Raw genomic sequence first — 124,274 nt, forward strand, 5'->3', positions numbered from 1 at the left:
AACATGAAGCAATTTTCTCTCTTGTTGTTACCCATGAGAAACCAAAAGGCTCACCAGAGGAGGTCTCATTTACTGTGTGCCCACTGACGCCACTCCTATTTCTTGCCTCGCAGCCAGTTTTGACACCTGGAAAGGCACCGCTCCACGATGGCAGCGGTGCGGGTGTTCAGGCGGAAAGGTGCTCGCGGGGACTGGCGGGCGCCGGCACCCTTGGCTGTGCCCTTGGTAGAGCTGGTGTCTGCGGGTCCTGCGGTGCCCTGGGGCGTGCAGAGCTCCATGGTGCTCTGGGGTGTGCATGTCCCCGTGGGTTCTGCGGCACTCTGGGACACACACGGCTCCGTACAAATGACACTTTGGGATGTGCAGGGATCCACGCAAGTAACTGAGCACTGATCGGGGCAGGGATCGCCAACGATCGCACCCTGAGCACAGCAGGGCTCCACCGTGCAGGTTTCAAGCACCTCAAGGGTGCAGGGCTCCACAGCTGAGGTTGGGTGCTGCAAGGGGATGTTTTCCATGCAGGTCCCAACTATCTCAGGAATGCAAGGCTCCACCGGCAAGACTGCTTGCTGGAGGGGGAAGGTCTCCACACAAGTCCCAGCTGTGTCAGCGGGGCAGAGCTCCACCGTCGGGATTACGTGCTGGAGGGGAAAGGTCTTCACACAGGTCCCAACTGTCTCGAGGGTGCAGGCATCCGTTGCTGAGGTTGGGAGCTGCACGGGAAAGGTTTCCACGCAGGCCCCAGCTGTCTCAGGGATGCAGGGATCCACTGGAGAGATTGCATGCTGGAGGGGGAAGGTTTCCGCACACGTCCCAACGGTCTCAGGGGTGCAGGGCTCCACTGGTGAGGCTGTGGGCTGGAACGGGAAGCTGGTCCCTCCCTTGCTTTGAGGGGGGTCACAGGGGATCACTGCTGGGCACACGCAGGCACCCACATGTGGAGGTGCGCAGGAGTCCCAGGCAGCTGTGTGCTCAGGGCAGCAGGCGTTCCTGGGCGTGGGGACAGCAGGAGGCGGGCAGGTGGGCCCAACCTGAGGGCAAGCATCCAGGCAGGTGGCTGCACCCTGACATGGGCAGGGGTCCACCTGGAAAGTCTGCTCAGGACAGGGGTGCATGTCCTGCACAGGGCAGGCATCCAGGTCCACCACAGCACAATGCGATGGGCAAGTGTGGGTGTGCGCAGCCTTTCCCGCGCAGGCAGAAGGGGGAAGGCAGGGCAGCTTGCACTGAGAAGACATCTTTCTGCACTGCAGGCAAGCCTGAAAGAAAAAGAGCAATTTGGTGTCTACCAACCCAAAGCATCAGACATTTCGTTTTCTTGGCTGGTGAATTCTTCAGCAAGATGGTTGCTGTTTGTGCCACAACTTGGCCATGAAATAAGGAATAGTGAGAAAATTTGCTGGTGTTTTATTCAAATTCTGCAACCACTCCTTATGAAAAGAAGTTTGGTTATTCTGTTTTTCTGTATAAACTTCCAAACTCAGCTTTTCTTATTAAAATCTGTTTTCAGCCAAACAATTTCACCCTAACAGCATTTTTTTGTGCAGATAGCAGTGGATTTGATTAACGTTTTCAGCAGGTTTATAAACTTTGAGTTAATCCCCTCTCTTTTCCAGACGTTTTCTCCTTGTCCTGAAACTCCCTTGCAGGAGAATACCCATCTCGCAGCAGCTGCAAGAGGTGCAGCTATCACTGCCCTATCTTTACCATGGCTAAAAGCAGCAACAGGCTAGACAGGTAAAAGACAGACATAGTTGTTCAGGTTTACCGCGAGGCTAGGCACTCTTACCTGGGACCTTGGCCACTGCCGTACGCGATGCTGCAGTCACTTCACCGCTTAGACGATAACTAAATGCACGGCAGTTTCGGCTCCTGCCTGCCGTGTAGGCGCTCAGTGAGCAAGAATGTGTTTTATCCCTCTAAATCCAGTGCTGAGACAACAAGGAAGCATTTTGTAGAGCACCCATGGGAATTACAGCAAAGTAAGTGCGAAGGAAGATTATTACTCTTTCAAACCCTTATCACCAAGGAGGTGTGAGAGCCAATAAAAAATTTCCCTTATGCAGCTGGTAGCAGTAATCTATTTCAGCACATAGTAGAAAATTAACCCCAGCAATAGGCTTAGACCTGTACAATCCCAAAGATACTTACCCAGCTCGGTATCAGCAAATAAAGACGGCAAGCAGACACGGCAACTTTAACCTGGGATCTGCCTTGTATATTCAAGAGCCTGGCCTCCGGGGATGGGGTGCCCCAGGCACACAGGCAAGCTATCCTTTGCTAACCTGGACCTGCTCCACCTCTGCCCTGTGATGGATTATTTGAGTAATTATTTTTAATAGAAACCGGCTATTTCCGTGGCTGTAGCATAACCTCAAGGGAGCAAAGATGGCTTGCGAATTCACGTGTCCTTTTGGCGGGACTGACGTCAGAGAAGAATTTGGGAAATGAATGGACTCTCGGCTTGCTCTCAAATAGTCAGCCAGTCATGGGTCAGTTTTTCTGTGACGGTAAAACATCCTCCAGCCCAACTCATCATGCGGGCCATTAGAGACAGGATGGGATGTGGGATCTGGGGGATTCTTTTATTTTTAGCCACATCTGACTTCTTTCTGTCACTGCCACTGTCCTGCTCAGATGTGGTGCTGCTGGTGGTAGTGTCCTGACGTGCTTCTGGAAACTTATATCATCACTAGTCTCGTGATGTTTTGCATATTCTCCTAAAGCTATGACTCAAATAGCATAACACTACTCCATTGCCATGATGTTGCCCTTATCTTCATGCAGGTACCCCCCTGAAGAGCAGACGGGTGATTGGAGGAGTGACCACCACCCTTTTCCCTTCAGCCCACTGGTTTACCGAAGTCAGCTGAATTAGACTAAGAGTTAATGCAAATCACTGCGGTCAGCAGCGAACTGGCAACCCAAGTGGTCACGCATCCCAGATTTATTTATTTCAACTTAAATAACCAAAAGCTACTATATTGGACACCACTGTGCTCAGCAGCATGGACACGCACATTTAAAGGGAGAATAGTGTGCAGACACAAGAACACACCTTCGCCTCTGGATGATATATGCCCTTGTCTCTGCATGCAAGTAATATTGTTCGATGCTTGTGTCACCAAGTGACTTAAGGCTAGTTTGGAGTGAACAGAGAAGGAAGTTTCAGAGTCTTTGATCTCTCACAGGCAATGCACTTGTTGGCTCTCCCTTCTCTCTTATAACGAGGGATTTTCAGACAAGAACATCTTTACTCGACTGCAATTGTGGCAGGCAGAAAGCGGCGACTCCGTGCTGCAGCAGTCATGCAGAGTTCGCTAGCTTTCGTGAACGGTGTATCTCAGTCTCGGTTTAGCCTGCTATATGATAGAAATGTGCACAGCAAACCAAAAAGGGCCATTACCACGCTCACTGCGGTCAGAGCACCAAACATAAATGGTTCATCACCCTGGAGCATCACTGCATAGAGATGGGCCGCCGCAGGAGAAGTCCTGCAAGGAGCCTAAAAGACATTTAAGATCTTAACACAGTGTGAAGCCTTCCCTGGCTGCCTAACTGCCAAAATCATAACAAATTTTGGTTATGCTGGCATACTGCACTTGGTTGAGGAGCAGAGATGTTATGAAGCTGCCCAGAAAGCTTGGGTGCTCCTATGTACTGGGCTGCACTCTCCAGCATACACGAGCAGTTACGGGGGGGGTGAGTGCTCCTCTCCGTCTGGCACGTGTGAGACCACATCTGGATGCTGTGTCCAATTTGGGGCCCATAGTGCAAGACAGTGTCCAACCAAGTGGAGTGAATCAGTGGAGACCACCAAGATGGTCCAGGGGCCTTGAGGAGATGATGGATGGGGAGAGGCTGAAGGACCTGCTCACCCTGGAAAGGAAAAGACTTAGGGTAGATCCTGCGGCTCCTTTCAGCTATCTAAAAGGTATTAATGGAGAGGCTCTTCTCAGAGGTGCCCAGAGACAGGGTGGGAGGCAATGACTGAAAGTTGCAACAAGGGAAATTCTGACCAGATTATCAGGAATAAAATTCTCAGTAGGAGGGATATTGTGCACTAGTAACAGCAAGCAAACTTGCAGAGTAGAGCAGATCAAAGCCACTTAGAGAGTCCTATCCCATCTGTAATCCTGGTCTGTATGGCTGTCTCGGGGGAAGGTGCAAGAAAATGTGCCAAATTAACTTTTATCAAAACAAATTTTAATCCTGAGGGGGATTGTTTCCAGGCTGTATCATCAGCTCTTTGCTCCCCATCCCCCATAGGAAATAGGTGGATCAGGAATTCAAGCTTGCAGGCAGCAGTCATAGTGTCGCATGTACCACCTCAGTGGCTAGGTTTCATTAAAAATTATAATGTAAGCAAGTAATTTAAGGATTGGAGGTGGAGCAAGTCTGGATTATTAAAAATTTTATTTCCATACCCCTGAGGTGTCTCACTTCCGGAGACACGGACACTGAAATCGTATAAAAGGATTCATATTGTAGTGTTTCTCAAGCCATTTTGGTTTCGTATGCTAGTTGCTGGTGGTGAATTGGGTAAGTGTCTCTTGACTTACTGGGAAGTAATGTAGTGGCTGGGGTTATTTCATTTTTAAATGTTATCTGCAGAAGCAGTTAGAAGACTTAGGAGTGCTTCTGCGTAGTGAGATTTGTGTATGGTACTTACCGAGCAGCTCAGCTAAGGGTAAATATTCATTCCATCTTCTACCAGTCTTTATTTGCTCTGTGTTTTGCTCTATGCTTTCTCCATCAAGATGCGTCTCAGGGTAATTGAGTGGACTAACCTCTCTCTCTTTCCCCACTGACATTGCTACCCTGTTTTAACCAGGAAATTACTGGGTTTGGGAGAGATCAAAAGGCAAGGCTAGGACTTCAAAAGCAAAAAGTGGGAGGGAAGATAAGAAGTGGAGACTTGCAGGCTGCAAGGGTAAGCAATGCCTGGAAGGAAGTCTGGATGAGAAGAGCTAGGAGGACTTCTGTGGGAGAGGTGTGAGCGTCAGATCCTTTCCTTGTGGAAGTTTTCCAGCATGAAGCCTCCACTCATGTCCTCTAGCTGAGGACCTGCGTGTAGACAGGGCACTATCAGAAGCTTAGTAGTCTCCTTTTTGGGTGGAAATAGGGAAGTAATGTCAAAGAGTTAATCCCAAACCCAGGGGAGCTGTGGACAGGTGGGGGCCGTTATGACTTCAGACCCTGCAATATAATCTACCTGAGTCCAAATAACACCACTTTTCTTTCCTGTTTTGAGAAGAAGTTGTTTGAAATGTTCATGCAGCCAGTAGCTACAAACTTGTCTAAAATGCCTTCATGTAGAGTTAGTGCCCTGCTATGGATTTCAGGCTGTTTTCCCAGTATATTGTTCAGTATTCCACTGGAAAAAGTATAGTTTAACTCAGCGTATAAAATAGCCTTGTGAAAGCTGAATGTCTGTGTTTTCCACAAAAGATATTCCTTTCCTGCTTTCAGACATTCCCCCTCCCTCAAAGATGCATTGCCAAAATGATTGCCAACTGAGACAGCTCCGCCTTCCACCTCCCACCATCTTGGTGAAGAGTTTTCCCCTGAAAAGATGTGTGGATCCCTGTGGCGCTCCCTGTAACATCCAGTGCTTGCCTCCGCGTGTGGATCCCTGCTGCTATGTTGGGATTCCTCAGGGCACCACCACTTATGTGAACCTGGGTAATCTTGGTATGACACAGCCTGCCAGGTGTGTGGATCCATGCTGCCTTGGAGTCACCACGTGTGTGCCTCCGTGCTGTGGGGAAGTGACCACATGTGTGGACCCATGCTGCTGCAAAGTGACCCAGTGCACCACCAGATGCGAAGATTCGTGCTGTGAGGAAGTGGCCAAGTGCACCACGACATGTGTGGATCCCTGCTGCAAGGAAGCAGCCAAGTGCACCACCACATGCGTGGATCCCTGCTGCAAAGAAGTGGCCAAGTGCACCACCACGTGCGTGGATCCCTGCTGCAAAGAAGTGGCCAAGTGCACCACCACGTGCGTGGATCCCTGCTGCAAGGAAGCGACCAAGTGCACCACCACGTGCGTGGATCCCTGCTGTGAGGAAGTGACCAAGTGCACCACCACATGTGTGGATCCCTGCTGCAAGGAAGCAACCAAGTGCACCGCCAGATGCGTAGACCCGTGCTGTGGACCTGTGACCAAATGCGCCACCACATGCATTGATCCGTGTTGTGGGGAAGTGACCAAATGCACCACCAGGTGCATAGATCCATGCTGTGGAGATGTCACCAGATGCACCACTAAGTGTGTGGATCCATGTTGTGACAAAGTGACCAAGTGCATCACCAGGTGTGTGGATCCGTGCTGTGACAGAGTGACCAAGTGCACCACCCGGTGCATAGATCCATGCTGTGGAGATGTCACCAGATGCACCACTAAGTGTGTGGATCCATGTTGTGACAAAGTGACCAAGTGCACCACCAGGTGTGTGGATCCGTGTTGTGGGGAAGTGACCAAATGCACCACCCGGTGCATAGATCCATGCTGTGGAGATGTCACCAGATGCACCACTAAGTGTGTGGATCCATGCTGCGGCAGAGTGACCAAGTGCACCACCAGCTGTGTGGACCCATGTTGTAGGGAGGTGACTAAGTGCACCACCAGGTGTGTGGATCCATGCTGTGGGGAAGTGACCAAATGCACCACCCGGTGCATAGATCCATGCTGTGGAGATGTCACCAGATGCACCACCAGGTGCGTGGATCCCTGCTGTGACAGAGTGACCAAGTGCACCACCAGGTGTATGGATCCGTGCTGTGGAGGAGTGACCAAGTGCACCACCAGGTGTGTGGATCCGTGCTGTGGAGGAGTGACCAAGTGCACCACCAGGTGTGTGGATCCGTGCTGTGACAGAGTGACCAAGTGCACCACCAGGTGTATGGATCCATGCTGTGGAGGAGTGACCAAGTGCACCACCAGGTGTGTGGATCCCTGCTGTGACAGAGTGACCAAGTGCACCACCAGGTGTGTGGATGCATGCTGTGACAGAGTGACCAAGTGCACCACCAGGTGTGTGGATCCATGCTGTGGAGGAGTGACCAAGTGCACCACCAGGTGTGTGGATCCGTGCTGTGGAGGAGTGACCAAGTGCACCACCAGATGCGTGGATCCGTGCTGTGACAGAGTGACCAAGTGCACCACCAGGTGTGTGGATCCGTGCTGTGGAGGAGTGACCAAGTGCACCACCACATGCGTGGATCCCTGCTGTAGTGAGGTGACCAAGTGCACCACCACGTGCGTGGATCCCTGCTGTAGTGAGGTGACCAAGTGCACCACCACGTGCGTGGATCCCTGCTGCAAGGAAGTGACCAAGTGCACCACCATGTGCGTGGATCCCTGCTGCAAGGAAGTGACCAAGTGTGTCACCACATGTGTGGATCCCTGCTGCAAGGAAGTGACCAAGTGCACCACCACGTGCGTGGATCCCTGCTGTGGAGGTGTGAGTGAATGCACCACCACGTGCGTGGATCCCTGCTGCAAGGAAGTGACCAAGTGCACCACCACGTGCGTGGATCCCTGCTGCAAGGAAGTGACCAAGTGTGTCACCACATGTGTGGATCCCTGCTGTGGAGGTGTGAGTGAATGCACCACCACGTGCGTGGATCCCTGCTGCAAGGAAGTGACCAAGTGCACCACCACGTGCGTGGATCCCTGCTGCAAGGAAGCGACCAAGTGCACCACCACGTGCGTGGATCCCTGCTGTGGGGGCGTTCAGGCTGTTACGAAGTGCATGGATTCCTGTCCTACTGCCTGCGTTACACAAGCCGTGCCCCCGTGCATGGGTGTATGCACCTCCGGCTGTGGCCAGCACTACTCCATCACATGTGCAGATGTCTGCTGTCGTAAATGCATGGCTCCTTGAGGGGCTGCATGTGGGGGCTCCTGTGGTGGGAGCCACAAGGGGACCCCACTCTGCAGTGCCATTGCCCTGTGGAGTCTCCAAAGGCTAAGGAATGAAAATGGTTTGCAGATCACTGAAGTTGCCAACGTCTTCCTCACATCTATGCTGTCCTAGTGCCCTTCCTGTCCTAGGAAGAGTAAATCCTCAAATGGTTTTCCTTACGTTATACATCATTTCTGCTATATTTACCTCAAGCACAATGCCTTCCCTTGTAACACGTAACTAATTGATTTTGTGCCCCCAGGAATACTGCCTGGGAGAGAGATTCTGTAATTCTTTGCACTGATGTGGGTGGAGGAATTTCCCCGTTTGTTCTTTCCCGCCATCTTCTCCTTTTCTTGTACGAAGCAATAAAAAAAAAAAATGATCTTGGCATCAGCTGTCTGCAAGTGTTTCCTTCACTTTTGCATTCCCCCAGACTCACACTTTCTCATTTTAATTTCTTCCTAAAAGTCTGATCTCTGTAGAGTAGCAGCTCCTGCTAGAATGCATGGGAAGTTGTAAGGCAATAGCCGGAGACCTGGGACTCATCTGGGATATCCCAGATCATTGCTGAGAGAGGGGATGCTGTACATCACGAGGAAGCACCACTCTCCTATGGTTTTGAAAAGACTTTGAAAACCCAACCATTTGCTGAAGTGCTTCTCCAAAGCTGGAGGAGCTCAGGGCCAGCTGTGTCTGCATCCCGCAGGCAGAAATTAAATGTTCCATTACGAGCAGTGGGTAAATAAGCCACTAACAAGGGGAAGATGAGCAGGTCTGGGAGACTGTACCTCGTGACTTTATCACCGGTGTGTAAGATGTCCTATCTCAGCCTTTTGCAATCGACTTCTATTTCCTTGTCTCTGGTGGCAATTGGGCAAGCCTCATCAGTTCGGGAGATCGACACAGATTCACTCACCACTGAATTCTGCAGAAATATTATTAGTATTAGCAAGGCGTCTTGGACAATTTTGGTAACCCTCCATGACTATCTGCTAACAGGATCCCAGTGCTTCCTCCTTAGCACCAAATTTGTTTGCAAATTGCTCACCCGGGAGTGAGCAACATCCTCAGGGACCCAAAGTTGCCCTGTTATACATGCTGAGGGTAGTGCTCTGCAGGTTTCCAGAGCAGAGATGGTGCAGAGTGGGATTGGGCTTAGCAGCAACTGCTGAAGGGAGGAGAGATGGGGAGGGAGACTGCGGGGGAAGCCAGCCCACCTGCTGAAGCAGCAGGCATGGGCGCAGCTCTGTCTGCGAGCACCCACTGGCTCCTTCTTTAAAGATGCCCCAGGGCAGGTGGCTGGTGACCAACCTGCAATTATCACTGTCTCACTTTTTCTAGTAGAGGAGCCCGACCAATAGTGGGACATGATAAGTCATAACCAGTGGACGTGGCATTGCACGTGGGCTGGGGAGATCCAGCCTCACACAAATCATTCCACCCTCACAGCTCTTCTCTTTCCGTCCTCCTCTCTCAACAGGTTGTGGTAGACCCTGGCTCTCGCCACCGGTTGTACAGCTCTCGCCACAGCGGGTGTCTGGACTTCGGCAAGTACTCCAAGCATTACCTAAGCACAAATGCTACACAATAGAAATATCAAATCAGTTGAGGCTTCCTAATCCCCTCTCTGTGGAGGGCTGATTTGACTCCAAAACTCCTTTAAAACTTATTAAAATATTCTGTGCAAGCAACAATTTCCTTTGCTTCTGCTCCCAAATCAAATGGAACAATCTTCTGGGAAATAAGAAACTGTAGGTGGAAAAAATGGCATTCAGATAAGATTTTCCCTTAAACTATTTCTCTGTAGTATCCTTCTGATGGCATGATGCTTGCATGATATTTAACCCTTCATAAGAACATAGAAACTCAGATTTTTTTAAAAGGCTGAGACCATTAGCAGAGAGCGGACACTTTGTTTCCAGGTGAACATCACAAGATTGTGCTGTAGGAAGAGAAACAGATATCCTTCCTCCCTGAACACCTGAATATTTATACTACATCTATGAAACTGTTACAACAGTTTGGGAGAAAGTTGCTGTTCAGGACAAGCAAATATAGTAGGCCCACAGTTCTTGCTCTGTCAGGCAGTGTGCTCTGAGCTCTAAAAAGTATTCCTCAGAGATCAGGACACAGTTTTATTCAGTAATGTGAAAAAACCCTAAGGAAAGCTAGATTCCCGTTCTAAAATATTGGGAAATCAAAGCAAATATCTGCAATAGTCTGAAGGCAAAAGATAAAACAGACGAGGCTTTTTTTTCATAACCACAGCGAGTTCCTCTTTTTCAGATTTAATTGCATTCAGATGCTCACTTATCATTCTTCACGGAGCACTCACCTTCCTGAGTAAACAGGAAAAGAGGCGGATAGTGCCATATTTGGGTTCCTCTCAGCCCCAGAAGTAATGATCTAATTATTTGATCAAATAGTCCCTAGAGCATGGACTAGACAAGCTACTTGTTTTCATGTGAGGCTAATTGCATTCTATACTCAGCCTCCTGGCATCTCAGCTATGCGACGATTTCCAAAGCCGGAGCAATAGACCGGCAGCCTGGAGACCAGCCCCACCAGGAAGCTGCCCTCGGTGCTGGATCACACCCTCGCACCTTCCCCGGGTAGTTGTGGTAGGGAATGATGAGAGGGGAAAGTTGGGTGTAATGGAGCCCCAGACTTTAATTGCAACAAAGTGCAGGAGAGTGGGCTGGGAAGGCCTTGCCGTGCTGAGAATATGGGGAGAATCCTTGATTTCTATGAAAATGCTTTGCTCACCGAAATGTGGGTAGTGTACTATATGGGATGCTGCACATAAGCAAAATGAAATACCTGATGCTGACCAGTGCTGGATGCCACAGAGGAAGAAAGCTTACTTAGGAGGCTTTTAGGTAAACCAAAGGATGCAAAGAAATCCAGAGGTGTCATATTTTTAAAGCAGTGTTCGGCAGTTTATGAAATAGTTGTGTTGTTTTTTTTTTTCCTAGCAGAAATACAGTTGAACAGCCCAAAACGGTGCGTATCCAAATGGTTGCACAGGGAAAAATTTCAGTTTGAGATGTTTCCATCAAGAATCATGACATCTGCACATCCTGAAGTTTTGTATTTACGTTAACAATCATGTCTCCGTGACCATGCGGTGTTTCAGGTCTGCAGGCAAAATTTTTATAGTCATAGGAAAATGGCTCCAATCTTGATGTGCCTCCATCTTCGGTAGCTCTTAGTGGTGAAATACGAAGTCTCTCTTGGATTATTTAGAGCCAAAAGTGTTGACCATGTTCTTTTTTACTGAATTTTTCAGAAATATTCTCCTGAGCACCGGAATACAGTGCTCAGGGGGCTCCTCTTCTGCAGCACCAGACAAACCTCTGGGTAGGGGAGTCTCTCTCCTCCTGGGCTCCAGGAACCTCTTCTAGTTCAGGTTTGCGCTCTGTCGTGCTCTTTTCATCAAAGTGCAACCCATCACACCAGCCTCTGGTTCTGCAAGAGACCTTAACGTGTGCCATTTAATTAAATAGATCCCAGAAGTGTCAGATTGGGAAAAAAAAAATCACTTCTTTTCAGCTCTTTTGCCAAAGAAGGATGGCCACAAAAGGATGTTGCTGTGGGGTCCTGACTCACTGAAGTTAATGTGACTAGTCAAATGACCAAATTGCTCATAAATATAATAGAGATCCACAATTAAGAATAATAATCCAGCCCTCTGATGTTCCCACACAAATGTAGATCAATTTATATCTCCTAAAATGTCTATTTCTTTTAGAAGTCGTTACAATTTCTTGCTAATGAAATATAACAATAGGGTATACAATAACCCACTATAGAAAAGGAGACGTAGGACCGGTCCTCAGCGTTGGTTTTAGAGGTGAGCCTGGAGCCCTAGGAAAGCATGAAGAACTGTACAAACCGGACTATGAGAAACTCCTCAGCAAGATAAGTGTTGGAGGCTGCTGCTGTGAGGGGACCTAAAAGTACTAGAGGACAATTTCTTGCTCAGCATTACCCAGCAGGGTTAGCTCTAGGATGAGAAGATGGGGAGAGATTTATCTGGCAAAATATTAGGCAGCTAAACCTGAGCTAGTTGCTCTCTGTTCGTTTTACAATCTGTAGGTTCTATTTGATGCAGTCATGGGTGTTTCTCCTCACCCTGAAGCAGATGTCTAACACAAGCAAACCGCACTGTACCAGTCCTTATTTCTTCCTATCATCTATAAAGCCGCCAGTGCAGCAGTATGAGTCTTGGGGGGAGAAACCGCACATGATGCACCGAGTCCGTCCAGCAAAGGAAGAGGAGCGGAAAGACTGAATGAACAACGAGGTGCTGCTGGGAGGATGTCAAGAGCAGTGCAAATCCATCAGCTCACATGGGCTTGGGACGGGAATTCCAGTCTCCCCATGTAAACACTAGAAAGGAACCAGTGCTGATGCCTGTAATTCTACAGCGGGACTCCTGGTTTCCAGTGTAAACAGGATGCACTGCTCGTGCTGAATGGGTTGGGGTTTGGTCTGGGTTTTTTATTTTTCATTTAGTATTTGTGTAAGTGATCTCATTAGGGAATTTGGTCACCTAAATATAGTCTGATGGTCACATTCCACCTCCGTGATTGGAATATCTCAGAGAAATAAAGTTTTTCTGTGCTGTGGAGCTGAGTGAGATATGATCAGGAAAAGGCCTCAATATGCTAATATGGAGTCCTGGGCCTAAATTCCACTTAAACTGAAGCCCTTTACATTGCTCTGGCAGTGAAAAGTGCCTTCAAAAAGTGTGCCACTTTACTTTGCCCTGAATGGCTCGGAGAGGTCCTTAAGGTAACTGGAGTTGTGTCCCCATTGGCACTGCCAAGCATGAATGTTGTTAATAGAGGGTGGAGAGGAATGGGTTGCGTGTATTTAATGGTTAAAAAGGTGTTAGAGAAATGGATACCTCAACAGTTTGTAGAAGCGCTGATGGCTCACTGCAGGATTAGCTGTTTCTTACCATGAGAATTAGGACATGATAGTTCTCATAGTAAATCAGAACAATTGTCCATCTTCCCTAATAATAGCTATCCATGCTCATTGCATTGAAAAAAAACCTAAGGTATCATTCAGACATTTATGGAAATAAGGAGATGAAAATATCCAAGCGTATTAAATCTTCTTTGAAAAGCAATCAATTCGGTACCTGATTTTTTTTAATTACTGTGTCATTCCCATTGGGAACCACATGACTCGGGTGTTAGGTTGAAGCAGAATTTGCTCAGGATCACATGCTTTTCCTGGAAGAGGGTTTCCATCAAAAATTAGGATGTAAACAAATATGTAAAGCATGTATAGGTGGAGCCTGTTCAGGTAGTTAGTGGTCAGGTGTCCATACCCCCGGGCTCCCTTGTTTCCGGAGATGACGCCATGCAAGCCATATAAAAAGGTTGCATTTTGATGCTCACAGCAGTTCATTTGATTTCTCCCTCACTCACCTGCATTGGTGAACGGGTAAGTCTTTCTTGGATTCATCAGGGAATAACGCGATGGCTGTGTTACTCGGTTGTTCTGGTCAAAAGACTGTATTACTGATCACAGGAGAGCTTTGCTTCTGGTGTTACTGTTCCAGGGTTTGTCCTGGAATGGGGGAGAGGATGTTCGACTCTTATTTAAAGTTTGCTCTTCCTTAAGTGGCTTGCAAATGTCCTGTCACCTCTTCAGAAACTGCGACTGTCTCTCATCATTCTTCGTATTCTATCTTCATTAATTTTTTCATACCTCATTAAGTCTGGAAATTAAATAAATTAGTGGCTGCTGCAGAGTAAGTCTTGGGACTTCCAAAGAGATGGGCGGGAAGACGCATTATCTGGAAGAAGGAATCTGCAGAATACCTGAGGGCAAAGCTGCAGGAGACATCTGGGAGAAGTCAAGATGAGGAAATGAATTGAAATAGGAGCTGCAACCTCTGGGCCAACCCTTCTTTTATGAAAGGATGGGCCTATTAACTCTGATACAACTCCAGTGGTGTACCATGATATACAGCTGGAGGATTTGGAATAGCGTCTGAATTTTTGGTCTTTGGGCTTTATCCTTGGGGATTAGTAGTTCAACGTCTATGCAAAGGGGGATGTGCTCTGTGGTGTGTGTGAGGAACTGAAGAAGTGATAAGCAAAAGATGGGCCCTGGAACGTCTGCTGATTTAATTAAGAAAATAAGGAAATGAACTATTTTCATGTTACAGCTTCTACAAAGCTTAACTGTAAAATTCAGGGTTTATGGCTGTAGTCTTCCTAACAGTGATGTTTGCAGGTTCCCAAGAAAGGAAGGAATAATCTGGCAGTGTTAGTTGCATAAGTCTGAATCCACAAATCATTCACACATGCAATTTTTTCTAACACTCCTTTTCTCAGTCCAACAGCTAACTGCTACACATGTTTCAAGAGCTCAGGTTGTGAATTGTGGCTTAAGGAGAAAGGACAAGTGTCTTGATTTTGTATCTCTCTTCTTATCTTTGTCTTTAGCTTTACCAGCACCTCAGAAGGATGTCTTGCTACGAGCAGTGCAAACAGCCCTGCCTGCCCCCTCCCATTTGTGTGCAGAAATGCAGCAAGTGTGTGGAGCCCTGCAAGACGGTGTGCGTGGAGCCCTGCAGCAGCGTCTGCGTGAAGCCGTGCCCCACGCCGTGTGTGGAGGTCTGCCCAACACCCTGTGCCACCCAGTGCACCACGTCCTGCACCACCCAGTGCGTGGATCCTTGTGCCACCCAGTGCACCACATCCTGCACCACCCAGTGCGTTGAGCCCTGCGGCATCCAGTGCGTTGAGCCCTGCAGCACCCAGTGCGTTGAGCCCTGCAGCACCCAGTGCGTGGAGGTCTGCCCCCCTAAGTGCATCGATGTCTGCATAAAGCCATGTGCCACTCAGTGCCCAACCCATTGCACCACCCAGTGCGTAGAACCCTGCGTCACCCAGTGCGTGGAGCCCTGCCCACCCCCATGCGTGGAGGTGTGTGCCACCAAGTGCGTTGATTCGTGCGAGACGGTGTGCCTGGAGCCGTGCAGCACGGTCTGCTCTCACCCATGCTAATCGCCTTAATGCACGAGCCTCGCATGCAGCCCTGATGTTTCGGTGCATTGCAATATCCATAGGCTCATGAGCATCCACGGAATGAAAAACAGGTTACAGACCCACCTGCGACGTACTGAGACCTCTCCTGACCCGGTTACCCCACGCTCTCTTTGTCTTGGGAAATATTTTTCTGAATGTTTCCAGCCTATATCTTTGCTTCTTAGGATATTTCTGCTACTGCTATCTCAGCACCTTTTTCTTGGTAACTGCATTTGGCCAATATTATTCTGCTGGGCATCTGGGGAAGTTATTTAGCAATGGCTGTGCTGTAAGCAGTTGATGTTGGAAGATGTATCCCCTTCCATTCTTTAATTCTCATCTTGTCTTTTAATGTATGTCCTCTTGTCTTTTAATGTCTATGTGTAGCAATAAAAATTGACCATCGATGGCATAATGTGTCTTCTGTCTTTCTTTCATCTCCCCGTTTCCATGTCTTTGGACCCAAGAACATCTTCCTTTAGTTTTCCTTCTAAAAGCTGTTATGGTTGTGGAGGATTTGTGCCTGCAACGCAGTGCTGTAAACAGAGAGCGCATGCATTATAACGTGGAGCAATGTCTTCTAAAACCATAAACAAAACATCATCCGGTCAATACTTTTCTGACCGATATAAAAAAAAATTAGCTTTGTCCTACTTGAAAATAATGATAGAAATTTAATTTTCACCTTTATTAATGATGGAGTTTTGATCTTTATATCTCTGGATTTTGGAGGCAAATCTTAGAAACTGTTAAAAGGTGAATTTAAGTGGAAGAAAGCCCCAAATCCAAGAAAGAAGGAATTGAAACGTTCTTGCTGGGATTTTAATTATTTCACAAAAACATTCTGATGGAGACGAAAATGGTATTTTTGATGAATTCTTCCCATGATCCTCACTGACTAAATATAGAATTTGGCTTCAGGAGATGAATCTTTTTGTGGTTCAGGAACAGGTCTGAGCCCTGCAAGATTGCAGTTGTGTTCCCAGGTTTGCTGCAGATACTTTGTGTGGCTTTGGGCAGGTCTCACTCTTTTTATCTATCCATTCCCCATCTGCAACGAGGAGAAGTCACATCCCTGACTGATAGAGTGCTTGGCATTTCGGGTTCATTAACGTCTGGCAGGCACGATAATATTTTAATTCACTTATAAATGCATCTTGTATTTTTGGAGTCATAATTTTGACACTGAAGGAGGCCCATTGTCTGGAGGGACGTTATACCCATTTAAATGCTGGGTTTCAGAGATAATGCTCCCATTGTCTTCCATACTGTGCATGTGACTTGCTTACCTCTGCCTCCATGATGGCCACACAATTTCCATGTCTGGGATGTAGAGAATTGCTATCCACCTACCATATCATTACGGCAAGGGTGGAGAACATCTAATCTAGAAAAGAAAAGAGTTATATTTAGGTGTGTGTAAACACTGTTACCAAAGCAGCTTTTAATGAAACCTTGTGTGCAGGTGTAGAGAGTTTGACAGTAGATTCCTTTTTGTGTTATTTCTGTCAACACTGAAAGGTGACACCATCAAACAGGAATAATGATAGGCAAAACATGTCGCAGTAAGGCAAACAAATTCTACACCTGAACACACCTTTCAGTTCAGATAGACAAAGCAGGGGTAGGTGGACCAGGTATTCAACAGCACGAAAATGGAGGGGGAGACTAGGAACGTGCACCTCTAACTCCTACTGTTGAATGCAAACCTTTGGGGACTCAGCAATGAACTCTGCCTCCCTAATAACTGCTTGCTGCTGCCACTTTTGTAGTGTCCAGTGCCCAATTTCAGGCATGGAAAAAGTCTTAGGAAGTCATATGCAGCTACTAATGAGATCCATCCCATAGGTTAGTCACCTATGACTGATTTCCAAGCATCTTCATCCAGCTCTATCAGCTGTGTTAGTCATTTAAATTTTTTTCTTCTCTCCCTCTCTGCTGCGAGCATTGCACTAGGCGTCGTAATCATAAACGGGAGCACGCAGCTCTGAAAACCCCCGAGGAAGTGGCAGAAGAGACCTGTTGGGTTGCGCTCATCATGCTTCCTGTGCCCGTAGGAAAATGTGTTGCAAAAGCCCTGACACACTGCTCTCCTATGCCCCTGTGGCTAGTCCTGAGCATTGCTGAGATTCTCCTGTATATTTACAACAAATTAGTGACTTTTGGTCCATGTCAACCTCGGGGTCATTAAGACCCCTGGTAAATCAGGCATGAGTGAGGGATGTTAAGCTATGGGGTGATGTTTTTTCCATTAGCACCTTCTGCTTTCCTACACGCAGTGGAAGCCGTGTCCATCATCTCTCCGTGTATCACACATCTGTAATGGAGACCGGACTGTAATTCATAGGGCTGAATGCGACCCCACAGGAATTGGGGCATTGAGGAATACTCAAGGGAGGCTTGAACTACCTTTTCCATTAGAGCTAAAGGCAATGTTTCAGTTGAAACATTTTCTCTGTTCCTTCCTTGGAAGAATTTCAAGGGAATCGACATTTTTCTGAAACACGGATCCATCCCCAGAAAAAAGAAATTCTGCCACAACTTCAGCAAGCCAAACCCAGTGTTTGTAAAAAAGAAGTTTTAGTTGTTTCACTGAAAAGCTGCGTGACAGTGCAAGAAAAAATAAGGGGAAAGCTTTCTGATTTCTTGGCAATATAAAATGTTTCATTCCCCTTTTGGGGAAGGAAAATAGAGAAGGACAGAAGCAAAACCCAAAAACACAGACTGCCAAACACAGACCTGCTGCCCTTCCCAGGAGCTGGGATGCAGCACACAGACCTCCTCCACCCTACTCGGATTTATGCCAGCTGGAGATCTGTCCTGGTGATCACAGGCAAAACTCTCAGGAAACACCTAAACTTTATGCAAACATGTTCTGCTCACTCCGGAGCGGATCTGAGCCATCTCTCAAACCTGAGTTCAGTTGTGGGATCTTTGCCCAGAGTCGGGACAAGATGAATTATTAATAAATTAGCCAGTTATTACCAGATTGGGTGTGCCTTGCATTAAAAACAACAAATCCCCCGCACCTGAAAGAGGAAGCATCTCTCACAGACCTTGACTGAAGTCCAGGTGTACGGAGGTGTCACTGGAGCAGGTTCTGGTTGTGAAAGATTCTGGTCATCAAGTTAATCTGTTGTCATCAGCTCCCAGGGCTGACTTCTGAAAGCATATAAAAGCCTCCCATTTGGGAGGCTCTTTAACCTGAGTGGCTTCTTTTTCCCTTCCTCCAGCAGTAGGTGATACCAGGTGAGTCCTTCTGTACACATTTAGCTACATAGGTGAGGGATTCTGGTGCTCCGTTCTTGGGAGACGGGGAGATTTTTCTTTCTTTTGTTTCCTCTAGTAACAGTTTCAGTTGCCTCCCTGCCAATTTTGCCTCCATACAGGTGAAAGCCATATTATGTTATTTTGAGACTTTCTGAGGCTCCAGACAATGGCTTGCTGGCTCTTTGGACCAGCAAACCCTTGTCAACCCTCATAATTTTTTTCCCAACTGGTAAGAATAACCACCGGGTATTGAGTATCAGCTACCAAAGGATGGCATCCACCGGCACCTGTTGAGCAGCTGCGGGCTGATCACTGCAGTCTCCTGGATCTCCAGGGCTCTGAGTTTCACCTCTTTGTATAAGATCGTATCATCACTGAGCAGGAGGATGGTTCACCTGCATTTAATGGCCAGAGACATGGCTCCTGCTCTGAGGCTCTCAATGAACTAAGCGGAGACAGAAGGGATTGTTATAAAACGATTTTTCTCTTTCAAAACCGTTTGCAATACTGAAATGTCACTCGCTTTCTGCTCCTCTTTGACTAGTCTTAAATATTGCTCTGAGGCTCTCCTTGAACTCAGCATACTTTCATTAAAATTTGTATTGCTTCTTAGCTTGTCAAAGCTGAAATGTTCAGAAAATAGTGAGCAGAGGGAAAGAAGGAAAACCCCTCTCATTGTTTCTTTTCCCTCCGCCTCTGTAGCTATTTACCTGTTTGGATCACAACTTTGTTAGGACGGTGCTTGCCTCTTATATTCATTTATGCTTATATACAGCTATGCCCTGAGGCCTCGGCAGCGTGGCTGATCTCCATAGAGGCTAACTGTGACGGGAGCCCAGAAAAGCGGTATGGGGCAGCTACAGCAAACTGGAGTCACCAACACAAATTTGGTCTGAACAGCAGCATCCTCAGGGATTTCCAAGGGGGGGGTGGGGTGTGTTTTTGCTGGTAGGATTAACTTTTAAAGGCTCTTCACTGTTGGTTTGATGTCAAAGCTGAAGAACTGACTGAAACTGTAATATCCAGAAAGGAGAAGTGTGTAGGGCTTAAAATAACTGAAATGGCACCTTGGTTCTCTTCCAGGGTTAGCAAAGATGTCTTCCCACCAGCAGAAACAGCAGCAGCAAATACCTTCAAAATGCCAGGAAAAGTGTCCTCCAAAGTGTGTGGAGCAATGCCAGCCCCCAAAAGGGCAAGCCAAGTGTCCTGTGAAGACCATCCCACAGCAGCAGCAGCAGCAATGCCCAAAGCAGAAGTAGCACTAACAGAAATGGCCACAAAGTGCCATGGAAGATGCAAATGCTTATTTCCCAGCTGTCCTTCTGTCTGCTGGCTCTGCTAGAATAGCTAGAAATTTGCATCACGCCTCCTTTGTTTGCAAGTAGAAATTGCTTTACAAAGAGATGCAATTCATTAACTTGGATTTATTCATCCGCTACTATAAAAAAAAAAAAAGTTGTGGGGCCATTTTATTCTGATCTTTAATTTGGGACATTCTACAATAAAATTATAAGTAACCTCATTACTTGCTTCCTGATATTTTTTTCACTTTACTAGTGTAATTCATTCCCTTTTGCTTTCTTCTATTAGCCAAAGAATTACCTTTAAACATACACTTGTATATAAGGCACACATACACAGGGACCCACACCCATTCGCCTTCCAGATTTCCCAAGGAATTATTTGTCCATATTTTTATTTCAGATAGATCCAGAAACCTACAGCTATTAACGTGATGACCAAGTAGACTAGAAATGTGAAATGTCTAGAGCAAACAGGACATAAAATAATCACAGTTTCTAGAAAGACCATCTAAATTCAGGGTCCTTTGGGGCAGAGCTGCTGCCTGGCTGTCAAAACCGGCTCAGGATCAACGTGCTTCCCATCTCAGGGCAATCTTGCAAGTTGTCTTCATCCTGAACTGGTGCAAACTGGGGAAACTCAGTTTTCTGCAAGATATAATATTCTGAAGTGTATTCTTGTGGGTCTATCAAAACAATTAATTGTGGTTTTAGAGTCTCAACTATACTATAACTGCTGAGAGGAAAATAGTCTTTGGAAGTTTTTAACGCTGAAAGGAAGCTTTGGCTTGCTCAGAACAAATAGTTTCTGTTTTAAAAGAATCAGAAAGAGGATTCAGAATGTTTCGGTTTCTCAGCAGGGCGTATTTGGCTTGGCTAATTGATTTCCAGTCAGCTGTATGGCAGAGTAGAGGAGGAAGATTATAAATACAGAAATTGTTGAGTGACATGATATTGGTGTCTGGCAGACAGACATAAACTTGCTCGGCAAACCAGAAGCTGTGTGTCTCAGTGCAATTCTGTAATCAGACGATGAGGTTGGATGTATCTAACACCCATCTAACAAGTACAGGGCCAAACTAGTGAGATTACATCGCTCCTGGCTCATATGAAGTGTGGGAAAAACTTGTTTGCTTGTGCTTGCAACCTGCCTCGTAGACATGTCCGTGCCTTATGTCTGCTGAAGGTCACAGAGTGGCTGTGAATATGTTTAAATTGGGAAGACTGACCATGGGGACAGCTCGGTGTGAGCCATGTGCCGTGCTCCGGGACGGGGTGTCTTGCTGAGAGGTGTTTCAGGGCAGTTAGTGTTTCAGTGCTATCGGCCAGCCCATGGACTGACACGGTGCAGGGACTCTTGCAGGTTTTCTAACCTGAGCACCTGGAGAGGAGCAGCAGACTCAGGGTCCTCTGCGAGCACCAGAGTTTCTGAGTCCTGATTCGCCCGGCTTTGAGCCTAAAAAAATGACTGACTGTTGCAAGCTGAGGCTCCTTTTCATCTTTTTAAGCAGAAGCTATTAAAAATCTCCACAACTTGGTATTCAAAGTGATTTTTATTGTTGATTTTCACAGTGAAATAAATCCTGGATACAATATCAGCCTAAAATAATTAGAGATAAGTACCAAACACATACGCAACAACACTGTGTGGTGAAACATGTTCCAGGGTGTAATTTAGACAGCACTGTGTATGCTTCCTCCTTTATCCTGTCTAACAGATGGAAGCCACGCCTGAGGTTAATCTATTTCAAAACATGTCTGGATTGGATTTAATCATCTGTATATTTTCCATAAATCATCTCAGCTCAAGCTGTTTCTTTTACACATCCTAGAAAATCCAAGGTGAGCTCTCTGAGGAAAGCACTGATTACTACCAATTCAGCTAAGCAGATAATTAAGAGGTGATGGCTCTTTTGTAAAAATCTATTTCCTCTAGCCAAATGGCTGTTTCTAATTGCATAAAATATTCCGCACTATGGATTCATGATTCAGAAAGTCTTGTTGCCATTGACCAGAACCCCTTAGCAGCAGGTTCTGCACAAACCTCAAATCCTATTATTAAGAGGCAAAACCCTAAATGCAAGGTGAGAGATGGCATTAGCGTACGAGGAGCTGAGGAGGAAGGCATGAAAACCAGGAGGCAGCGTGCGGGTCTGGACGATGAGCTCTAGGTCCCTAACTGCATTTGGGTTAAGTTTGAATATTTAGCTTAATGAGCTCTGGCTCGTGCGTGCCATCATGCTCTTTGGTCTCTCTCTGGGCCTTTAAAAGCCAGTGGGATGATTGGGAGAGGGCAGAAATTCAGGCCGCTGGAAAGCTGAACGCACATGCCTACCACACCGCTTGAAGCCTTGTTATCTATAGACAGTCCTGACGTGTCAGTTAGCGTATGGCTGTTAGTATAGGATAATGCTAGCGTTAGCTGGGGAGGGGAGTTGGAAGCTGTGCTTCTTAACAGAAATTCTGCAGTGAATAAAAGGGTGTTGGAAAATGACCTCTGGTTGTGAGACACGGGGAGAGGAGGTCTGGGTTTGCAATCTTCTCTCTCGTCATCTGCAAGTTACTTCTGCATGGGTGGCCACTGGTTGGGCTGCTTCACCTGCTGCTGCTCGATGGGAGGACAATTCTCTGGAAGGAAGCATTTCACTGGCTCAGGGCAGGGAGCAGGGGTTGGCACGGGGATCTCCTTGCAGTCCTGCTTCTCTGGAGGGCACGGGGTGGGCACAGGGATCTCCTTGCACTCCTGCTTCTCCTGGGGACACGGTGCAGGTTCAGGGCATGGAACAGGGATTGGCACAGGGATCTCCTTGCATTGCTGCTCCTCCTGAGGACACGGTGCAGGTTCAGGGCATGGAACAGGGATTGGCACAGGAGTCTCCTCGCACTGCTGCTTTTCTTGGGCACATGGTGTGGGTTCAGGGCACGGAATGGGGATTGGCACAGGGGTCTCCTTGCACTCCTGCTTCTCTGGAGGGCACGGGGTGGGCACGGGGATCTCCTTGCACTCCTGCTTCTCCTGGGGACATGGTGCAGGTTCAGGGCATGGAACAGGGATTGGCACAGGGATCTCCTTGCATTGCTGCTCCTCCTGAGGACACGGTGCAGGTTCAGGGCATGGAACAGGGATTGGCACAGGGATCTCCTTGCATTGCTGCTCCTCCTGAGGACACGGTGCGGGTTCAGGGCATGGAACAGGGATTGGCACAGGAGTCTCCTTGCACTGCTGCTTTTCTTGGGCACATGGTGTGGGTTCAGGGCACGGAACAGGGGCTGGCACAGGCAGCTCTTTGTATGCTGATTTCTCTTCGGGGCATGGAACAGGCTCAGGGCATGGTATAGGTGGGAAAGCTGGTGGTAGCTTGCATTGCTGTTGCTGCTGCTGTTCCTGGGGTGGACACTTGAGTATTACGACCACTGGTGTTTCTCCCTTGCCTGGTTCCACCACCGGTGTTGGCAATGGCACTGTTTTTTCTGGGCATGGTACCACTACTACTGGGACTGGTTCCGGGCAAGGTGTTGGGACTTGGACTTCAGGTTGCTGCTGTGGACATGGGACCGGCTCAGTGCACGGCACAGGCTCTTGGCTTTGCTTTGAAATCGTTTTGCTCAGGCCAGGTGGGAGGCTGATTTCCTGCTTGATTTGCATTTGATTCAAAGACATCTTTGCAGGAAACAAGATTATCTGAAAGAAATGTCAGAGTGTTATTGTGTCTGCTAAATGAACTGCATTGGGATAAGGGTGAAATGATTATAAGAAACAGGAATCAGCTGCAAGAGTAAAGTTCTCTTCGTTTGCCCTTGGTTTCCCAAGGCAGGTTGGCTCAGAAAGAATTATGATTTGCTCTTTCTTTTTCATCCTGCCTTTCAGCTCCTGCTCTGACTCTGTCTTATCTTGTTCCTCCTTTCTGTTCTGCAATGTGGGACAGCCCTGTCAGGTCTAACTGAGGTAGAGCCACTCCTTTGAACTTGGAGCTGATTTACACTTCAGAGCTCTTCCTCCTGTTGCTTAGCTCTTCCCAATGTGTTAACTCCCTTTCATTTCTGTCCTGGGGAATTGATGAGAGGAGCTGGCAAATAACAGATCTGCTGGTTTGATAGCGGTTTCAGAAAGTCAAAATAATAATAAAAAAATAACGAATGCTGAAGACAAACATTTAAAAATGTTTGGTGTATCAAAAAGTAGAAAAATATAAGTCTGGGCCCAACAGGATATTTTACGTTGACAAAACTGAAATACTTCATTTGATTTTGTCCCTTTTAAAACGGTTTCCAGATTTTACTTGGAATTAGAAACCTGAGGTGCTAAAGCCTCAAGGTGGACCTCACCAGTAAGCTGATATCTTTCTGTAATATTAAGAGTCTTTACAGTAACAATAGGCCAACTCCTCCTCTTGCTCTGGTTTCACTCTGACTTCATTGATGATGTAATCATTTGAGGTTACCTGTGGCACAGTCCTTCCAACTGTCATGGAAAGCATTAGCAGTGGTGATGCGTCCCTATGTTTCTGGATTATCATGGCCACTAATAGTACATGTTAGCTTGCATGAATCAGGATAATCAGGAGGGATTTCTTCTCCCAAGGCCAGTAATGTGCAACACGCCAAATGGGTTTTCCTAACAATTTATGAAACTGCCTCTGTTTTGTGGGTTGCTGAAGACAGGCACCAGGCTCAGCTGGCCTGCTGCTGTGTCTTTGGTAAAGCCTGCATTGCTGTTTATCTAAAGACAATCTAAGGGCACAAATAAAAGGTTAGAATCACAGAAGTGTTGATTTTTAAGTTCCCTCAACACAGGACTAGCACCAACACAGATCATGTGAGAGCGTGCAAGTTCGTTCTCCCTTCCCCATGTTGCCTACTCCTCTCAGCGCATCTTCAAAGCAAATTCATTCCTCTCTTCTACATCCTCCTAGATCCTCCAGATCAATATCACTTGTCTCTTGCTATTTTCTTTATAAGGACGTGATAAGATCGTAAGCCAAATTAATATATTGCTCTTGACATGGTTAGCATGAATGAGACAGCAGACTAGGAATACTTTCACCCTTCTTCTCCCTAAAGCCACTCATACTCCCAAATCTCTCTTTACAAAATAATTCTTCAATGAAATTGAAGTTTTAAAAATATTCTTGTTATAAATAGCAGAATCACAGAAAATAGATTTGGAAGGAGCTTTAGGAGGCCATTTAGACCTTCTCCTTCCCTGAAGGCAGGATCAGTTATACTTAAACCAACATAATTTTATCTAATCTCTTCTTCAGAAAGGGTCTAATTTAGCACTTAACTATCCTCAGATTTACACACAATCTGAATTTGCCTTGCCGAGTCATTCCAAGATTGGTTGTCCTACCCCAATGCCCAAATTTCTCTTCTTTGCAGGAATCTTTTGCATATTCAGAGGTATCAAATAAAACACTTCTTTAAAGAGTCTGCCTACATTAAGCAAAATAAAATTATAGACATCACAAAAAAGTATCAGTATTCTCTGACTTACCCAACCAGTCAACAGGGAGAAGCACGAAGTCGAGTGGATGGTGGAGCACGGAGATTTGAGAACTTTTATATGGTTTCAAAGCCCTGCCTTCTGGGAATGAGTCCTCCTAGGTAATGAGCTCATTCTTTCACAACTGCCGTTGTGCATTTCCTCCACAGACTTGTTTTACACGTAGGCATTGTGAAGAGAGGCTTTTGGTGCAGAATGTGTTTTAATCCCCTTTCTGACTAATCCGATTTAACAAAAAACTTTCTGTGTGAATAAAGGTCATACCCTCAGGTTAGTACATCCGTTGCAGACCCCATCGAGATCAGGGGTCTTGGTGTGGTGTCAACCAGTGTGGTTCCACTTCAACCCATGCAACTGAGTCTTTTCATGTCAGCTAATGCCCCCGCTTCTTAGGATGTATTTGTAGTTTAAGACAGGGGGGCTAATCTGTACTTCTTTCACCTGCTTTTCATCAATGAATGATCTAAAATGACTTTCTTGTGATTCTCTAAACTCGTGATGGATGGGTTTATTTTTTTTTCCCATGAAGATCTTCACAGATTTCATTCTTCTTTCATTTCAGAACCGATAATTTTGAATGCATGTTATTTTCCATGGTACAGAAGATACAGCTCCCACCCATCTAAATGTGACAGAAGAGGGAACTGAGTTTATCTCCATGTATCATGTGAAAAGTAAAAGGATTTTTTAATAGTATACAAGATTTATCACATCCAAATGGAATTTGGACACTGGTCTCATTTAGGTGCCAGAATGGCATTTGAAAAGATGTTTCAATCTGCACGTGAAATAAAGGGAGCTTGAAGTGTATACAGTTTATTCCCTAAGCATTATTCCACGTAAAAAAAGTTTATTGAGTGAAAATACCTCGCTGATTATTACCCTCAAAATCTCAGGGAGCTATCAGGATACAAGCCAAACAGTCCTCATTTCTGATGGTAGGATTGTTTTCAGCAGCGGAGACGACGCGTCCCACACAGAGGTGAATTTCATCATATTTGGTTGTCTTGGGACTATCTTTGTCCTATCTCCACCATTTTACCAGAGCTCTTATCGGAGCACGCACTCCAGATGCAATCGTTGCAACAGGCTGAGCTGGTACCCATCACCGGTTGGGATTTCTGGGCTGCAAATATAAGAAGCTGTTTCTAGCTGTGGTGTAACTTCCTCTGTTAATAATCGTTTGGCAACTGAAGGACAGAACACCTGAATTTTAGGCCACATCTTCTTCTCCTATAGTGTGACTTCATGCGTGCAACTTCCTTTCTTACCTCATGGCAGGTGGGGCCCTGCCTTGCTGCCTGCCTGGCTGGCTCTGGAAGCTGCTTAGTTTTAGTCGCCGGCCTTTGCTAGCGAGGGGAATATCCCAGCCCAAGCCCTAACCCTGACGCAGGCCTCGCCTGCTGCTCTGCTGGTACAAATTGCAGTCGTAGCTCTGCTGAAGGCAGGAACTAGGACACTTGCCAGCAGCGGAGAACCTGCCTGTCTGCTTTCTAGGTAGCATCACGCTTCGCGGTTATCAAAATAGCCCTTCTGCTGAGCTATGCTCCTGGAATATAGCCCTTCAAAGCAGGAAGATAGAGGGAATAAGCTCAGACTCATTAAAAAAGTGGGGTTTATCATTGCACTTGTTGGCCTGAAGAGGACAGAGCAGCTGAGTTCAAAAGGAGACAGTGCATTTCATTAGATCAAACGCTGGATATGAATATTTGTGCAATATCCACAAGTGAATATGCAGCTTCAGGTCAGAGCTTCAGTAACCTTTGTTATGTCCATCAATTAGAGCACCTGAGAGAAACAGGGCACGTAGCACTTGTGGAGCAGTGTTGAGGCACTGTTACAGGCTGTACAGCCATGGCTCTGTGTTGAGACATTGCTTTTATTTAAGCAAGCAGTGAGGTTTCTGGAATATTTAGGTGTCAAAATTCCAGCCTCAACTTGCAACATTGAGTGATTAAAGAAAATCACTTTCCATAGCTGGAAGTGAGACGGCCTGAACCCTGTCTGGAGATCACAAGGTGGGGCTGTCCTGACCTTAAACACTGGTTTGGATCCAGATCTGGAGAGGCTCAGGGAGGTCACTTCACATCCAGTTCAGCAACCTCAGCAGAAAAATGATGGTAATTATCATTGAAGAGGCTCTGAAGTCAGCCCATGGAAAGGGAATGAATGTTTTTCTCATAGTAGAGGTGTAATTGCTTTCCCTTTCCATGTGAATTGCACAAAGACTATTTTTAGAGGCAAATGCCATATTCAGTGAAACCTGCCTTACTGAAACTTTTAGGAAACTACGGGAGAAACGTGCTTTGAGTAAGGTGGCTTTACAGTGAACGTGGAGCTAAGCAGCTCCTCAGCTCTCACCTGGTGGAGCCCAGCTCAGCTCCCAGTCGATACTGAAGTTGTACCAATAATTCCAGGGAACATAACACCACAAGTGAGAAAAATACTGGCCTGAGCCCAGCCTTCCTAGACAGAAAATGCTACTCTGTCTCCCACACAGCTTGGGTAGGTGCTGTGCTGCTATCAGCCCATCAGCGGCCTTGCAAATGCTGATCAGGTAATTAAGTCCCCAAAAGTCTAAGATGCCCTGGGAGGTATGCAGCAGTTATGCCAGCAGCTCCGAATGGAGGTCTGTAGCTGTCAACTTTATGTGGTTTATCACTGAGATGGGTGTCTCAATATCTCTAAGGGCCCTGAAGCTGTATTGCTTCAGTTTGAAAAAAAGGGTCAGCTTTTTTAGAAGTGAAGACCGCTGCAGAGAACCTCAGCTCAGGATGTGAAATGCTCCCTGTGATCCTCACCTCATGTCTGCATGGATGCTCTTTGATCTTTCTCCGTCCAGTATTTTGAACCTTTTTGCACAGAGAAAACGATCTGAGGAAACTATTGCACTCCTGCATTTCATGTCTGGTGTGATTCAGAAGTTGCTGAACTGGATCTCCTAAGACATGGCTTGCCCTGATGGCTTAATTAGACACTGTGTCATTAACACCCCATCTTGTTCTCTATTATTGTGTCTGTCATCATTTTAGGGTGGACATCTTGATTAACTCATCTCACAAGACAAAAGACATAATTACCTGTTACTGAATCTCCTAGTATCGGTCTGTCTGCCTGCGAGTCCAGTCACTAAAGCATCTTCTCTCCTAGTGCTGGACACTGAGTGTCAAGTCATGTTACAGAAGACGAGAAGCTGGTCACCCACAGGGATGGCCAAATGCTGTAGTATCCAGGTACTGGATATGAAGTATCCATGCTTCAATATTTTTTTTTTTTGCCTGTTATTTCCTGAGTGATTCCTCTTCTTTTTTGCTGCAATACAGCACCTGAGCTTCCCAGGAGCCAGAGAGTTTCCTATTAAACCTATATCAATGGATCAGTTTAACAGCTCTCAAGAGACGCACATGGCTGAATCACCGAGTTAAGTCTGTGACTCTGCATTCATAGTTATAAAACCTCTTCCATAAATTCGCCAACCTTCATCTTAAAGCTTGTTCCATATTTTGATTCCAGTTTTCTGATTTGGCACCCTGTTCCAGAGTCTCCCTGCACTGCTTCTTGAAAATCTTCTCCTAAATCCCTGCCTAAATTTATTCCTAACTGCTTCTGCAGAATTACAGTACTTCTCGAGTACAACAGATTGCCCCATTGAAAACCCATTGGGCACAACAGGAACACGTTCCACTCAGCCATCACATCAAAGAGCCTAATTCTCAATTGTTTCATTCATGCACTCGAGCTCAGGAATGAACTTGTTGGAGGTTAGCCTGTCATCAGCCTTTTCTAGCCCATACACCAGGACGTGCAATTGTAAAGTAGAGCAGCCTGGGGGTCACCCTGGCTTTGTGCTCATCTTTGCAGCGCTGCTGCTGCTGGAGAACAGTGAGCTGGGGTACAGTGCCACGTTTCAGGCTTCCCTGCCCTCTTGGAAGGGGACGAAATACCAGCTTGCTGGAATATCAGCTGCATGGTGGTCAGGCAGGTGCCTGGTGCAGCAGGGAGGTTCTCGGGGCACTGCTTGCATTTGGATTAAGGTTGCTTTATGCTTCTAAAGAAGTCAGAAAAGACCTTGAATGTCCCTGAGGTTCAGGCCCCACATTTTGAATTTCTGTGTGAATTTGCTGCCTGCATTATTTTTGTTGTTGTTTCTGGCAGGACTGAAGCCATGGGGCTTTAGAGCAGAGCATTTGGAAAACATCCAAAGAAGAACATGCTTTCATGCTTCAGGTGTGGCCAACACAACAGCCTTCTGCTGCTAAAATAGAAAATGCCCAAGAATGGGAAGTTTTCTCTCCTAAAGGTCAGGAAAAAACACCTGTTCCTGCAAATTGGGCAGTTCTGGAGCTGTGAAAAAATGTACACCATGTCTAGCACAAGCCTTTCTCTCTGGGAGGCAGGGCTCCGGGGGTATACAAGGACCTCTCCGACTCCCAAGTCTGTTACACTGTCTTTGCATTGATTCATTGCTTCAGTGGTGGGTTGGGTGAATTTGATTCTGATGAATCTATTAAATACTCTTAATTAGACTTACCATGAGATGACTTACTGTAGGATTAGAGTTTGGTGATGGCAATTTTACTCTTCCATTTGCAAATGGAATTAATTGAGATTAAATTTCAGGAGCTGCAGGCTCTAGGAATTAAACTGTTTCTTCTCCAACTGTTTCTGCATCTGTGTAATGCCACAGATTAATGGACATAATCTTGGTTATACCTATGCCATTCTTGTGACTTTGATGGCATCACAGCGTTGCACAAGGTGATTATAGGAAGAGAATCGGGCCCAGAGGACTCGGAGATTATACAAACATGCCTCGCATTATAATCCTAAAACTGCTCTATTAGCTGAATTGCTATGGAAAGAGGAAATTTTAAAAGCTTAGTTTGTCCTGAGCATCTGATTTAATAACGTGTTCTGGCTGATAGAACAAACTCCCTGGGGAGGAAAAGGAAAGGGTAAATCCCAGAGCAGCAGGGAAGATTTTGAGGAGCCTCACAGCCTTGCACGAATGCTGTGTCTGACAAAACAGGCTCTGACCCAACCTTGGTGTCCTCAAACATGTTTGGACTGCAAACCAATGCTAATACAGTTGAGTGCTGGAAAAGGGATCATCTGACAAGGTCTGAGTAATGAAAGGGACATTGAGCAGATGAATATACAGCAGGAAGATAGCTTGGGAGGGGCAATTATTGGTCTTCCAGCTCAAGAGGGAGAGACTTATCTTGGATCTTCTCCTTTCCATTGCTCTGAGTTAGTCATGAAAATCATAACCATCCTGAGCTCCCACAATTTGCTTCATTCTAGCACCTGTATGTGGATGAAGGTGAAGCTACCGGTGTTTCTAACAGAAAAGTGCTGCTTTTGCTGCTGCTTTTCTTTCCTCTCTTGGTTTGTTGTTTTACAAAAAGGAAAAAGAAAGTGCAATTTTTTATTTCCTCAAAACCATTGGGTTTTCTTTTCTCCTATAATGTTTTTCCCAGTTCCTGGCTTGCAAAAAGGATGACCTCCCGGCTAAACCAGCAGCAGTGCAAGCCAGCAGCCCCTCTGCCACCTGCTGTAAGCAAAGCCATGCTGGAGCTAGCACCCAACAGTGGCAGAGCCAGACACAGCAACAGCCAAAAAGAAAAGGAACCTGAGGAGCTTTTTACATCAAAACCAGAAGCCAAGAAATGCCCACCACCAGCCAGGGCACCACAAGCTCTCATTTCTGTGCCACACCTGGAACAACAGCAAAACCAGAAGCCGAGTCAATGGCCTCCCAAGCCAAAGTAGCTCCTGCATATGGAAAGTGATGGCAGAGGAACAAAATCTGGGACATGCCATGGTAACTTCACGTCCTCATTGCTGGTGTGATCAAAATATATCCACTAGATATATTTCACAGCTTCATCTTCTGCAGCTGGGTGCCTTGGCGACCACATGCTGCTTCCCCATTCAGAGCAGAGGTGCTGGCAGTCCCTGGAGCTGTGCTGCTGGGGACTTCGTGCCTTTGAATTAACGTCTGTTGCTGCTGCAGAGGGGAGAGCTGTGGCTGCAATCAAGCTTTGAGTTCATACCTCAGTGCCCAGGTTTCTCTCCCATTGGAAGCCCAGCTAGTGGATGGTGTAGCCAATGGATACGGGTGCTGGGGAGAGAGAAAGTTGTATAGAAACTCCACAGCTCAGCTTAAGTATTTTAAAAGGCACCAGGGCTATTATGATCATGTAGTCAGATTTTTCTACAGAGACTAACCTCCACTGAGCTTGGTAGCAACCAGAACAAAGAGCTGTGTGGGGCTACTAATTGCAGAACAACAAGAGTTCATTAAGTAATAAAACACTTTCAAAATGAAGCAAGGAGTCGAAGTAAGGAGCATTTCATTCTTATGCATGATGGGGTTAGTATTTTGCCTTCAGTGCTGTTAAATCATTGAAATAGCAAGACTGTGAATTTACTGCTTGCTGGGCTAATAATATGTTAAGTTTTATTATCTACAGCCTGTATGCTGCTTTCTAATTACAAGTCTGATACAATAAAAGTGCGATCTCTGCTTATTCTCTCGTGTTTCCTTTATTCTCCACCCTCCCCTCCCTGAACACACCTTACTGTCCTGCAGCGATCAACTGAACAGACTCACTCTGCTGTGAAGAACACGACGTGCAGCCCAGCTACTGTTTCAGTATGTGTTCTCAATGCCCAGAAGCACATTTACATGTGAGCAGCTGGAATGAGGCACTCTGGCTTTTACAGTGGTGGGAACAGGAGGCTGTGGTTGGGCTGCAGGGAGCATTGGCAACTCAGATTTAACTTCATGCCAGTGCCTTGGTACAATAAGGAGCATTCAGACATTAGGGTCCTATGACACAAAGGCATTGGGCTGGGTCTAGTTCACAGGCTGCCAGTTTAAACTATTTTCCTGGAGAGAAAGTGCATCTGAAGGCAGTTTCCCAGTTACCAGTAGCTGGTTCTGCAAGGCTGTTGCAGGAGGCGGTTGCGTGTGCGAATGCTGCGCTCTAGTGGTTTGCACAGCTTGGAGGAAATGCCCATGTTTGGAGGACATGGCCATGTCTTGGTGAGGCTGGAGGACATGTCCATGCCTTGAAGAGACCGGAGGAAACAGCCATGCCTTGGCAAGGCTGGAGGAAATGTCGATGTCTGGGTGAGGCTGGAGGACACGGCCATGCCTTCATAAGGCTGGAGGAAATGGCCATTCCTTGGTGAGACTGGAGGAAACGTCCGTGCTTTGGTGAGGCTGGAGGGAATGGCCATTCCTTGGCAAGGTTGGAGGAAATGGCCGTGCCTTGGAGAGACCAGAGGAAACGGCCATGCCTTGGCAAGATTGGAAGAAATGGCCATGCCTCCATGGCTGTGTCTTGGAGATACTGGAGGAAAGGGCCATCCCAGACCCACGCAGGTACTTCTTCAAGGTGGATCTATTTTTCAAGGGAGGACTCTTTTCCTTGGCTTTGCTGTCATAGCCTATCACATGTAGTGTCCTTCACTATGCGCTAGTTTTAATGCTTAACAACTCCCCACTGTAACTCCCTCCTGCTTACAGCTCCTTGCCTAGTTTATCGGTATTTTTTGTTACTGTTAATGGAGCAAGGCTAATTTTACATCACTTGAGGTTTCAACTCAATGTCCCAGATCACACCTAGCCAATTTACTTTGTTTCTTCTATCTTCTTTTTTGACTGGCTTGTTCTTCTGCCAAATGTCTATATTTGGAGTCGGCAGGGAGCTTTGCATTCCTGGTGCATTGGCTCATGCTCCAGAATTGCTGCACTGTGACGGTGCTCCTTTGCATTCCTGACTTATTAAAGGGAAGGTGGTGGATTCCCTAATGTCTCACCTGGCGTCTCCTCCAGGATGTTTTTCAACTTCCCTCTTCGTACTTCTCAGTGCCACAGCCCTGTTTTAACTTCTTTTCCCACCTTCATCTCGTGCTGTTTTCCAGGTCGAGTCAGGCATGTTAAAAAAGCACAGGAGATTTTTCTTAGCTGACAACCGCTGCAGGGCAGGGCTGGCTTGTGGGGAGAAGGTGGATACTACCAGGATATGCGCAGATAATGACAACAGAAGCACACATTTTTGACAGGCATTGTCATGCGAAAGTGAAACACTCATTAAATTGTTACATAGTGAAAGTCTCCAAAGTTGCTATGTTGCCAAAGTTAAAATGGAGCCCAATTGGGTTTCTGGGGTTTTCCTTTCTTTCTTTCATTCTGTAGTTTTGGATTGTACTGATTGAGAGGGTTTAGATACATAGTCTTACAGATATTGCTGGGTATTAACGTGAAAGACAAGTTGTTGTGATCAAATAATTAAAGTTTACCTGGGCTTTCAGTAAGCTAGGCAGGTACATGAGGGTTTTCAGTCAAGTATGGAATGAAATAAGGCTTTCTCTGAAGGTTGGGGCAGTGCCTGCATCCAGACTAGAATAAAAATAATATAAATGTGAACTGCTTACATTAGTTAACAGGGAGGATCACACCTACGACCTTTGGAACTAAAAAGCAATGAAGAGTTATAGCTTTGGATCAAAGAACCAATTTCTGATCTGAGAGATGCCACAACAAAGCCACATTTCTTGTGGTTCAGGCAAAGATGAACGCACTCCGTGCTGACCAGCAAGGGTCAGGATTCATTCTTGCTGGAGAAGCCTATGGTAAAGGGAGCATTTCACCCTCTGTGATTCTTGCCTGGTGTGGGGCATAGTTGTCCAAGCCTTCCTAAACTTCATTCAATTTCATTACAAAATTATTTATGGACCTTCTTCTTCACCTCAGAAACCACCTAGGGAGAGCCATTTCTCGAGTTCACAAGAAACCACAGTTTTTAATAAACATACTCAGGAACCGGGTTTCATCTCAGCCAGTGCTAGCTGTCGGTGGGGCAGAGCACTCCTCTGCGCTGGTCCCCCTCAGCTCTCCTTGTAGTCAGCAGGAAGAAATTGTCACTTTTTGGGGATATTTCATGTGACAACGTACACATGAAAGCATTGATTAGATCTTCAGTGACTTAAAAAAATTAATCTCCCAGTTTTCTAACTAGTTTCTTTAATCTGGGCGCAGTGTTGCGATAAGAAGTTGACTCACTGAGAAAGTCACCTGCAGGACTGGAGGAAGTTTATCTGCTCCTGGTGCTTTTTGTGGCCTGTCATGCTGCTGGTCACGGCTTTGACAGCTGAGCTTGTTGTGCAAGAGCTGCAATCAAATGTGACTGTAGCTCATCTTTTCCGCTCATCTCAGAGTCACTGGACGGTGTATTCCCATTGCTCTGAAAACAGGTGATTGCGTTGGGATCACGGGAGCATCGGGACACCAACAGCCAGGTGCTCTCCAGAGCTACGTGAGCTAAAAATGAAGTTCTCTATGGATGATGAACTGCACCCACCCAAGGGGGTGATTTGAACTTTACTAGGAGCTCCTGTTTTTCCTCAGAGGAGCCAGTGCCCTGTGTCCAGCCTGCACACAAGACCGACCCCGGCTGCTGGGCATTATAGGGCAGATGAGAAGCATTGCCAGCTCTAACCAGGGACTAAAGTTAGAGAAGGACATGGAGGGGTCAGTGCAGCTCTCACGGCGTGAAGCCAATGCCATGTGTGTGCAGGAAGAGGCCAAGTGTTGGGATGGCCCCATTTCTGGGGACCACCAGGACATTTCCAGGGACAGGGAAACCTCTGGAAAGCCATAACAGTATGTTATTGGTGCACTTCTGTCTTGCAAAACTTCTGAGGCAAGGGATGCCACTGCTGCCTGCCTCTCCGAATACCATTCAGTCTTACCATGCCAGGGAGGATTATACAAAAGGTAATTATTCTTACTATGGTGAGCTGACATTCAACTACTCATCCTCAGGGATGAGTACACTGAGTTTTGCACACAGGACAGCTTTTCCATAGGAGCTAATAGGATATGTCATGGGTACCTCATACCTTCAAGGCACGTTTAGTAGCTATATAAAAGCTCTCCTTCTACTAGGGCTCACTGGTCACATCACAAAGCTGTTCTCACCAGGGAGCTGGGTAAGTCTGGTTTGTGCTGAGCATCTGTAGCTGCTGAAATGCAGGTTTTCTTCTGTTTTTTTACATATTAAAAATGCTCTATGGGAAAAGTTTTTAAAACTAGTTGGTTTGAATTGCTATGTTGGAGTAGGAGTGCACTCTCTTACAGTGTCTCCAGCTGGGCATCCGAATCCAAGAGACACTCCTGAAAAATGTGAGGAAAGGTTGTTAGCGGTAATTGGGATGCTGCTATTGTTGTTTGCTTTTGAGGGTGCCTGACAACAGTCAGAGCAGCTTTGGTGTATCAGGGAACATGATGCTAGAAGAGCTGTAAGCAGGTTTGTGTTCAGTTGTGGTATCGTTACCCTTTAATTCGCTTTGATTCCCTAATGAGCATGAACTTTGTGATGCTGGGACTGAGCTGTGAACCTCTGCTTGCCTGCGGTGTGATGGGATCACCAAGCAGCGGTGCCTTGGGTGCTCTTTGCCTTTCCTGTTATGGCAGATGTGACCAGAGGTTTGGAGCTTGTTTCTGGGTTAGGCTTTTTTCTTGATGCATCAGCAGGAGGTCAGAGGCAGTAGCCAACCAAAAGCAGGAGGGGAAAACTGGATTTAATGATTGAAAGGCAGCTCTGAGATCACCCATTTCTCTGCTGACCTCCAAGATCAGTTCTCCCCTGTGGAGGTCCAGGTGATGGGGAGGGAGCTGCAGTCTGGGGAGATATTTAGTGTTACGTGTGTCTGAATTTCCCCACTGTTTGACTTAGTGCCATGTTTCAGAGTTAAAAATGATGGGTTGGGTCCTTGGCTGCTGCTGGCGTGGTTTTGAGACCGTGGCATAGGCGGGACTTGTCTCCGACACCCTGTGAAGTGAGCCGGTCCTGTGGTGTGGGCAGCAGCAGAACCGCGAGAAACTCAGCTGGGTGTCTGTCTAAAGGCTTTGCTTTCGCACGTGTCATTCCAGTCCTGCCGAAGCCTCACTGAGATGTCGTACTACCTACAGCAGTGCCTCCCTCCGGTCTACCAGGACTCCATCCCCATCAAGTGCCCGCCGATGTACTCTGCCAGACACCAGCCAGTGCCTACCTGGCACTCGACACTGTGCACCCCGCAGTATGTGACCCCCTGCGTCCCCCAGCAGCGGATCATGTCCTCCAGCTTCTCCCAACAGCAGTGTGTGACCAAGTGCATGCCACGGCAGCAGTACGCAACCAAGTGTGTGCCGCAGCAGCAGTGTGTGACCCAGCACATCCTACAGCAGCCATGTGTAACTCGGTGCATGACAACTTGCATGCCACAGCAGCAGTGTACGACCAAGGGTGTGTCACAGCAGCCTTGTGTGACCAAGTGCGTGCCACAGCAGCAGTGTGTGACCAAGGGTGTGCCGCAACAGTGTGCAACCAAGTGTGTGACCACCTATGCCCCTCAGCAGCAGTGTGAGACCAGGTGCGTGACCACGTGTGTGCCACAGCAGCCGTACCTGACCAAGGGCATCCCACAGCAGCAGAGTGTGACCAAGTGCATCCCGCAGCAGTGTGTGACCACGTACATCCCGCAGCAGCAGTGTGCGTCCAGGTGTGTCACCACGTGTGTCCCGCAGCAGCGTGCAACAAAGTGTGTCTCGCACAAGTTTGTGACCTCTTGTGTCCCGCAGCAGTGTGCCACCACGTATGTCCCGCAGCAATGTGTGACCAGGTGTGTGACCAAGTGTGTCCCGCAGCAGTGTGTGAGCCAGTGTGTCCCACAGCAGCAGTGTGTGACCAAATGTGTCCCACAGCAGCAGTGTGCCACCAAGTGTGTCCCACAGCAGTGTGAGACAACCTGTATCCCACAGCAGCAGTGTGTGACCAAGTGTGTCCCACAGCAGTGTGCCACCAAGTGTGTCCCACAGCAGTGTGAGACAACTTGTATCCCACAGCAGCAGTGTGTGACCAAGTGTGTCCCACAGCAGTGTGCCACCAAGTGTGTCCCACAGCAGTGTGAGACAACTTGTGTCCCACAGCAGCAGTGTGTGACCAAGTGTGTCCCACAGCAGTGTGCCACCAAGTGTGTCCCACAGCAGTGTGAGACAACTTGTGTCCCACAGCAGCAGTGTGTGACCAAGTGTGTCCCACAGCAGTGTGCCACCAAGTGTGTCCCACAGCAGTGTGTGACCAAATGCGTCCCACAGCAGCAGTGTGCCACCAAGTGCGTCCCACAGCAGAGTGAGACAACTTGTGTCCCACAGCAGCGTTGTGTCACCAAGTGTGTCCCACAGCAGTGTGCGAGCAAGTGTGTCCCGCAGCAGCACTGTGCAACCAAATGTGTCCCACAGCAGCAGTGTGTCACCAAGTGTGTCCCACAGCCGTGTGTGACCAAATGTGTCCCGCAGCAATGTCAGCCGGGTGGAGTAAAAATTTCGAGTCACTCTAAAAAGTACTGCTCTGCGTCCAAATGGCCCTGGTAAAAAGGAGTGGGGGAAAGGAAGGTCCACAGAAAAAAAGTGAGGTACAGCTTTGGGGCAGGGGTTATTTATCTCCTCATGCCACCTGCCGACTAGTTCCTATTGCTTAAGTCTGCTTTATCTCTGTTTTCCAGTACTTCCCCTGTAGCTCAGCTCTATTTTGGGCCAGGGTGTGATACTATTTCCATGGCTGCACTCCAGGTACCTTAATCCGCTAGTTTAGTGGGATGCTATTAAATTCTTATCTAATTGAAATGAATAGTGATTTAAAAAAAAATTAAAAAAGAAATAGAAATGTCTAAGGAGTCCAGATCACGACAGCATCAAGAGGACTGGCAGTGCGGCTGGCGGAGGGCTGGCCCGTGCCCAGCTCTGGGTTTAGTCCTGGCCTTGGGAGACAATGTTCAGGTTAACTTGGATTCCATGAAGCTGCGAGTTCTCCAAAACACCTGTTTTCACTCGCAGATTTGGAAGCCAGACGTAAATTTTCTAAGCAAATGGTATACGCATCTTACTCCAATGGCCTTCATTTCGGAAGGTGGCCAGAAATCCCTGCTGCTTTAAAACACTGACTCTGCATTGACTTCAGTAGCGTGCCCAACCAAGACAGGATTTCTGGCTCAGTGAAGGTGGTCCTTGCTGAAATTTTATACATGGATGTTTTTATTCACTTTTTTGCTTTAATTAATATTGAAAACACAACTTGAAACAAAAGAAAGTCTTTGAAACAACACCGAAAGTTGTAGCACGACTATTTTATGTTTGAGCTATAAAAGCAATTAACTATATTCTTTATGCTGCCTGAAGATGTGTACTCTACACTGTATTGAAAACAAACCATATATATATATACGTATACTTATATTATACGTGTGTATATATATATACACACTTAAATAAATATAGTTGTCTGACCTCAGATTAACTATCTTGTCTTTTTGCCCTCTGGTGGTTCTTCTTTATTAAATATAGTGAACTCCTCTGTGAAAAATACAAACCCCTGTAATACCCCTATCATTAGGAAAATGAGTAGTAGCTCGCACTAAGTAGATCACGAGTATTTGGAGGGCAGAAACAAGTGTCACAAGACAAAGAGGAGGGTGTGACTGGGGCTGGGACGCTGCCCTGCATCCTGCCCGGCTCCACCCTTGCTCGGTGACCTTGAGGTGCGGCTGCACGCTGCCCTCTGAAGGCAAGGAGGTGTCTAAGCCCTGAGCATCTAGCAATGTCGAGGTGGCATCTGGCTGCTTCCCCAGGGTGCTCAGGGGGCCATGGGGGAGCAGATTCTTTTCGCACCTTCTCCGGAACGTCCAGTGATGATGCTTTGGCCCAGAGAGGCAGCGTGCGAGAGAAGCAGTGACCCTGGCCCTCCTTCCACCTTGCAGAGCCAGGGATGCTCTCGCAACCCAATGTTTTGTGTCCCCTTTAAAACCAAGAAAAGAGCAACGGTGTGACCTTCTGAGGAGTTGTCACGTCATTGTGGCTTTCCCATAGGAGCCAGAGCCCAGGGGATCGTTAGGAAAATCTCTCTGGGTGGTGGGTGGCCAGGTGGCGTAGGACCACCTCATCTCACAGGGGTGGAGCGGCCGACGGAGCACGGGGCTTGTTTTGGAGGCAGTTGTGATGGAGTCTGGTTCTGACCCTGGCTCTGACTCACGCTGCACCGCCAAGTGACCACAGTGCAATGTGCCTCGGTTTCCCCTGTGCTTAATTGGGAATAATAATAGCCCCCACAACAATGTCCCGTGTGGCACTGAGCGTCTCTCTGAGATGAAAGGACTTTACAGATGCTAATTAAGAACATTTGGATGACAGGGCACGATGTTATCATCGGGTTAATATTTTGCTACCTGCACAGGAAACACTAAACTGAATATTAGCATTACTTGAAGGCTACTTGATCTGGAGCTTGCCCAGGAACTGGATTTATGGAGCTTATAAAAATTGTATTAATCTGCTTACCTGCTCTCTGATGCCAGCTTGATTTCTAAAATCTTGGGTCAGATCATTTAACATTAGAAAGAGCATTGTAGTTCAGGGGAGTGAAACGCAATGGAAGTTAGAGAAATCCAGGTTGGACTCAGTGCTTTTGTCTTCAGTTGCGGAAAATAAGATAAGCCTAGAGAAAGCATTCTTCCCTTTGGTTTTTGTAGCTCTCAAAATGTTGACATGAACTGGGAAAACATGCACTTTGCCTGTATTTTTTTCTGTGATACTGAGGGAGATTTTTTTGTTGGAAAATTGGAAATGTAAATAACAAACCTATCTTCAGGCTTCTGGATTTTCTGGTGAAAACAGAAATAGAAAATTTACTCGGTAGTTCATAAGCAGGAGATCAATATTCTGCTTCAAATCATAGAATCATAGAATCATTTAGGTTGGAAAAGACCCTTAAGATCATCGAGTCCAACCAATAAACCATGTCCCTAAGTGCCACATCCACACGTCTTTTAAATACCTCCAAGGATGGCAACCCAGCAGCATCACCGGTGCTTCATATCGGTGAGAAATTTTCCACCTACTCCATTAAATGTTAACTTATTTCACCTCTTTTTAATTCAATGTGTGGGACCTCACCTGAATTCCCAGCATGCTGGAACCCAATTCATAGGTGTCAGATTCTCATTAAAGGAAAAAAAATGCCAGGGCCTTCACTTATGCAGATATGACTATGTAAAAATGCATTCCCTGTCGGCACTTATGCTCATGCCACTGTTAATTTTCCCTTGGGTTTATTCGTGGCGTAAACAGGGAACAAAGGGAGGGATGACTGGTGCAGAGACTGTGCAGCAGAGCAGGAAACGTGATTTGTGTTTTCAGGACACGAGCCCGGTTTGATTCAGCCGCCTTTCCCTGGGCCGCCCCAGCGCTCCTGCTCGTCCCTTCTCCCCTTTGTTGTGCCGGGAAAGCATCACCTCTTTTGGCAGGTTATTCACTTTGTGGCAAGTCCTTTTTAGTAGCCGTCTTGCCCTTAGCCCAAGGCTTTCTCAGTCCCAATCATCAGTTTCTTCCCTGGGTTCCCTGTGTAAGTGAAGGAAGTCTGCATGCCACAGTAATTATGGTCTGCAAAAAGTCGCCGAGAGCCCTTCCTGGATGGTATTTTCAAAGGCACCGAAGGGACTTACGCATGCAACTCCCACGGAAATGAGAAGTCCCTTGGACGGTCCCTTTGGTGGTCTCAACTGCAATCTTCTTCTGGGTGGAAAGGTGCGTTTTAGCTGGCCTGGATTTGCAATGGGCAGGCAGGGATGCTTCGGCATCGTGCATGGGGATTTGTAGCGTGAGGGCCATGAGCAGCCCCTGCACAGGGTGTCCTTGGCCTGCCAGGGGCTTCGCTGGTTTAGCACGTTGGATCAGGAGGTTCCCCCTCACGAAGCTCACAAGTAAGCCAGATGTCCCAGCAGTGCTGGCTGGCGATGGCAGCCCTGCAGAGCGAGGACAGCCATTCCCACTGGCGCGAAGCTGCACGTGGCTTGGTGAGGACTGGCAGGCAATTAGAGCATCACCCAGCCAAACCGCCTCACTCCCCTAGGGCACTTATTCACTGTATAAAAGCTCTGCCATCACGGGGCTCTCCTAGGCACTTCTCTCCGGTTGTTCTCACTGATGAAGTGGGTAAGTCTGGCTTTTAATGGAGCTCCTGAAATGCTGTTTTATTCCTGGGTAGCCAGAGCAGGCAGAGGTCCTGCCTGGGTACTCGCGGAGAAGCATCCTCTGGGGGATGCTGCCTTCAGCACCGGCATGCGCGGCTCTAACAGCTGGAGCATCTCCTCCGTGCTAAACTGAAGAATATTGGGAAAGCACTTCCAGATGGACTGTGAAGTCAGGAGTGGGATTTGTGGGCTTTTCTACACTTTCTGTTAGTTCTAGTCCAAAGGAGGCTATTGACTACATAAAGGGCTTGATGCTGACAGGAGTCAGATATGAGCTTGCATGTGAGAAGGCAACTCCTCTAAAGGAAATGGCGTGGAGAAATTTGCTGCCATTTTATGGAATTTAAACAAAGCAACTTTTCAGATAATAGTAAGAAGCTGACCAACTTCAGTGCCAATGTGAAAGTCAGCAGAGAGACTCTCTAGCTAAGTCTGAACATGTTAAAATTTCTATCTAGGCTAACTGATAAAAATAAGTCTGAGATGCAAACAGCCCCCTGGAAGCAAATAATCCACCCTATTTTAGAAGCTTTTTATCTTGATGAGCATCACCAGATACTTTAGCATTGTACATGTATTAGTAGCAATTGCTATCATTGTTTTTCAATGGGTTATTTTTATTAGCTGATGATTATTATAATTGTAGTGATAATAAGTTTTCCTAATGATAGTAACACACAGCATTGTTATTGCTAATAGTCACCCAGTGATAAGCTTTTGGAAGATAAAATGCCTTACTGTAATTATAGACAGAACGAGGGGTGTTCAGAAAATGCAGTGTCTTTACAGTCATTAAATTATATGTCTTAATCTCCAAACAATGTTGAAATGAAAAAAACATTTTCGATTAGAGTACTTTTCACATTTCAATGGTTCCAGTACCTGTTGTGCTCAAAATAATCCTGTTAAAAACTCAGACAATTCCCTGAAACTGGTCTTTTCCGGAGTGGGGAATGAAGAGGGATGGTTTCTCCTACGACTCCCAGGGCCAAGGCAAAGCGAGACATTTCACAGTGGTTTCAGGAGGGAAGTGTGGACCTCCAGATGGTGCCACATGGTCATCACATGCCACCTGGTCCCTTCCCCAGGGATGCAGTATCGGCTAGACTCCCCTCCGTGCTGCTGCTCGCACAGGGGCTGCCAGGATGAGGTTTCACTATCAGAGCTGCTATGCCAGGCATTTTGACAGTGGGTCTTTGCGTTACCATAACAAAACCAGGACACTGTGGCTTGGTATGACTGTAGTGCAGGACTGGAGGCTGCTTTAAATGGGTGTAATTCTCCCAACTCAGTTAAACTTGACCAGTTAGCACCAGCTGAGATTTTGTCTTGATAGCTTCTCCTTTCCTGCTATGGTTTCACCAAATACTTAGGAACTATCCTGTTGTATTTCCTCTTTTCTTTTCCTGAGGATGCCTACGCAATAGTATGAAGCTGGGACTGCAAGACTCGCAGAGGCAGCAAAGCTGATGCTATGGTAGCAAGCTCAGAGCCTGTAATTGCATGCTGCCAGCCCAGCAGACCCCTGTGGGACCGTGAATTGGCAGGCAGCCAGGCGGGTCATACGTGCTGAGCTCTGTGCTGCCACAAACCTATCTTTACCCTCAGCTAGCTAATTTAACCTCAGCTTGGGTTTGCCTGCGTGAACTGCAACCACACCTGAGTATTACGGCATGGACACACCTTTAATTTTGGCTTGCCTTTCATCTCTGGTGCTTGGGAGTTGCAGGACATAAACTTGAAAGGACATCCTGGTGGGGACACAGAAGGTTTCCAGGAAGTAAGACAGAGGGTCATAATGTCAATTCTCCTTGGTGAAATGCTTTGATGGACACTTAGCTGGTCTTTGAAGGGCGGCATGAAAACTCCCCAGTTTGCCTGGCTCCAACCCCTGAAGGTTTCTGGGCTCTTAAGAGAAGGGTGTGGGGGCACAAGCTGAGAACAGACTGTCCTCTCCTCACCTGGGTAATCACAGCCTGGTCTTGAGTCACCAAGAGTCTCTGAACTTCAGGAGAGCTAGGGTGTGGGCTTGCCATGTTGAGATGTCTGCGGGGAAACTCCGAGTCCTGTATCCCAAAAAATAGCCGATGCCTATGTGAACTGTCTGTCTTTTTCCTTCTTCTTTCAGGCATAAGCGCGTTGCATGACCATGCACTATTATGGGGAGCGGTATAAACACCTGTACTTGCCGGGATCGGGCTACATCACCGAAAGCATCCAGCAGTGCATGCCCAAGGCTGATGTGTGCAGTACCACGTGCCACCCAGTGAGCGTGATCAAGAGCCCAATACCGAGATGGCAAAGCTACACGCAACCTTTCACTTACGTGTGCCCACAGCCAAGTGTGACCCAGACATCGCTGCTGTCTTGTCAGCCCTATGTACAGCAGTATGTCCTGCTGTACCCTGAGCCTTGCGAGACCACTCGCCTTCTGCCCTGCAGGAAGCCCAGCATGAAGCTGAGCACAATGCAGGGTTTCCAACCCTGTGAGACCAGCTGCCCCGAGAAAAAGCGTATGGCCAAAAGCCTCCCACCATGCGCACCCAGGTGCCCAGAGCCAGGCAAACTCAGGTTCCCACCGTGTGGGATCAAGTACTCGTCCTCGTGCAAGGGCGAATGCAGGTCACAGAAGATATCCAAATGCTCTTCGCCGCAGTATGGCACGGGGCTCCAGTCCCTGCAGGGGATGACCAGCAGCTATTCCCCGCCGCTGCGGGGAGTCACTGAGTGCCCCCCGCAGCAGTGCAGAACACAGCCTTTGCTGCAAGAGTACGTGAGCGGGTTCCCCCAGCAGAAGTGCATGAAGGGCTACCCGACTCAGGAGTGCATCACCACCTACTCCTCGCAGCAGTGTGTAACCAAGTGCCAGCCACAGCCACCCGTGCCCAAGTGCCCCCCTGGGCAGGGAATAAAGGAGCGCTCCTCGCAGCAACATGCAGCCAAATGCTCGCTGCCACAGGAGGGAGCCAAGCACAAGAGCTCATCGACACAATACCTAAGCAAGTCCAAGTGCCTCTACCCACGGGCCACCCAGCACTCGACACAGCATCACGCAGGGAGAGTCAAACGTTCAAGCCACTCCAAGAAGAGTCGCTGTGCTTCAAAATGGCTGTGGTAAAGGAGATAAAGAAGTAGTTGTGAAAACAGCAAGCTCTGCAGCTGACGTCTGAGGTTATTTTTCTCCCCCTGTTTCCATTCTTAACCCCCAGAGAAGCTTTGGCCTTATTTTACCCCTTATTGTATCCATGTTAAACTCATAGAGTGCATTGCCTTTCTTTTTTGACCACACCAGTTATTCCTGCAACAGAAAAGATGTTAGTGAGAAGTTAAGTAACTCTGAGCAGGTGCTCAGGCTTTGAACTTCAAACCGATACAACTCCGTTACAGTGTTCGCAGCCTGAGAGGTTTTTACTGTTACTGGATCAATTATATTCGCTGGCTGTACCAGTCATATTAAACAGATTGCAGCTGGATTCCTGCTGTCTGTCTGATTTATTTTCAATTTTTTAAAGCTGTTTCTAATACCTACTCCTGGAAAAAACTCTTCCCTGTTGTTATATCACTCCTTTGTGTAAAATAATGGCAGTAATCACGCTTTTAGGACAAGATTTACCATCTGTGGGAACAGATCTTGGTGTTGAAAAGTTACCCAGAGACATAGTAAAAGCAGCAGCGCAGGGTGGTATTTAGAAGAAGGCTTGACTAAAGTAACGAGACTCATTAGCAGCCCTCAGACAGGAGCTTACTGTCTGTCCAGGCTTAGCACGGTTGCACCAGCATCTCAGGGGAGCACACCCTGTTTGCATGTGGGTCACATAGTCCGGCACCCTGGGACCAGAGCAAGCTTTTCCCAGGTGTCCCCCGCTCTGCAATTTTGTCCCTGGACAAAGCACTGCTGAGCAGATTATGAAATGGGTTGGGTGGGATAGTCCCTGGCGCAGCAGGAAGGAGAGAGGACGCTGCAGAAGGTCTCCTCTGATGCCGTGACCCTGAGCTGGCCCTGTCTGCATCGGACGGGTGATCAGCATCAATAGTCTGTGGTTATAAAATTGCAATCAGAGGGAAAACTAACTTTCAATTCCAGCTGTTCCTTGACAATAACATTTTCATAGACAGCAGGAAACAGTTGTTGTGCTTGGTCAATATTTTGATTTCCTAGTGTATATATGTAAGGGGCAAAGTCCCGAAGCACATGTCTGCACACCTGCCCTACACCACAGTCTCTCCCAGCAGGTGCTCCTGGGGCAGCACCGGGGAAGCAGAAGCTCTCTGCCACCACCTAAAGGTGCAGTGGGAGACCCAGCAGCTCCTCCCATTACTGCTTTGCTGTCTTGCTCTGCTCAGCCAGCTCCCTGGGCAAATCCCAGCAGGAAAACCGCCTCCTATCTCCTTGGCTTCCTCTGCAGTGCCCCAAACAGACCAAGCAGGATTTCTATAGACTCCTTTTTCTAATAAAGTGATAGATTTGCCTGTAAAAACAGAGACTGGTGCTACCAACAGTCCTCCAGGATTAGGAGGAGTCTCGCCCTCCATGGGGAAAAAGAATTCATTTTAAACTTCAGGTAAATCACTAACCGTGGGGAATTAAATGAAAAAGAGAGGAAAGGCCTGAGCAAGTAGCTCCCTCCTGACTACCTCACATGGGATCAATCCCTTTCTTATACCAGGACTATTAAAAACCTGGCTCCTCTCTACCCTCGCTCACCCCAGGCACCAGCACGCTCAGGACAGGCAGTGAGGCCCAGAGGTCTGCAGCCATTAGAGGGAGATGGAGGTTCACAATTAAGGCACGAGGGTGGCACAGCCCAGGCCCAGGGGAAGCTCTCCCACCGGCATTTGTCCCACTTGTATGGTTTAAAAGGCTCTGCTGATCCTAGCTGCTTTTAGTCCCGAAAGGATCCAGACTCCCCTTCAGTTAGCATGGGGAATCATAGAATAGTTTGGGTTGGAAGGGACCTCTAAAGGTCATCTAGTCCAACCCCCCTGCCGTGGGCAGGGACATCTTCAACTAGATCAGGTCGCTCAGAGCTCCGTCCAACCTGGCCTGGAATGTTCCCAGGGATGGGGCATCCACCACCTCTCTGGGCAACCTGTGCCAGTGCTTCACCACCCTCAGCATAAAGAATGTCTTCCTTATATCTAGTCTAAATCTACCCCCCCTTTAGTTTAAAGCCATTAATGTAAGATGGCATTGATCAGCAGAAAAGGGTTTTCTTTTAAAAATCTGAGCTTCTGTTTCTGTGGTTTTGCGCCTGATAAAGAGGTTATGCTGACATGATAATATAAAAACCTGATATCTCAAAGCAACCACTATAAGGTGCCTGAACTTTTCCTAGCTCTCTGCATGAGGATGGTTTTTATGCTCTCTTGTTCCCTCTTTCCTCCCGCTACCCACTCTGGCAGCAGACCCTGCTCTCCCTCATCAAATGGATTAGTAGGTGGGACCTGCTCCTGGAGAGGTCATGAGCACTGCAAAAAAAGGACCTGGTGGCCCAACAGGTGACGTGAGGCAGTGCTGCATCCTTGTGGCGGTGAAAGACAACTGCAGGCTGGGCTGCGTGAGCCAGAGCATAGCCAGTGGCAGGAGAAAAGTGTTGATTCCCCTCCAGCTGGCATTTAGGAGGCCACATCCAGACCTCCATGTCCGGTTTTGGGTGCTCAGCACAAAAGCCATGGACAGCCAGGAGTGAGTCCGATGGAGGCTGCAGGGTGGTCAGGGCACTGGGTGCAAGAAGAGAGAGGCTGGGAGAGTTGGGTATGTTTGCCCTAGAGAAGAAAACACTGAAGGGACAGTTTATTACTACCTTCACCTACCAAATGAGTGTTTAGAGCAAAGATGGGCTACACTCCGAGGTGGGCAGTGACAGGGTGGGCTACAAAGCAGTTTTTTCTTTTTTGGGCTTACTTTTCACAGCCTTTCCATGCAAATGCTGTCCAAAGTGGTTCTAGTGCAGGATCCCCCAGCTGGACAAACTCCACATTGGCCCATGTTATTAAGAGGCGTAAGATAGAATAGAATACAATAGAGTAGAGTAGAGTAGAGTAGAGTAGAGTAGAGTAGAGTAGAGTAGAGTAGAATAGTTTGGGTTGGAAGGGACCTCCAAAGGTCATCTAGGCCAACCCCCCTGCCATGGGCAGGGACATCTTCAACTAGATCAGGTCGCTCAGAGCCCCGTCCAACCTGACCTGGAATGTTTCCAGGGATGGGGCATCCACCACCTCTCTGGGCAACCTGTGCCAGTGTTTCACTACCCTCAGCATAAAGAATGTCTTCCTTATATCTAGTCTGAATCTACCCCCCTTTAGTTTAAAGCCATTCCCCCTTGTCCTGTTGTAACAGGCCTGCTAAAATGTTTGCTGCCATCTTTTTTAGAAGCCCCCTTTAAGTACTGAGAGGCTGCAAGAAGGTCTCCCTGAAGCCTTCTCTTCTCCAGCCTGAACAACCCCAACTCTCTCAGCCTTTCTTCACAGGAGAGGTGTTCCATCCCCCTGATCATTTTTGTGGCCCTCTTCTGGACCTGCTCCAACAGGTCCGTGTCTTTCTTATGCTGAGGGCTCCAGAGCTGGACACAGTACTCCGGGTGGGGTCTCACCAGAGTGGAGTAGAGGGGCAGAATCCCCTCCCTCAACCTGCTGGCCCACTTCTCAAGCTTGTCCAGGTCCCTCTGGATGGCATTCCATCCCTCTGGCATGTTGACTGCACCACTCAGCTTGGTGTCATCTGCAAACTTGCTAAGGGTGCGCTTGATCCCACTGTCTATGGCATTGATGAAGACATTAAACTGTACTGGTCCCAATACGGACCCCTGCGGGACGCCACTCGTCACCAACCTCCATCTGGACATTGAGCCGTTGACCACTGCCCTCTGGATGCGACCATCTAACCAATTCCTCACCCACCGGACAGCCCACCCATCAAATCCATCCCTCTCCAGTTTAGAGAGAAGGATGTTGTGGGGGGACCGTGTCAAAGGCCTTACAGAGGTCCAGATAGATGACAGCTGTAGGCCTTCCCGTGTCCTCTGATGTAGTCACTCCATCATAGAAGGCCACTAGGTTAGTCAGGCAGGACTTGCCCTTGGTGAAGCCATGCTGGCTGTCTCGAATCACCTCCCTGTCCTCCATGTGCCTTAGCATAGCTTCCAGGAGGATCCGTTCCATGATCTTCCCAGGCACTGAGGTGAGACTGACTGGCTTGTGGTTCCCTGGGTCTTCCTTTTTTCCCTTTGTGGGGAACACAGTGGGGGTTGTGTTTCCCCTTTTCCAGTCAGGGGGAACTTCACCGGACTGCCACAACTTCTCAAATATGATGGCTAGTGGCTTAGCAACTTCATCCGCCAGTTCCTTCAGGACCTGCGGATGGATCTCATGGGGTCCCATGGACTTGTGCACCTTCAGGTGCCTTAGATGGTCTTGACCCTGATGTTCTCCCACAGTGGGCGGCGCTTCATTCTCCCAGTCCCCGCCTTTGCCTTCTGTGGCTTGGGCGGTGAGGCTCGAGCACTTGCCGGTGCAGACTGAGGCAAAAAAGTCATTGGGTTCCTCCACCTCCTCTGTATCCCGGGTAACCAGGTCTCCCGTTTCGTTCCAGAGAGGGCCCACATTTTCCCTTGTCTTCCTTTTATCCCCAACGTACCTACAGAATCTTTTCTTGTTGCCCTTGATGTCCCTGGCCAGATTTAATTCTATCAGGGCTTTAGCTTTCCTAACCTGATCCCTGGCTGCTCGGACAATTTCTCTGTATTCCTCCCAGGCTCCCTGTCCTTGCTTCCACCCTCTGCAGGCTTCCTTTTTGTGTTTGAGTTTGTCCAGGAGCTCCTTGTTCATCCACGCAGGCCTCCTGGCGGTTTTGACGGACTTCCTCTTTGTGGGGATGCATCGCTCCTGAGCTTGAAGGAGGTGATCCTTGAATCTTAGCCAGCTTTCCTGGGCCCCTCTTCCCTGCAGGGCTTTCTGCCATGGCACTCTACCAGGCAGATCCCTGAAGAGGCCCAAGTCTGCTCTCCTGAAGTCCAGGGTAGTGAGCTTGCTGTGCGAAGATGTTTAGGGTTGTGTTTCTACTCCCATTTCCAAAGCTTTTTTTGTGCAGAAGGCATCATAACTTCTATAAATTAAATGGCAATGTTGCTGTCTTTTCTTCCTATAGGGAAGACTGGGAGGTGTAAATGAGTTTCTAGTTTGGGGTATTTGGATGCTCTGCAGGTAAAGTAGCATAGAAACAGGAATTTCCATTTTTCCAGGTGCTTTTCTCATTTTTAAGGAAGAAGGGTATGATCAGAAATTGGTTCAGAAGTCACCAAGAGATCCATAAGCTTCCTGAAATTGTCAAAGAATGTGAAATACGATTTTTAACATGAATTGCCAGCAATCTCTAGTAACAGAGCTCAATGGGGTCAGCCTCCATCGTGGGCTATGAATCTGGGGCCTGGATTTTCAGATAACTTTGTGTAAACTTTTCATTGTTTTTTTTGAGAGGATGGGGAAAATAATCCTGACAATTAGAGACTGGTGAGGTGAGGTTTCCACACAACAGAGAATGTCAAAACATTTCAAAAATATTAATTACTGGTTTATGCACGCAAAGTGTTTCATTGTTATAATATTAATAGTATGTTATCTGAGACAAACACCTCAGGGCTAATAGCAACTTTAGAATATGCATTTTTTGATGGAAGTGTCTTAGTTGTTCTCATAAACAGGATGTTGTTTTTGAGCCTTGACAACTCAAGGCATTTTGCATTTTCATTAAACAATGCACTTCTGTTTGCATTCAAAAGCAATCATTTCAAAATGGGTTAAAAGGCAGCTTTAGCTAAGCCTGTGAGAGTTAAACACGCGACTCTTAACTCTGAGAATCCACCTGAATCCTTGGGATTCAGTGAGGCTCCACAAAATTCAGGAATCCCTGTACGTCATTAGCCACGTGATTAAAAATTTTTCCCCATACTTAAGTCTCCCTTGATGCACTTTTAGCCCATGACTTCTTCTCTTGTCCTCAGCAGGTGTAAATGGCAGCTAACTTCTTTCACCTTGGCATCTACCTTTCATCTGCAGAAATTATTACCTTATCTCCTTCCAGTCTTCTCTTCTGTAAGTGGGCATCCTTCAGAGCTTATGTTTCTTAGTCCTCTGATTACGCATGGTGATTGGAGCCAGACACTTGGCAGCTGGTCAGTACCTAGAGTAGGAATGGGGATCCCTGAGCAGAATGACGTCCTCCAGCTGAAGCTGTGACAACAATCAGTGAAACAAAGGACAGGAAGCAAATAACCGAATCAGTTTCATTGTGAACAAAAATGGGGTCCGTGCAGTCTGCAAAATTCCGATCTCCACTCCTCCCTCCTCCAAGCCACATACAGGGATGAATCCCATGGTGTCTCCAACTAAATGCTACGGTGGATTTAGGGGAATGAATTAAAATCCCACACCTAGCAGCAGATATAGCCAATATGTCTGCAATACATCGTTTGTTGTCTGCAAAGCACTGCTCACCTGGGCAATGTTTAAGTCAAAGCTGAACAAAATGGAGCAAGTTGCCTCCCTGTGTTAATACGGACAGAAGTGGTAGAATCACACCAGCAATTAATTTAGACCATAAAAATATAATACGAAGGGAACCCCACAGCATGTAACAGTATGTACCATAGAAAATTGAATAATGCTGGTAAACAATGTTAAAATAATTATAGTAATTATAAGTGTTACACATGCGGGAAAAATTGTTTGGAAAGTAATTAAGACCTCATGCACAAAGGTTGTCTCATCTACCTGGAAGTTCAAGAAAGCATATAAAACTCAAAGGATTCAGGGCTCCTCTGGCCATTTCTCTTGACTTCTTCCTGGACAGCTGGTAAGTCCCATTCACCTCAATCTAATAATATTGAGTAAAACGTTGCTTTAACATGAGCTGGGGTTTAACAGCAAGCTGCTCTGCAGTTTCTAAAAAGAATAATGAGATTCTTTCTTGAAAAGTCTGCTAGAAATTATTTAGTTGTATACTTGGACCATGTGCAGCCTTAAAAATAGATCTATGGGGACTGGCAGTCTTATTAAAAAAAAAAGTGGTGCAATTTTGTTATTACAATTAGCTGTATATAGCTGCCTGGTATCCAACATAAAAAGCATTTTAAGCTCTATTTAGGTGGAGTTTAGATAATATTATCACAGAATCATAGAGTAGTTTGGGTTGGAAGGGACCTTTAAACATCATCTAGTCCAACCCCCCTGCAATGAGCACGGACATCTTCAACTACAACAGGTTGCTCAGTAACATTAGTATTAGTATTTTTTCATCAAAAAATTGGAGAAGATCTGAGATGTTCAAATTTGTTTTCCGAAAGTTTTTATTCATAAATCGGCAAGATTTAGTTTTCAAAGGGATAAAAAGGGACTAAAATCTTCTTGCCTCCTGCCTTTCCTGCCAGAATGATCATGTTTGCATCCAAAACACAGCTAGAACAAAGAGTTCATTTCACTAAGAATTGATGTCTCCCCAGTTTTTAACTGGTCGTTCATGCAGGTCTGTTCATGGCTGGAGCCTCTTTGGGTTAAGACACCTTTGTCATAGCACTGTTAGGCAGAAGAAGCTCTGCAAGGACAATTGTTTTCATACTCAATGACTTCAGGGTTTTTCTGACCAGAGCATCTGATGCTGAGCATTGACAGACAGGAAGAGCTAGACAAGGTAAGTAATGGGATCCCTCTTAACCTTGCCATCATAATCGGTGGACAGAAACAGGCATTTCACATGACTTATTTAAACACCTACCTCTGAATGAGCTTGACTGCACTCAAGGTGCCTGTTTTTCTCCAGGGACAAAAATAAAGTGGCTACTTTATAGGTAATGAACTACATCACACAGTTTTTCACTTTGACAGATAAATCCCACAATATATTTTTGTAATTAGTTCCAGCTGAATGACCTAAAAGATGGATTCAGGGTCTAGGCAAAAAGGTAGGCACCAAAAATCTCCATGAAGTTCTTGGCTCTGCCACGAATGGTCTCTGCAAACCATCTGGAGGTACCTGGAGGCAAGATTTTCCTAGGAGCTCAGGGACTAGCATGCAGAATGGCACCGAAATCGGGTCCTTCCACCCACCGCACAGCAGTCCCCAGCTTGCAGAGCTGGGATAATGTTTTTTCCTCCCAGTCCTGCCTGACATGGACTCGTTAGTCTGCACGAATCTCTCAGGACACTGAAACAGTGCCCAGCGCAATCTCAGCAGAGGCACAGGAATCCTATTATGCATAATTACTCTAACGAGGGCTGGGCATGTTCTATCACTGAGACAAACAAATAATCCCAGGCAAGGACATTCTCTAGTACAGGGATATAAAATACCCATTCCTGTATGACCAGTGGCCTTATGGCACCAGCAGTGGCTATGTTGAAGTCACTGGCCACAGCTGCAGTAGCTCTCCAGTTGTCCTCGGTGGCTGCCCAGACAGGATCTGTAATTGGGAGGGTGAAAAGAGGCTCTGCATAGGGGCAGAGGTGGAAATGGCCTGTGGGCAATGGACGGCAGTGATAAAATGGGATGGAGGCTGGTTAAACCCAGAGGCCTAAGGGTCCTTTTTGGGAGGGTGGAGGCAGGGTGAGAAGGACTCAGGGTGATGGGGACGGATGAGTGGAGCAAGGGCACAAGCCTGTACTGACCTGAAATCACAGGCTCATGTTGTCTCTGCTACAGCATCTACGTTACCTGCACAGCCCCTATAACTAAAATACCTGAGCTGCCCTCTTATCTACTTGCACCTTCTTCTCCACCACAGCGTATCCCCAGCTGTGGCACGCACCTCATCCTCCCTGCAAGGAGAACAGGAGAGAAGAGCAGGAGTACCCCGGGGGTACAAGGGTCTGCGGGGTGAAGGGCAGGGTGTGGGTTGCAAATGCTTTGAGAAACACGCCTGTGGTCTCCGTTATGTGCTGCAGGTTCGCCACCATTTCTCCCAGATGTCCTTCGGTGGGGAGTGGGACGCAGGACGGTGTTTCTATTCATGCGATGTGCAGTGCCCACAGCCTCTTGCTACCAGCTGCAATGACCCATGTGTTGTATCCTGCGGCACCTCCAGAGTCATTATATACCCCCCTCCCGTCGTTGTGACATTCCCAGGGCCGATCCTCAGCACATGCCCACAGGAGACGGTAGTGGGAAGTTCTGCAGTCCTGGAGAGAGGTGCGCCAGCCCCGCTGACGTCTTCGAGAGCAGAAGTCCTGTGCTCAGAGCCACCTGCAGAGAGATTCGTCCCAAAATACGTGCCTCAGTGTGCACCACGGTGCTCCTATGTGTTTTCTTCCCACTGGATGCATCCTTGCAGTAGACCCAGCTACAGACGCTACCAGCCGTCTGAGAGCAAGAGGGAAGAGTGTGCTCCAGAGAAGAAGCCAGAAGCTGAAAATACAGATACAGCAAATGAGGACAAAGAGACCTCAGAAGCATAACATAGTGATACCAACCCCAGTGACCAAGTCCAAAGGCCTCTTAGATTCCTACTGCCTCTTTAAAGCAGACTTACCTATGTCTTTAAATTATGCTTTACCTTAAGTTCATAGGTTGTTTTCCCCTCAGGCACATTCTCAGGCAGGTGATCAGAGTAATAAAATGCCCCCTTATCCTAATTTGTGTTAACCTGGCCTTTGAAACATGCAGTATCTGATTCTCGGGAACATTTGTTCTTTTTACATTGCTTTCCAGAAAAACGAAGGCAGCAGCTGTTTCAAGAACACCACAAATATGGTCAATTGAGATATGACAAACCCTTTCACTGCGAGACCTAATTAGACTGGTCTGAGCATTTAAGAGAATTAGTCACCAGGAAATTCACTTTTCCTTTTGATAAATACATGTATACACACACACACGTCATTTGTTTCTAGCTTTCAGTTTCACTGCAGGAAGGAAGTGTGGGGGCAAAGAAACTGATCCTCTCTTTATATTTAATTTTATTTAAGAAAAAGGAAAAAAGTATTCGATGAAATGTGTCCCTTGCATATAGAAGTTGCTGCAGTATGTGAGTGACAGAATCTGCATCTGGAACTGTGCCCTTTACGCTGTTATTTATTCTAGAAGTCTTGTTCTGTCCTTTCCCTTCCCATTAAAATTATTCTGCATTATCATGGTGGTTTTCTCGTTTTCTTTCTCTTCTACTCTTGATTTTCAGGTACCTACTGCTGAAATTTAGATGGCAAACGTCAAAACCAAATCTGTCAGTCCTGCTCACCCATGAAGTGAGAAAATAATCAACTCTCTCTTGCACTCCTCAGCTCTGTTCTGTGCCTTCGCCCAAGACACTTTCATTTTCACTTTCTTCTCACAGCTTTCACTTGTTCCTCATCCTGTTAAGTATAGCTTGTGGTTTTGAGAGTTCATGGCTTGATGTGTCAGCTGAAAAGCAGTACGTAGATGAAAAGGAATGACACCCCGAGAAATTTTCCTTATTATTTACTTCGGTTCAGGAAAATCCCCCAGCCCTGCTCCCCTCTTCCCGCCCTCCCCCCCCCCAGCCCTCAAATTCTAAGCTTCTATTCTTTCTAATAATTATTTAATCACTACCATCATTTTAAGTGCAAGCATTGTCCTTTTGGTCCCAAGAAGAATATTACTGCAGTTGTGATTGGGCACTTCTGCCAGTCTTTGCAAGCTAAAAGCCCAGTTTAACAGAAGTGAAATAAAATTCATAGGTAAACTTGTCCCTGAAACTGAAACGTGAAAGCTGGCTAAACTTTAATTCCCTGTTGTTGGGCTGGTGAGTCTTGAGAGCTGCTATTTAACAATTTGCCCTCACCTGTGGAGGCAGATGCCTGCGAACATCAGGGTGTGCACCTTATGCTGCAAGCAGCCTGTGCAGCCACATCCAGATGCAGCTGTTTTCCCAGACTTCTTCAAAGAGAAAAGGGATTGCAGAAAGGTTTACAGCAATGTTAAAACATCGTATGAAAACATGCTAAGCAGCCTGGATTCCTGCCAGTCTCCCTGCTTATCCTGCCCTGTCTCCCTGGGCAGCTGCCAGCCTCTCAGAAGACAGTTTACCCATCCGTCTGCTGCAGCCGCCGGGCTTTCACCTTCACCGCGATCTGCTGCCTGCTCAGCCAGCTCACCTGGACATCTGCCTGGGAGACAAGCAGCCCATACATGCTCCCTGCCCCCTGTAAATCTGCTCTTTCTAAAATGAACCCCTCAAATATTTGGTGTATATATATTTAAATTTTTCCCCTTACTGGACGGGTACTCCTGTAAATCTGCTTGTTTATCTTGCAGACATTAGCATGTGCCCTACTTTATTGATCCAATATGAAGATGTAATTGCTATATCTTGGAAGATTACATTGTGAACTGTGTCTCGGTGTCACGCCCCAGATAAGCTGGGAGGCAGGGCAGAGATACAAGCTGTGTTGATTGCCTGGCTCACGCAAAAAGTGTTGTGAAAAATTTGGTAATGAGGTCATCAGCAGGGTGGAGCTCTCAGGAACCTCCAGTCCAAAAGACCCAGTCTTGACTCGTTATCTACACACCATCCAGTCCAGCAGTTCGAGGAGTTTAACAATAATCTAGTTGCACAAGGGGATTCAGGAAGTGATTTTCACCTGCTGAAGATGACTTGCAAATTATTCCTTTTTTTTCTTTTTAAAAAAATTACGTTCCTGAAAACCACTAACTTGGTTCTTCTTGAGAATGAAGCAGCTTGCACAAGATAGTCTGTCCTCCAGGAGCCTTGCTGAGGCGTTTTAGGGAAGAGCCATTAGCCTTTCAGCCTACGAACTTAGTGCTTGATCCCTTTCGGAGAAATTTGTGTATAACTATCCATACTGTGCACCATAGTGCTCTGCTGTCTGAAACGCAGGCGTGTCCTTTGGGTCCAGTCAGTGTGTATTGACACATCGCGTTTTCAAAGAACCCTCAATATTCTCTACTCACCTGCCTAAGCCATATCTTGAGACATTTTGATTAACAGGCTAGGGAAAAACCCAGTATTTCTGATAATACTGCATCTTTCTGCCAATTTGGCCTTCACCCTTGGTCTTTCCTCCTTTGGCTGCCTCCCACAAACACATTTCACACGTTCCTCTTACGCTGCTTGTTTCAGTGCTTTCCCCCCATATTGCCTGGCATGTGGGAGCCCAGCTGTTCCTCTCCCTTGCCCTGCTGTTTCAGTCATTGTAAAGGATGCCGCATTTAATTGTCATTATAACATCCCACATTATCTTCTCACTGCTTCTTGCAAATCTTCTTTCTCTTTACACCTGTATGGCACAGACAATTATCATCTTATTATGGGATAACTGATGCCCAAAAGCCACCTAACCTGTCTAAAGACACTCTATACATAAGGGTGGATCTAAGACTTAGACACACCTAATTATTATTACTTATTAATTATAACCTATCATTATAATTCCAACATTGCACACTAGCCAAATCTATGATGGGGCCAGGGAGACCAAGGCATGGGGCAGACAGAGGAGAAGGAACAGAATGAATCCTGCATGGGATGCCCAGAAAAGGTGCTGGTGCAGGGCCACCTTTACTGTTTAAATCCCTTTTCAAGTTGTGACGTGAGTTACCAGGCGTGAGGTAGGAGCGCACTGGTCTTTGCAGCAGCTTTCTACCTAAGCTGAATTTTTAGCCTTGCTGACCTGAGTTGGAAGAAGCAGTGCTATACAGATATTTGCAGCAGAAGAGGACCTGGCACCATAATTCAGATATTTCCTCTGGATAGCAGAACTCTGCTTTCCCTTTTCCTTTTGTGAGAAGAGCTTTCTCTGTCTCTAAGCTCAACTATAAATTCATTTGACAGGGTTCTGTGCCACCAGATCAGCACTCTCTTAGTCTAATAACCTTGAAGGAACTGAAAGTCAGCTGCCGGTTTTTCTTGCTGAGATTAGCAGGCTTAATTAGGTAATGAACTAGAATGAAGATTTAATTAATAGCTTTAGAATTAATAGATTATTAAATTGGATATTAGCACCACACCTCTGTGAGCCATGAGGCAATACAGAAATATGAATCCACTCTGACAGTATCAGCTCATACCATGAGCACTAACAAAGTATTAAAAATGGATTATTTGCAAGGGTGGAACTTCCAAGGCACTCTACTCTAAATAACCCAAAACTGGGACTCATGAGCACCCACCTTACTAAGAAACAGGCCTAAACACATCTCTACCATACTTGCATTTTAACAAGGCTCAGCTAACCCCACACCCCTTTCTCCCCCTTTGTCATGGGTCAAAAGTGTTATTCCAGGCTGTCAGTTGTCTGAACACACAATTGCCGCTCCAGTGAGTGCCTGTCACTGTGTCCTTCTCACCTCTACAAGCCTCTTGGTTCTTACTGAGGTCCTTCACCTCTTTGCAGCAACTCAGACACAGAGAAGAAGATACAGGTCTCCTCCTCAGAGCCTGGGTCTTGTGGGGTGAGGTGAGGTGCGGCAGGGCTGGGCTGATTTAGGGAGCAACCCAGGAGCCTTATCATTTCTGCTACATCAGCTCTTCCTACACCTGGGGACTTCAGATGACCCAGTAGCCCTCAGAGTCCTACAGCCGTGTTACTGGCCAAGCGAGGTGGCTCTGACCTGGAAAACATGCTGGGGTGATGGGCATATTGTGTGCAGCCTGAGGTATATGTTGCCCAGCTTTTATAGAAAGCTAAATTATACCCAGACATGCAAGCTGTAGTTACACCTTGGACTGCAATTTCACATACCCTCAGGTTTTATTGAGGAAAGCAGCACTCTCATATTAAAGAGCATTAGTTCTGTTTTGGTTTTAAGATTAAAGATATCCAGTAAAATTGCAGTAGTGTAATTATTCCTGAGCTCTAAGCAAATCTCATTTAGTGGTGGGGAAGAGTTCTTCAGCTTCAGAATTATTTGTGTGTATAATTATGTAATCCCTATGTTTTGTTGCACTGTAGCTAGAAAACGTAACCAAACCTATCCGTAAGAGAGGAAATCCATATTACAAGAGAGCTGCATTTTGCCATTAAATACTTCAAGATGAGACTAGGTATTCAGGATGCAAATGGGAGATGAGTAGACTGAGGTCACTGACTATGAATTCCCCTTGGGATCAGGGTGAATTTTGCTGAAAGGGGATTAAGTGAGGAGTGTGGAAAAGGCAAAAAAATAGAAGAAAGTCACCTTAGTGCCAATGGAAACTGGACACACGGTGGTGGCTGAATACAGGGTCTCCATATCAGTGGGGTTTCTAAACTTCCAGCGCCCTCAAAGGACAGCTAGGCAGTGCCTCAAAGAGATGACAGAATTGGTCAGCTGATGAAATGCAAGCATTTATGGAGAGGTGAATGCATGGATAGATCTCCAGGCTCCACCAAATGTGTCTGCTGACTGTAAGAGAAACTCATATGTATTTTCAGACACCCAAGCGTAGCTATCTCAATCTGGAACTGAATCTAACCCCTATGTCCTCCTTTCTCCTGCGGCAACCACATAGTTACACAACCAAGTCCAACTTTCAGGCACAATGACTTGTTTTGCTTTACTGAGTGACTGACAGGACAAGCAAGCAGGGGTTTTAGGTTCTAAGAAATGGTTACTGGAGAAGATTTTTATAAATATAAGATGAAGCCTGAGAAACAGAAGGCAGATGTGGGTGTGATTTTAAGAAGAAATGAAGATCCTTTGATTTTGGGAACTGGTGGAAGCATCAGTTTTTCTGGAAAACTACAAATTCTATCATCAATCTAGACTCTCTTATTTTTTTTCTGTTGTCTTGTGCTCTGCTCGGCCCACAGTCATGAGGTTTCCTATACTTACAATAGCATAGTCTGGGTAAATCATTTCCAACAGCTCCAAACACAAGGAGAGGAGTAGGCTGCCAACAAAAAAAGATTTATTTTTTTTTTTTTTAATAGGGATGAACAAAGGGAATCAAGTAAATGTAATGCACAATTTACAATGAACAGAAAAGTACAAACCTGAGATACTGCTATGGTCTGAGCAATATAATAGCACTGAATATACAGATAATGAAAGAGCAGACAGTGGCGATCTAGTCCTTTAGTTCCTTATTTCATCTTCAATCTTGCAATTAGGTAATGAAAAGGCACTCAGTAATATTGACCCTCCAGCTCAAGCAGTTTTGGAAGCAGGTTTCCAGGTGACAGCTCTTAGACCACGCTGGAAACCTATGCCAAAATATAGATGTCCAGGATCCAAAGCAACCTTAAGTTTGCACTCTTGCACAATGATTCCTGTATTTTAGCCTATTTATTTTGCTGCATGGTGTTGTTCGTTATTCTTTTACAAGCGCTGTCTGCCTGGAATTGCTATGATAAAATCTGTGGAAAAATGAAGGTTAAGGGTAATGTTTTGCTACAATCTGTGATAATAATATAGGCTATTTCCTTTCAGACAAGTGAGCTTTCAGACCAATTTAGTAAATTATAGCATGGCACAGATGAGAGCCATAGCAATTAAACCAGCTTCCTCTAAGATTTAATCTTAGTATGCAAAGCAGCTGTGTAAGGATCAGAGCACAGTACTGGGATTTCTAAAACCAGAAAATCAATAAGCTGACAACAACAACAACATGCTGGGACAAACAAGATGAAGAATCTTTCTGATAATGCTTCAGAATTACTTTATGTGAGGTGAGTTTAAATCTGAAGCTGTAAGCACCAAGTCTGGGATTCCGCAGCCAGGCCACACTGCTGGTTTATGTAAATTTGTTGCGCTGTATGTGAAGCAACAAATTCTTTAGAGGAAAATACAAAATCCCTGATGTTTTTTCTTCATATTTTCAGAAGTATTTAGCTTTCACCCGGTGAGGGAGGATATCTATTTCTCTATCTTCAAAAGAATTCTTTGATATAAGGCGGCTGAGGTTCAGGTGACGTGAAAAGGGATGTTGGACTATGGCCAAGTACTTTTTTGCTTTTTGTATCTCATATTTTTAAGAGGATATCTGTAGAGTATGAGGGCTGACTACAGTCTGAGCCTGAAAGACTGCATCTGCTCTTATGGTTTTCTACCTTATGTAAAACATGAATTCCCCTTACTTAAAGCTGCCAGGGAAAAGCATCAGTTGCGGAAAGCAAACTGTATGGATGGTCAAGCCAGCGCGATTTTCTGCAGTGTGTGTTAAGAAGCTGTGTTTTGAACAAGTATTCTATACATTGGAAAAGCCTCAAAACCAATGAGGTCCTTATTAACTGTCATAAAATATTTGGTTTGGTAACTCCTTTAATTGTTTCAGGTGTCAATCGCTGTAATTATTAGTTACTTCCCATTCCCACAAATTATGTGAGTCATATTATTCTGTGCAGCTTGCTGTCATATCTCTATTGGCTGCATACATTCCTCTGGTCATTATATTGATTTCATGGTCATGAAATATAAATAAAATAGTTTGTATTTTTTTTTCAGCTTTAGTTTTAATAATTTGACACAAGAACATAGCTAAGAGGGTTTTTTATGTAAATGTGATTATGTGAATCACAGTATTGGCGTTTGTCAGGCCTTGTGAATTTGTTCTAGCTGAGGTTACGGACCTGTACTTCAGCTAATGTTTCCTCTGGATCCTCTAGTCCCACAGGTAATGTATATTGCTCCTCTCCTCGTATTGGCCTCCAACAAGCATACTCAGAAAGGAAAATTCAATTTCTTCATGGCACCTTGGAAGGGGATGATTCCTTGAGATTAGGAACTGATCATAAATTGTAAAAGCTTGGACAGGTGCCTCTCCTTAGCTGAATTTCTAATTGGATTATTGTGCCTGATCCTAGTGCTCACAGGAGAGTCCGTGAACTGCTTCGGTATCTCTTACTTTCTACTTACTTGGGATGTGGTATAGTCACGTAGGAGAACATCTGTCCAAAGGACAGTTCCAAGCCATAAACTCCAAGCCCAAAGCCCCTGGCGTGAGTACACAATGGCCATGGACACTAATGGCTATTTAATGTAAAAAGATTTCCTACCTTGAAAGAGGAAAAGTCCAGAAGGCCACTGGTTGTTATTACCTGAGATGAGAAGTGATAAACTGGAATCCTGTGCTTACTAGCAGCATGTAGTTTATCCATTGCTGAGCTACCTTCACAAGTATTGGCAAGTATTTAAGAGAAAACCAACCTCGATTTATTGTGGATTTTCAGCGAGAAGACAAGATGGGTGAAGCGTGCGCATCATACTGTGTGGGATTGGAAATTCTCTTATAATCATAAGCTGTTATCAAAACAGTTGCAACAAAGGAAGGCATCACCAGGGGAAAACATTCTGTTTCACAAGATGTAGGGAACGGTTGCGTAAAGGTATCTCCCAAATTCTATTCTCTATGATAGTATATAAAAGTGCTCGTAACTCAGTTCTCTGTAGCTGCCTCTGCTGACTTACTCTTCCTGGTGACTGGGTAAGTCTGATTTAACTGAATCAGTTCATAATTATAGATGTGGATTTATAGGTAGTGTTAATATGAGGTTATATATCTTAGCCTATTTTAGGGTAGGTTTACTTGGAAACTGTAACTTGCAAATACGGTGGATATAGGCATCACCATGTGTGGTGGAAAACATGAATGGGAGTTTCAGAAGTGTGGATGGTAGCAATTCCTAGGAGCTGAGCATCTATCTATGGAGACAGGACACTCCCAAAACATTATTGGGGTAGGACTGACTCCCATACAAAAAGCACAGCAAAGACAATGATGTAAGAAAAGGACAGAGAGACATTCTTCCCAGAACTGATTTTGGGAATAGGCTATGGGGCAACGGGGCACTAGAGAGGAGTGGGAGTAGACTCAGAAGCCTTTACCCAGCAATTCATCTTGCTTGATTGGTGAGATCTGTAATGCACAAATCTACTTTAGAGTAGAATGGATTATGCCTTAAAAATGTTGATTATATTTTATTATTTTATTATTTTTAATCACTAACTCTTAAGTTTAGTGTAGACGACGTGGACATATGCATCTGCATCTGTTTAGATGAATACCATTCAACGCTTCTACACAACCCATGTTACTATAACACAGTTTGTTCTTTCACTCCTCTGGCTGTAACTTTACCAGGCTAGTGCACTCTGTGCTTTTCAGGTTGACTTGCTTTCTGGAAAGATGTCTTCCTATGGCCAGATGCTTAGCTCCCGCTGTGCTGAGCCATGTGAAGTGACGTGCTCGCGACCGTATATCAACAGTTGGAGTGAACCATGTGTCAGCTCATGCGGAGATTCAAGAGCGATCGTGTACGCGCCACCCGTTGTCGTGACTTTCCCGGGACCTATTATCAGCTCATGCCCTCAGGAAAGTTTTGTGGGAACTGCCATGCCTCAAATTGAGTGTCAGATGGGCCCCAGGGGTGGAGGAATGGGATCTGGAGGTTCCTGTGGTGGAGGCAGCTCCTATGGGATGGGCTGCCATGGTTCAGGTGGTTCTTATGGTGGTATGGGAGGAGGCTCATGTGGTGGGGAGGGCTCATGTGGTGGTGGACTCTCCCGTTTGGGAAGCTTTTACCGAAACTCATTTTTTTCAGGATTTGGTAGAAATTATTTCCCCTTTTTTTCCAGAGGGTACTATAGATATAACGGTGGAAACTATGGGTCGTTTTAAATCTTTAAGAAAGAGTCATGACTGAAGGAACAATAAGATACAAACTAGTAGTTGATATATAGATCTGGAAATCAGACATGCCAAGCAGCCTCTGCTCCAGTCAATGTCAGTAGGAGCTGGGGTTGCTTGGGATCTCTTTGCGCTATGTTTTATCTATGGCTTACGATTCCAATGTTGCCTGACTTTGTCATTTGCTCATGTTATGTTTTGTTCTTTCTGAACCTGAAGAGAGTAAAACAAGTAATGGGACTTGACTGTGACAGTGTCCAGCTGAAAGAAGAACATCTTGTGAGCCCTATGCTCCTCTGAACGACTGATTGATCGTAGTCCTTGTTGAAATGGAAATTACATTCTTTGTCTCTGCATTGCCTCATTCTGCAAGAATGTATTCCACTTCTTGTTTGTATTAAAGCCCTGTTGCATCATAGCACCGTCTTCTGGCTTTCATTTCGCTGCAGTTTCTTAGTTACAAACCAGTTTGAAAGAAAGTTTGAAAAACTTTGTGGATCAATTCTTATGCATTTATCAGGGACTATCATCAGAGAAGAATTTATTCTGCTCTATGTCCAATATAATTTTTCAGAAATACTTCATTAGAGTACTTTTTCCCCTTTCTAATATATACCATGGCATACATAATAATTGGAACAGAATCATAGAATAATTTAGGTTGGAATGACCTCTGGGGATGGTCTGGTACAGCTCCCACTCAAAACCAAGGTAACTTTGAAGCTAGGTCAGTTACTCAGGGTTATTATTTGACCTGCGTAGTGGATGAGGGAAAGGCTGTGGATGTGGTCTACCTGGACTTCAGCAAGGCCTTGGACACCGTCTCCCACAGCATTCTCCTGGAGAAGCTGGCGGCTCACGGCTTAGACAGGTGGACTCTGCGCTGGGTCAAAAACTGGCTGGACGGCCGGGCCCAGAGAGTTGTGGTGAATGGAGTTCAATCCAGTTGGCGGCCGGTCACGAGCGGTGTTCCCCAGGGCTCAGTTTTGGGGCCGGTCTTGTTCAATATCTTTATCAATGATCTGGATGAGGGGATCGAGTGCATCCTCAGTAAGTTTGCAGACGACACCAAGTTGGGCGGGAGTGTTGATCTGCTCGAGGGTAGGAAGGCTCTGCAGAGGGACCTGGACAGGCTGGATCGATGGGCCGAGGCCAACTGTATGAGGTTCAACAAGGCCAAGTGCCGGGTCCTGCACTTCAGCCACAACAACCCCATGCAGCGCTACAGGCTTGGGGAAGAGCGGCTGGAAAGCTGCCCAGCAGAGAAGGACCTGGGGGTGTTGGTCGACAGCCGGCTGAACATGAGCCAGCAGTGTGCCCAGGTGGCCAAGAAGGCCAATGGCATCCTGGCCTGTATCAGAAATAGTGTGGCCAGCAGGAGTAGGGAAGTGATCGTGCCCCTGTACTCGGCACTGGTGAGGCCGCACCTCGAATACTGTGTTCAGTTTTGGGCCCCTCACTACAAGAAGGACGTCGAGGTGTTAGATCGTGTCCAGAGAAGGGCAACGAGGCTGGTTGAGGGGTCTGGAGAACAAGTCGTACGAGGAGCAGCTGAGGGAACTGGGACTGTTTAGTCTGGAGAAGAGGAGGCTGAGGGGAGACCTTATCGCGCTCTGCAACTCCCTGAAAGGAGGTTGTAGCGAGGTGGGTGTCGGTCTCTTCTCCCAAGTAACAAGCGATAGGACGAGAGGAAACGGCCTCAAGTTGCGCCAGGGGAGGTTTAGATTGGACATGAGGAAAAATGTCTTTACTGAAAGAGTGGTTAAACATTGGAACAGGCTGCCCAGGGAAGTGGTGGAGTCACCATCCCTGGAGGTATTTAAAAGACATGTAGATGAGGCGCTTAGGGACATGGTTTAGTGGGCATGGGGGTGTTGGGTTGACGGTTGGACTTGATGATCTTAGAGGTCTTTTCCAACCTTAATGATAATGATTCTAATGATTCTAAATCACCATGACCAGACATTCCTTGAATATCCCTGAGGAAATTGTTTTAACCCTCAGTGGAGGTTAAAATGACTGCACGTGTCCTGACTCAATCAGAAGGTAAAGTTGTGCTCTGATTTATCTAGCCTTGATGGTAAAATAGTTTATCTGATTACAGACTGCAAAGGGAAATGGGTTAGCCTAGATCTGAATATTGTAGGCAGGCAGGGCCAAAAGAAATGGGAAGAAGTCATCTGTATGCAATGGAGAATCAGACAAGTCTTGCACCCTGTGACATGCCTTGAAATAAGCTGAGAAATTCACCCCAGGAGCTGTATCGGTATTTTTCTTTAGGAGCCATTTCAGTTGCGCTGCTGTTCATAACAAGAGAGGGCTCGTGTGTAGGCTGAGCAAGTGCTGCTGTGCCAAGCATAACACTCATTCCCTTCCTTTGATTGTCTTAATCCTTGTGGTTTGTTAACTTAATTGAAGCATTTATGCAGTAAATGATCTGAGCTTGTTAAGCATCACCATGGGATCCCTCAGGCAACAGCTACATGGATGCCCTTGTGCTCGTTCAGAATTAAGGATCACAAAGTACCTCATGCGCAGTCATTGCCAGAACTGCCCGAGAAACAGATTCTCCCACCACAACTTTGCATCTGGTTTTAATTTTTTTTTTTCATTGATATCTTTTACAAAGATCTCTAAGATAGTATGTCTGCAAGCATTTTGATGAAACAGGAATTTCAATCGGAAAATCTTAGGAGAAATATTCAAATAGCTCTGTTCGTATTGTGGGTTTATGCACATAAGGTGCTGCACCATAATGTTAACAGAATATTGCTTGAATTAGATCACCCAGCAGTAATGGCATTACTTTATGAGAAGCCTATCAAGCAAAGTAATGATGTTCTGCTGGTTGGATCATAATCCACAGACTTAAGTAATAATATATATTTTGATTGTTAGTAAAGCAGGATTGCTTTTATTTGGGTATAAATTCTCTCTCCTAGTGCAGAATTGGTATTCTCAGCTGCTTGAAGACATGTGCAGAGATGTGTGTGTACACACTGGGGTCCCAAAGTACTGAAGGAGTTACTTAGCTGTTGCGACTCCAGTTTTAGTCTGAGTAGAACTGATGCAGGAACGTCTGACTTTGCTCTAGTGCACCTCTGACTTTGCTCTAGTGCACCACAGATGAGATTGTGACAGCAATGCCCCAGCAATTTTCACTCTCATTGCTCAATGTTTCATTCCTCAGCCTATTGAGTAAGAACTGTGTGGGGGTGTAACTCTCCTTTGTAAACTGAGGCATCGTCTTCGCTGAAGTCACGTGTATGGCAGTTTATATAGACATTCCTGGCTCAGCCTCAAAATCACTGACTGATCCTCTTAGTACTGTGCGAGTGCAACTGCATGAAGCTGAATGTAGCTACAACTCATCCTCTGCAACCACGTTATCCAAAATGTTCTCAAATTGAAATGGGTACTCAGGAATGATTCCTTCATTCAGCCACTAAAATGTGTAGAAATACTTCCCTACACAGAAAGAAGAGTGAGACTGGTGCTTTTATGCAGACACTCATCAGGGTATTGAATTCTACTTCCCTTTACGTACGTGGAGCTCCACCTCCTATTTTGACTCCCACTGAGTTCAATTTCACTAAAACTAGTTTGTAAAGGAGAATGGAAGAAAAGGAAAACCAGAAAGCTAGTAGTGTGATTCAACAAGACTTTTAATACGACATGAAATAACTGCTATAGAATAGAATGGTGCAGTTCATTAATGGTCTATTCTGTTGTCCAAAGGCAGCCAGATCATCGGTGTTGATGATAAAAGGCACTGCACATTACAAGGTCAAGCTGAAATCTTTGCAGCAAAGTCCCACTTCCAAATTGTGAAACATTTCCACTCCACCAGAAAGGAAATAGTACAAGACTAATAAGAATTTAAGGAGCGAAGCCAGCGTATGAAACTGCTATTGATTGAAGATGAGGCATAGCATGGAAGAAAGAGGTGCGGGCCCAGTTTTCAGAGGTACTGAGCAAGGGTGGCTTTAGTTGATGCAATGGGCTTTCACCACCTCTGAAAGCCATGCCCCAGCTATGGATCTGGATCTTGCGTTTTCACCTCCCGAGGTGTTGTGCGGGTATTCAGGCTGCCTTAGAATGAGCCACAGTTTCCAAGGCGGGAGCCACGGCTGCTGCTGTAGGACCTCCTACTGTAACAGCCCCCCATCCTCGAGGAGCCCCCATACCCAGAGGAGCCCCCCATCCCTGACATTCCTCCATACCCAAAGGAGCCCCCCATCCCTGACATTCCTCCATACCCAAAGGAGCCCCCAGATCCAAAGGAACCCCCCATCCCTGACATGCCCCCTGAACCAAAGGAACCTCCCATCCCATAGGACTCATCAGAGCTGTATGGGATCCAAGCACCATAAGGCTGGGGAAATGATGGTCCCACAATGCTCTCCTGAGAGCAGCTGCTGAGAATTGGGCCTGGGAAGGTGAGGACGACCGGTGGGGCATGCACCATGGCTCTCGAGTCCCCACACGATGCCACACAGGGCTCAAGGCTTCTGCTGTAGGCACATGGCTGCGTGCACGTCATCTCACAGGCAGGTAAGCACTCAGAGCTAATGTTGTTCAACATCATTCTTGGGGAGTGGAGATGAAGCTGGGAAAGACAACATGTAGTCAGGAAACCACCATATTCAAGTGCCAACAGGTTCCCAGTACAAGCCAGGTGCACCTTGTCCTTCTCCTCCTGCTGCTCATCAACTCCCAGTTCAACCCTCCCTCACAGTCTCCATTTTCCCTGCTATTTTCTTCCTGACTGACCCCTTTTAAGGCTTCTCAGTTCCTCTTCTTCCTTTGTGTACCATCTACATGTCTTATTCTTCTGACTCTCTCAGAAAATATTGCTCTTTTCTCTGGGACTAAATTACCTGATTCTTATACAATTACTTGTTTAGAAAAGTCCCATTCATTCTCTTTTCAAAGTAGACCTACAGGAAGATTTGCCTGTAACTTCAGAAAGTCTCGAGAGGAAAGTAACAGAATCTTCCTTGCTCTGTTCTTTCCTTTCCCCCAGCTTTTCTAAGAATTCTTGCTAAATCTACTCTTCTCTTTACCTCAGCTTTTCTAAAATTGCTAGCATTTTGCAAGATAAAAAAGAAGTAAGTTTTAAGTATTCTATAGCTACAAAGAAGTGCAATGAAGTTAGGCTTACCCTGTTATCTTGGTGGAATAAGTCAGTGGAGCTGGAAGAATAGAAGATTTCTTAGTTCTCTACCCTTTTATACACTTTCTTAGACAATAGGAAGGATATGAGGTCATCCATTATTCACTAAATTCTTGTCACTTACCAAAAAAAAAGATACTCTTCTAAGCCTTGTAATTGTTTTCATTTCAATTCATAATTAGTGATCCATTTACAGCCCTATTTTGAGTGACATGCATCCAGCACCAGCAGTTTCCTTTTGTCTCAAACTTAATGGAAAAAATCATTCTGGTTTCAACTGAAACAGGAGTTGATCTCTCTGTTTACTTCTCTTTAATGGCTTTAAGGAAGGTGGCTGATGTGTCAGTCCCACAGTTTGTTTGTAAGACTTGGATTTAGGTATAATACCTCCCAAATGGAATCATCCAACCCCACCTTGGATGGGGGGTCAGCATTCTTTGCAACCCCACCTGTACCTATTGACCAAATTGCCCTGCAAAAAGTCTTTTAAAACACAGATAAATGGGTTTGAAGTGACACATGACATCTCCTTTAAGCTCTGAGCCCTCTGAGTAATTTTACCCAAGTGTGTATCAAAATTCACTTTGGGATGTTATGCTTAGAGCCTTGTGATGAGGATGCCAGTGGGGCCGCTGCGGGGGCATACCCAAAGATCACCAGGTCTTTTTTGCTCTCGGTGGATCTCAGACTTAGAAGTGAGGTTGAACTTTAAAATTATCTAATGTTGCTCAGCATCGGGGTCAGGCCATTCTTGAAAGCAGACTTGCAGGGTTGATCTTTCTGGGGGGCCCCTTCTTGGTAAATCATTAGCAAAAAACAGTACGCAGGGGTCAATCAGCTTCCATTGTAAATCCAGTGTAGTCAGCAGAATGATATTGCATAGGCATTTGGCTGTACAATTTCAACACTGTAGAAAGCCCAAATTTATTATATGAGAGTCATATTGTGTAGATCTATGGATGATTTACTACTTAGAAACTATGAAAATAATTACAGGTATTAGAGGAGTCACCCAGAAAAGAAAACCCATAGTTTGGTAAGTGCTAGAGATTTTATGAGATGCTTCACATCCTTAGAGTTGCCTGCAAAAAGGTATAAAAGCAGAAACATCTCAGGAGCCTCCTAAAAACTTCTCCTGACTTACCTGTCTTGGTGCTCTCGGTGAGTTTGATTTAAGCTAATAACTTTATATCTGTCATGTCTCTGTAGTGATAGTTTTAAACAAGGACTCCTTCCCGTGTCTGTATTTTGTGATTTTAGCAATGAGATGTCGCAGTGAAATCTTAGTTTTCGTAGGAGACTCACTGCAGTAGCTTGTAGGCAGTGGTAAGAATCAATTTTACATTTACAGATAGAATTTTAAGAGTTACTTTATTTTTTCTTATGTCTTTCAAAACTTGAGGTGCAAATATAAAGCTAAACCCTAGTGAATAAACAAAGTCCTAGGCATCCTCCACAGGGGCAAGAAGGGAGGAAGAAAAGGGATCATAGGACAGGGGGACTTGAGGGAGGAATAGGAAGCATGAACAAGGATCTAATCTGCCTACCTAACCCCATTGCTGTCACGTGTGTGATGGGCACCCATTGGCACCTGACTGTGGTGGTTTCCTGACTACATGTTGTCCTTCCCAGCTTCACCTCAAACCCTGAGAACAATGTATGACAATATCAGCTCCCGGTGCTTGCCTGCCTGTGAGGTGACGTGCACGCAGCCATGTGCCTACAGCAGAAGCCTTGAGCCCTGTGTGGCATCGTGTGGGGACTCGAGAGCCGTGGTGTACGCCCCACCGGTCGTCCTCACCTTCCCGGGTCCGATTCTCAGCAGCTGCCCTCAGGAGAGCATTGTGGGACCATCATTTCCCCAGCCTTATGGTGCTTGGATCCCATACAGCTCTGATGGGTCTTATGGGATGGGAGGTTCCTTTGGTTCAGGGGGCATGTCAGGGATGGGGGGTTCCTTTGGATCTGGGGGCTCCTTTGGTTCTGGGGGCATGTCAGGGATGGGGGGCTCCTTTGGTTCTGGGGGCATGTCAGGGATGGGGGGCTCCTTTGGGTATGGAGGAATGTCAGGGATGGGGGGCTCCTCTGGGTATGGGGGCTCCTCAGGGATGGGGGGCTGTTACAGCGGGAGGTCCTACAGCAGCAGCCGTGGCTCCCGCCTTGGAAACTGTGGCTCATTCTAAGGCAGCCTGAATACCTGCAGACCACACAATAACATAGGAGATGATAATGTAAGATCCAGATCCATAGCTGGGGCTGGCTTTCAGAGATGGTGAAGGCCCATTGCATCAGCTACAGGAGCCACCTTTGCTCAGTACCTCTGAAAACTGGGCCCACACCTCTTTCTTGCATTTGTCACTTTGTCTGTTATCAATGTTAATAGCTTGTCAATGCTTCTGTTAATCATCTCACGATGCTAGATCCCTATTTTCATTGTGCCAATGTAAGAAAAAAAAATATTTGTAAGGCCTGACACAGAGACTGTCAATAAAACTGTGACAGAAGAAGAACAACTGGTGGAAAATGGACTCTTCGTAGGCAATGAATGCTGTGCCCTTCCCTGGAACTGAGGAATTATCTGCTTTGTGTTGTGTGCTATCTCATTCTGCAGTGTATGCCATTTCCCATTTGTATTAAAATCCTCCTGCATCATCAAATTTTGTTCAGCTTTTCTTTCTCTGCAAGACTGTTTTGGTCCTATCCTTTCCACTAGCTCACTAGGCTTCCTAGAGCTGGTTACATAGCCTGTGAGCAACAACAGTGTTTTTATGGTAATATGACAGTAATTGGTTAAGTAATAAAGGTGTTGCGAAAAGGATGGTTGAATGAAGCATTCAAAATTTCAGGACGCAAAACAGTTCAGCATTGCTTCTCCGTAGGGCACAGAGGTTTCTGAAGCTGATGACTCAATGCTTTGTGCTGGTGTATGAACAGTTAGCAAACAGAAGTCACTTGCCACAGACAACCCTCAGATAAATAATTTTTCATCAGTGCAGCTGTTTCATTTCATGTCAAATGAGGGATGAGATTTAAAATGCCACATGTACAAAACCTTTTCAGAAGAGGTTAGGCTGCTTAATATTATCCGCACCTCAAATACTGTGCTCAGTTTTGGGCCCCTCACTACAAGAACGACGTCGAGGTGCTGGAGCGTGTCCAGAGAAGGGCAACGAGGCTGGTGAGGGGTCTGGAGAACAAGTCTGATGAGGAGCAGCTGAGGGAACTGGGGTTGTTCAGCCTGCAGAAAAGGAGGCTGAGGGGAGACCTCATCGCTCTCTACAACCACCTGAAAGGAGGTTGTAGCGAGGTGGGGTCGGTCTCTTCTCCCACGTAACAAGCGATAGGACGAGAGGAAATGGCCTCAAGTTGCGCCAGGGGAGGTTTAGATTGGACGTGAGGAAAAATGTCTTTACTGAAAGAGTGGTTAAACCTTGGAACAGGCTGCCCAGGGAAGTGGTGGAGTCCCTATCCCTGGAGGTATTTAAAAGACCTGTAGATGAGGCACTTAGGGACATGGTTTAGTGGGCATGGTGGTGTTGGGTTGACGGTTGGACTCGATGATCTTAGAGGTCTTTTCCAACCTCAATGATTCTATGATTCTATGATTCTATGATTCTATGATCTCTCCCTGGCCGACGGGGAAAAGTGTAGGAAAAAAAAAGTGTAAGGGATGAGACATGGTCAGCTGAAGACTGGAAATTCATAGGTTTTTTATTTTATACTCTGTGGTATAAAGAGCCCAACTCTTCTCTTCTGAAGGAGTCTGTTTGTTCATCCATTCTGTCACCGTATTTCATTTAGAATCAGTTTATAGGAATTATCATGGTTCCCTGGAGACGTCTGAGGTTTAGGCAACTTCAATACATTATCAAGAGTGCCTAAAGAATGCAAACCAATATAAAAATACATTTCTCTGGGGATTGTGAATGGTAACCAAAGAAAATCAACCACATAAGCCTTACTTGATTTCTGAGATTTGTTACCTTGAACTTGCAGTGTTAGATACCTGAAGACATTTAAGAACTTCTTTTGACTGTGGCCCCATCAAAGGGCTGCATTTATATGACAGCATAATGTGCTTTCATATCACAGGGGTGTGCAAGAGAGACTTTCATAATGTTGAGTGACACAAGACCAGAAATATCTCCTTGTGGTGGTGTTTTCCGTAGCTGTTGCTGGGAGTAGAAACGCAGAGACCGATGGCCGAGTGTCCAAGAGAAGTTTATTGAACGCTAAAGACGTGTTAAAACCTGGCTCTACTCCATTTGATGTTACTTGGAAAACACATGAGGGAGATCAGGAACCAAAGAAAGATTTTTTAATTTTTTTTTTTTATACTTCATGTTGAACTACAGAATCGTTCATGTTCGGAAAGTCAAGAAGGATGAACTGAAACACAGGGACTATTAGCAGAGCCAGAACACAGAATGTCCCTGTCATAGGTTCCTGGTCCCACTTTGAAAATCTAACTTTTATCTTTTTGTTAAAACTAAGGTGAAAATGACAACAACAAAAATGTTCATTGACAGCTTTTCTGGAGATAGAAAAAAAAGAGAATTTAGAGGATACTCACATGATTAAGCAATTGCTTAAGTTTTCCTTGTTTAAAGAAGTTAAGGAATTTTAATCTGTGATTTATTTAATGATTGCAGACAAGAAACTCATCAGCTCCAAGGAAAACATTAATATGACTGAATAAACAGGTTCAATTTGAAAACAATTAGATAATTTGTTTGCAATCGTTATGTAGCTCCGCAGCTAGGAGCTAAGATATCATCAGGAAGCAGAATTCCAGTTCAGCGGCATGAATCCTGAAATGTGCCACAGGATGCAACGTTTTCCACTCCTCCAAATTCCTGCTGTCAGCTAAAGGGGCCCGATGGTCTCTTAAAGACTTAAGGCAAAATGTTTTCAGCTGTCAGCTGGCTTCATGGCAATGTGTTTCATAATTAAAGTGATTTATAGGTGAAAAGGTGAAAAAGAAAACACTAGATGACCATATTGATGCAGCATAGTTTTAATGACAGGGAAGCACAGGATACATTTGGTGAAGACAGTCACCCAGAGCACAAAGGATGTTTCCCAGGGCTTTGGGAAGCGATGCAGCTCCACGCGTGCCAGCAAAGTCGATCGCTTGGACGTCACCGGGTTGCAGCTCCCCCTGCAAGGTTAGCACAGCCCAGGGCTGCTGGAGCGCGAGACGTTGCCCCTTCAGAAATAACCGGAGTTACAGCTTCCTCCGCCAAACCTCCTGTAACCCCCACCGCTCCGACAGCTCCCCCCACTGAAGGAGCCCCCGCCGTAGGAGCTGCCTCCTCCACAGAGGCCCCCAAAGCCCCCACCGTAGGAGCTGGAGTAGGAGGATCTTCTGCCTCTGTATGAGCTCCCAAATGACCTGCTTCCTCTGTATAAGCCCCCAGAGCCAAATGAACTACCCCCTCCGTATGAGCCCCCCATCCCTGAGGAACTGCCCCCTCCGTATGAGCCCCCCATCCCTGAGGAACTGCCCCCTCCATATGAACCCCCAGCACCAAACGAGCCCCCTGATTCAACGGAGCCCATTCCTCCTGAAAACCCCCCAATGGGTGATGGGAACGAGGTGCCCACAAAGCTCTCCTGAGGGCAGGAGCTGAGGATGGGGCCTGGGAAGGTGATGACCACGGGTGGTGGGTAGACCACAGCACGGGAGTCCTCACAGCAGGTGACGCAGGGCTGGCTCCAGGCGTTCACCCATGGCCTTCCACAGGTCACCTCGCAGGGTGAGGAGCATCTACTGCTCATGAGCTGTGATCCTGAAGACATCTTTTGTGATGTAGATGAACCTGCAGCACAGGTTAAGGAGAAAAAGTAAAATGTATATGCAGCTCTGTGCCTTTACACAACTGCCGTGATGACACAAGCTCTGTGTTTCCTGACAGAAGGAATTGTTTTCTTATAAATAAGAGAACTACTCTTGTGGAGATACCTAACTTTACTCCAGTCTGAAATATTGTTCTTCAGCATGATTAAAGCTAAATAATACAGACACAAATACAACTTCTCTTGCATTCCAGTGTAGTTGCCGGTAAGGGATATACATTTTTAAAGCATCTTTAGCCTGTCTTTATTCTGAGAGTGTATCTTATTGTCTTCCATGACTAACCTCTAGTTCTGTTAAGGACAAATCGCTAATTTATTCATCTCAGCTATTGGGTTCTTTTGGAAACAGGTTTGACAGACCCTGTAGTTATAAACAGAAATCAACAGTGGTTCTTGCCGTATGTCTGTGAGTATACACACGTATTTTAATAAATGCCAAGGTCTAAGTTGTTAAGTTGTAACCTCCTTATCAAATTAACAGGATTGACACTTTCCCTTTGTGGTTTGGAAGAACACAGCCTCACATTTTAAGACCTGCATCTGCCAATGGTTATTGCTGAATGGCTACAAAAACCCTATCTGCTTAAGAAATAAAACAAAACTGATACTGCTGATCGTTGCAGAGTACTGACATAGAATTCATTCCCAAGTTAAACACCGATAGCAACATCCCAGATAATATAAAGGAACTTAAAGAAAGAGTACTTACCAGGCTCACAGAGAAAACCACACTGAGGAGAAGTTGCTGGTGAACCTGGAGGAAATGCTGTGCTTTTATATACCCCTCAGACTGCTACCAGGATGTGCAACAGGCTTTTGTACGAGCAAAACATTCTGCTGTATAAGCTACTTCTAATTGTAATAATTGTTTTGATAACTGATAATGATTAGTAAATCAGCTCCACGTCGTACAATATGTGCAACACACCCTTTGTCTTACTTTAATCCTTAAACTGTTTTTATAGCCATTTTATGACTAGTGCCATCTCCTGACTTCATTTGAATTGCAAGGGTAGTGAATTGAGCTCCATTTGCTGAGCACGGTAAAGGCATCAGTCTTTCCCTTAAGCAAGACAAAAACATCAGTTTGGCTTTGTCAGGAGAAATATTTTTCTGTTCTGCAGAAGATTCCATTTAAATTTAGCATTGCACAGAGTTGGGAAAACTGCAAATTTAATCTTTATAGCGCCTCAGATGGGAGGGGTCATTTTTTCTGCCTGTTTAACATCCACCCAAGTAACTGCTTACAGAAGTGCTTAATCAAATGCCCACTCTTAGCCAAGTAAGTACAAGGAAGCGCCATGTGAGAACATGGAGTAATTTTATTGTCACCCTTCTCCTTTTGTCACCTTTCAGGAGAGCTGCAATATTCTAGCAAGACGCACTGCTGTTGTCCAGGAGGCATAATTTGAGAAAAAATAGTCTTTTGGGATATGGAATGGATGCATGTAGAATCTATAAAGATGATTTAATCTAAAACAAAATAAAAGCATCTTAAGAATGGCAAGGACTATTTTTTTCAAGAAAGCCACAGCAGTATTCCTGGACTAGTACTTAAAAGCCTCATATATTAGGAGACAGAGATACAGGTGCATAAATAGGAAGGGATCTCTCTAAGCAAAAATTCCTTTATCAATAACCAGAAACATAGTGAGAACATTAGATGTGATCAATATTTTTGTGTTTTTATAACAGACAAACATCACACGGATTAGTGCCAGTGATATCAAACACCCAACTTAACTGTTTTGTTTCTAAATCAAAGTAAACTAAAGTAATTCTAGATTTTGAGTCTCAGTCATAGCTGTGGGAGGAAAGCAACTGCAACCTATCTGAATCTAAATGGTTGGGTGTTCAGCCTGTTCCACTTATCATTCTGTTTAATGTTTATATCATTTATAGCACCAAATTTCTGGTGTTTTCAAGCCCTACTAGAAAATAGAGCACAGGGAACTTATATGGTTAAGATCTTGCATCAGAATGTGAACGAGTCCTGTCAGGCATCAGTGGGCAGCCCTTGATTTGACAGTTTTGCTAGTCAGCAATTCTTCATTAACTCCTCAGTTAATGTGAATCTTTCTAGTTTCCTTCAGCTGGGTTAAGAAATATCAATTTACATGAAGAACCCTGGGCACTGCTGCTGTTTCTCACATTTCAGCACCACTGGCAATCGGTAGCATTTCTATTAACCACCCAACTATTTGCAATCCAGATTTTGAAGAAGAAAAATGGAATATTGTGTACGAAACCTGTTTATCAGCTCGATATAACCCTCATATGCATCTAGACTCATTCCGGTTTCAACTCCAGTGAGGGTCAGGGACAATATCAGCTGCTAGGTGACTTTGTCAAGGTCGGAGTATAAGATAAAATACGAGGTGTGTAATGCTTGTAACATGACTTGGAATTAAGAAAAATCGTGATCACATCACTTAAGAGAACAATTAGAACAATTAAAGAAATAATCCGTACAGCAAAACAGGTGTTTGGCAACACGTAGGAAGCTCTTGCACAAAGCATGGCGTACATCCTACTGGTGGTCTGAAGAGGTATATAAGAGCGCTCTGAATGCTTCAGTTTCATCAGCGACAGCTCTTCATCTACACTTCTCCAGACCTGGTGAGTCGGATCTCCTTCATTCACTATATGAAGCATTAGGAAAATATTTTCAGTATTTAACCGAGGACTTAGTCTTCTGCAAGTGTGATGCTAAGCAATGCTGTTTGCCTTTTGCCATACATTAATTTTTATAGTCATTTAAATGTATGCCTTTGTAGACACAGTTGATGAATTATAAGACTGGATTTTCACAGGCACTTGGATCAATTCAATATTCTCAGTTAGCTCCAGAGCTATTATAATCCAACAAAATCTTGAGGATGAGCTACTTCCAAAGACACATGGAGTTTGGCTTCGCTCTCCACGATTACCAGTATTTCTAGAGCAGCAGAAAGTACTTTGGGAAGTACCAGGCGTTAGTGCATGCATGTTCAGAAAAACACATGAGATAAACCTGAATCTTTCTAAACACTCTTCTTCCACCCTTCTTTCATGCTGGTGAAAGACATCAGAGCAAGCTTTTTTCCCTCTGGCATTTGGTCATTGTACTTTATCTCCTGCTGCAGGTTCATCTACATCACAAAAGATGTCTTCAGGATCACAGCTCATGAGCAGTAGATGCTCCTCACCCTGCGAGGTGACCTGCGGATGGCCATGGGTGAACGCCTGGAGCCAGCCCTGTGTCACCTGCTGTGAGGACTCCCGTGCTGTGGTCTACGCACCGCCCGTGGTCGTCACCTTCCCAGGCCCCATCCTCAGCTCCTGCCCTCAGGAGAGCTTTGTGGGCACCTCGTTCCCATCACCCATTGGGGGGTTTTCAGGAGGAATGGGCTCCGTTGAATCAGGGGGCTCATTTGGTGCTGGGGGTTCATATGGAGGGGGCAGTTCCTCAGGGATGGGGGGCTCATACGGAGGGGGCAGTTCCTCAGGGATGGGGGGCTCATACGGAGGGGGTAGTTCATTTGGCTCTGGGGGCTTATACAGAGGAAGCAGGTCATTTGGGAGCTCATACAGAGGCAGAAGATCCTCCTACTCCAGCTCCTACGGTGGGGGCTTTGGGGGCCTCTGTGGAGGAGGCAGCTCCTACGGCGGGGGCTCCTTCAGTGGGGGGAGCTGTCGGAGCGGTGGGGGTTACAGGAGGTTTGGCGGAGGAAGCTGTAACTCCGGTTATTTCTGAAGGGGCAACGTCTCGCGCTCCAGCAGCCCTGGGCTGTGCTAACCTTGCAGGGGGAGCTGCAACCCGGTGACGTCCAAGCGATCGACTTTGCTGGCACGCGTGGAGCTGCATCGCTTCCCAAAGCCCTGGGAAACATCCTTTGTGCTCTGGGTGACTGTCTTCACCAAATGTATCCTGTGCTTCCCTGTCATTAAAACTATGCTGCATTCAAACTCAACCCTCTATTTTTTTTTCCCTTGTAACTCGTGTTTTCAAGTAATCTTTTGGGTAATTCAGCATAAGCCCTGAGAAATCTGAGAGTGTCCTGGAAGAGAATCAGGCTCCTTGATTACACTATAGCATTGTGTTTGATGGGGGGAACATAAATTTTGCACCACATCCTTTAGTATTTGTTAGTGGTGTCACCTGGCGTGGAATCAAATGGGTAAATCAGCTGATGCCTTCCTAGAAATATGACCTACTGGCAGACATGTTCCTCTTGAAAACAGGAACATACACTATCAGTTTTAATTAATTGTAATGTAATAATTCTTTCACGTGAAGGGCTCTGGTTTATAGATTTTTCTTAAAGAAACACTGAACATCTGGATTTGTGTGCACACATGCCCTTCAGCTCTCTCTTGACTTAGTGCTCCCTGCTCCTCTTAATTGCTATGAAGATACTTTCCCATAACAACATGACTCATCCTTAGGAATCTGGTTGGACTACTCTGCTAACATGAAGCACGTGGATGCGTCTGTGTAAGACCTAAATGTGAATAAGAGAAAAGACAAAAACAGAGGTACAAAAATAATAAATCTGATTTGCTGCTGTCTCTTCCACGCCTCTGAAGGTCTGGAAAGGCAATGGAGAGAAAAGCAAGGCAAAAGCAATGAGTCCTCACAGACTTCACCGGGGTAGTGAAAGCAACAGTGGCAGGAAGGTGAATCACAGATCTCTACCCAGATTTTAAGACAATGGGAAGAAAGTCTTTCGATGCCAAAAGTAGCTACACTAGCTAAGTTGAAGATAGGTCTACTGTGTTTACATGAACTGTAGACACAATTTTAATGTCAATATAGACATAACTGTACAGTTAATTACATAATTGTATAGCCTTCAATTATTTTCTTTTTAATTTAATCAGAACTCTTGCAAAACCTCCTTTTCTCCTGGCATGTGTGCACATAAGGTTTTCTTTCTCCACTATTTGTGCTATCCTGTCAATTGGAATGAAAACATGGAAGTGACAGGTTTTGAGGCTGGGTGCTGGTGCCACTTCGTACCTTAAGTCACAACAGGTATTTTGTATTCTCGTGCCTACGAGACTTTTTGGCCAGGAGGGTTCTTTTGGACAATATGAACCAGAAAATATTACCCAGTAGTTTCTCTCTATTCCATAATTTCTCTTTAAACTATCATACACCTTTTGACGGAACACCCACTTTTGATTTAAAGTCAGTAAGGAATCACTCATCTCTGCCAAATTATTCCAACGATTAATTATAGTTATAACTAAATGCTTGCACGTTCTTCCTTCTCTAATTACAGTGTTTCCTAATTAGAGAAATCTCCCTCCCTTGCAATTACTTGCATTTGTTTAAGTCTCTTCTTGGTCTTATTTCACAGAAACTATGCAGCACATTTGATTTGTTTATTTTGGAGAGGCTCATAAGAAGGAATATAAAATCGTAAAGCATTACTTCAAGGAGAAAGGCAATAAAATCCCCTTTATTCAGTGGAAAAACAGGAGATGAAGTCATCATCTTAGATTGCAACAAGGAAGACTGAGATTAGTTTTAGGGGAAAAACTTTCCAATTGCAGGAGCAGGCAGGTGCTGACAGATTCGCAAGTGAGACAATGGAATCCCAGTGCTGGAACATTTTTAAGAACAGCTTAGACAAATCTTTTCCAAGAATAATTCAGGGCAGAGTATAAGTTAGGCATCCTCACCAGTTCTCTTCCACAACGATTTCCTATAATTCTGGTTTTTCTGAAATATTTTTTTTTGAGCCCTTGGCATTGCTCAGAACGGTTTTTGAAGAATATTCACCTTCTCGAGCAATTCATATTAATTTAATTTACCTGTTCACAACAGCATTTGTTACTTCACCAGTTTGAAGTCTGAAACGCTTTGCCAACAGCAATTGTACAATTACTTCCTTATCACTGATTTTATACATGTAAATAAATAAATACATGTAAGAGAACAAATGCATATATGTATGTGAAAGTTGGGCTCACTCAAAAGCTCCCTCTGGAGCTGCTCTGGGTAAGTGAGCTCACGTCAGGAGGGTGAAAGCTGCCCTTCCTGCAGCCCTGCTCCTGCCATGGGGCTTCATGGGAAATGCCTCTGAGTCAGAAACATGACAAAGGACGAACAGCTGAAGCTGGAAGTGCCTATTAGACAGCCAAATACAGGGCAAAAACTACGGGAGGATGCTGCCATGTGAGCAGGAGGAGTCATGGCAAAAATTGCCTGGTAGGTTTGGCACTGCTGAAGGGAGCTGGAGATGAACGCCAGTCGCTCCACACTTTTCCAAAGCTGCCAGAGGTTGATGTGTTGGGCTGCGCCTATAAGAACAGCACCTGACATACTATTCAAACCCTCTCTCCGTGGCACGTCTCATCCCCCCCTGCATAGCTCCACAACAGTGGGTAAAAGTTAGGTGTGTAGCGCTGGCTGGGTAGCAGTTCTGGTTGTCACCATAATCTTGGGACCTGCCAGCCCAAACAAAGTGTACGTGCACACATTGAACAGTTTCTGGGTTCATTTCCCCTCCCTCATTTCCGTACATATACAACATTTTTGCTTATTATTGTTGCAACTTCTATGCTATCAATTAACTCTTGGAAGCAGAGTGATTTTGGAGGATCCTCTAGGCAAGAACACTTACTGGAAATGTTCTGAGGAAATGCTTTCAGATAGTTTTGCAAACACCCACTAATGTTTTATACATGCAAAGTATTGTGGTGTTATGATGTTAATAACAGGCTGCCAGTATTAAACTCCTCAGTATTGAATCATAGCGTCACTTTTAAAATATATATGTCAGGGCCACCCACGTGGTTCTCTGAGTCAGGCAATGATAAACACCTTGGGAATTTGGATCCCTTTGGTTTTTTTGATTAAAAGCCAGCTCTGCATTTGTTATCCTAATCATACTATTTAAAACAGGTTGGCCAAATATTCACCTTTCCAAATCAGAGCACATGTGCTGATTTAAATAGTATTATACTTATATCATCTGAGGGGGCTGTGTCTGTGCTTCAAACATGGCATTAAATGCTGCTTCATCACAGCAGGTCAAGTTGGGCACAAATCGGTGCCGTAACTCTTAGTCCTCTGCATCGCCAAAGCCCTCCTGAGCAATCTTAAATAAATCAGTCGCTCCTCTTCTCCCTGGCCCACCTGTGTGTTAAGTGGGGAATGACCAGCTTTGCTTGCTTTGCCAGAGCATTGCTCACTTACTTACCTTGAGTTTCCCACAACACTCTTCTCCACACCCATAAACATTTTTCTAATGCAGCTGTGACCATAACCACTGTGAAAGGGACTGGGGGTAGAGTGATTTATTCCAAACCAGACCGAGCAATTCCTAGATCCCTCTCACCATCCCACTTTAACCAAAATGAGCTTTCTCCCTTCGTGTTTCTTCCTGGACTTGGCCAGGAATCGTATTGCAGAGGAGGAGACCTTTCCTGCTCAACTGGGGCTATGGCTGCCACGTCAGGCCCTTGCACTGTGTTATAGTCTTGCCTTGGAAGACACTTGAACATCAAATGAGGAGCCAGGCCACCACGGGCAATGCTGTGCTCTGCTAGGAGTGTCTCTCCAAGGCAGCTCTGACACTAGAGTCATGCAGTGACTACAGTTTCTGTAAACACGTCCTAACAAGCTTTAAACTAGCAAGCACACTTACTACTAATACTAGGTTAGGCTCTTATGCATTCTTGGACGTCATGATGTTAAGCAAGGAAAACAAACTCCTGTTTTCTAAGTAGCTGCAAGGATGAGTCCTGCAGAGCCTCTGACCAGCTGCAGCACTGACAGGGCTCCCATGCAAGCCTGAGTTCAGTACGCGGGCTGCCTCCACATCGTCAGGGCTGCAAGAAAGGGTTTGATGCTTAAAACCATGAAATGAAAGGAATCCGGGGATGGAACTGTGCAAGTCACATGCTGGTGAGAATAGGGTAATCAACACAAACAGTAAGCAAAACAATTACTGTAATTACATGTCAAATTTTGTTTGGGGAGTAATGGAACCTAACGCACAAATATGACGTTATTTTCTTGCATCAGCCTGGTGGTCCAGGAAGGTATATAAAACCATTCATGATTCAGAAACCTTTCAGCAGGTTCTCTTGACTTCTCTTCGGTGAACTGAGTAAGTTGGATTCTGATATAACTTCTTCTTCCTAAAAAAAAAACCCAACCCAAAAAAAAGGTATTTTTGAAATCTTTGTGTTTGCTTCAGGGATCAATTTTGGTTTAATATTCTGCAATTCTGTACAATATTCAGGAGTTTATTTTCATGAAAGGATTATTTGCTAATTATTCATTCAAAGGCACTGGATGGATTGAGGTTTAAAAATACATTTGAAATCTAGATACTATTAAAGACATCTACTTCCATTACTTTATGGAAATTTAATGCATGCAGCCTTAAAATATCTTAGCCAGCAATAAACATCTGGCAGTGTTGTTCTGACCTTGTGGCTTCTAATTTTTATCTAATTTTGGACAGATGTATCGTGTAAATATTGATAGACTATATAAATACTGAGATGGTGAGATAGCTGCAGTCACTTTTTTGGACTGGAGCCAGCTATTAGGACACAGCGTCTCCGTGGATGTGGCCCTACAGGGTTCCTGGTCTGACTTTGGAAATGCCCCACCTGGGACCCTCTCGGGCACTTGCTGACAATCTGAATGGCTAGGGCTTCGCTAAATCGTCTGTCAGCACAGCTACGCAGAAGAAATGGGAACCCAGAAAATGTCTACTTAAGGCGTATATTCCTCAGGAAGTTGCTTTGGGTGTTTTTGTTCTGTTTATGCAAAGCAGTGGTCTTATGCAAAACATTCAACAGGCTGTGTAAGAATATATTATCCACTGTAAATGTTTTGTACTGTATATTATGTGTTCGGGTCTGTTTTTCAGCTCTCCATTTTCTCTGGCTTTCTTTCTGCTGAGGGATTTGCAGGTCAAGTCAAGAACATAGAATTAATAGCTGTAGTAGAATGAAAGGGTGGGAACCTGAAGAGAGTGTCTGGATTAGGGTTTAAGGTCAGGAGAAGTTTAGGTGAATAATGGGTATTTTGGCATTGTGTCTAAAACAAGAAAAGAAAAATAGCTTGAGTCAAACTGAACCCCACCCAGGCTTTCCTAATATGCAGCTCAGTTAGACAAAAAATAATTAATCGCCTTGGCTGAAACCAAAATATTCCCTTTAATGTGAAACAACAGATTAACTAGCTGGTTAACACATTTGGTGCTTTGATTTGGCATTTGGATAAGTTTGAAATGACATCCTGAAATGTAGTATTATGACATTTTCCAAATTACCTCCCCACCCTTCAATTTATTTCAAAAGAAAGAAAGAAGGTGTAGAATTTAGTCCAGGTTTGTGAACAGTTTTACTCCATCTGAAATTTAAATTCAGGAGACCTCCTTTCAGGTTTTTGCTGTGCTTCAGCTTTTCCCTTGTGATCTTGCAAAAGGCTCTTATTTGTTTAATTTTCCAAGTGAGCTTGATACTAAATATGCTCCATTAAAGCCACCTGTCACAAACTAACTGCACTAAAACCATAGTACTTGGTATCCTTATGGGATTGACTCCCTCATGTACAACATAGGGATTATATACCTCTTTCTGCCTTTTGTCTGCTTAGCCCAGAGAATATGTGAATTCGGTACAGTAAAACCTCTCATGTGTTTTCTATTTCTGCAATGCTTGGTGTTGTGTTACCCTAATTTTACTGAACTCCACCTCTGGAGTCCAAATTACATAGAAGAAAGCAGTTGTTATTTAAGCAGCAGCCCCAAAGGTGTTGTTTAATGTCTTCGGGAAGGAATTGGGCTCTGAAAGGCCACAGAGGAGAAGAGCAAAGCAAAGCTGAACAGGATGGGTATCAACCTATCTACCAACTTGTGTCTCTTCAGGGCTCACCTTAGCTTAGCTCGAGTGTTGATCCTGTCCTATCAGCTCCTTTGGTTTTATATTTGCTCCTTCCCGTACCTTGCAGGTCTACAGCACAGCTAAAAGATGTCCTGCGAGAAAACTCTGTGCACTGAGCCATGCTCTGTCCCGTGCGACGCAAAATGCCCAGAGCCCCGTGCCGCTGCCTGCAATGAGCCCTGCGTCATCGCCTGCCCAGACTCCCGCGTGATTATATTCCCACCTCCTGTGGTCGTGACCTTCCCAGGACCCATCCTCACCACCTACCCGCAGGAAACTATTGTGGGCTCCACGGAGTCAGCTGAACTGGCTGGCTCATTAGAGTCGGCTGTGGGGATTGCTTCGGCGCAGAAGGGTGCTGAGTGCATGGAGCCCTGCATCGATCGGTGTGCCCCGCAGCTCGTGACGAAGTGCGAGCCCCAGTGTGTTCCTCAGTGTGTTCCTCAGTGTGTTCCCCAGTGTGTTCCCCAGTGTGTTCCCCAGTGTGCTCCCCAGTGCACTCCCCAGTGCACTCCCCAGTGCGCTCCCCAGTGCGCTCCCCAGCGCGCTCCCCAGCGCTCCTACACCTATTCTACCCTCTGGAAGCATCCTTGCCGGAGGAGTTTCTGTAAGAAGATCTAATCAGCTTAAAACAAAGAATAGTCACAGAAAAGAACAAGCAAAGAAGTGAAGGAATATGGCATGTGATTTACAGGCATGGCTACCGGAGAGGGAAGCACCCCTGAAAACCAGGACCGTGCATTTAATTCCTATACAGTGCTTTAGCTTAGATTAATGCTTTCTTTATTCTTGTGGCTTTGCATCTTACGTCTGCGCTTTTAACTTTCTTTACCCAGTTTGACATTGACCGTGGTTTTAAAACAAAGCACACACAGGGATTTGAATGTCAGACTCAGCAAGCGTGAGGAAAGTGAACACCTTGATGAAATGCGTCACACTGGAATGGGTAATTGGTTTTAGCTTTTCTTGTCTCTAGAAATATGGTCTTTCTAGTCTGCATTATTCTATCTGCAAATGTTTACTCCACTTTGCATTTACATTAAAACGCTGCTGCATCAAACCGTTGGCCTTCTGAATCCCCTTTTTCCTCTGCTACTTATTTGCAATGCTCTCTTGGTGACACTCAGCCTTGTATAGAGGAACAGAAGATGGCCTCGAGACTCTTTCTAGACCACTCAAAACTTGATGCCCAGGTAAAAATAAGGATTTGGTTCTGCTCTGCAGGCCCCTGTGCAAAAATGGGATGTCAGCCATATAATCCAGGTTGCAGTCTGGGAACCAGTGAGCAGAAGTTCTATTCATAGAGAAATGTGGTTCTACATTTTCTAGGTATACAATTCTAGATTATAGCAAAATGTGTATTTTTAGAGTGTCCTCTTCTAGCTCATAACCAGTCCAATCTGGAGGCCTTCTTTTCTATAAACAAACTGAACTGAGCCAGATTCAAGATACTCTTCATATTTCTGCATCAAAACTTTTCCAACCTGCTTTTGCAAAGAACTCTTTTTCACAAGTGTTAACAGTCACGTGCGGACCTGGAGCATCAGTTTCTTACTTGCTCCTGGATGTCCTGGTCAAAGCCCCAGGTACCTACGTCTGCCCGGTTGATGCCAGCAGTGGGTGCCTCTAGGCAGACGTCGTTTAGGACATCACGTGTGTCCTGCTCATGCCAAGCAATTTCAGATGCTGTTTTTATACTAAAGATTATGTTAATTTAATTCTTCCATAATGGCTACGTACATGTGTTTGCTTATTTAAGTCACGATCTTTTGGTGCCTAGGAAATACCATGTCATTCTTGCAATTATACCCACCCAGAAATATCCAGACTTCCGCAGAACAAAGGGAGTCAGGGTGCTTCACAAGCACCCACTGATGTATTACTCATGTAAAGTGGTATGTTAATATAATGTTAATAGTATATTACTTGGTTACATTCCCCAAGACTCTGTAATAACTGATTTGGGAAAAAAGGTCATGATTTCACACACATTTATCTCCATATTTTCTCAGGTTATTTTTTCCTAGTAAACTGATGATTTTCATTACAAAGTTGCTTTTCTTTTGTTTTATGATGATACCTTTCATGTCAATGATCAAGACATTGGGCTGTTTCCAATCAGCCCAAGTTTAAGAGCGGGGCTCATGAAATACATTTGGACGCCGCAGCCCAGTAGTTCCAGAAGTACAAGTACACTCTCTAGGCGACTACATTTTAAAACAAGCTGGGTTTTTTAATACCTAAAAAAACCCAGAGCAGTTTTTATCCCTCTGTTGAGTAGAGTTTGCTGTTTCAAAGAGCTAAAACACCAGCAGCCTAAGCGTTTTTATTAGGGAAACCACTCAGATAGCAACCCTGTCAAGCCCCAACCTATCAGGCTAGAAAAACTTAATGCTGTGCATTCACAACTAGCAACATTGTCCCCTCCAGCTCCCCACCACAAACGCAACTAATCCTAGCGGTTAAACAAGTCGAATATTTGAGGAGAGAGGTAAACACAGGAAAACAGGGAAACCTGAGCAATAAACCAGCTCTAGATAAACCACCAAAGCTACCATTGCAAAGACACCTGGCAACAGCCAGGAGCCCATCTTCCCATGGCTGGGAAGGTCTGATGGGGCAATTAATAAATGTATCCAGCAGAGGATTTGGAGGTTCCTCTTTATTCCCCTTCCCAGCCTGGGGGGATGTGCTCTGGGGCAGGCTGGTCTCTCCCATGGGGTGAGGTTGGTGGGGCTGCAGGACCCAGCTGGGATGCAGGTCTGGTTGCCCAGCTCCGTGCTGGGGCTGCTGCCCTCCTGTGGAATCAGCCTGGGCTGACTCAGACCCTGATGCAAAGGCAACTCAGCAGGGACTGCAAAACCTACCTGCAAGTCGAGGTGCGTGCTCCAGGCAAGTCTAGGTACGTGCTCCCAGCCAGGGTCATCATGAACCAGCCATGAAAGTGGCCTGGGTTCGTGTCCGGAGTCCTTGCTGCCAATCGCATGCCCAGGAGAGCTGCTGGTATGCCACAGCCTCTGCAAAGTCTTCGTCAATGCCTGTTCATGAAGATCAGTTCAGTGATAAACCTGCGCCAGTCCGTTCCCTTAATCTCTTTTTCTGTTTACCTCGTGAGACAGCTCCAAGTCTGCTGCCTATCACTTTCCCAGCTGTTTTGCTTTTCATAACTTTTTGCCATCGCTAATATTTTATGAAAAGTAGGTAGTTATTATGTCACTTTTTATAGAAAAGATAATTGCTGCCCTAAAGCTAAATGACTTGCTTCCATGGAGAAGCTTAGATTAGACTCAGCTGTTGCTATCTTTTGAAACATCTAACATAAATTATAGTATTTCCTAAACACCACAGCTAAGTTTTAATGTTTGGCTGCCCTGATATAAATGAAATAACAGACAGTTTTGGCCCGGCAGCAAGAAAAAAACTAGACAAGGAAAGAAAAAAAGATCGTTGGGAGGAGAATTGATTCATATTTACATTTGAGGTAGGGACACTAAGTAAGTGGCAAACTTTCAAAACAGCTTATTAAATATGAAATCTTTGGAAAGCCTGGACCCTGTGGATCTCTGTGGGGCCCCACAAAAGCCCCGTGGAGTGAATGCAGAAGCCTTCACCTTCCTGTCATTCCTCTTCAGGGTTACCTGGCCCTGAGCAATGCACTCAGTTACCCGTGCCTATGGTTATTCTTTAGAACAGCTGTAATAAAATGCAATACAAAGGCCAATACTGTGTTTTGAAAAGATTGACAAGTATCAACAATTGTTCCATTCTGAGCAAGCAACATTTTCAAAGCAGTTAGGAATGTTTGGGCAAGCACAGTGCTCACAATGCTGCATCCCTCATCAAGATTTAATCTTTGCACATGAATCAGCCCTGCAAGTCTTCAAGGCAATACTCTTTAGTTTCCAAAACTTGAGTCAGTAAGACATGCTAATGAACCAAAAGATATTATTTTGCAAAGGTAGTGCATAAGAGGTAGATCCTCCCATGATGCAAGTTACTATTCCCTCCCTATAACAATTCTATGCCAGCCTACAAAAGTCAATTATCGGGCTCTAAAGCGGCATAAGCAATAGATGTATACCAAATAAGAAAGCTAGAGAGACCTAACTTGAAAATATTCTTTCGAACATGCACATCTGGAGCTGAGCACAATCCAAAATCATATCTAAGCACAACATGTCATGTACATGCAGACCAAAGCCTATTTGTGGACGAGGAAAAAGGCATGGTGTAATTAATGTGGAGAAGCCAGGATGGTGACAAAGTTTGTGGTGATGGTGGCTGCACTTCACTGGAAAAGGTCAAGGTGGAGCTCTGTGCCCTGGAATTACTCATCACTGCTCACCATAAAGAATATTTGTGTTTCTCCGCTTAATCTGCTCATGTTTTTCTCTTTGTTGACCAGTTTGCCGCCAGTGTGTCAAAATGATCTCCAGATTATGGTGAGTCACTATGGAGATCCCTAGAGCAACAAGCCCGGGAAAGTCTTGGGCTTGCTCAGAACAGGCATTTCAGGAGATGTTAACAATGATGGTTCGCTGACTGCAGTGATATGCGAGGTTATTACCATCCTGGTAATTGCTGGAGTAAGATGCCCCAGTGTTGATTCATCATTCCTCTCTAAAACATAACACTGGTGATGTTTCCCCAAGGAGGTTATGACTGAAAGCCTTAGAACTCATGGTCACGTTATTAGTCAAACCAAAAGTTTTTGACTTTGTTTTGGGGGCATTTTTTTCAACTCCATGGGCCAAGCCCTCACCTAGGCACAGCTGAGAATGTCGCTATGGCCAGGAGCCAGCACTGTTGTGGAAGAAGCTGCATTGCCTGTAGCTGCTGCCTGGAGGATGCTCCGATGTTATACTTTGCTTTTGTCTAGCACTTGAGGAAGGTTGTGCCAGGGCGTTTGCTGCTCTGACACTGTGGTGTTCCTGAAGCTGGGCTAGGAAGCCCATTTAGCTTCCTGGGAATGGAATGAGGAATGGGAAAGAGCTGTGAGAGAGTCAGAGCTGAAGGCTCCCCATAATGACACCTTGGGATCTGTCCCAGTGGTGACTCTATTCAGTTCTAATTGATGGGTGTTTGGAGGACAAAAAAATGTGTTATTATACAGTTCATCAATTCTGGCTCTTATGTTTTCTTTAGAAGCTTTTGATGTCGCACACAATTGCAGTGTCCAAACTGAGCTATGGGTGTGGGCCAGGACACTTCTGGCATCCTGAGCCAGGGGCTATGCACCGGTGTGCCCATCCTGTCCTTTCTAAGGCTTCAGGGAAGAGGAGCTGGCTTGGTCTGATCTGAAAGGACAATGTACATGTTCCCCATTATAAAACCAAGTTCAGTTTCCCCTTGTGGCAGTCAGCAAACCATCATCAAAGCTCACGCAGAAAACACATCCCTAAAGTTGTATTTTCATGCTATAAATTATACATTTGTTACTGCTGCTGACTCATAAGTGCTAGAGACCAAACCACTGATCAGAGGAAGCAGGACTGTTGAAGGCAAACGTTAGTAAAGGCACTGCTAATGCTGTTAAAGTCAGCTTGAAAAGGATTAGCATGAGCTTTGTTTCTTAACAGCCACTGCTGTTCTTGCACCTATTAATTGTTAAATACAACTATCACTACTAGTTCTATAAATTTGTCTACTGCAATTTTTCATGCTATTATTTTTATGGTAAAAATAACTATTTTTATGCATATATTCATATGGTAAACCCCTCAGGAAAGGCAATGTCTCATAACCTGCCTTTGTGCAGTATCTGTCCCTTTAGGGTGTCCAGTATAACTGGAACATGTAACAATTACTGGAATTTACAGGCTACGTAATAAGATAACAGGTCCATAAGTGCTAATCTGGAATTCTCTGCTCATTCCCCAGAAGGGTGTCAACCGCGTCAAAGAGTGGTCAGGAATTCACTCACTCTTGTCCGCTATTTTTACCGATTTATCATTACTGCTCCTTGCTGCATGTTTCAGGCTTACAGAGACTCAACTCTCCCTCCCCCAAAGAAATCTTTCTGCGCAAAGTGAGATAAAATGTAGGAGGGATTTGCTTTAGGCACCTAACTTAGGGCTAAGCCAGCCACCTAGATTCCCTCTGTAGTCCACAGAAAAGGAGGTTTTGGGACCTCCAATCTCTGGCTGCTCTTCTGCGTTGTTGGAGGAATGTCCCCCTCTCTCCACTGGCTGCAATGGCCAGTTTTTAACCAGCTTAGCAGGTTTTAGGTCAACGCGTCACAGGCCCCTCAAAGCTTCTGCCCTTGCAAAGGTCTCTGCCTGCTGTGGTGGATGATTTGGTTACTTCTCTTTTAATTTCTCAGGTGATCACCACAGGCATGAGCCCAGGGTAGTAGCTGGTCAACTTAAGCGCTTGTAATTGGTGATGTTAATGCACTCCCCACACAGCACATGGTACCTCACCAGCCCCATCTACTTTGGGGCTAGCTGAAGGCAGCATCCCCATGAGATAAGGATAAAGGGTAATAACAAACCCGCAGTTGTCTTGGTTTGCAAAAATGACAGACGCTCACAGAAGTTTTGGTTGTGATAACCATGGTTATGAAGGTCTTGGCAGAGACCTTCCATTCTCCAGACACAAACTCTCCTGTCTTTTTCTCCCAACCTCTGGCTAAGGTCCATTGCCATGGTGGCTGCGAGCTGCACTGCTGACCCTGACGCGTGGGATAATAGGGCTTTCTGAGTTGGCATTTTGCCATTTGGTTTGGCAGGATGAATCAGAGTGCCTCGTGTGTAGGCTGAGCAGCAGAAACATGCCTTGCTGCAATTCATTCCTCTCTCGTGCCTGTTTACACCCTTAACAATTTAAGCCCTGTCCTTTATGGCATAGATTATGCTTAAATTATATGGGATGGTTATGAGGAAGCTTTAGGCAACACTTATCTGGGTTGTTCTATTTTTTTTCCACAGAATAAAGGACTTCAAAACACCTCTGTGTGATTAACAGTTGTAGATACAGAGTTCTACTGTAATAAAATTAATGACATGTTGCTGCAGTTTTAGGTCTTGATAATGAGTAATAGTTTCACTTTAAAACATGATCATATCATCCTCCTAAGCAGGAGCTCTGCAGGTCAAGGTTATTTTCTTTGCCATAGAAGACAATTTTTTCTCTGCTACACTAAAATCAAAGTCTTAAATTTATGAACCTTCTGGTCTTTATATGGTGTAAATTCGCTCTATCAATTGAAAAGATACCTAAGAGGATTACCCTACATAAAATCTAGGCTTATGTTGTTTAAAAAAAAGTTTGAAAACCAGCCTTGTAGTGTGCTAAATTAAGCTCTCCTAATTAAACATATATAGTACAAATGATGTAAGTCCTCCTTCTCCAGGGATAACTTTGCTTGTTATTTCATTGTGTAGATAAATTACAATTCTCCATAGAAATGGAAAGTCCACAGATTTTAGTCTCCAGCTCTGCTTCCAGCTGGAGGATTTGGATTTCTTCAACACATTGACCAAGGAATTCAAGCCAAAGTTTTCAAAATCTAATGAGGAATTTTGCACGCTTTCTTTGAAAAGAAATGTTTTGTGTTGTCAGCTACAACTAGTGATCATGAAGAAGCCTAAGTCAGTTGTCAGATGGATATCACACCGTATGGGGCTCAGAACTAACAACTAGCCCTAAGATAATTACAGCAGTTGAAGGAATGATCCAAGCAACAACATCTGATTTGTAAGTAAATGAGATAATCACCAACAAATAGGCTTCTCGCCTCCAGGCATTTGGAAGAATTGTATAAAAACACTTGCAGCTCAAGGCTGTTTAACTACTTCTCTGAACTTTCTCTCTTCAGTGGATCAAGTAAGTCTGATTTGCCTTATTCTTTTGACTGTTGCATTTTTAGTTTTGGCGTAAAGCTGTGGGACTTAAAGACCCATATGGGTTTTAGGCACTTTCTATTGAGTACGTGGGGGTCTAAATTCTCTCCTCTGCTTTGTACAGTCTCACTATAGAAACACTTTGATACTGGAGATTATTTTTTAGGATGGCTATTTAGCCAGATTCTCATCTAATCAAATGTTCATTCTTTCATATACAGCTATGGGAGTTTAAAATTTTAACCCTTTTTCTTCTTTCATGCATACACAGATTCATGTCTCCTGTGCGTGTTTAAGGTCTGGGCAGGTGGAAATATATACAAAGACTCAGTTTTCAGGATAGGGCACAATTTTGTCCTAGACAAATAACTCCATAATTGAGTGCACCAGCACTTAATATTTTTTACAGAAAATTAAAAGAAACTAGGATATCTGTAAGTGAGAAAGCAGTAGGCTAGGCTGAGCCCAGGTCTGATCTCAAACAGCAGCTCTCCCCGTCTTTATAGAACAATCCATTTTAGCTCCAGACCCTGTCTGATGCCATTTACCATTGTATTTGTGCTAATATTTGCTGTAGTGGGCTCCTTGGCTGCAAATATTTCTGTGAAAGCAGCTTCTTATTCTGTATTTAATCTACGCCTTGAGGCAAGAGGAGGCACCGACTGCAGTCAGTGCCCTGAGGGACGCAGGAACTCACCTAATAAATGCAGGACGTCCCGTCAGAGAGCTCCCGAAGGCAGGCTTCTGCTTTTGCACTGGCTCCAGGCATGACCACAGAAATTTCACACAGCTGTGCTGAGTTAGTGCTTCTGCCGAGCTCTGAAGTAGCCAGAATTTCTAACAATATTTTGAAACAGAAAGAATCAGGTCTAGCTTGGAATTAGGATGAAACTTTTTTTTTTTAGGCTGGCTATTTACAGAAATCAATCTATCCACAAGCCTTAGCAGAGCACCCAGCTGCCCTCCAAGCTTCTCTGTCACTCATGTAGTATGTTCATCCCTCGTGCAGGAAGGGACTGGTGGGTGACAGCCTTCACTGCAAGGAGCTGTGCACCAATTGCAAGGGATCAGGTGTTATTCTGATCTCCTCCCTGTGTTTCAGACCTACCTGCTTTCCAGAGCGATGTCTTACTGCGGAGACCTGTGCATACCATACAGCAGCCTGTGTGAGGTGACGTGCCCTCAGCCCTTGGCCAATGCCTGCAACGAGCTGTGCGTGACATCTTGCAATGACTCCAGAGCTGTGATTTACCCACCACCCGTTGTCCTGACTTTCCCGGGACCAATTCTCAGCTCTTGCCCACAGGAAAGCATCGTGGGCAGCTGTGGACCACTCGGCGTTGGCCGCCCGTTTGGTTCCGGGGGCTGTCTTAGTTACAGGGGCTACGGAAATGCTGTTGGCTTAAGGGGCTCCATTCTCTTTGGAGGCTCAAATGGTTATGGAGGTGCATGCAATTACAGCAGGTCTTACAGTTCTGGATACTCGTCACTGGGGAGGGGAAATTGTAGCCCATACTCTTACCGCCCGTACAGCACCTACAGCCGAGGAAGCTGTGGGCCACGCTAAATACTTCACGGGAGTTCACTGCACAGAGCAACCAGGATGTGGAAAACACGGCAGAAAATCATGGATGGGAAACTGAGTCTGAGCCTGAGCAGAGCTGAGAGCACGCTGCTCTGACTGAAGCCAGCAGGAGCTGTGAGCTCTCAGCAGTGCCCAGAAAAACAGGCATATAGGTAGAGCTGGACAAACTCTATAACTACACACACACGCAGATGAAAAAAAAATTTAGTTGGGGTCCAGCAAAGAAAAAGAATTTTTCAAGGAAAAAGAAAAAAAATCCACCTGGAAAACAATTCCTTTTAAAATAGCAACTTTTAAAGTTTAAAGCAGAGTAAAAGCAATTTTTCTTAGAGATATGTCAAAGTTAAACAGTTCAGAATGTTTTTAACCACTTTTACTTTTCAAAACTCTTCTTTTCTCCCCCTTTAGATTACTTTAGCTGAAAATTTTCAGTGCCCTAAAGCTCCATCTTGGAGCAAATTTGCTATTTATTAGAAAAATATAACCAGCTCAACCTATAAGCATATTTTCTATTTTACACTTTAGGCTTTTGGCATCTTCTGTTTATACTTTGCCGCCTATGCATTTATTGCACTGTTGCTGGGGATAGGCTGGATGTTCAGTTACAAAAAAAGATCTGTGCGCTGCAAGTACTGAGGTTAAACAATATTCAGTTTAATGCATCGTAGGAATTTGTAACATTGTTTTGTGGCCTTCCACAGCACTGCAGTACAAGAGTAATGGAAACCTCATTTGCCTTAGTATGTCTGCTTTAAAATGAATATATTGTAAAGGGGTAAAAATAGGACATATAACTCAAATTATACAGCTGTAATAAGGAAAGCAGTAATTTTTGTACCAAATACATGACTTAATATCACAAACTTTGTGATATAAAGGGTCCTGAAGTGTCTGTCTTCATTTTCTCTGTTATTACAACTGTTAGCTCTGCTTCTCATGCCCATTAAAAGCCATATTGCATAGCACTGACCTGGTGTTCATTCCACCTCAGTTTTCCACTTACCTCTGTTTCAATGAAAAGACTTCTCTTCTTTCTGAGCTCCCCTTATTTCTCTTCCAGATGATACAGTAAGTTTCCAGTAGTCACCAAAAGGCAGTTTGCTTCTGGTCACAAGTACACAGTTACTTTGGAAATAAGAGTTTTGGCCCTTCAGTTTTAGCAAAACCAGAATGCTCTTAATAGCTAGAGAAAACCATGCTACATACATACCCACAGCACACCACTGCTTCTGCACTGTTTGGGTCCAGCTCCGTGCAGGAAGCTGAAGCCAGGGCTTTCCCAGGATAGAAATGGAATGGAATTCCTGGTACTGGCATTTGCAACTAGCAGAAGACTTTAGGCAGCAAATATGCTTTTAAAACGTAGTGAAGATACTGAGGGCAACTCCTTTCCCTTTGTAAGCTAGTGGGCGGATGAAGATAACCTCTGATCCAACTGTCTGGCACGATTATTTAATCCCACCCCTTTCACCACGAATCCTTACAAAAGATTTTAGGGATGTCCACATCTTGTGGATAAGTGGACAACACACAAACAACAACCAGGACACCTTGTCCTTTGCTGTTGATTAACACCCAGAGGAGCCTGGGTCTCAAATGAGGCATCATTTTGGCATCGTTGTCCAATAGTTTTAAGCAGAGGAGAAAAAGTAACGAGAAGGTGAATGTTGTGATGCAATATAAACTTTAATCGAAACAGGACAGGGACTTCATAGCAGCAGAACATAACAATCCAGAGAGTACAGAATACATTTGCAGGGTTTCCTGGGGATGGACGTGGTTGCCTTCTTCGGGGGCTGCAGTTTGTAAGATGATCTTCTGTCTTTGTTGCATTTGCAGCATTTGAGAGTTGAATTTGGTTTTCACCTGTTTGTTTGTTTTGTTTTTTAAATCCCAGACTATGTGAAACAGGGTGGCTCCCAGAATCAAACTGGAGCTTTGAGAAGTTTTTCCACTATTCCTCAAAAGCCATGAAACGTCAGTCCACGTGCGAGGCCAGAATATACAGGATCTAATTTGCACTGATGTTTAGTCTTCTATAAACCACTTGAATTTAAACTAAGGTATTTTCTATATTTCTCAAGTAAATGGCCCCTCAAACACAGAGCTGCGATCTTGTTAGCAGATACCTAATCCAACAGGAAGGGAAATACAGTGTCTGGGCTTGTTTCTCAGGGTGGCTGAGTGTGCCCAGCTCCTGAGGACCCCCGTTGCAGCCCGGTAAGCTGCCCCTCTGAAAGTCATGTCCCTCTGCTCACTCATGGACTGGGACTTTGCTCTGGTCCCTGCTGGGTCTGGCTCCCCAGGGAATCCCTGCGGGGCTTAGCAGGGCCCACAGCTGCCATGACGGTAAGTCGTGTACCTGGGCGAATAGCAGGGGTAGGAGTACCTGCCACCCAGGGAGGCACCGGACCCAAAGGAGCTCTGGGCATCCAGAGAGCTCCCGTAGCCAAAGGAGCTGCATATCTCCAGCGGGGCTGAGGTGCCCACAAAGCTCTCCTGAGGGCAGGAGCTGAGGATGGGGCCCGGGAAGACGATGGCCACAGGCGGTGGGTAGACCACAGCACGGGAGTCCCCGCAGGAGGTGACGCAGGGCTGGCTCCAGGCGTTTGCATATGGCGCGGGGCAGCTCACGTCGCAGGGCGAGTAGCTGCTGTAGTTGCAGACCTGTCTGTAGGAAGACATCTTTCTGGCTGGAAGTAAGGCTGAAACACACAGGGTGGGGAGAGCATGGGTCAAGGGCGACAGTGCAGGTGCGTTTGCAAAGAAGAGGAGCCCTCATTTATTCAAACCATACAATATTCAGAAAGTTACTCTTCTATAGCTAAATATAAAGTGTGATTGCAATTCGTCTGCAGAAATAATGAAGAGTAGATAACCTGTTAGAAGTCAGCAAATCCTCATTAAGCACTGATGGGGATTAACCTAGCAATATTTATTTAAAACTGTTCTTAAAACTATTTCTTCATTTGCAAAGTACTCCCAGGCATAGATAAAATCATTAAGCATTCCTTCTCTGAAACATGCATGCATCTCTTGAAGCCCCATGATCTCCATATAAATCCCATACCCTCCAAAGCCTGCCAAGCTGAAAGAAGTTACAGGATCTTTTTTTATGAAAATAACATTCTTCCAATAATAGACAAAGACATATTAAGTGCTCAGACATAAGTACGTTAAAAGTCTTATTAAAGTAGCTTTTAAACTCATAGAACAGATTTAACTGAAGTCAGACTTACTCAGTTCACCACCAAGGAGAAGCCAAGAAGAGTGGTTTGAAGAGGTCTGTGTTCCAAGCACTTTTATACGGTTCCTCAGAGCAGCTCCAGGGGCTGAGCCACACTTCAGGCATGTGGTCCTTCCTAGTTACAAAACAAACTTTCCTGCATTTGTCACGTCAAAGGGTGGAGGAATCTTTGCATATTGTCTGCTCTTAAGCAATTATTAGTTGAAAGGTATCACATCCATGTTGCAGCCTACAGAAATCTTTCATCTCAAAATAGGGGCAGAATTCACCCTTAGTTTCTGTCTGCTCATTGCAGGAATTGACTTCCTTCTTCCACTTGTCCAAGCTTCAAAGCACATAACTCAGATCAGTAGAACGGAGGATTGCTGATTTGACAAAATAGACTTTATTGATTTTGTCGTGCCTGGTGTAAAGGTTTTCAAACCTTTTAATTGCAAGGGGAGATGAAACTTAGAGACCTTTATACCACCCTGGCAAGATACCTTTCTGCTCCCTTTTTATCCCCACTCTCTTTCTCCTCAATAGGTGGGAAAAAAACCAACCCCATAGATCACAGACCTCAGGTTCTTCAGTTATGGTGATCATCCTGTTCACAGCTACAGAGAAGCAGCTCTGTGACATAAGGGCCTTTCTGATATTAACAGTGAGTTTCTACAGCCTATTTTGAAGGGGTGGTGGAGAGAGGGGAAACGGGACTTACGTGCTGCAGAAGTCTTCTTATCCCACTTCATTCCTGGTGAATATATATTGCCCTAGTTAAAAACAATACAAAAAAGGGCAAGGAAATCCTTGCTTAGAAATGCTAGGAAGGAATTAGCTTCATGCATAAGTTACTCCAAAATGTACCGCTTTTAACAACAACTTTGTTCTGAAACATCACGTTGGACCCTTTCAGGCAGCGGATCCTGGTCTAGCTATGTACAGGAGTTTGCAATAAATAAATTTACAACTGGAAAATTGTATCCAGCTCCTCACCTGATGTTACAGACCACAGGTGAAAACAAGTGGTCAAATTCTGGGGGCCTCCTCCACCTGCATATAAATTTGATGATCTTAAAGGATTTATATGTCAAAAATATTGCTTACAGCATTTAGTAATTGGAGAGCTGAATTAGGTTACCCATGATGATTCCCTCTTGACAGCAAAACTCATTTAAGGAACCATGTCCTTGCCCTACCGTGAGCTGTAACCTGCACTCCTGTGGATTTATCAGGCAGGATGGAAATGCTCTGTTTTCTTTGCTATTTATTATGAACAGAGACATTACCCTGGTCTTGCTCCTGAACCTACTAGGGAAACTACAACATGGAAAACAGAAAATAACATCAAGTCTAGACCCAGGGCAAGGTGAAGATGTCCCGGTTAAGGCACAGTGGTCTGGAGCAGATTTCCAGCGTAACCTTTGCCAAGAATTTGGGGAGAGGTTTTTAGATGCCCTCGTTTTCCTGCATGTGTTGGGGCAAGGACAACCCGCCCTCTGCCCTCGCTGCAGGAGGCTCTCCCCAGTGGGGATAGTAATCCTTTCTTTCACCATACCTAAAACTAGTTGGTTTCGTTTATTGGTTCCTGACAGCAGTGACTGTCTGAGCTCTCTGTTTTTGTGGTATCTGGGCATCAACCTCATTTACATAAGCTAAGTGATAATAGAATCATAATTATAAATAATAACACTAACAAGTACAAGACATGCCCGAGATCGCCTCCCAGAGGCTCACTTAATTGCCAAGAGATGTTTGGTAAATTATTTGGCCTCTGTCTTAATCATCTCTTCTAGAAATCATGAGTAGTAATTTCCCATTTCATGCGGGTGTTACACAGGCTTGCACAGAGCAGTATTCTACCTGCTGGGAAAAATGCTTAATATAGCACAAAACTGCAAAAGGGAAAGGTTAACTTGGAGGCAGAAGAAATCAGATGAAAATCTGGCTGTGGTGTGCACCCAAAGTATGCGGTAATCCATGAGATCAGTTTAAATGAAATGAGTTTCATGGGCAAAACCCCAAGCCCCCAGGATCTGTGAGACCTGGAAGGCAGTAGCAGGGAGTCCTCGCGCTGGACTCTCCAAGTCTTGCAACAATCTCCTTGGTCCTGTGGAACACCTCTGGAATTAAATCCTTAAAAAGCCAGATGGATGATAGTCAAGGTTGCCGATGCAACACCAATGGTCATCTGAGGCAGGGCGAACTCTGAAAGGCATGATGGAAGAACGAGGGATGGTGAAGGATGTCTATAAGCTGGACATCACAATTTTTTTTTCTTTCTGTGTTTACAAGGCAGATACTACCCTATGGAAATGACTATGAAAAGTGACCATCTGCAAGTCTTTAAGACGCACACTGTATAGTACATACCCATGCTGCCATGACACTTGAAGGTCTGAGGAGCATGCAGGGCCAAGTTGCAGTTCCTGCTGCCAGAGTGAGCACAGTAGAGTGGCAGAGCAGTGGGGTATGGGAAATAATAAACCTGTATTTTCTGGTTTCTAGCACATGCCTCGTGGGCTCAGCATCTTTAGGAGGGCAGGTCTACACCAGGCAGAGGTCTCCTGAGCTAGGAGTCACCAGTTGCCCTTCTAAAAGGAAAGCAATGATCAGATGGTGCCTGACCTGTGCTGAATCATTATCTTCTTTTCTTCATCCTCACCCAATAGTCATCTTCCTCCTCAGAATCTGGAAATGTTCTCAGTCTATGGAGCCCTTTTTAACTCCTTCCCTGGAAATCACATTTGCTTTGTGATCACGCCAGTTTAGTTGCTGCCCATTTTAATACTCCCATCCTTATTTCTCAATCTTAGCCTTTTCTTTTTATATCTCAAGAGAATGCAAAATCCTTGATTTTTTACTGCTTTATACACAACCACTCATTTGTACAACACCCAAAAGAATTGGGTAATTTTTATTGTTGATTTCTTGATGGAATTATTAAAAGACTGAGGCTAAATAATGCACTCGGCCACACTTGTTGATTCAGTGGGAGAGCTGGGAGGAGCAATCAGCACACCAAGTCCTCATTCTTCCATCTCTTGCACTGTGACACTGAGTCAAGGACCATCGTTTGGAGAACTGTAAGAAACAAAATAGGAGATTGTCCAGCTCCAAGGCACTGACAACCTAAATATACATCTCCAAGACATAATGGGAAGAAAAAGTCCTGTCTACACAACACAGAAGAAAAGCTCATTTACAGGAAATTAAGGCTGTGCAGTCAGTACCCTTGAACATAACTGACACAGAATTTCTGGCATTTCTCAGTCCAGAAAAATAATAGGACAGGGACATGGTGGCTAACACAAGTTGCTGAGATTTAACCATATTATTTCTGCACTTCTGTTTCCAAATACGGTAAGCAATGCATGTTGATGTATGAAATCTTTAGGATTAGTAAAGGGTATTCCCTAAGTCAAGGCTGATCATCATGACAATGCTTCTGCCTTGGTTCTAAAGCCAGTTACATCAGCTGAAAGCTGGATATTAATTTCTGTGTTTCATATGTAAAAGTTAAGACCTGTCATTAAACAGGGCACAATCTAGCACCCTATTTTGCAGTTGTAGCTAACAGTCCAATGCTGAAGATGGACTTTGAATTTAAAAAGGATTTACAATTACTGCTTCCAAAACTCAAATTTTCTTTCTCTGTAAATGAATTGCTAGAAAAAGCAAAAAAGTTAAACTGAAATAGTAATAGAAGGATCAGACTACTGTGGCTTTGGACAAAGGTCTGAGACCTCGATGTCCAGCTCTGACTTAGTATTTGTAACCCTGTGAAAAACAAGCAAACACCAACTCATATAGAGATATTGGTTAAGTTATGACAGCAACATAATTTGAAAAATTAATTTGCAGATTCATAGCGAAGTAAATCTTGATCTCCCTCTGTCCCTAATAAAGTCAGAGTTATAACAAAGATGGAAATCCCCCCCCCTGTTTGACATGTAAGAAGTCTACAGGCTGTGAAGTAGATGGAAAACCATCCGAGGTCGAGTTTCTTAGTTACGAGAAACAGTATGTGCAACAATTACCTTGATTGAGTGACATAAGCAAAAAAGTGTATTTGAGGGACAACGAGTACAAAGGAGGACAAGAATGGTTCACTTCCCCCAGGGCAAACTGAGAAACTGTGTAAAAGAACATGTAGCCCAGAGTCTTCAAACCACTTCTCTTGAGTCTCATTTCTCTTCTGCTGTTCAACCAAGTAAGTCATTGTGCTGGTTTTGGCTGGGACAGAGTTAATTTTCTTCAGAGTAGCTGGTACGGGGCTATGGGTTGGCGTTGTGCTGAAAAGAGTGTTGATACTACTGGGATGTTTTTGTTGTTGCTGAGCAGTGCTTACACAGAGTCAAGGCCGTTTCTGCTTCTCACACTGCCCTGGCAACGAGTAGGCTGGGGGTGCACAAGCCGCTGGGAGGGGACACAGCTGACCCCAGCAGACCAAGGGGATTTTCCGTACCATATGATGTCATGCCCAGCAATAGAAAGCTGGGGGAAGAAGAAGGAAGGGGGGCACGTTTGGAGTGATGGCGTTTGTCTTCCCAAGCAACCGTTACACGTGATGGAGCCCTGCTTTCCTGGAGATGGCTGAACAGCTGCCGCCGATGGGAAGGAGCGAATGAATTCCTTATTTTGCTTGGCTTGCGTGCGCGGCTCTTGCTCTACTTCCTAGAGTGTCTTTATCTCAACCCAGGAGTTTTCTCACTTTTACCCCTCCGATTCTCTCCCCCATCCCACCCACCGGGGGGGAGTGCGCGAGCTGCTCCGTGGTGTTCACTCGCCAGCTGGGGTTGAACCACGACAGTCATGTTCTTTGCAGGGCAGGGGAGGGCTTGAACTAACACGTCAGTTCAATTTACTTCTAAAGAAATTCAGATAAGGAGTGTTGTAAGAACTATTTCAAGATATGAAACAGTAATAGGAAATAGACAAAATGCATTTTACTCTATTTACACTTTCTCACCTTTAATTCTGAACAGATTTACCTGTGGCACTTGCTCTCTGAATGTGCTCCTTCGCTGCCACTGGTTTGAATAAATGAGGGCTCCCTTTTTCAAACGCACCTGCACTGTCGCCCTTGACCCATGCTCTCCCCACCCTGTGTGTTTCAGCCTTACTTCCAGCCAGAAAGATGTCTTCCTACAGACAGGTCTGCAACTACAGCAGCTACTCACCCTGCGACGTGAGCTGCCCTGCGCCATATGCAAACGCCTGGAGCCAGCCCTGCGTCACCTCCTGCGGGGACTCCCGTGCCGTGGTCTACCCACCGCCTGTGGCCATCGTCTTCCTGGGCCCCATCCTCAGCTCCTGCCCTCAGGAGAGCTTTGTGGGCACCTCAGCCCCACTGGAGATATGCAGCTCCTTTGGCTACGGGAGCTCTCTGGATGCCCAGAGCTCCTTTGGGTCCGGTGCCTCCCTGGGTGGCAGGTACTCCTACCCCTGCTATTCCCGCAGCTGTGGGATATACTGCCCTGCTAAGCCCTGCAAGGTTTCCCTGGATGGCAAGACCCAGCAGGAACAAGAGTAGTCCGCAACCTGTGAGTGAGGGGAAGGGCATGGCTTTCAGAGGGGCAGCGAGAGTCCTCAGGAGCTGGGCACACTGAGCCACCCTGAGAAACAAGCCCAGACACTATATTTCCCATCTGTATTAGATTTCTGCTCACGATGTTCTGGCTCTGTGCCTAATCCCATTTTACTTTGCTTTCGTGTAAATTTAACTTAATTCCTCTGTATTGTTCCCTGCAGTATTGCTGAGTTCTGATAAATCCCATTTGTCAGTTCCAATAAAATCCTTTCTGCATCACAATATCATGTTTTCTGTTTTTATTTGTGCGGTTTCTAAATCTATAGCCCACTGATGCTAAAATAATCCTCAGTCACTAGTCTCTTACATTAATTAAGGTGTTAAAAGGAAATCCCAGACCTTGATACAGATCCTAGAAGTTTCATAGCCATGGATGTTGTACAAGTACTATGTTTTTGCTGTGTTTGATAGCCTTGGGATCCAAAAGAAAATCAGATGCAGGCACGTACACGGTGAACACTACCTTGGCCCCCTATTTCCTGCATTCTCATGGAATAAATGCAACTGTCCCTGTGAGCATGGTGAGCCTCAATATCTCACAAGCAAGTGAGGCATCTGTGGAGCCCTTCCTTAGCCCTCCTGGCAACAGTTACATCCAAGCCACCATACCGTTTCTCCCAGCACATGCCAGAAGGACACGGGAAAGGAAAGGAAATGAGGGTCAGGCACAGCTACTAAAAAATCAGGGGCAAGGGGAGCCTGGAAGGGATGGGCATACTTCAGGATTCAGTGTACAGCAAAAGGATCTCTATTCACTCCTTGCCACAACAAGCTCACAGAGGCGTTTTCCCCTGAACAAAGAAATAAATGCATCCTGAGACAGTAAGCCTGATGAGGATTACTGACTACTTCTTCTCCCGAAATGACAGTCAAAATCTCTGATGGTCTGACTTGTGCAGTCTTGAAAACGCTAAGTTTTCCACATGCCGAAGTGCATGAACTCCTGGCATAGCCGGGCTTAACTAACCACGTTATTGCCATGCTTATCAGCCAAGACAAAATTGCAAGCTGCAGCAGGCTGCAGCCTTGTTTTAAGGGGTCAGCACACAATATGGCCTCAGAGACCCAAGACAGCAATGCCGAGCGTAGTGCGCTGCACAGATCATTGATACAGTGGTAGAATTCCAGCATCTTCTCCAACCTCTCAAACAGAGGTTTGTCAGACTTATTGACCCCTCTACATCCTATCCCATGGGCGATGTTTGTCCACCTCCTAAAAGTCCTGGAGTACACGGGTCCAAACACACCCAGGGCGCTATCCTGGGGTATACCTGCCATTGGGATGGGGAGCAAAACATAGGCAAGTGGGATGCACTTCTGTGTCTTTCAGACACCAGCCACGGAGCGAATCCCACTGGGAAGTGCTCTGAGCAGTCTCGCTGGGACCTCGCCCTGCACAAAGCCAGCAGCCGGGCGGGTGCAGGTGTGGCTTCCTCCGGCTGGAGACTACGTGGTTAGGAATGCAGCTCTCACTTTAAAAGACAGCATTTTCACAACACCCCTGAGGTCTGGGTTGTTGTTACAGGAAAGACAATTGAGACATCAGGGCAAAGTGTTTGTCTTTGTATCAGTTTGATTCAGAGGAAGAGCTGGGAAGGAAAATACAGGTGTGCCTATTCCTGCCATTGTTACAGTTAGAATTTGGGTGGGGTTTACTTTCATGAGCAGGCCCTGCCCTCCCAGGCCAGAGGAAAGACAGAAAACCTGTCTCCGTCTGGAAGAAATAAAATAAACATGGAAGGAAAAATAGTGGGTCATACAATTTTACAGAAGGGTCACAAAGGGCAAGGAGAAGCTACTGATGCAGCCAAGCATCGCATGCACCAGGCCTCACTCATGGGAGATGATCTATCATGATTAGGATAGATGACTTAAGAGAGCAAGAAATCCTTTCAGGATGAAGCCAGAAGTAAGAAAAGAGCAAAGACGACCATTAAAAATCCCAGCAGTCTGTGCCTCCATCACCTCCCTGCCTTGTGCTAATTCTATTTTTGTTTTGTTCTTCGCTGTTTATTATTCTACCTTGCATTTCCTTCAAATATTTTGATGAAATCAGTGAGAGAGATAAACACACGGGGATGAAGAAAAATAAACAGAGAACATGGGGGTTTTGTGCAGGGATATCTGTTTTCATCCTGCCAGCCCACACCACCACAGCTCAGTAGAGGGCAGGGACAGGACCGTGGCCACTGGCTCCCCGCTTAGATTTACTCAGTGCAGCTGAACCACTCTGGCACTTTGAAGATGTAAATAATATTTCCTGCTGTGTAATCCTTAGCCATCTTTCCATGAAACCTCTGGAGAAATAGCACTTAGATGCACATTTTGATACAATTTTCCTTGTTCATCTCTCAGTGTCAGCTAAAGATCTGCAAGTGGAGCTGTTACAGGTCTATGGCATGGATCAGACATCTCATCTCTGGTGCCTCTGACATTTTGTTTTTTCCCCAGACAGACCCTAAATGGTTACAAACCACCTATGGCCACCTAACACCCCTGAATTTCCTCTGATTCTTCTGACCAGAGTATGGATTTTAAGTAAAAGGTTAAACAAAAAGTCTGGTGATGTTACATTTCAAAATGGCCTTATAGAAATCCTTCCTTCTCTAGACATGCAGAAAATCCAGGGGTGGTGCGAGTTGTCAGTCAGCTGGTAAAGTCTGCTGAGGATACTCACAACCTTATACCAAACCTGAACGTGTAAAACTAAGGTCACCTACAGCAAAATGCTTTCAGGTTTAGGAATTATGAAACTATTTAAAGATTACGCATAAAGATTGACCCATGTGAAAATAAGAGCAACAGGGTACCCTAAGCAATCTTCCGCTGTCATAGAAGTCCCTGCCTAATAATTTATAAACACATTTTCACGGACTGTTTCAAGTTGAAGAGGTAGAAAAGGCTTCTCTGGAGATAGACTCATGTCAAACTCTTACAAGAATCATGGTTTTAGCAGAATATGCACTAAACAATTAAAGCTGCTCTTCTATCTGCATTTCAATACTCAGAAAACTATTGAGTAAATTTAATCTTAGCCAGGTTAACAGGGATCATATAACAAGAGCAGTGTCCGGAAAGAGATTTGACAATTGAGCGGTATTTTCCACTTTCTTAAGCTCCTCATGTACAGGAAACAGCCTTGCTCATGAGGACCTGCTGTTCTACCAACTGATATTTGTTGCATATTCAGCTCATTTTGATGATGCAAAACATTTTCTGACTTATCCTAATTACTGTGGTGTTCCCTGCTTCATCATGTTGTCACACATCATGTTACTACATCTCATGGTTTGTTTCCTTTCAAAACTTCAATGGCCAGGTCCTTCCTGGTATCAATCCACTCCCTTTGCTGGTTTTGGGTGGGAATGAATCAAGCTCCTTTTTTGTGATTGTTTGACTTTTACATCCTTCTCCATCTTAAGTAGTATTAGGCACCTGGCTTCATGGTCCGTGATGCCACAATAATGTCCAATGTAATTTATTGCTGTAATTCATTACTTGCTGAGAGTCTGTGAGCTGAATCCTTCGCATCCCCCTAGATAACTGGCCGCTGTCAATCTGACTGATTCAAGGAGTCGAGCCCTGATGGCCATCAGGTCACCGCTACTTAAAGTCTTGCCCTGGAGAATCCTGTTAGAAGGTAGTGATAATAAACAAAAAGAGATGGAGCTTCCCCTCTCCATATGTGTCTCCTGTACTGTGCGGGTTACAGGGAAAGTTGAGGGCTAAAGCATTTATTGGTTTCTCAGGATCACTGAGATCTTTCTTGAAGACATCTTCCAGAAAGATCATTGATTCTTCTCACTCAATTTGAGACATCTTGAACAAATTCTGATTCCCTCCTGAAAAGTGCTCTGTGCCACTGGCTTCCGAAAACAAGGCTGCCTGTGGCCAAGAATACAGATATTGCCCAGTTCTGAAAACATTAATATTGAGTCTTGGAGTGAAGACATGCACTGGTGTCGTGGTTTAACCTCAGTCAGCAACTGAGCACCACACAGCCGCTTGCTCACTTCCCCCCCCACCCCTGGTGGGGGGGGGAGAGAATTGGAAGAGTAGAAGTGAGAAAAACTCGTGGGTTGAGATAAAAAGAGTTTAATAATTGAAATAAAATAATAACAACAATAATGTAATAAAAATAATAATAATATACAAAACAAGTGATGCACAATGCAATTGCTCACCACTCGCCGACCGATGCCCAGCCAGTCCCCGAGCAGCGGCCCCCCCGGCCAGCTTTCCCCAGTTTATGTACTGAGCATGATGTCCCATGGTATGGAATGTCCCTCTGGCCAGTTGGGGTCAGCTGTCCTGGCTGTGCCCCCTCCCAGCTCCTTGTGCACCTCCAGCCTTCTCAGTTGGTAGAGCACGGGAAGCTGAAAAGCCCTTGACTAGTGTAAGCACTGCTCAGCAACAACTAAAACATCGGTGCGTTATCAACTTTGTTCTCATCCTAAATCCAAAACACAGCAGTGTACCAGCTACTAGGAAGGAAATTAACTCTATCCCTGCCGAAACCAGGACAACTGGAGAGGCAGCTAGATGCAAAGTTACTGAGTTGGAGTGTTTTAGGAAAACATTGTTGAAGTCATTACAGAGAGAATAATATAAACTGAGACCAGCTAAATTCAGTGGTGTTACATTCAGTTAGAGGAGATGAGGGTCTGGCACCTAAGTTTGGAAAGAAGTTTGTCCCAGAGTACACACAGAACTAACTGTAAAGCAAAGATGAGAAAAAAAAAAGAAGGTGAATAAAGAGCAGCTCTTAGAGTCTGAGTGAAGTCTCTCTTCAGACCATAAATTGCCCTTTGCTTTGGGTGTTGAGGTGACAAGATCTGTACAAGAAGTGCATACAAGTCTGGAGTGCGGTTTAAAGTCAGCAGCATTTCTACTATGCATTAACTAAATGCTCATTTTCTGCCTTACAGTGAATTGCACAGATTTGCTGGCTTTGTCGGTGCCAGCACATCAGACCCTGACTGAGCAGCTGAAGTGGGGACATGAAGCAGGCAAAATAAGTAGCCTCACACCCTGGAGCTTCAAGGTTAATATTTACAGTCTGTCCCCCATCTCTGAGTGGATTTTAAAATGTAAGAGAGATAAAATACAATACAGTTGTCAACCCGATGGTTTTAACTTAACTGAACTACCTCTCATTACTGCAGAAGGGTAAAGCCTGGGGATTGTTTCAGAGAGGCTGAAATCTGATTAATCTGAATGTGATCAAATAGTTTAGAGAGGGATGACGTAGTAAGGTGTAAAGGAAAGCTGGGGATTGCCTAATAACTGCAAACAGTGGGCAAAATGATTATATGCTGTGAGGAGTTAATGTGTAATCGCTTCTGTTTTGAATCTAATCAAACATCATGTGCAAAGGGTGTCTCAGATCCTCCAGGCTATCCGAGCAGCAGTATAAAAGCACGTGCTGCTCACATGTCTCCCAACAGCTTCTCCTGACTTCTCCTCTGGGACTTAAGTAAGTTTTTAATTCTTTGTGCCTTTGATACCCTCTTTTAGTGATAGCTCTGAATCCTACATGTCTGTCTGTCATGGCACTAACAGGGCCAGTCTCTCTGTAAAAGCAGCTCACTGATCCTGCAGAGAATTTGGGGCTGGCATTATCCAGCTTCTTGAGGGACTACTGCAGTCCTTGCTAAGTGCTTCAAGGATTCGCGACTTTTAGTTCCTAAAGCTAGTATAGAAATGAGCTGCAGCCTTATCTTGGCTTTAGTAGAAGGTGAAGCTCAGTTTTGAAACCCTGTGTGACAGGTGGTCCTAAATTTTATTGTCGTAATGCTTATTATTTTTAATTTGGAATTACCTCACCACCTCACTAGCTTGATAAAGGGATCCAATTTTAATGAAACCTAGGTCGTGCCTTTAAGTATTCCTGAGTTGAACTCGTATATGAACATGTACTTCCCTTGCTGTACAACCAACAATTTATCAAAGGTTTACAAGTTGGTAGTCCTAAGATACTGACTGCTGGAATTGGGTAGATATAACCAGGGGAACAACCACTTCAGGTGTGTCCATAAATCCTGTCCTACAGGTTAACTACTGAGAAAAGGGGGGTGGGCGAGATGGCCATTGGTCTCATGAAGCACAGAAATGTTTGTGCTCCTTTACAAGAGAACACAACTGAAGCAAGCACTGCTTAATATGGAGCCCTTTAGGATATGTTCTGGCACATTATGTATAGACATGTCAAAAGTGTAGGTTGTTTGGTGTACACAGGAAGGTTAGGAAGAGTTGCGAGTCTGGCAAGGACAGAAGATAAATGTAACTCAAACAGTGTGACTAAAAGGTGGAAGAGAGAGCCAGGAACTATGAAGTGACATCATCTCTGTTCAGGAAGCTACTCAAGTGGGTAGCTTCCTCATCAAACATGCCTGAGTGCCCGAACATAAATCTCTGACTACCATTTAATTGCTTTACACAGTCTCTTCTGCCTTTGTGTTTCAGATCCACTTCCACTACAGAACAATGTCCTCCTACAGACAGCTGTGCAGCTACCAGTGCTCCACGCCGTGCGAGGTGGCCTGCCCACAGCCCATCGCCAACGCCTGGAATGAAGCCTGTGTCACATCATGCGGTGACTCCAGGGCAGTGATCTACCCGCCCCCCGTTGTCATCACTTTTCCTGGGCCAATTCTCAGCTCCTGCCCTCAGGAAAGTGTAGTGGGATCCTCAGCACCAGCTGCCATTGGGAGCTCACTTGGCTATGGGGGATCTTATGGCTACAGAGGCTCTTTTGCCTATGGGGGATCACAGGAAAGCAAGTTCTCATACCCTTATTGTTCTCAGAGGTTCAGTGGTTATCGCTTTAGAAGGTGTGAGCCCTGCCAAACCCAGCAGGAGTATACTTGCACCAAAAGCAGTCAGGATACTGAATGCAAGATCCAAACTCAAGAGTAAGATGGGTTTAAAGATGCTGGCATAAAAGGGCTGATTCTTGCTAACACTTTACATTGTATTTGTGCTTGTATCTGCTTAAGTACTTCTTTCTTAGCTATTAATGTGTTCTGGTCCAAATTTTCAAATGCATTAATACTCCTTCTACATTCAACTTAGTAACATTATACAAGAAGCATAACAGAAAAGTTTGTATACTGTGATTTCTCCCACTTGACACTGCCTGATGTCAATCAAGAGTTATGTTAATGGATGAAAACTGGACTGCATCATCAAACATACAGCTACAGAAGAAAAGAACACTGTGCTTGAAATGAAGCTCCCTGAAACAAGAAACCTCACTTGTAAAAGCCTCAAACTCCTTATTTTCTGTATGACCATGTTTTGCTTTGGTAAACTTTCCTCCTCTATCACCCATTAAAAAATCATGCTGCATCATAATTTTGGCATTCTAGTTTTGCTTTCTGTCTGTTTTTATGAAATAACACAATTGAGAGAACCTCCTGTGTGACGTGTTGGTGCTTCCATCCTAGTTAAGACCTGTAGCGAGAGGAGAGCGAAGACCTTAACCGATCAAAACCACCCCATTACTCCTCTGCTCAGCAATGAGTTCTCCCATGTTCCATGCCTGCTTTAGACCTTGTACTGCACCAGTTTGCACAGCTAGAAAATTACTGGAGACAGAAAACAATACAGGGAATGGAAGGGAGGCTTACCGTTATTTTATGCCCGGACACATGCATGCAGGAAGTATAACAAGAGAGTGTAGGACACTTACTGGAAAGTCACAGCTAGCCAAGCACGCCCGCAACAGCAAACAGCACAGGTAACATCCAGCTGTCTGTGGAAAGACATAGTTGGCTGTATCTTCATTGCATAGCTAATCCTCCCTATTTACTTGCACTTAAACCACTATACGATAGTCCAGATCTGGAATTCCAGTGAGGTGCTGAGAAGAAAGGCTAGGTGCTATGCAGTACTCTGCTAAATAGGATTAATGTAACACTGAGCAACAGCTGAGGGGCTACTTGGCTAGTTGCTCTGTTTACCTCAAAGCAATTTTTTTGCTTCCAGCTGGTCCCTGAGCACTGCTGGATCACTGCTCCCTATTTGTTGAGAAGTCTCTATATCTACTTTCCTTTATTGCCACCTTCTTCTGGTCATCTAAGTTGGTCTTTGAAACGTGACTCTGCTGACCTTCCTTAGGCTCCAATTTCTGCTTCCCTGTTTCTTAGAATTCTGCCAGGAGGCTCCTTTACTTTGCACAGTAAGAAGAAGTTAAGCTAGCAAAAGATACCTGCTCTTGGGCATTTATGATCCCAGCTGAGGCAGTGTCGTGGTTTAATCTCAGTCGGCAACTAAGCACCACGCAGCCGCTTGCTCACTCCCCCCCACCCGGTGGGATGGAGGAGAGAATTGGAAGAGTAGAAGTGAGAAAAACTCGTGGGTTGAGATAAAAGCAGTTTAATAATTGAAATAAAATGATAATAGTAATAATATGATAATAATAATAAGACACAAAGCAAATGATGCACAGTGCAATTGCTCACCACCCGCCGACCGATGCCCAGCCAGTCCCCGAGCAGTGGCCCCCCCGGCCAGCTTTCCCCAGTTTATGTACTGAGCATGATGTCCCATGGTATGGAATGTCCCTTTGGCCAGTTTGGCTGTGCCCCCTCCCAGCTTCTTGTGCACCTCCAGCCTTCTCAGTCGGTAGAGCATGGAAAACTAAAAAGTCCTTGGCTAGTGTAAGCATTACCTAGCAACAACTAAAACATCAGTGTGTTATCAACATTGTTCTCATCCTAAATCCAAAACACTGTACCAGCTACTAGGAAGGAAATTAACTCTATCCCTGCCGAAACCAGGACAGGCAGTTTTATGATCTCGGAAAGCTAGATATGAAAGTACAGAGTAGGGAAGTGGATTCAAGTTTCCTGTATCTCAGACTGGGGTTTCATCACTAGCTAATTTTCTGTCTCTGAATGTCCCTTGGAAGTTCCCTCTGCTGCTGTGCACTGTCTAATATTCTCTTTTTACTTCTCCATGTTATATAGAATTATAGCATAATCTAGTATTCCTTTTTTATTTCTTTATGGTATATGAAATTACAATAGTTCCAGAAACAACCCATGGAAAGGCAGGGGAAGTAGGGATAAGCTATTAGAATAATTTTGGAGTGGCTATTCAGTACTTCACACTGGTCTTGAAAATTTTATCTAAGGGTTGGGCAGTTGTCTCACACCTGGTTCCTTGTAAAGATTAAATCAGGCACACGGGCAAGCTCTGCATGTTGTAAGCAGAGTTTCCTGATGAATGAATCCATAGGCATTATATAAAGAGTGTCTGAAAGAGCGTTACACTCATCTACAGATCTCTACGATAAGGGGATGGTTTGATTCAATTGTTTTGCAGAGGTTACATTACCCCAAAACAGAGAAGAAAGCAAACAGTTGAATGTTATTTGGATGCAATTATAAGTGTTTATTGGGAGCAAAAAGTGTACATTTTAAGCAAAGTAAAGGAAAAATAGAAGATAGACTTCAGTGTTTTAAAAAGGGCCAACTTAATAGTCTGCATCAAACTGATTTATTTTCAGCACAGTGTTCTTCTTTCTTCATTCAAGTTTCAGATGGACTGGACAAAACGCCATGCAAGGTGACATCTATGGATCTTTCCTATTAGACACATGGATATCAAAATAAAAAACTACCAAAGAAAAAAATGCATGGCCCCAAACAAGTAAAATCATGCATGGAACAGTTTTCAGTGATACTAGAGTTTTAGTGCTCTAACAGTGAGAAACAGATTTTGCATAATCAGTAGTTTGTTTCTAAGAATGGAAAAGACACTTTTTGAGAAAACTGACATTAAAAGCAAACAGAGCATGAGAAGGACAAGCAGAAAAGCAGTTCCCATGGGTGCTGAGCAGCACCCATATGTTCCCACTGCTTCAGAGAGCCGTGTTCCTCAGCTCAGCTGCATGTCCAGGTCTTGCCGTCAGTTCCTCCGCTGTTTCTCTTGCCTTCCACACCTTCTGCCATGCTTAGCATGGCCCACAGCCCCCGTAGCGCTGGCTCCAGACCTGGCTGGAGGACGACAAGGAGCCCCCATAGACAAGGGAGCCCTGCAGGCCCCTGGGGCGGCCCAGCCCCAGCGGGGCTGAGGTGCCCACAAAGCTCTCCTGAGGGCAGGAGCTGAGGATGGGGCCCGGGAAGGTGATGACCACGGGCGGTGGGTAGACCACGGCACGGGAGTCCCCGCAGGAGGTGACGCAGGGCTGGTTGCAGGCATTGGCGATGGGCTGCGGGCAGGCTATCTCGCAGGGTGGGTAGCAGCGGGAGCTGAGCTGCTGGCTGGAGGAGGACATCCTTCGGGCAGGGAGGTGAACCTGAAATACACCAGGCAGCCTGATTCAACTCACTGCTCACGAGCCACCGCACAGACCACCCTGCTCTGCCTCGCCGGCAGCAGGGAGGGCTCAGGGTGTGCCATATGGAGTTGCTCTGCTAAGGCTCGGGTGTTTTTCTCTCTCTTTCTCTTCCCCCTTCCCTGCCCTCCTTCCTCCCTCCCCGGCAGCTCCTCTGCGCTCTCCCAGGCTCTCCACACGCTGAGCACTGCCCAAGCCAGCTGAGAAGCTGTGCCCATGTGCAGCAGTCAGTTCACCCTGAGCTGAAGAGTAAAAGCACCTGGACTGAGTCCCGTCTTGGCTGAACGCCTCTGACCTGTTGTAGCAGCTGCCGTGAAGCTTGGACAGATCCACAGCTGCCCTGTTTGCCAGTGAGAATATCAAGGAAAAAGGTCTTCATGCAAAGCTAGGTACCGATACCGTTGCAGTTCAGACTGCATATGCAGGAGTTGGTTAAAAAGAACACAAACCCACTGTAGCTAAAGATAAAAGAGATAATGAAGGGATCAGACTTACTCAGATCAATGAAGAGAAGAAGCAAGGACCTGTGATATGAGGACTCCTGAGCCAGAAGCCCTTATATACCACCTCCTGGATTGCCTGGGGATGTTGAGACATCCTCTGTGTTTCAGGTTTATTTTGTTACAAAACATGACAATGCATGTCACTCCCCAGGCTTCTATGATTGTTTTATTCATCTTTGGACAATTATCAGTTTCTTCCAACACCCTCTTGTTTCTTCCTTAAACTTTTTGAAGCAGTTTCACTTCCTGCAGCATTTTGCTGACTTTACCAATGTGACAAAAATGTTGGAAAACTACCTTATTTATGCAATTGCTCCACATAGCCAGTATTTTTCAAGCACTCCTCAGTATCACAAGTAGTGCAATGCACTGTGGGCTGATTTTCTTCTCTAAATCCCTGCTGATATTGAACTGAAGCACTGTAGCACTTATACTTGGAATAAAGATGGGAGATTTATTCCATCTGCCTTGGTCTTCATCCCAGCTACACACTGCAGGTCTGATACAGCACACTAAAGCACAGAGGTGATTTGTTTTGTGAACTCTTGCAGATCTTCTGTATTTTCTTTTGCCTCTGAACAGAAAATCACAACTACACATTCTCTCCCGTGCCCCTCTGAAGCCTTCACACCACGGCCCAGATTTGTGTAGGCTAGCACAGCCTTCTGGCTGTGGCGATATTATGACTCTGTGTCTGATGTGAGGAAAATCCTTCAATAACTACTAAAATAGTGAGGGTTTTTTTTTTTTTACTTGGATGTGAATAGAATAGAGCAAGGCAATCCTTTAAAGTCACACTGGAGAGCCGGATGCTTTATCCTGTGTTACGGGACACCTGAGGTTGGAGTTTAGCTCCATGTGCTTCCTTTTGTTCCCAGGGAGAGACCCTACTGTAAGAGCAGACCCCAGGGGCCATGGCTGAAAGCAGAGGGAGCTGAACACGAAACTCCTAACTCCTACGGGAGATGGTTGCAATGCTGCACCTCGCTTGGGTGTTTGCAGTGTCCTCAGTGATTCAGTGTCTCAACACTGACCTGCACCAGGATGGGAAAGGGATTAAAAGTCTTGCATATTCCTTGATATTCCCAGAGAAAATGTAATAATGGTCCCCAAGAAGGTAACAATATATCCAGAGTTAAAGCATTGTAATGAACATAGAGTATGAAAACAACTTCAGAAACAGAAGCTTCAGTATCTGTAAGAAAAAAAATAATACATAGACATACTGCAAACCTGGGGAAGTCAGCTGAGTGATTTGTAAGAAGGAAGAACCTGGGAGACACTGAGGAAAACCTGGGCTGAGTAATACTTGCTAACAGTGAGGAAACTATTTGCATGAATGAGAAGTTGAGGAACGACGTGTAATCTGTGTGTTTGGGAACTAATTAAGATCTTGTTCATGAGGTGTCATAGACCAGCGGGCAGCCCAAGAAACGGTATAAAAAGGGCTCACAGCAGAGATAGCCTCAGTCAGCTGCTCCTTACTTCTCCTCTTTGGTGTCTTGAGTAAGTTTGACCCCGCTTAATCTTTCTGATTTAAAGCATCGTGCTTGAGCAGGTTTAACTGAATCTTTCAGAAATACTCTGCTTGTCTTGCTTATGCCTCTTTTTCCTTGAAAACACTCTCCTTTCACAGGCTTTGGTAGATGTAGTGGGTTTTGCTGCAAAACCTGGTGACGGGTGATCTCCAGCTTGTTTGCCACAGGTCACTTTGGGGGTGGGCCAGCTTGGGCAGCGCTCAGCATGTGGAAAGCCTGGGAGAGCGCAGAGGAGCTGCCGGGGAGGGAGGAAGGAGGGCAGGGAAGGGGGAAGAGAAAGAGAGAGAAAAACACCCGAGCCTTAGCAGAGCAACTCCATATGGCACACCCTGAGCCCTCCCTGCTGCCGGCGAGGCAGAGCAGGGTGGTCTGTGCGGTGGCTCGTGAGCAGTGAGTTGAATCAGGCTGCCTGGTGTATTTCAGGTTCACCTCCCTGCCCGAAGGATGTCCTCCTCCAGCCAGCAGCTCAGCTCCCGCTGCTACCCACCCTGCGAGATAGCCTGCCCGCAGCCCATCGCCAATGCCTGCAACCAGCCCTGCGTCACCTCCTGCGGGGACTCCCGTGCCGTGGTCTACCCACCGCCCGTGGTCATCACCTTCCCGGGCCCCATCCTCAGCTCCTGCCCTCAGGAGAGCTTTGTGGGCACCTCAGCCCCGCTGGGGCTGGGCCGCCCCAGGGGCCTGCAGGGCTCCCTTGTCTATGGGGGCTCCTTGTCGTCCTCCAGCCAGGTCTGGAGCCAGCGCTACGGGGGCTGTGGGCCATGCTAAGCATGGCAGAAGGTGTGGAAGGCAAGAGAAACAGCGGAGGAACTGACGGCAAGACCTGGACATGCAGCTGAGCTGAGAAGCTCTCCAAAGCCTTGGGCACCCACAACTCCCAGCTAATCCATTGGGACCTATGGGTGCTGCTCAGCACCCATGGGAACTGCCCTTCTGCTTGTCCTTCTTATGCTCTATTTGCTTGTGATGTTGTTGCTGTAAACCTGCACTGGTTTCTCAAAATGTGTGTTTTCCGTTCTGACAGTATGGGTGGGAAATTGGGTCATTTTGTGCTTTAGCCTCTCTGTGTACTGCTTTTCTGGTTTTATGTTCAACCTAGAAGATGTAACACAATTTCTATCAGGGAAGTTGCTTTGCTCTCCCATGTGTTAAGCTTTTGTGCTCAACAAAGCCGTCCTGCATGCTGCAAAGCAGAACTTGGTTGGCAAAATTAGATTTGCCACAGGGAAGAAAGAACACCTTGTGTGAAACACTCATTCCTTGTTGACGAATTGCTTGTGATCAGGTCTGATAAACTGGAAACACTCCTTCAATTTTTTTGGCTTGTTATTAGTGTAAATGCCATTTCTTGTTCCTAATAAAAATCATGCTGCATCCTAATATTAGCATTCTCTTTTTGTTTTATTCCAGCCTTTCTTCACACCTCTCTCCCTTACATCCCTTTATTAGCTGATGATTATAAATGGACCTACATGCACAGGGCCAGGATATGTCCTGTGCAATGCATAATTCCTCCTTCCCAGCAGCTGGAATGAGAATCAACATCTCACACGGTTAATGCCATCATAAAAATGCCTTTGCACTGGGAAGTATGTGTGCATACTGGTCAAAGAATATGTATGCAGAGTGTTGTTGTTAGGGTTAGAATATGCCAAATGTTTAGCATAGATATATTTTTATATTCAAATAAATATATCCACTTCACTTTTGTCCTCACTTTATACCCCTGTTGTCACTGTGCACAAGGAGCTGGCTGAACCTTGCACACTGTGTTTTGAAGAAAATACCAAAGTCACATCTTTGGGACACATGGGAATATAGCCTAGAAATACTTTAATAGCAGACCGCATTAAGATGGCATCCTGTGCCCGATTAGGCTGTTAGGGTTGCATTCTACTTATATCAGACAAAAGAGTCTATTGTTACACAGTCACATCATCAGAATTATACAAACAGCTCTGACATTTAAGGAAGATTTTTAAAAAATCAAAGCCTCCAAGAAAGGAACTGCTGGAAACTGGAGAACCTCTCTGCTCCCAAGGAAGTTGGGGACAGTTTGGTGTCATCTCAGAAAAAAACAACACCCACCCACCCCCAAAAGACACTTTCATCTTGACAGCAATGCTATCTCAGGAAGTCCCAGATATGCATCAGTAATTCTGATCTGGAAATGGCACCACAAGTTTCAAGACAAGTTGAGGGTGTGCCAACACTTCAGCTCAGAGACATGAATTCGCCTCGTCTAGAGGTGTCTGAGGTAACTCTGATTTACTCAGCTTGAGTCACGCTCTCAGCTAAGCCACAAGAGCGCAGTGGAGTCTTGTGTTTTCTCTACGAATATTTATTTTATGGTCCCAGCTAGGTTTTGTGGCCATTCCAGCAACAGAGTTTAATGTGTCCACATTAACAGCAGTCATGCTTTTTGGCTTGAAGTATAGACCAAGGCATGAATATTATTTTTAAGAACTTAAACTGTTCCTCAAACAGAAAGCGCTACTCAACCCCTCCTTGTTGGCAGTTACTCCTTTTTCATTGCATTCTCCTTCTCTCAGATGGCTCATCCACTCGTGTGCTGTTATTTGACTCCTCCTAGGGTGTAGTAGACATGCCAGTACAACCTGGGTGTGCTATTTTACCAGATGAGACAAACTCCACCCACACTGTATGAGATGTACTCTTGGATGGATGACTTCAAAGCCATCCACCGTGGGCTTGGAAGAATTGCACAGAAATACCTGGGCATCCTGAGCAGAGTTTGGATTTCAATTACAAAGTGAAACGAAGGTTGTCCCTTTGCTATTCTTGATTGTGATGTTCACCCAAGCTAGCTAGCCTGGAAGAGTTTTTAGTCACGCTTGTAAAGAAATAATCCAAAATCAATTCATGGAAGATTTTGCAGATACATTTGAATGTCTTTTTTGATTGTGTTACAATAAAATTTTGTGCTTGATATAGATAAAAACATTTTATGCTAATTTAGTAAATGGGTTTGATGATTGTTTGCGTACAATGGATCCACATGTGCCACAGCAGTACTGTGATTTGTCATACGAGGAATCCGTGCAAAGGCAGTCCATATGTCATGCTAACTTTGCTTTTCATAGAGCTATTTGTCTCTGAATATTTTACTATACCATATTTGCACTGGCAAAAATGGCTGTGAATGGTTTGAGTCGGTAAAGCACATGAAACTTCCATTATGTGGGAAAAAACATTAAGATGGACTCCAGACACCACTTTGTGGGTTCATAAAATTACAAAAGCAAAGCATGTGGCTGTAACCCCGAACATCATGAGTCAAAAGAAGCAGTTTGGGGTGCCAGCAGTATTGATACTAGTATGTAGCTCCCTTTGCCCTATCAGGAGGGCAGGATGGTTAGAAGAGGGATGCATCTCCAAGAGTTATGTGATTCATCTGCAGGTATCTGCAGGTATCTGTAGGTATATGTCATCACTGTTGTCACCTGCTTCCAGACAAAGTGAAACCAGGTGTGGTTCGGGCAGGAGGAGCAGACCGGGTGGGTTGTTTCTCCGCAACATCTTCTTCCTTTTGTTTCTATTCCTGTTTCTCATTTATGTGAATCCTTTACCGTAAACTATCAGTATCTTTAAAGGGTGTTTCCGCAGGCATTGCTAGGAAACAACACTGAAGAAAATTCCAAGGCAGCCCCGGAAAACAGGCTTCCTCAACCTTCTTGCATGGGTCACCTGTACAGCATTACACTGTGGTATTGGTAACAGTTACCAAGTGCTGATGGACAAACTGGAATAAAATTAATATTTTAGAACAGAATTCTCAAGGTTACTCAAAACCAGGCAGTCAACTTTAAATTCTGTAGAAGGGGCTGGATTTTAGAGGCAAAGAACTCATCTTCTTGAGGTTAAAAAAGCATTTGTAAATTATGTCAACTTGGGTACACAAAATGGATAGTCACTATTGGAAATAGTTTTATCAGTAAATAGCTGAAGAACTGAAGGCAGGGTACTGGATCTGAGGAAGAAATCTGCTGAAGTAAGCAGCCAATCTTCTGCATCAGCTGAAACTGTACTTTAAGATTCCAGCCCAAGGTTTTCCGAGGGTGATGCATGGCTTCACTCGCTGACCTGTTTCATCCCAAACTATGAATCGTTCATCATTCAGGACCCCTGAGGTCTTCAGCAATGATCCCATGGAGTCCCTGACAATGAAAGCTGGACATGAATTTCTCATTGTCTGAGGCTCCCGTCCCCCATGCCAGGGCTGGATAACAGCAGCTCCCTGCTTATAGGTTACCCCACCTGTACTCTTAAAGCATGAAGTGGGACATGTGCTTTGTGTTTGTTTCTTGGCCAGGAGGACGGGAACAAACGCTTCCCGTTTCCAAACCTACACCTCAATAGGAAGGTGTCTGTGGAGTCTAATGTGCCTCATATTAGAGTCATAGAAATTAATGTGTGTGGGTATGATGGGATAAATTGCACAATGCCCCCTTTACTGGAGCATGACTTCGAAAAGTGGAGTAGTATCTCAGGTATGTCAGCATATTGTTTTCATGGATACTTCAGAGCAATCTTTGCTCTATGAGGCAATCAGAGAAATAGGAAAAAGCAATAAAAGAAAAAAAATGACTCTGCCAGAGTAATGACAAGAACACAATAGTAATCACCATCGCTGAGCAAAATAATTACATTATCTGGGGCAGTTACAGGTGGAGTAAATTTTTGTTTGATAATGCATTAGGACATCATATATGAAGAATGTTTCATATCCTCCTGATTGCCTAAGAAAAGGCATAAAAGCACTCACAGTTCTGGGCTGCTCTACCCATTTCTCCTGACTTGCTCTTTGCTGTGAGAGGGTAAGTCTGAGCCTGATGCTATTGCTATTAATATGTTGCTGTAACAATGCAGGATTTTAGCTGAAACAAAACTGTGATTCTTAGAAACGTGTGAAATGTTTGAAGATTTCTTTCGGAAAGGGCTGTTTCCTGCTTAGTGGCAGGCTGCAAAAAAAGGCAGGAAAAGAGTTTTCAGAGCAGTTGAAAGTCTGGGATATGCAAACTTATTTATAGTGAGATTTAGTGAATTCCTATTTCCTCCAGCTTGACCATCCTGCCTTTATGAATCTGCCTTACTTTGTTCGCATTGAGTTGTAATGGTGACTACCAAGAAAAGTTAACTCTGAGTCTCAGACTGAACTAGGAAGCCACCATTAGCAATAATGTTTTGTCCTGTTCTTTGCAATTATTTCTGAATTAATCTGAAGCCTGTCATGCATTGCATTATGTACTTGTTATGGTCAGGACTTTATTCCTTTTCTGTATTCCTAGCCTTTCATTTTGTGGGGTTTAGTAAGGCGGGAGAGATATCAAGAGGAGTTGCAAATCGATTTTTATGAGTGATTAAGTGATCTTATGATTAAAGAAAAGGACTCCACAAAATTACACACAGTTCCTAGTTCTGCCAGTCATCTGTCACCTCGGTCATCTTTAGCAGGTCAGCTGGGACCACGGTCACAGGAGTCCTAGTTATACTGGAAACCTCACTGATACTGCGTTCCCACCCAAATGTGGGATATTCTGCCAAGCAAATTCTCTTTATGAGCTCTTCAGGGATGTGGCTGCTGCTCATTTTATCTTTGTACCGAACGTGCAGGGGAGCCCCGGTGCCAGCTGTAGCATCTGAAAGATTGGGGAATAACACTGTCGTTAACAACCAGGCTTGCCTGAATTGTAACTCCATCTCTGCTGTTACCTCACCAAATGGCTCTGGGCAATGCATTCACTTCTCAGCCTCAGTTACCTCTTCCTTAAAGCTGGAATAACAATGACTTGCCTCATAGAGTTGTAATGATTACAGGTAGTGCAGAACCAGCACAGGATGTTACTACATACGTGCTAGCCAGTGTTTCTGTTCTTTTCTGCAGTTATTTATAAAAGAAATGATCAAGTGTCAGAGTAAGTCAGATTCAAAAAGGAATGGTGGAAAGAAGAAATGGAAAAGGATAGACAGATAGCTCGAGTTCAAATACACAATTTCTTTGACTGTTAATGATGTTTTTATGTATCAAATTGGCTCCATAATTAAGAGCCAAAAGAAATGGAGATTGTTCTGAGGGAGAAGAGGAGGGCATGAGAAGATGAGAAAAGGGACATGGCTGCTGAGACAAAACTGAAATCTCCACCCTCCTTCTGGTCTTCTTGCTATCTCTTATTCTTTCTCTTCCAAGCACAATCTCCATTACCTTGGTGTCTGAGCTTTCAGCCTTGTGTTGCCTCGGTGTTGTGTGTTTCAGATTTATCTCCATTCCCAGAAGATGTCTTCCTACAGACAGACGATTAGCTCCCGTTGCCTTGCGCCCTGCGAAGTGACCTGCCCGCAACCAATTGCAAATGCCTGGAGCCAGCCCTGTGTAACATCCTGTGGTGACTCGAGAGCTGTGATCTACCCACCACCTGTGGTCATGACCTTCCCAGGACCCATTCTCAGCTCCTGCCCTCAGGAGAGCGTAGTGGGCAGCTCAGCACCATCCAGCATTGGGAGCTTGTTTGGATCGATGAGCTCTCTGGGTCCCAGCGGCTCCTATGGCTCTAGGAGCTTGTACAATTATGGGAGGTCATATTCTTCCTATGGATCCAGTGGTTATGGTTTTGGGAGCTGCAGACCATGTTAAAAGTGCAGTGAATAAGGAGCAAGGAGCAATCACCCAGCACGGAGGAAGATGTGCCTCCACAATCCCTGTTACTGGCATTGCTTTCCTGGAGAGTGAACTGTGCATCTCTGAAAATCACATTTACATGTAATTCTCAAGCTAACGATTTAATTTAGTTTTCTGACTATTCTTTCCAGTGGCTCCTGATAATAATGGCCTTGAATTAGTTATATCAATGATCTTTGGCTGGTTGAAAGTGGGACGAGTCTTCCCATGCCATGAAAAAGAAAGAGTAATGTATGTAGAGTGCATAGCCCTGGAACAATTCTTTGCTTGCAGCCTTTAATGAGACCTTGGCAATATTTTCACTGTGTTTTTCATTCTCAGTAAGATCTTCTACGTCTTACTTCCTCATTAAATTATTTTGCATCAAAATTCTGAGCTTTCTTGTCTTTTTTTTTGTCCACCATTTTTTGTTTATATACCATTCTGGGTGAGCATCAATCTCTGTAGTGAAACATGACTGCTTTCTTTCAACGCCTAAAGTTGGCAGGTGACCAGGCCCTTTAAGCAGGAGTAAGAAATGACTGCTTTCTGCAGAGAAGTAATTTCATGCTGGATAAACATGTTTTGTAACCCTTACAACTAAGTTTGAAATTTCCTCCAGGACAGGTGTGGTTACAGTGTGTATTTGCTACATGCTGGCAAAGAAAGTTAAACACATGAGTAACTTTGAAGATCTTCCCTGTGTCTCACTACTTGCCCGAAGCTCCAATTTAATTACATCCCCATACATTGGTTTTATGGTATTTTTCATTGTTTAAAAGCAGCATGTAACCATCTGTGGATAGAACTTTCCTTTGAATAGCCAACAGGAATTTTTAACTGAATGGCAAATCTTTGCAGAAATTCTGTGAATTCTTTGAACTTTCACATTAATACCTCTAAATTCTTGGCAGCCCCAGTTAAAATAAATAGAAGAATAATCCTTAAGTCTTCCCTGCAGAGCAACACATATAATTCAGACCAAATAATATTTTTCATCTCAGAACTTTACACCTAAATTTCAGGCTACTCAGGGATGACTGTGAATGCTGGGCATGTTCAGCACTTCTCTTTGTTCAACAGCAACAGGGTTCCAGGCTGCTCAGTATGTCCTGTAGAGCTGTTTTTCTAGTGATGCAATCTGCATAGGAGTACAGCTATTAAGAGGCATTCACCCTATCCTTTGTGTTTTGCAAGCAGCAATGCCAACCAGGACTCTGATGGATCAGATATCAGACACTGCTCAGCACTTCTGCTCTTCCCTGTGTGAAGCTGCTGTTCCTAGGAATACCATCAATGCACTGACTTGAGCAGGCTAATTCCAGGCAAATCCCAGTCTCATGCTGCAGCAATTTGTTTGGACGGGATCAAGTATGTGGTAATAACTTCAAAGGGTTTGGAGGTATGACTTCACTTTTAAAACGAGCTGAAATGAGATGAGGCTACAATGAGGTAGCCAGGAAACACCTCTTTCTTGTTAGGATGTGTCTGAAGGCTTTGTCTTGTTTTGATCCTTCCTCTGTCTCCAATGCACTGCATGATTATTCTTGGAGTCGCTAGGATGCTGTCGAAAAACCAGTACTTCTTTGTGCAGGTATGCAGAGCACTAAAGCAATCAGATCAGGTATTTTCAAGACACATCACTATGGTGTTGATCACTAGAGAAGTCCTCTTTTCGAGATCTTTGTTTTCGTTCCACACAGAACGGTAGAATTACATTGATCCTCTTCTCAGCCCATCTTGCTGCACCTCTGCACTGGACTTGCAATAACAGCCAGTTTCTCATGCTGCGGTGAAAGGGTGCAGCCAGACATCCTTCAGTGTGGGTGCTGTCAGCATACCTGGATGAAGCTGCCCTGCCTACGTACTTGTTACGCTACAGAAAAGGCACACGTGGGAGCCAGAAGTTAGAGCCCGGACTATAAATAGATCACTGTAGTATGTCTTAATTGATCGATGGACTCTACTGGCTTTGAATGGTGCTTGAAGACACAACACTCCACAACACCAGTATTTGGTAAAGTGACCTGCAGAGACTGTCCCTTGGAGAGCAAGGAACTGCAAAATTTGTGTTGCTGATTCTCCTCTGCCAGCCGGAGTTTGCATGTTATGAACATAGACCTGAGCGAACACCAAAGGACAGTTCTTTAACTGCCTTCCATTGTTCTGTACTGCTCCTGACCATCAGCAATCTGCCTCTTCCCAAATGCACAGCAGACTGAACTTGGATTACACTTTCATGTAAGTGTAATCACAGACGAACACAGTAGAAGACAAGAGAACTAATTTCACTGGCAGACCCAATGCATCTCAGGTCACACCACATGCAGACACGAGATGGGAGGAACACCAGCTGCTGTTTATGATGATAATCTGGATGCAGTGCTGAGATCTTGACAATTTGCTGGCCACTGCAACATCTGACTGCGAGGTCTCCTGCAGCTCTTGGTCAGCCGTGGGAAGTCCAGGCTGTTGACAGTTAGCACCAGCAACTCAGACTCCTGTTCCTCCTGTCAGTGAAATAAGTCATTACCAAGAACAGGAAGCAACAATAAATGAAATCACATTGTCTCATGTTGAACTATAGGGGTCACTACACTCTCCTCTCTCTTGTCTAAATGTTCTCTGAGCATGTGTTTATAACGTAGTACAAGGTAACACTATTGGTACATGACATGCAATCAGAAGTTGATTCATAAAGATGTTGCAAACACAGCCTGAAGTATATGTCCTCCCCACGCACTAAATTACAGTTCAAGACAGATATCTGTGGGAGTTAAGCCTTTCATGTTCGATTTAAATAGGTGGATTCACTAAATATTTAGTCACTACTAGAGCCTAATGATTTTTTATGTGGTTCAGACTCACACCACTGGTAAATAGCCTGCAGGCACAATGGCTCAACATAACAGAACCAGAAATATGTCCTGCTGAATGCCAGCTTCCTTCCAGGGTTTGATTCTGGAGGAATTAGCAAAGTCATTACTTGCAGTCTACCTTTTATCAGTTTTGCAACTGGAGGATCTGAACTTGAATGTTTCAGATGTTTTAAATAAAATGCTCTATCAGAGAAACCTGAAGAAAGGAATTTTTTTTAGCTCATTCTCCCCTTTTACTTAGAAAACAAATTATAATAAGCCACGTCTTGAATCCTTAGGTCACTGGTTTTTGGAAGTGTTCAAGGTCAGGTTGGACAGGTCTTTGAGCAACCTGATCTAGTGAAAGATGTCCCTGCCTGTGGCAGGGGGGTTGGGCTAGATGATGTTTAAAAGTTCTTTCCAACGCAAACCATTCCATGATTCCATGATTCTATGGTCTGTTAAATTTCCTATGTC

General features: G+C 45.2%; 4 protein-coding genes, 9 long non-coding RNA genes and 1 pseudogene across 16 annotated transcripts; 9 read left to right on the forward strand and 5 right to left on the reverse strand.

Annotated features, from left to right (window-relative positions):
- Positions 1-21,076: 21,076 nt before the first annotated feature.
- Positions 21,077-25,062, reverse strand: LOC143171099 (uncharacterized). Its single transcript, XM_076359862.1, has 2 exons — positions 25,037-25,062; positions 21,077-23,224 (listed from the first exon to the last, which is right to left on the reverse strand). Exon 2 carries the CDS (start codon positions 23,201-23,203, stop codon positions 22,103-22,105), a length of 1,101 nt encoding a protein of 366 aa, XP_076215977.1. The 5' UTR covers positions 23,204-23,224; positions 25,037-25,062; the 3' UTR covers positions 21,077-22,102.
- A 7,314-nt stretch (positions 25,063-32,376) lies between these two features.
- On the forward strand, positions 32,377-38,211 carry LOC143171056 (uncharacterized). 2 transcript variants are annotated; one of them, XM_076359810.1, is made up of 2 exons: positions 32,377-32,438; positions 35,994-38,211. In XM_076359810.1, the coding sequence occupies exons 1-2, from the start codon at positions 32,379-32,381 to the stop codon at positions 37,473-37,475; spliced, it is 1,542 nt and encodes a 513-aa protein (XP_076215925.1). In that variant the 5' UTR covers positions 32,377-32,378; the 3' UTR covers positions 37,476-38,211. The 2 variants fall into 2 exon arrangements, with proteins under 2 accessions (XP_076215925.1, XP_076215926.1); XM_076359811.1 differs by lacking the exon at positions 32,377-32,438 and adding an exon at positions 34,992-35,050.
- A 2,857-nt stretch (positions 38,212-41,068) lies between these two features.
- Positions 41,069-44,598, forward strand: LOC143171126 (uncharacterized). Its single transcript, XM_076359896.1, has 2 exons — positions 41,069-41,087; positions 43,254-44,598. Exon 2 carries the CDS (start codon positions 43,269-43,271, stop codon positions 44,241-44,243), a length of 975 nt encoding a protein of 324 aa, XP_076216011.1. The 5' UTR covers positions 41,069-41,087; positions 43,254-43,268; the 3' UTR covers positions 44,244-44,598.
- Positions 44,599-51,630: 7,032 nt separating this feature from the next.
- Positions 51,631-54,241, forward strand: LOC143171078 (uncharacterized). Its single transcript, XR_012997135.1, has 3 exons — positions 51,631-51,809; positions 52,900-52,974; positions 53,060-54,241. It is a non-coding gene; the product is annotated as an uncharacterized LOC143171078 (long non-coding RNA).
- Positions 54,242-59,645: 5,404 nt separating this feature from the next.
- On the forward strand, positions 59,646-63,115 carry LOC143171040 (uncharacterized). 3 transcript variants are annotated; one of them, XR_012997127.1, is made up of 2 exons: positions 59,646-59,740; positions 62,176-63,115. It is a non-coding gene; the product is annotated as an uncharacterized LOC143171040 (long non-coding RNA). The 3 variants fall into 3 exon arrangements; XR_012997125.1 differs by lacking the exon at positions 59,646-59,740 and adding an exon at positions 61,392-61,494; XR_012997126.1 differs by lacking the exon at positions 59,646-59,740 and adding an exon at positions 61,466-61,494 and having other exon boundaries at positions 62,152-63,115.
- A 9,759-nt stretch (positions 63,116-72,874) lies between these two features.
- LOC143171021 (uncharacterized) lies at positions 72,875-74,593 on the reverse strand. Its single transcript, XR_012997123.1, has 2 exons — positions 74,442-74,593; positions 72,875-73,695 (listed from the first exon to the last, which is right to left on the reverse strand). It is a non-coding gene; the product is annotated as an uncharacterized LOC143171021 (long non-coding RNA).
- Positions 74,594-75,859: 1,266 nt separating this feature from the next.
- On the forward strand, positions 75,860-77,680 carry LOC143171200 (uncharacterized). Its single transcript, XR_012997157.1, has 2 exons — positions 75,860-76,351; positions 76,858-77,680. It is a non-coding gene; the product is annotated as an uncharacterized LOC143171200 (long non-coding RNA).
- A 3,802-nt stretch (positions 77,681-81,482) lies between these two features.
- LOC143171201 (uncharacterized) lies at positions 81,483-84,689 on the forward strand. The gene is made up of 3 exons (XR_012997158.1): positions 81,483-81,659; positions 81,753-81,897; positions 83,697-84,689. It is a non-coding gene; the product is annotated as an uncharacterized LOC143171201 (long non-coding RNA).
- LOC143171202 (uncharacterized) lies at positions 81,668-92,283 on the reverse strand. Its single transcript, XR_012997159.1, has 3 exons — positions 92,171-92,283; positions 86,497-86,667; positions 81,668-81,868 (listed from the first exon to the last, which is right to left on the reverse strand). It is a non-coding gene; the product is annotated as an uncharacterized LOC143171202 (long non-coding RNA).
- Positions 92,284-92,581: 298 nt separating this feature from the next.
- On the forward strand, positions 92,582-94,020 carry LOC143171106 (feather beta keratin pseudogene; annotated as a pseudogene).
- A 705-nt stretch (positions 94,021-94,725) lies between these two features.
- Positions 94,726-96,378, reverse strand: LOC143171062 (uncharacterized). The gene is made up of 2 exons (XR_012997133.1): positions 96,298-96,378; positions 94,726-95,763 (listed from the first exon to the last, which is right to left on the reverse strand). It is a non-coding gene; the product is annotated as an uncharacterized LOC143171062 (long non-coding RNA).
- A 14,874-nt stretch (positions 96,379-111,252) lies between these two features.
- LOC143171094 (uncharacterized) lies at positions 111,253-112,783 on the reverse strand. Its single transcript, XR_012997137.1, has 2 exons — positions 112,718-112,783; positions 111,253-112,183 (listed from the first exon to the last, which is right to left on the reverse strand). It is a non-coding gene; the product is annotated as an uncharacterized LOC143171094 (long non-coding RNA).
- A 1,386-nt stretch (positions 112,784-114,169) lies between these two features.
- On the forward strand, positions 114,170-115,643 carry LOC143171068 (uncharacterized). Its single transcript, XR_012997134.1, has 2 exons — positions 114,170-114,231; positions 114,687-115,643. It is a non-coding gene; the product is annotated as an uncharacterized LOC143171068 (long non-coding RNA).
- A 3,405-nt stretch (positions 115,644-119,048) lies between these two features.
- On the forward strand, positions 119,049-121,329 carry LOC143171115 (feather keratin B-4-like). Its single transcript, XM_076359878.1, has 2 exons — positions 119,049-119,101; positions 120,538-121,329. The coding sequence occupies exon 2, from the start codon at positions 120,559-120,561 to the stop codon at positions 120,913-120,915; it is 357 nt and encodes a 118-aa protein (XP_076215993.1). The 5' UTR covers positions 119,049-119,101; positions 120,538-120,558; the 3' UTR covers positions 120,916-121,329.
- Positions 121,330-124,274: the final 2,945 nt, after the last annotated feature.

The sequence above is a fragment of the Aptenodytes patagonicus genome, chromosome 26 (genome assembly GCF_965638725.1).
Source record: "Aptenodytes patagonicus chromosome 26, bAptPat1.pri.cur, whole genome shotgun sequence".
In the NCBI taxonomy this organism is placed as follows: domain Eukaryota; kingdom Metazoa; phylum Chordata; class Aves; order Sphenisciformes; family Spheniscidae; genus Aptenodytes; species Aptenodytes patagonicus.

Coding starts and splice junctions, on each gene's coding strand:
- LOC143171099 (XM_076359862.1), bottom strand. CDS start 23,203: ATGTCTTTGAATCAAATGCAAATCAAGCAGGAAATCAGCCTCCCACCT.
- LOC143171056 (XM_076359810.1), top strand. CDS start 32,379: ATGCCTCCATGGCTGTGTCTTGGAGATACTGGAGGAAAGGGCCATCCC. Junction 32,439..35,993: donor GCCATCCCAGACCCACGCAG/GTACTTCTTCAA, acceptor GTGTCATTCCAG/TCCTGCCGAAGCCTCACTGA.
- LOC143171126 (XM_076359896.1), top strand. CDS start 43,269: ATGACCATGCACTATTATGGGGAGCGGTATAAACACCTGTACTTGCCG.
- LOC143171115 (XM_076359878.1), top strand. CDS start 120,559: ATGTCTTCCTACAGACAGACGATTAGCTCCCGTTGCCTTGCGCCCTGC.